Below are 137,060 nucleotides of genomic sequence, written 5' to 3' on the forward strand. Positions count from 1 at the left end.
AAAGTGCTGGGATTACAGGCGTGAGCCACCGCGCCTGACTCAGAAGCATTTTAATAGAAAGGTAATTTAAAATATTTTTAGAAACTAGAAAAAAAGAATCCTCCCTCTGTTCTACTTACCCTTTAGTATTTTCTGGTGTTTTCCTGAAGTCATTTTTTGCAATGCATCTGTTATATGTTAAATGGTTGTAATCTCGATATATACTATTATGACCTTTTGTGGTTATGTCATAGCATATACATTTGCAATATGGTTACAGGGCCAGGAAACATGAATTTGGAGGAATTACACACATCTGATTTCTCAGACAGAGCATGAAGTCTAAAATTAGGAATTTATGAAACTGAAGAACACATTTGTGGGGTGGGGAGGCCCTTCCTTCCTTCTGTCCTTTCCTACCTTCCTTCCTTCTTTCCTCCTTTCCTCCCTCTGGAAAGATCATCTCTGCGAGTGGGAAGCGGGGGGGCCTGACTATGGCTGGCACCTTGGTGTTCTGCACAAGTTTGTGGATGTGAGACCTAAGATTTCTGAGACTGCAACTAAAGCACCACTTGTTCCTTTTGCTTAAGTAGCTTGTGTTGAGTATAGTTAGGAAATTATCGTTTTAGCTGAATCAATACCTATTTTTTGTTAACCCAAGGTTGATAATAGGTTGAGAATAATCTAAGTTCATTTTTTCATTCTGTCTACTATAGTTGTCTTGAATACAACATGCTTTTCACAATGAATTTTTTTGAAAATCAGATTGGCAGCTTTGCATAACAAACACCACTCCTGAGCTGCCCAGCATGGGGAGAAAGAAGAGACGGCCTGAGCCTCACCCTTTGCTGGCCAGCTGTGTTGACTTACTACAGCTGACTTCTCTGAGCCGGAGCTTCCTCATCTGCACAAGGGGGATGACAGCTGTGCCTGACTCCCAGGTTTATGATGAGGATTAGAGGAGCATTAGCAAGGGCAATGTTTGTAGTAGAGACAGGCAAACAGAAGACTCTCAGTACATGGTATTTAGCAACCCCATTAGACTCAGACATTGAAGGAAATGCAGTAAAGCACACACAGTTTATTAATAAAAATGCAATGACATTGTACGGATTTGAAAATATTAGCTTCCTCACAGGCATAAAGGATTCCCAAGACCTATGGAGCAAAAAAAAACAAAATTTTTTTTGCTTGAGATAGAGTCTTGCTCTGTTGCCCAGGCTGGAGTGCAATGGCACCATCTCTGCTCACTGCAACCTTCGCCTCCTGGGTTCAAGCGATTCTCCTGCCTCAGCCTCCCAGTAGCTGGGACTACAGGTGCACACCACCATGCCTGGCTAATTTTTGTATTTTTATTAGAGACGGGGTTTCACTATGTTGGCCAGGCTTGTCTCGAACTCCTGACCTCGTGATCTGCCTGCCTCGGCCTCCCAAAGTGCTGGGATTACAGGCATGAACCACCGCACCTGGCCAGAGCAAAATACTATTATCAGTATTTTTATTGAGCATCTACTGTGGGCCAGGAACTGTTTAGAGACTCAGGCCAGGCGCTGTGGCTCACGCCTGTAATCCCAGCACTTTGGGAGGCCGAGGCGGGCAGATCAACTGAGGTTGGGAGTTCAAGACCAGCCTGACCAACATGGAGAAACCCCGTCTCTACTAAAAATGCAAAATTAGCCAGGGTGGTGGCACATGCCTGTAATCCCAGCTACTCGGGAGGCTGAGGCAGGAGAATCGCTTGAACCTGGGAGGCGGAGGTTGCGGTGAGCCAAGATCGCGCCATTGTACTCCAGCCTGGGCAACAGAGCAAGACTGCGTCTCAAGAAAAAAAAAAGAGAGACTCAGGTTAAATCCTGGACCAGGCCCTCAAGGATGGTCCACCTGAGCCCAAAACACCCTCTCTGCAGCGGCTCACTAGCCCCCCTATTCTATTCTGTGACACCTAACAGTTTAAACTTTCCCCCACTTAGCCCTTTGGACTACACAAGGACCATGTCAGCGAAATCATCCTGGGTATTTCCTGACACAGGAATCTGCCTTTTATCTCCCCCACCTACAACAGGATTGAAATTGTCCTCCTGCCCGAGGGAAGACTGCCCATCCCTCTCCAGGCTCTGTGCACCCATTTCCTCCTCCTCCTCTTTGGGTGGCTACGGGTGGAGTGAGAGCTTGGGAACCCTAGGCCGGGAGCAGCGGCTCACGCCTGTAATCTCAGGACTTTGGAAGGCCGAGGCGGGTGGATCACTTGAGGTCAGGAGTTCGAGACTAGCCTGGGCAACAAGGCGAAACCCTGTCTCTACTAATAATACAAAAAAATTAGCTAGGCGTGTTGGCAGCCGCCTGTAATCCCAGCTACTCGGGAGGCTGAGGCACGAGAATCACTTGAACCCGGGAGGCAGAGATTGCAATGAGCCGAGATCGTGCCACTGCACTCCAGCCTGGGCGACAGAGTGAGACTCCCTCTCAAAAAAAAAAAAAAAAGGCCGGGTGCGGTGGCTCACGCTTGTAATCCCAGCACTTTGGGAGGCCGAGGCGGGCGGATCACGAGGTCAGGAGATCGAGACCACGGTGAAACCCCGTCTCTACCAAAAATGCAAAAAATTAGCCGGGCATGGTGGCGGGCGCCTGTAGTCCCAGCTACTCGGAGAGGCTGAGGCAGGAGAATGGCGTGAACCCGGGAGGCGGAGCTTGCAGTGAGCCGAGATTGCGCCACTGCACTCCAGCCTGGGCGACAGAGTGAGACTCTGTTTCAAAAAAAAAAAAGCTTTGTGTCCGTCCCCGCCCCAAATCTTCTCATCCATCAGCACATGCCTCCTTGTGTATCTTTCGGGTGTCTGGACACTGAGGCCACAGAAGGACTGAACCAAGCTGGTCGGCCATGTCCTTTCTCAAGGCTGGGGGCCAGAGGCAGGGTGGGCAGGCACGGGTTAGAGGAAGTAGTAACTCTAGGTTTTGCAGGAGCTGGGTCTGCAACCACAACATCCAGCCCGGCAGGGAAGTTGATCCAGGGGCGTCCCCCACCCCCTCCCCTCGAGCTGCAGTTGGAAGCTGGGTCTGGGCCTGGAGCTCCGGAGCAGCCCCGCCAGCCTACAGGATACGTTTTGCGTAATGCAGGGTGGAAGGGGGAAACGACTACGCAAGCCCCTGGTTCATTACATGGACACACGTTAGGCATCTACTGTGTCACCTGCTCCGTGCGGGGCTCTGTGGGGAACGCAATTGGCCTTGGTGCCTGCCCACAGAATGCGACCTGGGTTAAGGAATTCGTCACCTTCCCTAGCAGTCTTTATCAAAAGGGTCGGTCTTTCAACGAAAACAGCAAGTGAGCTGTAAGTGTCCTGCCAGCCGCGGGACAGAAGGCCGATCGAAAACCTCTGCTGAGGCAAGGAACCCGCGTCGAGGTCCCCTGTAGGACCCGAATACACTTCACTTCCCAGCCACACTCAAGATGGCCGTCGGCCCGTTCCTGGGCTCCGCGCAGGCGCACTTCCGCCTGCCACTCCCAACATGGCTCCGCCCAGGCGTCCCGGGGCGGGACCAAGAGCGGAAGTGGGTGTGACGGGGACGGGGTCCCGGTGGGCCCGCGGGGGAAAGATATTGGGGAGTGGGAGCTGTGGGGTTCGGAGCGATGATTCCCCCACAGGAGGCATCCGCCCGACGGCGGGAGATCGAGGACAAGCTGAAGCAGGTGGGCGTGGGCCTGGGGAGGCTGGGGAGGAGGTGAGGGAAAGGGGCCAACAGCTGGGCCTGATTGTCTACTCATGGAGGAGGCAGGGGTGGGAGGGAGCGCACCCAGCGAGGAGATGGGGTTGGGGGCTAGGCCGTGGGGTTGGGACGCAGTGGTCTCCTTTAGCTTGTGGTTTCTGGTGATGTCCTCCCCTTGCCTGCCCCCAGGAGGAGGAGACTCTGTCCTTCATCCGAGACAGCCTGGAGAAGAGCGACCAGCTCACTAAGAACATGGTGAGTCTCCCGCAGCTGGGGGAGGGGGCAGGCCTCCGGACCCTGGGGGAGAGGCTTGAGACCTGGCGGTTCCGGTTCCTGCGGCCTGGGCTTCTGGTCTGGGTAGCGACGGAGGCAGTGTGTGGGTTTATCTAGCAACAGTTTGGCATCTCTCCTGCCTAGCCCCCTCCCCATGTTCCGTACCTTCACTGAGGAGGCTGCACTTCCCACTGGCCTGGACTTGCTGCTTTCTGTCTGAGCTCGCCATTCTTCCTTCTCTCCTTCTGCAAACACTCAGTGAGTCTGACCAGTTGGGCTAGGTACTGGGCATATGTCATGGTCAATGGACCCTCTGCCCAGGAGGTTGGCACTTTGAGATTCCTGAGGGCAGAGAAGACGCAGGCTTCACTCCAGAGGACTTTAGGGAAAGAAAGAGCTCTGAAGTCAGGCAGATCTGGGATCTAGTCCTTGCCCTTCTGCTTAAGTGTGCGGTTCCTGATAGGTAACTGGTGTCAGCGAATTCATCTGCTAAAACAGAGACCGTGCCAGCCTCCCAGTGTGTCTGTGAAGGTCATATGCGCTAATGCATGCGACTGCATCTTGCACAGTGCCTGGTATACAATAGGTACTCAATAAGTGAGTTTCCTTCTTTATTCCTAGGGGAGACTGGAAAAGCACAAAGTGAGTAAATACAAACTTGTATTTGCATTTAGTCACACAATAATAAAGTCCTAGTCCTTTTCTAAAAATTTTAATTTAAAAATTTTTTTTTTTAGAGATGGGGTCTGGCTGTGTTGTGCAGGCTAGAGTGCAGTGGCGTGACTGTAGCTCACTGCAGTCTCTAACTCCTGGGCTCAGGCAGTCCTCCTGCCTCGGCCTCCTAGTAGCTGGGACTGTAGGCACACACCACCATGCCTTGCTAATTGTGTGTGTGTGTGTCTGTGTGTGTAGACAGGGTCTCACTGTGTTGTCCAGGCTGGTCTTGAACTCCTAGTCTTAAGCTAACCTCCCGCCTCAGCCTCCCAAATTCTGGGGATTACAGGCATGAACCATCACGCCCAGCCTCTAGTCCTTATTCAATGAGTTTCATCCTTAGAGAGGGTTTTGAAGATACAGCAATGCATTTGAGGCTACTCTGTATGAAACTACTTCCGGTCCAGTTTAGGAATGCTTCAGAGAGGGCAGAAGTTGAGATTTGGCTTCAAAGGGTGGAAGGGAAGCCATCCTCGGCTGATTGCTTTAAGAAGAATTAATTTGATGCTTGGTTTACCTTCAAATAAAATTTCAACCAATTTGTCTTAGACCACCTACTATATGCCAGGCACATGATAGGTGCTGAAGATATAGTGGGGAACAGGCACACCCTGTTCCTTCCCTTGTGGAGTTTATTGTCTAGAAAACCAGAGAAAAGGCAGGAAATGCCGAAGATGGGTGTGTAGAAGCAGTGCTGGGACCACCGTGAGTCCCGAGATCAAGAGGCTTCCCTCCTGCAGGTGTCTATCTTATCATCCTTTGAGAGCCGCCTTATGAAGCTGGAGAACTCCATCATCCCTGTGCACAAGCAGACGGAGAATCTGCAGCGGCTGCAGGAGAATGTTGAGAAGACGCTGTCCTGCCTGGACCATGTCATCAGCTACTACCATGTGGCCAGTGACACTGAGAAGATCATCAAAGAGGGGTGAGTGAGTGAGGACAAGAGGGTCGATTCCTAATGCCTCCTGGACCAACAGGAGGGTTGGTCTGTAATCCCAACAATTTGAGAGGCTGAGGCGGGAGGATCGCTTGAGACTAGGAGTTCAAGACCAGTCTGGACAACATAGTGAGACGCCTTTTAAGCCGTAGGCCTTCAAAGGCGGTGGGGGGGTAGAATATATTTGAGCCTGGAGTCCCCTGTATTAATTCTCTTCTTCCCCTTCCAAATACTGTGTCCTTAGTCCTTCTTCATCCCCCATGCCCCGGCCTGACCTGGCTCTTTTCCTTTCCAGCCCCACAGGTAGGCTGGAAGAGTACCTGGGAAGCATGGCCAAGATTCAGAAGGCCGTGGAGTATTTTCAGGACAACAGCCCAGACAGCCCAGAACTCAACAAAGTGGTAAGGGGTCCGCAGAATAATGTGAGAAGCTTGGGGATATCAGTCTGTGCCCTGGTCTCATGAGGGACATGGGGCCAGCTTGAGGATATATGCGGTAGAATACACAGAAGGATATAGCACAGTACATCTTATAGGCATTAGGATCTCTGCTTCAAGAATTACACATTTTTTATTATTAAAAATTCTTTATTATAAAACTTTTTAATGTATTATAAAAATTAAATTATAAATTACATATAAAATATAAACTTAACATTTGATTTTTGTTGTTGTTGTTGTTGTTGTTGTTTTTTCCTGAGACAGTCTTGCTCTGTCACCCAGGCTGGAGTACAGTGCTCAGCTCACTGCAACCTCTGCCTCCGGGGTCCATGTGATTCTCCCGCCTCAGCTTCCCAAGTAGCTGGGATTACAGGCACCCAACACCGCACCTGGCTAATTTTTGTATTTTTAGTAGAGATGGGGTTTCGCCATGTTGGCCAGACTGGTCTCGAACTCCTGACCTCAGATGATCCCCCGCCTTGGCCTGGGATTACAGGTGTGAGCCATTGCACCCAGCCACGTTTGATTTTTATAAATGTATTTGTTGTTTCTTTATTTTGGTTAAAAATACATAATTTTTTTTTTTTTTTTTTTTTTTTTTTTGAGACGGAGTTTTGCTCTTGTTTCCCAAGCTGGAGTGCAAAGGCACGATCTCGGCTCACTGCAACCTCTACCTCCCAGGTTCAAGCAATTCCCCTGCCTCCTGAGTAGCTGGGATTACGGGTGTACGCCACCACTCTTGGCTGATTTTTTTTTTTTGTAGTTTTAGTAGAAATGGGGTTTCACCATGTTAGCCAGTTTGGTCATGAACTCCTGACCTCAGGTGATCCGCCCGCCTCGGCTCCCAAGGTGCTGGGATTACAGGTGTGAGCCACCGCGCCTGGCCAAAATGTACTATTTTAACTCTAAGCTAACAGTGGCATTAAGTAGATTCACAATGTTGTGTAGCCATCACCATTATTATCTCCACAGATATGTTCATCTTCTCCAAGTGAAACTCCACTCCCATCAAACACTAACTTCCCATTCTCCCTTCCTCTGTCTTCTGGTAACCACCATTCCACTTTCTGTTTCTGTGAATCTACTCTAGGAACTTGAGTCTATGTGATTTTTTTTTTACATTGTTATCTTAAGAGACAGGATCTGGCTTTGTCATCTAGGCCAGACTGCAATGGCACAACCATAGCTACTGCAGCCTCAAATTCCTGGGCTCAGACAATCCTCCCGCCTCAGCCTTTCAAGTAGCTGGGCCCACAGGCGTGTGCCACCATACCCAGCTAAGTTTTAAATTTTTTGTAGAGATGAGGTCTCCTGTGTTGTTCAGGCTGGTCTCAAACTACTGTCCTCAGGTGATCCTCCCACCTTGGCCTCTCAAAGTGTTGGGAGGGATTACGGGCATTAGCCAGTGTACCTGCCTTCATTATATTTTTGTGTTTAAGTTTTGGGGTCATTAGATCATCAGAGCAAGATGGTGACTTGGCCTCTGGAAATCACAATTCTATTTTCTGTCTTTATGGATTTGCCTATTCTGAATTTCTAATATAAATGGTATCTTATAATACATGGCCTTTTGTGACTGGCCTCTTTCACTTAGCATGATGCTTTCAAGATCAATCCATGCTATAGCATATATCAGTACTTCATTTCTTTTTCTTGCCATATGATATTGCTTTTTGTGGATCGACCACAATTTCTTTTTTTTTTTTTTTGTTTTGTTTTGTTTTGTTTCGTTTTTTGAGATGGAGTTATGCTCTTGTTGCCCAGGCTGGAGTACAATGGCGCAATCTTGGCTCACTGCAACCTCCGACTCCTGGGTTCAAGTGATTCTCCTGTCCCAGCCTCCTGAGTAGCTGGGATTATAGGTGCCTGCCACCACACCCAGCTAATTTTTTTGTATTTTTAGTAGAGACGGGGTTTCACCATGTTGGCCAGGCTGGTCTTGAACTCCTGACCTCAGGTGATCCGCTTGCCTCGGCCTCCCACAGTGCTGGGATTACAGGTGTAAGCCACCGTGCCCAGCCAGATCACATTTTCTTTAGCGGTTTATCCTTTGTTGGACACTTGGGTTGTTTCCAATTTTTGTCTCTTGTAAATAATGCTGCTATAAACCCTCTTATATACGTCATTGTGTGGACAGATTCATTCTCTTCTATGTTTGGGATACCTGTCTTTTATCAGATACGTGGTTTACAAATATTTTCTCTTATTCTGTGGGTTATCCTCACTTTGTTGGTGGTATCATTTGCTGCACAAATGTTTTCAACTTGATATTGTTCAATTTATTTATTTATTTTCTTTTGCAAACCCCCACTAACAAGAAGACAGATTAACGGTGCAGTGAGAAAATAATCAGCCAGTATTTTTTTTTTTTTTTTTTTTTTGAGACAGAGTCTCACTTTGTCGCCCAGGCTGGAGTGCAGTGGCGCAATCTCAGCTCGCTGCAAGCTCTGCCTCCTGGGTTCACACCATTCTCCTGCCTCAGCCTCCCGAGTAGCTAGGACTACAGGTGCCTGCCACCACGCCCGGCTAATTTTTTGTGTGTGTTTTTAGTAGAGACGGGGTTTCACCGTGTTAGCCAGGATGGTCTCGATCTCCTGACCTCGTGATCTGCCCGCCTCGGCCTCCCAAAGTGCTGGGATTACAGGCGTGAGCCACCGCGCCTGAGCCAGTATTTATTAAGTACCTACTTCTTGTAAAACTCTGGGTTTTACCTGTAAACACAAATTTTGAGAGAACGTGAAGTAAAGGAGTCACCAAGGCCGCTTCCCAACGTTTCTTCTTTGGGTTAAAGAATATCAGGGCAGGCCAGGTGCGGTGGCTCACACCTGTAATCCCAGCACTTTGGGAGGCCAAGGCCGGTGGATCACCTGAGGTCAGGAGATCAAGACCATCCTGGCCAACATGGTGAAACCCCGTCTCTACTAAAAATACAAAAATTATCTGGGTGTGGTGGCACCTGCCTGTAATCCCAGCTACTCGGGAGGCTGAGGCAGGAGAATCGCTTGAACCAGGGAGTCGGAGGTTGCAGTGAGCCAAGATTGTGTCACTGCACTCCAGCTTGGCGACAGAGGGAGACTCCCTCTCAAAAAAAAAAAAAAAAAAAAGATATCAGGGCAGAAAAGGGCAGAGGCCCTGAGTTCAGAAGACAGAGCTGGCACAGGCAGGGGAAGGCCAGGACTGGCAGAACACTGAAGCGGCAGGCACCCGCTTCCTTCTGTTATCCCTGCAGAAACTGCTCTTTGAGCGCGGGAAGGAGGCCCTGGAGTCCGAATTCCGCAGCCTGATGACGCGGCACAGTAAGGTCGTCTCGCCCGTGCTCATCTTGGATCTGGTCAGTGGTGACGATGATCTGGAGGCCCAGGAGGACGTGGCCCTGGAGCACCTGCCCGAGAGCGTGCTCCAGGATGTCATTCGCATCTCCCGCTGGCTGGTGGAATACGGCCGCAACCAAGGTAAGGGGTTCTGGCTTGGCCACGTGGCACACCAGAGGCAGAGGGAGTTTTCTCCCCTTTATTCTTTTTTTTTTTTTTTGAGATGGAGTCTTGCTCTGTTGCCCAGGCTGGAGTGCAATGGTGCAATCTTGGCTTGCTGCAGCCTCTGCACCCCCGGGTTCCAGCGACTCTCCTGCCTCAGCCTCCCGAGTAGCTGGGATTACTGGCGTATGCCACCATGCCTGGCCAAGTTTTGTATTGTTAGTAGAGATGGGGTTTCACCATGTTGGCCAGGCTGGTCTTGAACTTCTGACCTCAGGTGATCTGCCCACCTCAGCCTCCCAAAGTGCTGGGATTACAGACGTGAGCCACTGTTCCCGGCCCCCTTTATTCTTTAATCCACCTGTCATGGTTTTTTTTGATAAAAGGATGTTTAACTGGAACCAATATAAGCAACCATTCTATGACTTATATATCAAGTTGTGAATCTAGGCAAATTCAAACTTTTCTTGTCTTGATTTTTATGTTCCTTTGCCTTTTTTGATTAGTTGTAAAATTTTCAAATGGTACAGAAAGCCATGGGTGAAAAGTAAAAGTCCATCTCCCATTCCCTGATGCCTCCATTACATAACCCAAAGATGAGCACTATTAAGGTTTATTTATGCCAGGTGCGGTGACTATGCCTGTAATCCTAACACTTTGGGAGGCTGAGGTGGGTGGATCGCTTCAGCTCAGGAGTTCAAGACCTGGCCAACATGGCAAAACCCTGTCTCTACAAAAAATATAAAAATTAGCTGGGTGTAGTGACACATGCCTGCAGACCCAGCTACTCGGGAGGCTGAGGTGGGGGGAATGACTTGAGCCTGGGAGGTGGAGGTTGCAATGAGCTAAGATCACACCACTGCACTCCAGCCTGGGTGACAGTGAGACTCTTGTCTCGAAAGAAAGAAGGCCGGGTGCGGTGGCTCATACCTGTAATCCCAGCACTTTGGGAGGCTGAGGCGGGCGGATCACCTGAGGTCAGAAGTTCGAGACCAGCCTGACCAACATAGAGAAACCCCGTCTCTACTAAAAATACAAAATTAGCTGGGCGTGGTGGCGCATGCCTGTAATCCCAGCTATTACTGAGGCTGAGGCAAGATAATATCTTGAACCCGAGAGGTTACGGTGAGCCGAGATTGCACTATTGTGCTTCAGCCTGGACAACAAGAGCAAAACTCCATCTCAAAAAGAAAGAAAGAAAGAAAGAAAATAAAAACTCCAATAAATATTCAGTGTTGCACTTTTTTTTTTTTTTTTTTTTTTTTTTGAGACAGAGTCTCGCTCTGTCACCCAGGCTGGAGTGCAGTGGCGTGATCTCGGCTCACCACAACCTCTGCCTCCTGGGTTCAAGCAATTCTGCCTCAGCCTCCCAAGTAGCTGGGATTACAGGTGCCCGCCACCACGCCCAGCTAATTTTTGTATTTTTTGGTAGAGACGGGGTTTCACCATGTTGCCCAGGCTGGTTTTGAACTCCTGACCTCAGGTGATCCACCTGCCTCGGCCTCCGTAAGTGCTGGGATTGCAGGCATGAGCCACCTCACCTGGCAATGTTGCACTTTTTAGCCCTCCAACTCTTCTGTTTGTTTGTGTGTACACATACCAATTTGTCAGCATGGGCTTGCCTTCCCTCAGAACTGTGTGGTGGCAGGTCTCACGGCCGCGACGTATCTGATCACATGAACACATCGTGGCTCATGAGCTGATGACAGCTCGCCAGAAGATTTTCAGGAGCTCCTTACGATCGAGAGGGAGGCCCAGTGGACAGCCTCCAGACCGCTCAGCCCGCGCCTCTGTGTTTTGGTTCATTTCTCATGTCGGGGTTCCCTGTAAACTATTTGTTGGGAACTTCTGAAATCCACCATAGTTTTCATGTCCTTTTCCTCAGTCATGTGTGCAAGGAGCTCTTCCTGTTTTTCAGCGTTGATGAATGGTACCAAAATGGACGTACCTGTGTGGATTGCTTTTTTCTTTGAGGAAGTTCTTGGGGGTTTACTCTCAAGAGTGCAGGGATTAGGTGTAAGTGTCTGAAGATACTTGTAACCTTCTTGCCATCACTAGCTCCTCTCCAAATAGATCAGGCCAATCGATGGACTCATCGACAGTTCCATGGCCATTTGTTCTTCATTAATTTTTGTTTTTGCTATCTGATAGGACTATCACGGTCCTCTAATTTTTTAAATTTATACTTTATTAATGGCTAAAGATGTGTGTTTTTCATTCACTGACATTTGTTGTCTTTTTGCTTCCTATAGAGCTCATGTTCTTTGACCCCTTACCAAGTTGAATCTGGATATTGACTTTGTTTTTTTATTTAAAAAAAAGTACTATTTAAAACTTACAACTAGGGCTGGGCGCGATGGCTCATGCCTGTAATCCCAGCTACTTGGGAGGCTGAGGCGGGAGAATCGCTTTAACCCGGGAGGCAGAGGTTGCAGTGAGCCAAGATCGTGCCATTGTATTCCAGCCTGGGCGACAAGAATGAAACTCTGTCTCAAAAAAAAACAAAAAACAAAAAAAAACAAACTTACAACTAGGGTTGGGCACGGTGGCTCATGCCTGTAATCCCAGCACTTTGGGAGGCCGAGGCTGGTGAATCATTTGAGGTCAGGAGTTCAAGACCAGCCTGGCCAACATGGTGAAACCCCCATCTCTACTAAAAATACAAAAATTAGCTGGGCGGTAGTGGCGTGTGCCTGTAATCCCAGCTACTCAAGGATCTGAGGCAAGATAATTGGTTGAGCCTGGGAGGCAGAGTTTGCGGTGAGCCAAGATCACACTACTGTATTCCAGCCTGGGCGACAGAGTAAGACCTTGTCTCAAAAAAAAAAAACTTACAACTAATTATCAGTTCTATTGGAGGGTGTTTTTCTCTTTTAAGACTGCCTGGCCAGGCATGGTGACTCACGCCTGTAATCCCAGCACTCTGGGAGGCTGAAGTGGGCAGATTACTTGAGCCCAGGAGGTCGAGCCTGCAGTGAGCCGACATCGCACCACTGCACTGCAGCCTGGGCAACACAGCAAGACCCTATCTCAAAAAAAAAAAAAAAGACTTTGAAAGACTTTGCCTGATTTGGGACAAGATATGGGTGGCTTGTGACCAGAGCAGAGAGCAGATGCTAAGAAGGGTTGACAGGTAGACATGGTGGGTCTGCAAGGCAGAGACAGGGCCTGGCAGCCGTACCTCTATCGCTCTGTGTCTCCTCAGATTTCATGAACGTCTACTACCAGATACGCTCCAGCCAGCTGGACCGCTCCATCAAAGGCCTGAAGGAGCATTTCCATAAGAGCAGCTCTTCCTCTGGGGTTCCCTACTCCCCTGCTATCCCCAACAAGAGGAAAGACACACCTACCAAGAAGCCAGTCAAGCGGCCAGGTGAGCTCCCATCCTGGCCCATCTCTGCAACAGCCAGAGGCTGACTGGGGCTGCACTGCTTTCGTCCAGTCTAGCGTTCGCAGCGTCAGACCCATCGAGAGCTTGTCGTGATGGTAACCCCGACTGTAGGTACACAGGACAGAAAGCAAGTGTCTACCCGCCCAGTGAGGCCCCCCCAAGGGCAAGACTCTTCCTTCCAGCCAGCAGAGCCTGGGGGTTACACAGCTTCTTTGGAGTGGGGGAGTAACACAGGCGCTCAGTGAATCCCGCCTGAGGCAGAGCCCCTGCCTAGGCCTCCTCCCTCACACACACATCGCCCTGTCAGAAGGCCAGGCACAGTGCCGCAGCCAGGATGCTGGGATAGCGAGGGGATAGGTGCTCCAACCTTCACCTTCCAGAAAGGGAGGGTGACCTGAAGTGATGTGTAGCTGAGAGCTGGATGGGGAGAATTTCACTTTCCCAGTTGATCCAGAAAGGAAAGAAACCCCAGAGCATCCTCTCAGAAGAACTTAAACTGGCTTTGGGCTCCAGTGCAAGTGAGTGACTTGTGGAAAGGGGCACTATGATGAGAGGCCGGGGCCAGTGGCTGTCGCTGTCCTGGGTGAACATCTCGTCATCTGTCTGTTCTTTCTCCCCGGCATCATGTCCCTTATAGTCTGTGCTCCAGGTAAACAGTGTCAGTGCCAGCCACAGCTTGGCAAGCCCGGCTGTGTCTGGCCACCGAGAGATGCTGCCCACAGCTCGATGACGTGCTGGGATGTTCTGGGCTGGGGCTGCTGACATGGCTCTGAAAGAGAAAGCTGGAGAAGCCGGGGCTGCTCCCACCCAGGCTGGCCCTCTGCCCAGCTGCTGCTGGGGGCACATGCCCTAGTTGTGGCCTGTGGGACCTGCTTATGACAACCAGCTTTGGGTAGAGCTCACTTACACCCTTGGTTTCTCCAGTCCCTACCTGCCCGTGCCCCTCAGAGAGTGAGGTGTCTGTTCCACAAGGGCACCCGCTCCCCTGTAGGCCTTTGTTTAGGATCTGGAGAAACAGGCAGAGCAGGGGCTGCCCTCAGGGAGTAGAGCATTAGGGAGCTGGTGCCTGGGGCCTTCTTCCTCCGGTGTGGAAACCCTGCCCACCAGCCAAAACCTGCTGTAAATGGGGACTGCCAGCCCAGCCTGTGGGCGCAGCTGCCTGCACAGCGGATGGAGCAGCTCTGTGCCTTCTGTGTGGTGGGGAGTGGCTGTCTCTATGAGGCTGCGAGGATGCTTGGGCCCCAGCCAGTCTGTGCTTGCTTCCTCTTCTGCCTGGTTCCCTGACAGGTCCCCCAGAAGCCCCAGAGCCCTATTTGCACTGCCCTAAGAGTGCCCGCTGGCCATGCAGCCACCTGGCCTTTCAGGCAGGAGGGATCTGATCTCAGGTGGCTCACAGTGGACCACATCCATCCTTGGGCCAGAGACACAAGAGGAAAACTCTCCAGCTGTGGGGTTTCAGAGTTGTCAGGAACTGGTGGGCTCAGGACCGATGTCAGGCTCTAGGGAGTCAGGCTCTAGGGAGTCAGGCTCTAGGGATGTCAGTTCCCACTTCTGAGGAGAGGGACAGGGAGCCCTCCCAGGTGGTGAAGCACTGACCTCAGCATCCCTGGAGGTAATTGGGCGCCTGACGGGTTTGGCGGCTACTAGATCCACATCCGCGACCCACATCCTGCCGGCATGCACCTGCGTCTGCATCTGCGTCTGCTCCTGGTGGGTTGTGGGGCAGGAATCAGATTCACTCATTAGTGAGCCGCACTCGCTGAAGGGGAGAGCGTGAGCAAGGCAGATGTGAGCCAGGCCTCGGGACTTGGTTATTAGGAGCTAATTATGGGCCAAGTATGGTGACTCACGCCTGTAATCCTAGCACTTCGGGAGGCCGAGGCGGCGGATCACCTGAGGTCAGGAGTTCGAGACCAGCCTGGCCAACATAGTGAAACCCTGTCTACTAAAAATAGAAAAAAAATTAGTTGGGTGTGGTGACGCACGCCTATAATCCCAGCTACCCAGGAGGCTGAGGCAGGAGAATCGCTTGAACCCGGGAGGCAGAGGTTGCAGTGAGCCGAGATCGTGCCACTGCACCCCAGCCTGGGCAACAGAGCGAGACTGTCTCAAAAAAAACAACAAAAAACGAGCTAATTGTGGTATCGTGCGGTGCGGTGTGGTGCAGGTGTAAGCAATGAGCCTCCAGACACTGCGCCTTTCTCCTTCAGCTTTCTGGGGGAGCTGCCAGGACACAGCAGCCTCACTGTGCTCAGATAGACTGTGGGGAGTGGGGGGCATCCCGGGTGCCTTTCTGCCCCTATGCATTTTGTTAACAAGGCAGCTGCACTTGTCTACATGAGATGCGAGTTGATTTCCCCACGTCTTCTGGCCCGAGATGTCTCATTCCCACAAAGGAGGCTGACCCAGGCGGCTGTGGGTGCTGCCATTTTGTTCTCATTGTTTTCACTTGTGATACTAATTATTGTTTTTTTCCCCCATGCCAAGAGCATGTGCCCTCTCCTTCCGTGCACACCCTCCAGGCTCTCTGTGCGGTGGCTTCTGTTAACCCCTTCTTGACTTTTGGATTTTTTCTTGTCTCTTTGGTGGTTTGGGGAACTCTGGTGTGGGGCTAGGCTGCCTCTGGGTCTCTGAGCCGTTCGCCTTGGGCACAGCGCTCCCCGGAAGTTCAGCTGGGGTAGCTTCCTGCTGGCTGCTGTTTGACATACGTCCCAACACTGAGCATGCCCGGAGAACTCTGCCTGGAGTTTGGGGCTGGGCTGGGGGCCTGCTGGCTTCAGGGTGCCCCCAGGCTCTGCCACCCTGGTTGTACCCTCTGGGTATGCGAGGTTTGTCACTGGCTCCTCCGACCTGAGCCCTCGCCTGTTCTGATTACAATGCCACTCCATGTTTTTGACTTCTCCTGGTGGATCTTGGTCCATCTTCATTACCCTCTGTCCTTTCAGAAATGAACTGAAATCCAGAACAAGGAGGGTCAGTAGTAGAATCAAGGCTCCATTTGGAGAAGGAAATGATTCCTTTCCTTCGTCCTTGTCCCCAGGGTCTCTGGTGGTCCCAGGGAAGGGCCTGCTCACTGTTGGGGGGCTGGGTGCGGGGCCTGGGGGGCAGGTGGAGGGCCGCTGCTGTTTTCTCTCACTCATTTCCTAGGTCTTCTTATCTCCTCTCTGTGTGGCTCTGGTGACAGGGACGATCCGTAAGGCTCAGAACCTTCTGAAACAGTATTCCCAGCATGGTCTAGATGGGAAAAAGGGGGGCTCTAACCTCATTCCTCTGGAAGGTAATCACCCTGTGTTCCCCTCCTGTCCCTTCCTCCTCCACTGTGTGTCCACGCACTTGGCAGGGCAGAGCCTCCCCCAGGAGGGCCTCAGGAGAAACCCTGAGGGGAGCAGGGTGGGAATGGCAGGTCCCTGACGCCACTTGGGCTTCAGCGGGCGCAGGGACAGTTTCCCGCCCTCGGCCTGGTCCTCTCTGGCTGATGGCAGCTCTGCCCTCCCTGAGGCTTCCCTCCTCCCTTCCCTGTCTCTGTCTTTGTCTCCTGTGTGAACTCAGAGAAAGTTCTTTGTCTTGGGGCAGCCCTTTCACGCTCAGACCAGCAGTGGCAGGCCCCAGCTGGCCGAGGCCTCCCGGCCTTCCCCTCTTTAGAAAGGGGAGTGTGTGCAGCAGGGGACAGGCAAACTGGGGCTTTCCCCAAATACAGCGAGGTGGGGAACCCCCCTGGGGCCAAGCATCAGCTCTTCAGCCCCTCCTTGGTCCTTCTCTGCTTTCCCTGGGCCTCCAGGCTTGGGGAAATGAGCAGCTAAGGCCGGTCTTGGGTGCTCACTGAAGTCAGGCTTGAAACGGCTGTTCCCAAGGTGGCTTGAGGTAGAGGAGGGGCTCAGAGCCCTCTCCAATGCCCCCTTCCCCATCCCCGTCTGACGTCCCACTCCTGGAGATGAAGGGCTTCTTCCCTGTACCCCAAGGGGCAGCCTGCCTGGCCCCTGGATAAACGCTGCTTGTGTTTGTGCGGCTGACATCTCGCCAGGTCACGAGCATGATTTCCGAGTTAAGCACCTGTCCGAGGCCTTGAACGACAAGCACGGGCCGCTGGCCGGTGAGTACCGCAGCCCAGCCCGAGGGCAGCCGCTGACACTGCCTTCGCAGCGGTCCCCGGATGGCCTGCTCCTGCCTGGCCCAGCCGGGCCCACTCTGCTCTGAAGATAGGCCAGGCCTATGCGCCTCTCTCTTCACTCTCTCTCTTTTGGGCCTAGGTCTCCTTGCCTCTCTCCAGATGGGAGTGCATGCCTGTCTGTCAGGCCTGGGCCAAGGGGAGAAGCCGCTGCTACTCGGAAAGCAGGCAGAGAGGGAAGGTGGCTCCCTTGAGGGCAGGGAGCCCTGACGTCCGCCTCCTGCATCAACTCAGGGCTCTGATCCCCTCGGAGCCCATCCCTTGGCACATAGGACCAGGCGGTTCTGCCACTGGTTTTGTCTGCAGGCGTCCCCGCCGTGGCCTCCAGTAACAGGGTCTGGCCTCCTCCTGGGGCAGCTGGCAACGGCTCCTCTCTGGGACTTAACCAGCCTCTTAGATTTTGACCCCATGCCAGCCAGCCTCAGAAGCTGCAGCCAACCACCCTCTTAGATGTTCCAGAAGCCCGGGCTGGGCTGGTCACTTCCTTCGCAGGCCCCGCATTTGCCCACATGGATGACCCCAGTGCCAGCCTCCTTGAGGTGGCACAGCCACCTGCCCACCCTGGGCTGCCCTCTTTCAGGTACAACTCAGAATGCTCAGTCCTGGGGTCAAACTGCCTTATCCATGACGTTGATGCAGGAATCTTCCCTCCTTATCCTTCCGTCCATCACCCTCCTGCCTCTGGTGTCTGATCCCACTGTCTGCGCAGAGCCGAGAATGAAGCCAGAACCAAGGCTGGTGGGCTCAGCTCCTGTTGTTCCCCTCGAACCTGGCAGAGCCTGCTAGTGCCTTTGCAGCTTTCTGCCAGAACAGTCAGCCTCTTCCCTATCCGCTGCCAGTCTGGGGTACAGGCCAGGAGTTGGGGGACCCACGCCGTCCCCAGCCAGGAGTGTGGCTGGCCCCAGACCGGCAGCTCAAGAGTTGTGCCATCCCCCAGGGAGAGATGACATGCTGGACGTGGAGACCGATGCCTACATCCACTGCGTCAGTGCCTTCGTCAAGCTGGCGCAGAGCGAGTACCAGCTGCTGGCCGACATCATCCCCGAGCACCACCAGAAGAAGACCTTCGACTCCCTGATACAGGTCCCGCCCCGCCCCGGGGGCTCTGCAGCCAGCCCCAGCAAGAGCTGTCACGACAGACTCTTGCAGCCCTCAACTCCAGCCACCACCACCACCTCATGCCCTGGGGACCGGTTCTGGGTGGATGCTCACCACCTCCCCGTCACCCCTCTTCCTGCACACTGGCCCCCCTACACACTATAAGGATCCCCCACTAGCCCGGAACTAGCTCCCACCGCCCCACCCTTCCCTGAACTGTCTCCCTGCCCCCTCAGGATGCCCTAGATGGGCTGATGCTCGAAGGGGAGAACATCGTGTCCGCTGCCCGGAAGGCCATCGTGCGACACGACTTCTCCACGGTGCTCACCGTCTTCCCCATCCTGCGGCACCTCAAGCAGACCAAGCCTGAGTTTGACCAGGTGCTCCAGGTATGTGGGCGAGGGGCCCTCAAAAACACAGCCAGGAGGCATCATGTTGCTGGATGTGACCGCCCCATCCCTCCCTGGGAGAACCCCATTCTCCGTCCCACACTTCCGCTCTGAGGGTACATGGAAGCAGCTTAGGAAGGGCCCTGGGTGAGTGAGATGCTCACAGAGCGACTGGAGGTGAGCTGGGCGCTCCCTTGTGCTTCCTCAGGGCACGGCCGCCAGCACCAAGAACAAGCTGCCTGGCCTCATCACCTCCATGGAGACCATCGGTGCCAAAGCGCTGGAGGACTTCGCGGACAACATCAAGGTCCCTGCTGTCCTCCCCTTTCGCCCCCATCCCAGCCCAGCACCACAGTGACCTGGCCCTGGGGAACTCTCAGAGAGCAGGCCTCCAAGAGGGCGCGTTGTCCCAGGGGTAGCCAGCTGCACCGCTGGCCTGTCAGCACCCATGTGTCTTCCTTTCCTTCCTGGGGCCTCCAAGCCCTCTGAAGTGAGAAGGGCCTCTCCCCCTTGGTCCAGCCTGGCTCAGCCTTTGTGCCAGGAGGCAGCACCATGAGCAGGTGCATGGGGGCGTGGGGTGGGCTGGGGGCTGCTTCAGGGAACCAGAGGCTGTTTTTCCACAGAATGACCCGGACAAGGAGTACAACATGCCGAAGGATGGCACCGTGCACGAGCTCACCAGCAATGTGGGTGCTGCCTGAGGACACCAGGGAGGGGGGAGGAAGGAGGGCCCAGGCCCAGGGCCAGGCCGAGTACTGGTGGAAGGGACCCAGCCTGGCCCAGAGCCACTCGCACCTTCGTGAGCAGTCCTGGGTGGCAGGATGGACAGTGACGTGCTTAGTGTCTCTAGCAGATAGGGCCTTTCCCGGCAGGCTAGAGCAAAAATGAAGTTTCCAGCCGCGCTCTTCACTGGGCGGATCCCAGCCCTGGGCTGGCCCTGGGCACTCAGAGGGGTCGCCGTGGGAGGCCGTCGGCCGGGCCTGCCACTTGCCCTTCTGCACTATCTTCTTCCCACCCAGGCCATCCTCTTCCTGCAGCAGCTTTTGGACTTCCAGGAGACGGCAGGTGCCATGCTGGCCTCCCAAGGTACTGGCACCTCCCAGCTGGGCCCCCGGCCCCACTCCCCTCCTTGCCTGGAGACGTGGGGTTAGAGGGCAGGGAGCAGTGAGGAGGTATCTCCAGTCTGTGGAGGGGTTGAGATGTGCTCTGCAGAGGGTCCCTGGGGCTGAGCATCAGGAGAGCAAGGTTTGCCTGCACCTTTCAAGACCAGACACTGGACCTTTGGTCCCTCCCTCAGCCCCTTTGATCGTCCTCGCCCTGGAAGCAGTGTCCTCACTCTGGGAGCGGTGCTGGCTGGTTGGAAGGTGTCCTTTCTGCCCCTGCCCCCCTCCCGAATCCTTCTCTCGTGTCTGCCTGCTCTCCTAATCAGGCTCACTCAGCTGACATTCAGAGGGTAGCAAGTGTCTCAGGGCCCGCTGGGTGTCTTCCTGCTGGCCCTGCTCTGGGACTGGAGCTTGGGGGTCGGCCTGTAAGCAAGAGCACCTTTCTGGGTCATTCCAAGCACTGAGGTCCCTGGGCCCTCTCCTCCCGTCCCATTTTGGGGGCAAGGAGCCCGTGGGCAGCCTCCAGCCTGCGCTTCTCCAGCTCTCTACTTTCCAGGGTGTTCCCTGGTCCTCAGAGGGTCCCGCCTGCTATGTCTTGCTATCTGTGTTTTGGCTGTCGTGGGGAGAGGTCTGCTTGATTCGGGTTGACGTGCCGTTTCTAACCTGTTTTTTGCACTTTGCATCTTTCTCCCTCCTTTGTCTCTCCCTCTGTCCCCTCTGTGCACTGCCTTTCACTCCGTAGTTCTTGGGGACACATACAATATTCCTTTAGATCCCCGAGGTAAGCAGTGCGGTTCTGCAGCCCCCTCCTGTCCCTCTGAAGCTTGGTGGGTGAGGTTCCCTGGGGACTGACTCTCAGTACCTACTGGGGAGCCCGAGTCAGAGGGGACATGAGTTTTCTCAGGGTGCTCTCAACTATCTCTGCTCCCTTCAGGGTCACTCTGTCTCTGAGCTTATCCACAGCACCTGCCTGGGCCAGAGCCCTGGATACACCCCCCAGGCTCGCCCGGCCTCCCTGCCTTGCTGTCCCCACTCGGCCTTCCACACTGTGCAGGCTGCAGCTTCGTCTGTTCAGCAGGGTCTGGTAGAGGGGGATGTTCAAATGTAGGGGAGAAGGTGGAGAGGCTGTGGGGAGCCCATTCTAAGACTCTGCTGTTGGCAAAAGGAAAAAGGGGGCCTTGTAGAAACCACCCAGGGTGGGTGGGGGCAGGAGGGGACAGGGCGCTGGCATATCACTCTTGTCCTGCCAGCTTTTCTGCTGACATGGGCCAGCTCCACCCCATCATAGAGGGCAGTTCTGGGTTCCAAAAAATCCAGGGCTGGTGCTTCCTGCAGCAGGGGCCACCCTGTGGCTTAGCAGGCAGCCAGCTCTGCCCAGGGAAGCCCGGGGCCTGTCTCAGTGTCCCCTCAGACTGCTGCATGGCCTGGAGGAAGGGCCGTTGAGGGTCTTGGCGGCTGCCACTGCAATGACAGGACTTCTCCTCTCACAGAGACCAGCTCTTCGGCCACCAGCTACAGCTCCGAGTTCAGCAAGCGGCTGCTAAGCACCTATATCTGTGAGTGTTCTCCCGGGCAGACCAGCAGCCCTGCTGCCTGCATGCCCTGCTTTTCCCTTCCTTCTGTCTGTGCTCTCTGGCTATTCCCAGGGCCCTCTCTTAAGTGCCATCTGACCTTTGGAACCACAACCTGACCTCTAGTTCAGAGGCTGAGGGGAGTTGGGCTGAGGCCTCCTGAGGCAGGACAAGGAGCGATGGATAGGAGTGCATTAGCGGGTCCTGGGGTGGGGTCGTTTGGGTCAGACTGCCGAGGGGGGCGTGGCCCCATTTTTCCCTGTGCAGGTAAAGTGCTGGGCAACCTGCAGCTGAACTTGCTGAGCAAGTCCAAGGTGTACGAGGACCCAGCTCTGAGCGCCATCTTCCTGCACAACAACTACAATTACATCCTCAAATCCCTGGAGAAGTAAGTGGCCTGCGGGAGCGAGTCTGCGGCTCTCACCTTCCCCTCGGCTGTGCAGCTGTGCCAGCCCCTGCCCCTCTGGGCTCCTTCTCTTGTGGACGAAAGGGGAGGGGGTGCTTCAGTCTCCTCCACCCCAGGACCCGGAAGGTGGGATGCCGTAGAGCTTGTGGAGTTTGGGGTGCAACGGGAGGCCCTCCCGACATTGCTGCAGCCTTTGGGCCTGAGGAGCCAATCCCGTCCTCCTGTTCTCTGTCCCCTACCCCCACCCAGGTCTGAACTCATCCAGCTGGTGGCAGTGACACAGAAGACTGCTGAGCGCTCCTACCGGGAGCACATTGAGCAGCAGATCCAGACCTACCAGCGCAGGTGAGAGGCTGGGCCCGCCCTGCTCCTGCATGGGCCCCTGGCCGTCTTGGCCCTCACCCCGCCCCTGTGCCACCACGCACTCTTCCTTCTCAGCACCTCAGGACACAGGGTCAGTCATGGGGAACTCCTGTCCTCTGGACCCTAATCCTCCACTTGGTTTCGAATCAAACTCACGGGGTGGAGAGAGAAGCCCCCTCCTCTCCCACTACCTGCTCCTAGGGGCCCACTATGGCCACCTGAGAGGGGAGTCTTCCAAGTGTCAAGACTAAGAATGATTCAAGAGCTGGCTGTCCGAGATGCGGGTAATGTTGACCCCAGGAGAAGAGCAAGGTTGCGAGAGCACTTGAACTTGGCTGAGCCTTGCTCTGTGAGGATCCTGCTGCTTCTCTGGTCCTCTTTCTTCCTGGCTTTGTTTCTTCCCTTTGAATGTGTCTCCCTCTTCCTTCTCATTTATCTGCCCTCCACTCCTTTCCTTCTCATCTGTTTCTCCATCTTAATTTGCCATGATATTGATGTGAAGTATAGTTGATACTATTTGTTCAATTTATTGAACACTCAAGTGTTTCCTTATGTTTTCTCAAAAAGTGACCAGTTTAAAGATTTTCTCTTCCCAGGAAGAAAATCTGTTGTTTTGCTTAGTTGTGTCCCACATCCCTTCCTACCACCACCCGCCAAGTAGATCCAGAGATTTAGCAAACGAAACAAGCCAGGCCACTGAGGCAGGCCGCCCTCTGCCCTCATGCTTCTCTTTCTGTCTGGCAGCTGGTTAAAGGTGACCGATTACATCGCAGAGAAGAATCTACCTGTGTTCCAGCCAGGAGTCAAGGTGGGCTCAAGGCCTGGGCTGGGAAGGGGTGTCTAGTAGACGGGATACTTTTTGTCGTGTCTCCGGGAAAAAGCAGACAAGCATCCCTCTGGGATCGGAGAGCAAAGGATGCATGTGGCCATCAGGACACAGGAGACAGGCCCAGGCCAAGGGTGTTTGGGGAAGAGTGGGGGCAGGCCGCTCTGCTCTGAACTGAGCCTTCTCTGCCATCTCTCCTGGCTTCCCAGCTCCGGGACAAGGAGCGGCAGGTTATTAAGGAGCGTTTTAAGGTGAGTCGGGGTTCTCTCCCCTCCACTGCTTGCTGCTGCTGTTGAGGCAACACAGACCCAAAATGTTTGTCTCTGGGTCCCTTCCTTTTTCACCTTTTTGGTGGCCAGGGCTTCAATGATGGCCTCGAAGAACTGTGCAAAATCCAGAAGGCCTGGGCTATTCCAGACACAGAGCAGAGGGACAGGATTCGCCAGGCCCAGAAGACCATTGTCAAGGAGACCTACGGGGCCTTTCTACAGAAGTGAGCCCTCCATTTCCCCCCCTAGCCTGTGCTGCCCACAGCCCCAGTGGGCCTTTTCAAGCTCCTCTTCCTCAAGGGAAAAAAGGAGAAGGGTGGTGGATTTAGGCAGCAGATCCAGCAACCTGGGCTTTGGGGCGGGGCCAGACAGGGAATCACTCAGGGCCACCCCTTCCAAGACTATCAGGAGTGCCTTAGGCTGAGGCTGGGGAGGGGTCGGCCCTCCCTGTCCCCTGACCACAGTGCCCCCTCAGGTTCGGCAGCGTGCCCTTCACCAAGAACCCGGAGAAGTACATCAAATACGGGGTGGAGCAGGTGGGCGACATGATCGATCGCCTTTTCGACACCTCTGCCTGAGCCTGCTGCTAGCCCTGCCCGGTTCCACCAGACTGGCGTGTCATTGGACAGATAAACCGGTGTTAACTTGCCTCTGGGCTGGGTGAGCTTGAAGTCCTTTGGGATAGAGACCTGTCTCCACCACCCCATCCAGGAGCCGTGTCCCTGAGCCCTCTAGTCCTGGTTTCCGCTTTTTCCCCACAGCCCGTGTTCCCAGTCGAACCAGCACTCTCCCGGAAGCCTGGGGTCCCTTCACACCTTGGCTTTTGTGACCCTGATGGCTTCTGAAACAGGAAAAGAGAGAAGGAAGACAGAGGCCTGTGCCCACTGCTGCCCCATGTGTACCAAGAGCAGCAGAGCAGAACGGCCCTACCTCCAGCCTAGATCAGAGGTGGGGGGCAGAGAACTCCCCTACAGCCCAGAGTTGTGGTAGGGCTCAGAGAAGCAGCCAGGGCACCTGGAGGAAAGGCAGTCAGGATTGACCCCCTCTCTTAAAACACATTCCCGCCCGCCCACAGGCCTGAGGTCTGGGACCTTTCCCTCCCAAGAGTCCCCTAGGTGGCTGGGGGAGGCAGGCTCACTGGCCATTTTCCCTAGTGTTCAGCACACTGCAGGAGGCTTTCGGAGGAGGACTTCCGCCCCACGCTCTGCTGCCGTCCTGAGGCCCCTGTCTCTGGTCCCCAGCCTCAGTGCCTCTTGGCCCAGGGCCAAGCAGTGGTCGTTGCAGAAGGAGCAATTAGGCTGCCTGCCTGTGGGCTGGGAGACGGGGACAATGGGGGAAAAGTTCAGGAGCAAAGTGGGGGTTGGAAGCAAAAAATAGGGCTCCACCTATTTAGGACGAGAATGAAGACTGACCCTTGAGGCACACTTGCACTGGAGATGGGTTTATTTCACACTCTGTGCTTGTATTAGCAGAGGGAGAGCTCAGGGTGGCTTAATCCAGAGACCCTGTCATGGCCCTCCCCCAGCCATGGGAAGGCAAACTTCATCCTAAGGTGTGCAGCCCAGGCCCTGCCCCGTTACAGTCTAGGCCGCCTGCCATGGGGTGCAGCCTCTCCAGGGGCTGGGTCAGACTTGCACGCTGCCCACATCCAGATCCCGGCGAAAACGAATTGGCTGCACAGCACCCCAACCACATACACGAGGAAGAATATGCGGTCAGCAGTCTCAGGCCAGCTTCTCTGTGACCCCTTTACTCCTCTGGGGGGCTCTGTAGGGATAGATACAGGGAAAGGAGCTGTTCTTCAAGGTTCCCCCAACATGAGCAGAAGAGTGAACCCCAGGGGTCATCAGCCTGTATCTCTTCCTTTCTTAGATTCTCAGCTGATGAAAATTTGGGTCTGGCCCATTTCAGGCCATCTTCAGTTGAAGAAACACCCTCTTAGGCTGTGCAAGGTGTGGGTTATCAGGGGATTGAGGTCACCTGGGACTTCAGGGAGGCTAAGCTTGCTCCCTGCCCCAGACCTGTTTCTTCTAAGGGAGGAGGACATGGTGGAGACCAGGAGGACCAGCAGGGTGGATGCGACGAGCCTCTATGCACGCCTGGACCCCTGCGCCCTCCCCCCAGCCCTAGGTGTGCACCTAGGCCTCATTCCTTACCCCCCAGCCCCTGCCCACCTTTAGCAGGATGAGGCTCTGGGTTGCCATGCTCTCGCTGTTCTCCTCCCGGGGCTGGGCTGGGGCCACTCTTGGCCTCAAGGCTGCCCCGGGCCAGCGGCCCAGCCAGCAGCACAGTCTCTATGGTGCTGAGGAAGAGCAGCAGCAGCAGGATGGTGAAGTAGTAAACTGGGGGAGGCAGGGCACGGGGAGATGCTCAGGGGCCAGTCCCTGTGTCTCTGGTACCCAGCGAGCTGAGCACCAGGGTGACCGGGGAGAAAGAGGGCAGGCCGGGTAAGGGAGCAGGGCTTACTGAGCAGTGGGTTGCAGGAGGAGGAGCTGGGCAGGGCCTGCACCAGGGAGGAGTGGAAGACGAGGTAACCCAGCAGCAATGTCACCTTGTAGCCTATACGCTCAGTGGCCCGGAGGGGCAGCAGCCCCCCACACAAGTCAGCCAACAGCAGCGCCTCTGCAGGCACCAAGAGAGCGATGATGGACTTGAGTGCCGTGTTCTTCAGGCTCAGCTGGAAGGCGAAAAGCCAGGGCCTTCCAGGGGGAGGAAGGAGGTGGACAGCGGGGGCATGGGGCCCGGCCTCTGGCCCTGCATCCTTACCCCCACCCACCTCCAGCAGCCCTCTGTCGGCCTCCTCCCGACTTGACTCACCGTCACCTGGAAGCAGGGCACCAGCTGCTGGGTTGGGACTTGGGTCTTCAGATCATAAACTACGTATTCCCTCTTGACACTCACAATCTCGTTCACCACGTGGGCCTGGAACTCTAACTCCATGGCTGAGGGGTGGGAATGAGAACTATGAACTAGGAAGGAGAGATCCCAGCTGCCAAGTCTGGGGGTAGCAGACTGGAGCCCAGGGGAGACGGAGACTTTTGATGGCTTTTGGCAGGGACAGACTTGGAGACAAAACCGATGCATAGAAGGGCTTCCCAAACCTTGTTTTGCAACATCCCAGATTGTCTCCAGTTAAAGGAAGGCCTTTATCAGATTCATAGAAGAGCTTTCATTGTAAAACTAAATGTACTTTGCACCACTTCATGATGGAGGGAAAAGTGGTCACAGGCTCGTCAGTCTATCATCTCACACCTGAAGCAGGATCCCCAGGGCTACTGCTGTGGTCTCTCATGGAGGGAAGGGTAGGACTTCTCTGCCAAGTTAGATGTCACCCGATGGGTTTATACAGGGTGGCTGCATCTTCGGGTGGTTTCCAGGAGTGAGGCCACAGCAACCTGAGCCTCTGGCCTTGCTGCAAGGGGCCGAGCCACTGCAGTCAGGCCATGGCTGTGGAGGGCAGTTGCTCCGGGGAGGATAGAAGACTGATGTGCTTGGACCTCTAGGATTGCAGAGCTGCTGCGAATCTTTGAGTCTGTGACCTTAGAGAGGGGCCCTGAGACTACTGCTGAGCACAGAGATGGGCTGCCACTCGAGCGGGGGGCGCAGTGGGAGAGCAGGTGCTGCCCGCCTAAGCCTGGGGTAGACTGCTCTGAACACACACCTGGGAGTTCCCCTTCCGTCTGCCTTCGCCCCTTCCCCTTGCCCCGCACCCTGCCCCTGCACCACAGACCTGGGAGTTCCCCTCCCCCACCTTCCTCCTCCTCTCCCCAACCCTGCAGCCCCTGCCCTGTCAGCACCCGTGTTGCTGAGAGCGTAGAAGCTGAGGCTGCAGTTGCTGTGGTCCCTGGGGAAGTGGAGGAGTTCAAAATTGCAGTTGGTCTCCGTGGTGAGGGCCAGGTTGAGCTTCACGTGGCCGTCCTGGTCTACCCGGGCCTGTGGGCTCTGGTCCCTCCAGTCCACCCAGAGCCTGTGGGGAAAGGCACCACAGCCAGAGCCCCAGCCCCTTCTTGGATGGGGCTGGGGGGAGACCCTGGCATCCCACCCCCAAGCCCAGCTGCTATCAGAGTTCTGGCAGGGGGAGGGGAATTCAAGGCAGGGGAGGCGCACTGCTAGTCTGGCGGGGACCGCCAGGAGGGGCATATTCACTCAGCCTCTAGGTTGTAGATGGGGAAAAGGAGGGCTGTGCACGGCAGATTCCTGGGGCAGGAACTGTCTCACTTACGCCTCCAGGATGGTGAGCCTTGGTGTCCAGAGAGACTCCCAGGGCAGCGTGATGGCGTGCCGCGGGTGTGCACTAGTGTTCCAGGCCAGGCGAGTGTCCAGCCAGGACTGGGGACACAAGGGCACCACTGAGGCTCCTGCTCTCCACATACCCATGCCCCTAAGCTCAGCATGTTGATGAAGCCTGGTACTGCTGAGCTGGACTCAGCTGGGCTTTCCCATCCCACCTCCCCAGGGATAGGAGCTCACCAGCCTAAGCAGCAGCATGGAGGACATTGTGTATCGCAGGATGTCCTGGGGGAAGGGCAATGCGTCACCTCAGGGTGAGCACTGTGTTGAACGCGGCAGGAGACTCCAGCACTATCCAGGGCTGAGTCCTGTCCCCTGCCCAGCTCAGCACTTGGGGCCTTTGGCCTAGTGGCACTTACCACATTAAACACGTTGGAGACAAACACTTGCACATCCACGAGCAGGGGCGCACTCCCATTGTTCGGGATCTGGATGCTTTCCTGAACCTTCTTGGACAAGTTGACGTTGAAGAGGGATGGCCAGACTGAGAGATAAAGGTCAAGGTCACTCAGATGCCCTAGGGCCCAAATCCCAAAGCTTATGACCTTGCCCTCCACCTACTGGCTGCTGTCCCTTGGAAGCCCTGCCCGTGGACCAATGGCCAGGTAATGCTGAACCCCAGGAAGGTGAGATGGAGCAGGCGCCATAGGGCCATCATCAGCTGCATGGAGGGACTGGAGGGAGCAGCGGTGCCTAAGCTACAACCTCTATTCCAGTCACTTCTCTGGCAGCTGAGCAATTTGCCAGAGGCAGCTGCTCTGGGCAGGGACTTGGGCCGTGGACTCGGCAGCCCCTGCCCCAGTTCCGCAAACGCCCAAAGATAAAGCCCAGGACCCAGCCCCGCCCACGCTGCACCTGCCTTAGTGTCCCTGTCCCGCTCCATTTCCACCACCTGGAACCCGTTGAGACGCTCAATGCCTGCCCAGGGGGACCTGGCAGGCACAGGACCTCTACCTCTCCCTGACTTTGTCCTTCCAATCAGGACCCACGGGTGTTCCCTGCATTTCAGTGGCTGACACCAGCCTACGTAAGACCCAAACCCTTGGTCAGAGTGTTCTGTGCTTAACGATGTGAGATGGGGACAGTCTTGAGAGTCTCCCTGCTCTCCTTAAACACTGAAGTGATTTTGTGTAAAGAGCCTTGGCTCAAGAACCCTGGACATGGTGGCTCATGCCTGTAATCTCAGCACTTTGGGAGACCAAGGAGGGCAGATTGCTTGAGCCCAGGGGTTTGAGACCAGAGTAACATAGGGAGACTCTGTCTCTATCAAAAACACAAGAATTAGCTGGGCGTGGTGGCATGCACCTGTAGTCCCAGCTACTCAGGAGGCTGAAGCTGGATCACTTGAGCCCAGGAAGTGGAGGTTGCAGTGAGCCAGGATTGCAACACTGCACTCCAGTCTGAGCGACAGGGCGAGACTCTGCCTTCCACCCCCCTCCACGCCCCCCGCAAAAAAAGAACAAAAGAACTCTGTTAATCCCAGCACTTTGGGAGGCTGAGGTCAGGAGTTTGAGACCAGCCTGGCCAATATGGTGAAACCCCATCTCTACTAAAAATACAGAAATTAGCTGTATTAGCGTCCATGGTGGTGGACGCCTGTAAGCTCAGCTACTCAGGAGGCTGAGGTAGGAGAATCACTTGAACCTGGGAGGCAGAGGTTGCGGTGAGCCAAGATTGTGCCATTGCATTCCAGCCTGGGCAACAAGAGCAAAACTCCATCTCAAAAAAAACAAACAACAACAAACACAGAAGCAAAAAAAAAGCCTCTGGGAAGGGAGTTCTACCTGACAACAGGTAAACGCCAACTCATGAGCAAAGCCCTGGGACATTCTTGTCCTGAAGCAGATTCTCAGCTTGCCCCAGCCCAGCAGTGCTGTGCACCTGGAGCCCAACCTGCCAGGGAAAGACTTTCCTGGCCCCCGGGGAGTGAAACAGCCGCTGGAGACTTGATCCTGGCCCAGATGCAGCCAGGGAAGGAAAAGCTAAGGCCAAAAATGGACGAGGACTGACTGGGCTGCCCAGACTCAAAGGGGCCCTGGGAGCTGAAAGCAGGCGAGGACGAACCTGTCACACAACAGAGCACAAATGCGACTGGGAACACACATCTGTGTCTGTCATCGACCAACTTTATCGAACGCCTTAAACAGTCTGCCTGCCTCTGTCGCACGCTCCCCAGACTCAGATTTTTATGCGGATTGTAACCCGGCTGCCTTGGGTGTGGTCAGCCCTCTTTCCTGGTAGCTCTGCAAAGGGTCCTGCACTCACCCCTAGGGAGCCTCTCTGTGAAGCCCCAGAGGCTTCTTCTCACGGGGTCTCAAGACAATGAGAAACGCGAAACAGCGCTGTCACTGCATGTGAAATGGTTTGTGCGTTTTATTAACGGGTAAAGCTCTCCCCATGGTCCCCCAACAATGACTCCAACTCTGTAACATCCGAGCGCGCCCGCTGAGTGCTTTCAGGTCACATCAGCCATCAGGATGCTGTTGCCTGCCTTTGGGCCCTGCCAGGACGGGCCGGGACCGGGCTCGAGGGTGCGTGGCTGGGAACCGCCGGGGCAGGGACGAAGGGCCCCCGCCGCCTCGCTCACGTGCGACAGGTCGGTGGACTCGCGTTCCAGCACGCTGCCACTGTGGGTGCCCCGCGCGGCAGCGCACACACGGTCCGAGGCTCGGCGTGGGTCACGGCCCAGCAGGCCCGCGCAGATCGTGCGGAAGCCTTTGCGGAAGTGCTTGGAGACCAGCGCGTAAACGATGGGGTTGACGCAGGAGTTGGCGTAGGAGACCAGGTGCGAGAGGATGCGAAGCGCATAAGTGGCGCGCGTGAGCGGGAAATGGCCGAACCACACGCAGAGGATGAGCGCGTGGTGGGGCATCCAGCAGAGGCAGAAGAGCGCGGCCACGATGAGGATCATGCGTGTCACCTTGCGCTTGGCGCGCCGGGCACCCGAGCCCGCGGCCACCGGGTCGACGGCGCGCCAGAGGTAGCGCAGGGTGCGCGCGTAGGTCAGGCCGAGAACCAGCACCGGAAGCAGGTAGCTGAAGACGAAGGTGCAGATATCCATGGCGCGGCGGCGAGGGGCGCTCCACGCGGGATGGCACACGGTTAGGTTGGCCAGCTGCGACTGGCGGTAGTAGCTCAGGTAGGGCCCGGAGAAGAGCAGCGACAGCCCCCAGATGAGCCCGATGGCTGCCAGCGCGTTTCGAGGCGTGCGCAGCTCGCGGGAGTGCAACGGGTAGCGGATGGCCAGATACCTGCGGTCAGACCGGGAAGGGAGACGTCGGCTGAGCGGGCGCATTCACGCTGGCGGGCCGCGCCCCCTGCACCTCGGGCCCCAAGGCTGCTCTCGAGGAAGGTCCTTAGCGCATGGTTACACCGCACACACAAGAGGTGGGGGTGAGGCTCGGCGTGAGGGCGGAGGTGGGGGCGTCCCAGCGTGTCCCAGACACTCAGCGGAGCCTGGAAATGGGGCGGGGCGGGCCCCGCAGCAGGAAAGGTGCGCCTCCAAGCCATTCTCCCGCTGCCCCCGGGGACTGCAACCACAGACAGACTTCACCGAGAGGGCACCCCAAAGCCACTGAAGACTAAAGGTTGGAGGACCGGCTATGGGTTCCGGGAGGCTGTGACTACCCACTAGTGACGGTGCCGCGGGAGGGAGGGCGGAGGCGCCTGAGGCTCTAGCAGACAGCCTGGAGAAGACATGTTGGGCAAGGGACAGTTAATTTCTCAGGGGATTCCTGAGAGAATCCGAGCTTTGTGGATCCCACCAGCGCGCTCGGAAGCAACCAACGCACTTCGCGCTCAGTGGCTACAGGAGGTGTGGGGGCAGTCTGGCCTCGCCTCTCTGTTTTTCCAGAGGAGGAAGAGGGGAAATACCCGGATTTCCTCCCCAGGAACCATCCCAGTGTCCTTTCAAGCTCCACCTGAGTCCCGCGCTCTCCCGAATGTGCCTCTCTCCCTCTCCTCTGGCTAGGGAGGGAGAACCCCAGGGCACGCTCCTCTCCCGGCCCCTGACTTGTTTTGGGTTTTATTTTGTTTTGTTTTGTTTGGAGGCGAGGGGCAGAGTGGGCTGGGACTGAGCTAGGGACCTTTAGGCACGCTCGCTGGGACTCCGGAGTGGATCCTCGCAAAGGACCCAAGATCCACAGCCTGGACCTGAGCCAGCTGCACCAACCAACCAAACCGTGGCTTGGAGGCGAGCGCAGTGGAGGCGCCTGAAGTTGGCTGCAGGAGACAGACGGTCACTTCACGCACCCGATCCCTGTCTGGCAACTCTGAGCGAGTTACTTAGGAACTCAACTCTTCTGTACATTGGGCACTTTGTCCTATCCCACCCTCACGGGGGCATTAAGCTCAAGCGAGACAAACGCGCACAAACGCGTCGTACTGGGAAATGCTGCGCGTTGGCAGGCGCGGGCGGCGCTGGAGAGCCACATTCTCCAGGCTTCGAGGCCCCAGGACGCATCTAACCGAGGGACACCACGGTCCCCCATTCTTATTCCTCTTTTTCCTCCTCCGCGCCCGCTTGTCTTCCACTGCCTTCTTAGTGTCCTCTCCCACTCTGCGCGTCCTTTCTTGATCTTCAGTCCTGCCTCCCGCTCCATCCCCCGCGTGGATGCCCATCTCCCAGGGAGGCCAAGGCGCTGGCTCACCTGTCCAGGGAGACGGCGGCCAGCGTGAAGCTGCTGGCGTGCATGGTGAGGAAGATGAGGAAGTGCACCGCCTTGCACAGCAGCGAACCGAACACCCAGCCGTCCAGGGTGTAGATGGTGGCTTGGAAGGGCACGCAGCACAGGATGAAACACAGGTCGGCCACGCCCAGGTTGAGGATGAACAGGTTGGTGGTGCTGACCGCCTGGCCGCCGCGCAGCAGCACCGCCAGCACCAGCGTGTTGCCCACGGTGCCCACGAGGAAGATGAGTGCGAAGAGTAGGGGCACGATGACCGCCTCGGGGTGCCAGCCTCCCCCGCCGCCCGCCTGGCTCGCGTTCCCGGCCCCTGGGCAGCCCGAGACGTTCATGGTGCCGCCGACCCCGAGGCTGCCCGGGGTCCTGCAGCCGTCTGGGTCTCCGCGAGCGGGAAGCTCCCGGGGCTGCGGCCGCTGCAGCTCCTAGTGCGACTCTGCCGGGCTGAAGGCGGAGGGAGCCTTGCCGCATCTGGGGCGGGGATGGGGGTGCGCTGGGGTCAGGAGGAGGAGCAAGAGACAGGAGGGCGAGGTTGTCCCCAGCAGCGGCCGGCAGCGCTGGGGGAAGGCTGCGGAGTGGTCCCGGCGCGCATTCCACGGCGCGGGCGGAGAATGGCGCTTGTGCCTGCTCCCGAGCTCCAGCCCGCGGAGTCGGGGGTTCTGGGCTGACCAGGCGGACTGACTTCCCCGGCAGACGCCGGAGCGGTGGAGGGGTCGACCCCGGACCCTGCGTGTGCGCCGCGCGGCAGAAAGCACCGGCCTCGGCCTCCGCGCGCCTCGGCGCTTCCCTGCAGCCTGGCAGGCGCGCAGGACATCCTGGGACCGTCGAGGGGAAGGGGTGCCCTCAAAAGAGGACCCCTGGGAGATCGGGGGGAGGAGACGCGGGGCGGAGGCGGATGAGGGGCCCCTGAGTCTGGCTCTTTCGCCCAGGCTAGACTGCAGTGGCGCGATCTCGGCTCACTGCAACCTCCGTCTCCAAGGTTCAAAGGGTTCTCCTGCCTCAGCCTTCTGAGGAGCTGGGACTACAGGCGTCCGCCACCACGCCTGGCTAGTTTTTTTTTTTTTTTTTTTTTGTATTTGTATTTGTATTTGTATTTGTATTTGTATTTGTATTTGTATTTGTTGAGACAGAGTCTCACTCTGTCGCCCAGGCTGGAGTGTAGTGGCACGATATGGGCTCACCGCAACCTCCGCCTCCCGGGTTCAAGGGATCCTCCTGCCTCAGCCTCCCGAGTAGCTGGGATTACAGGCGCCCGCCACCACGCCTGGCTAATTTTTGTATTTTTAGTAGAAATGGGGTTTCACCATGTTGGCCAGGCTGGTCTCAAACTCCTGACCTCAAGTGATCCGCCCGCCTCGGCCTCCCAAAGTGCTGGGATTACAGGCGTGAGCCACCGAGCCCGGCCACCTTTTTCCCTTCTCTTACCCATTGAACGTTTTCCCTCCAATTCAATCCAATATATTGAGCATCTATTGTGTCAGGCTCTGTCTTTGGCTCCGTGCCTCAGTTTCCTCGGCTGTAACAAGGAAATGGTAACACTTCCTTCTAAGAGGGATCTGCTGAGAAGGGAATGAGATGTATGGGAGAGGCCTGAACCCAGTTAGTTAAATCTGAATGCATCAGATCCTTATTCTTGTTCTCCTGACCTTATTCCGTATACTTTGAGGAAATTCGAAATAGTAGAGTTCAGGGCCGGGCGCGGTGGCTCACGCCTGTCTCTACTAAAAATACAAAAAATTAGCTGGGCGTAGTGGCGGACGCCTGTAGTCCCAGCTACTTGGGAGGCTGAGGCAGGAGAATGGCGTGAACCCAGGAGGCAGAGCTTGCAGTGAGCGGAGACCGCGCCACTGCACTCCAGCCTGGGCGACAGAGCGAGACTCCATCCCAAAACAAAACAAAACAACAACAACAACAAAAAACAAAATAGTAGAGTTCCACACACAAGCACCATTTCCCTGGATGGTGTTTAGGTTGCAATAAAACTTAAACATTTGTTTCTGCATCAAGCATTTGGGACAATGAATCATTACTATTTAAGTAGAACTTAAGCCTCACAGTCCGCTGGGTCTGAAAATCACCACCTTCTGTCTCTGCAGCTTCATATCTGCCTCACCTTCCCCTGTCCTGGTCCCTGGGGCCCAGTGTCAAGAATATTCTTTTTCGGCTGGGCGCGGTGGCTCACGCTTGTAATCCCAGCACTTTGGGAGGCCGAGGCGGGCGGATCACGAGGTCAGGAGATCGAGACCACAGTGAAACCCCGTCTCTCTAAAAAATACAAAAAATTAGCCGGGCGTGCTGGTGGGCGCCTGTAGTCCCAGCTACTCGGAGAGGCTGAGGCAGGAGAATGGCGTGAACCTGGGAGGCGGAGCTTGCAGTGAGCCGAGATTGTGCCACTGCACTCCAGCCTGGGCGACAGAGCGAGACTCCGTCTCAAAAAACAAACAAAAAAAAATATTCTTTTTCCTCTTTTTTCCCCCAAGAAAAAAGCCTCTCAGGAGCCCAGCTACTCCCTCCTCTTGGTAAGGAAAACTTATTCACACTCCTGCCCTGCCTGCCTACTCACTGAAGAGGGAGATGATAACAGTTTGTGTTTATGAGATGCTTACCATTTATTTATTCAACAAATATTTGTTCAGCAGCTGCTCCTTACTAGGCACTGTTCTGTGTCCTTAGGATATACTATACCAGTGAGCTCTACAAAGATCAAGGTCCTCTGTGAACTTTCTAGCAACAGAGACATACAATAAACATAACGCATTAAGCTACTGCAAGTTGATAAGTACTTTCGGGAAAAAAATCCCCTTAGAGCAAGGGGATTTGGGAGTACCAGGGTGGTGGTGATGGTACAATTTAAAGCAGGATGGTCAGGCAGACCTCATTAAGTTGACATTTGAGCAAAGACTTGAAGGCGGGGAGGGGCTAGCAAAGCGAATATGTAGGGGAAGAGCATTTCTTTTCTTTCTTTTATTTATTTATTTTTTTTGAGATGGAGTCTTAGTCTATCACCCAGGTTGGAGTGCAATGGTGCGATCTCAGCTCACTGCAACCTCCGCCTCTAGGGCTCAAGCAATTCTTCTGCCTCAGCCTCCCGAGTACCTGGGACTACAGGCATGCGCCACCACACCCAGCTAATTTTTTGTAGTTTTAGTAGAGATGGGGTTTCACCATGTTGGCCAGGCTGTTCTCAAACTCCTGACCTCAGGTGACCCGCCTGCCTCGTCCTCGCAAAGTGCTGGGATTACAGGCGTGAGCCACTGTGCTCAGCCTCTTTTCTTTTTTTAGAGATGGAGTCTCCCTATGTTCCCCATGCTGGTCTCAAACTCCTGGGCTCAAGCGATCCTCCCACTTCAGCCTCCCAAAGTGCTGGGATTACAGACATGAGCCACCATGCCTGGCCAGAAAAGCATTTCAGAGAGAGAGACCACAGCCAGTGCAAAGGCCATAAGGTAGGAGTGTGCCTGTGTTCCTGAGGCAGGGAAGATGGTATGACCTGAGTTGAACCAGCAAGGGGTTTGGTAGGCGACATGAGACACACAGCGTGTAGGGATTTTTTTCTCCCCCAATCTAAGGATTGTGGCATGTAGTCTCCATAAAATGAGGCGACAGTGCATGGCTTTGACTAGAGGACTAACATAATCCCACTTTTTTTTGGTAACAGCTTTGTTGAAATATAATTCACATATCATGGCCGGGCGCAGTGGCTCACACCTGTAATCCCAGCACTTTGGGAGGCCGAGGCAGGCGGATCACGAGGTCAGGAGTTTGAGACCAGCCTGGCCAATACGGTGAAACCCCATCTATGCTAAAAAATAAAAAATAATAAAAAATTAGCTGAGCGTGGTGGCACGCGCCTGTAGTCCCAGCTACTTGGGAGGCTGAGGCAGAAGAATCGCTTGAACTTGGGAGGTGGAGGTTGCAGTGAGCCGTGATTGCACCACTGCACTCCAGCCTGGGTGACAGAGTGAGACTCCGTCTCAAAAAAAAGAAAAAAGAAAAGAAAAGAAAAAAAGAAATATAATTCACATATCATACCATTTGCCCATTTAAAGTGTTCATTTGGCTTTTAGTATATTCAGAGTTGTGTGACAGTTGCCACAGTTACTTCTAGAACATTTTCTTCCCCACCAAAAGAAACTCATACCCATTAGCCTTTAGCCTCCAATCTCCCATCTCCATCCCCACCCCATCTCCACAGGCCCAGACAACCACCGATCTACTTTTTGTCTCTACAGATTTGCCTATACTTAAAATTTCATATAAACAAAATCATACACTATGTGGCCTTTTGTGTGTGGCTTCCTTCATTTAGGATGATGTTTTTCAAAGTTCATCCACATTGTAGCATAATCAGTACTTCACTCTTTTTTTTTTTTTTTTTTTGAGATGGAGTTTCACTGTTTTTGCCAGGCTGTAGTGCAATGGCACGATCTCGGCTCACTGCAACCTCTGCCTCCCGGGTTCAAGTAATTCTTCTGCCTCAGCCTCCTGAGTAGCTGGGATTACAGGCATGTGCACCAAACTCAGCTAATTTTGTATTTTTAGTAGGGATGGGTTTTCTCCATGTTGGTCAGGCTGGTTTTGAACTCCCGACCTCAGGTGATCCACCTGCCTCGGCCTCCCAAAATGCTGGGATAAAAGGCATGAGCCACCGTGCCTGGCCACTTCACTCCTTTTTATGGTAAAATAATATTCCATTGTATCGTTACACCACGTTCTATTTTTCCATTCACTTATCAATGAATATTTGGGAAACTTACTTTTTAAAAAAATTTACTTATTTTTAGAGATAGGGTCTTGTTCTGTCACCCAGCCTGGAGTGCAGTGGCATGATCATAACTCATCGTAACCGCAAACTCCTGGGCTCAAGCAATCCTTCTATTTCAGTCTCTCAAGTCGCTGGGACTACAGGTGGGTGCCACCACTCCCAACTAATTTAATTTTTTTTTTTTTTTTGTAGAAACAGGGGTCTCACTATGTTGCCCAGGCTGGTCTTGAACTCCTGGCCTCAAGCAATCTTCAGCCTGGCCTCCCAAAGTGCTGTGATTACAGATGTGATCCATCGCACCTGGCCAGACACTTACTTTTTTTTTTTTTTTTTTTGAGACAGTCTCACTCCCTCACTCAGGCTGGAGTGCAGTGGCCCGATCTCAGCCCACTGCAACCTCCACCTCCTGAGTTTTAAGCGCTCAGCCTCCCGAGTAGCTGGGATTACTGGCGCCTGCCACCACACCAGGCTAATTTTTGTATTTTTGGTAGAGACGGGGTTTCACCATGTTGGCCAGGCTGGTCTGGAACGCCTGACTTCTGAGGCCGGGAGCAGTGGCTCACGCTTGTAATCCCAGCACTTTGGGAGGCCGAGGCAGGCGGATCACCTGAGGTCAGGCGTTCGAGACCAGCCTGGCCAACATGGTGAAACCCTGTCTCCACTAAAAATACAAAAATTAGCGGGACGTGGTGGCAGGCGCCTGTAATCCCAGCTACTCGGGAGGCTGAGGCAGGAGAATGGCTTGAACCCAGGAGGCAGAGGTTGCAGTGAGCCGAGATCGCACCATTGCACTACAGCTTGGGCAACAAGAGCGAAACTCTACCTAGAAAAAAAAAATCCGTCATTTAATCTTCCTAACAACCACTTAAATTGGTTATCCCCATTTCATAGATGAAGGAACAGGTTTACAGGGAGATTAAGTTACTTGCCCAACATCTCCTTGCCGCTAATGACGGAGCGGGGATTGGAATCCCAGGTCTCAGACTCTAGAAGGTGCAAAGCAAAAATTCATATTTTCCCATGTCTCAACACTTCTCCCTCTTTGGACTGATGGCCCCAAAGTGCAGGGGTCCACCGTCCCAAGTGGTCTGAGAAAGTCCCCAATTAGGACACCGTCTGCTGACTGCGCAGCGCTTCCTCCGGCTTGGCTTTCTTATGGTCAGCCTCAGAGGAAAGGGCAGGCAGAGGCGGGTTCCTTACGGATGGGGTGCTCCGTTCCGGTAGGGAGGATCCCATCTCTTGAGTCCCTGGGGATGCAGACACCCCGAAATCCAGTGTCTTTGGTCTCCTGCTTTCTGCTGGGCAGGACGTGAACCAGATCCCCAGTCCAGGATGCAGGACGTGGGGTCCACCTCCGGTTCTCCGCCCTTGATGGGTGAGACGTGGGACTACCCCTGAGATCTCAGCAGCCACGGTCTCACTGCAGCCTCAAGTCCCCACCTAGCCAGCCACAATTTCGGACCCGGGATGACCGGATCCCTCGCGCAGGCGCGCTCCAGCACATGGCGCCCTGCTGCAGCAAGGGCCGACGGCGGCGGAGTCCGCCGCTATCCCATCAGCCCGGCCAGGCAGGTCCGGCTCTCACCCGCCCGGGTCGTCCCGCCTCCCCTATCCCGTCTTGCTCTGCGGCGCAGGGGCAAGATGGCTGCTGAGAAGCAGGTCCCAGGCGGCGGCGGCGGCGGCGGCGGCAGTGGCAGCGGCGGTAGCGGCGGTAGCGGCGGTGGACGTGGTGCCGGAGGGGAAGAAAACAAAGAAAACGAACGCCCTTCGGCCGGATCGAAGGCAAACAAAGAATTTGGGGATAGCCTGAGTTTGGAGAGTATCCTAGAGTAATCGGGCCTAACTCGCAATGATTACGTGTCGAACTGGAGAGCTGGGGGCGGGAGAGGCGGCGGGTCCCGACAAGTCCTGGCAGGAGAGGCCGAGGGTTGCAGTTTCTCTCGCCCTTACTTTTTGGTGCTCAGAATTCCGGGGGGTCTGTCTCTCAACTAATCTTTCCTCGTGTCCCCCTCGCCCTCTTGGCTAGGTCCTTTTCAGTGGCACTGGGATATCAGGCAGGTTTCCCCTGGTGCCCCGCAGTTGTCCAGTTGGAGGGCTTGTGACCAGGTGACACCTTGAGCACCTTGCTTTGGCACCTTGAGCCACTGAACTGGGGAGAGGAAACTGCAGTCTTGACATTTGGCTTAATACTCTTGTCTGACAGTCGTCGTAGACTGAGTAGTAAAACCTACAGCTTGATACTTTGAAAGTGGAGGTAAAGATTGACTCAGGAAAAGCTTGTTGCCCATTTTGATTGTAAGTTACCGTAGTTAATATCGATTGTGTCATTTTTTTTCTGATCGGTCTGTAGGCATTTTATCTTGCTGACGGTCATTCATATAAACTGGAGGAATCGGTTTCTAGTTTCCATCAGTGTGTATCTCAACCGAGTGCTTGTGGTACTAGTTTGTGACCTTTTGAAATGAGTAACAAATGGAGAAAATGTAGGCGAGTTTCTGAAATAACACATTCAACTTGACATCTTAATGTGCTTAAAGTTCTCAGGGGTTTGGAGTTAAATTTTTTGAATTAGTGGTAATAGTTCCAAGTAGACGTTAGCAAGCCCTGATTTTACTGAGACCTTTATATCTCTTTGTCCCTTTTTAGTAATTTATTTATTTATTTATTTTATTTGTATTTATTTATTTTTTTTTGAGATGGAGTTTTGCTCTTGTTGCCCAGGCTAGAGTGCAATGGCACGTCCTCTGCTCACCGCAACCTCCACCTCCTGGGTTCAAGCAATTCTCCTGCCTCAGCCTCCCAAGTAGCTGGGATTACAGGCATGCGCCACTATGCCCAGCTAATTTTGTATTTTTAGTAGAGACAGGGTTTCTCCATGTTGGTCAGGCTGGTCTTGAACTCCCAACCTCAGATGATCCGCCCGCCTCGGCCTCCCAAAGTGCTGGGATTACAGGCATGAGCCACTGCGCCCGGCCCTTTTTAGTAATTTAAAGAGTCCTTTTAGTGTTCACTATTTTAAAATATGTCTCTAGAGAAGTGTTGAGGAAACATTAAGAGGAAACTATACCTATATAGATGAAGGTCATTGGACTTTCTAAAGTTTAGTACATAATCTTAAATATTTTAAGATTATTAAAAGGAGAGTTTGGTCAGTCGTTCTTCTTTTAAAAGAAAAACCTTAATACTTTTATGCAAACTGTGGCCCAGCTTGGTTGACATGTGCTAATCATAGACTCTCTAAGCATCACAGCTGTTAAGGAAAGTTAGATTTGGCAGGTGTTGGAGATTATGCAAATGGAGGGTTAGTAGACGTCATTTATAACCTGAATCTGAATGAATGAATAAAATGTGGGGTCCAGGTGTAAATTGGTGTGAAGCACCCCAATTATAGTCAGCATTTAGAATCCATCGGCTTAATTTAAACTGGGTTTTGGCAGTTTCCAGTGGCCAGTAGTGCTCTCCTTTTTCAGTTTGCAAGTAGTAACAGTTCAGGCAATCAATTTTTCTGTAGGTTAGCTCTGTCCTGTGACAAGATAGATATTGAAAATGGTTACAAAAGATCTCACTAGTGTACTAAATATTTCACAGATTTGGGTGTGTGTGTGTGCGTGTGTGACTGGGTCTCGCTCTGTCACCCAGGCTGGAGTGCAGTGGCGCTGTCTTGGCTCATTGCAACCTCTGCCTTCCAAGTTCAAGCGATTCTCCTGCCTCAGCCTCCCGAGTAGCTGGGATTGCAGGCGCTTGCCATTGCGCCCGGCTAATTTTTTGTGTTTTTAGTAGAGACGGGGTTTCACCATGCTGGCCAGGCTGGTCTTGAACTCCTGACCTCAGGTGATCCACCTGCCTCGGCCTCCCAAAGTGCTGGGATTACAGGCATGAGCCACCGTACCCAGCTATATTTCACAAATGTTTAATGTGTTGTGGTTTGACACAGATATAGACTGATGGTACAGGTTTTGATTTGTTTGGATTCTTGCCATCGTAAGATTTTCCTTAATCTCGACTCTAGTTCTTCAGATTATTAAAGAATCCCAGCAGCAGCATGGTTTACGGCATGGAGATTTTCAGAGGTACAGGTTGGTATCACATACAAGATGTTTGGAAATCATTGTGGGACTTGTTTTGCTTTTGTTAATATCCTGTTTACTCTGCTATATCAGAAAATATACTAGAAAGTCTAGAGCATTGTTTTTTCTGTTTGCTTTGTTTTTTTTTTTTTTTTCCAGTTGGAGTCTCACTCTGTCACCCAGGCTGGAGTGCAGTGGCGCGATCCTGGCTCACTGCAGCCCCTGCCTCCCAGGTTCAGGTGATTCTCCTGCTTCTGCCTCCTGAGTACCTGGGATTACAGGCATGTGCCACCATGCCTGGCTAATTTTTGTACTTTTAGTAGAGATGGGGTTTCGCCATGTTGGCCAGGCTGGTCTCAAACTCCTGACCTCAGGTGATCCACCCGCCTCAGCTTCCCAAAGTGTTGGAATTACAGGCGTTGAGCCACTGTGTCTGACCTATTTCTTTTTTTTTTTCTTTTTCTTTTAAATAATCTATACCCTGATAGCTTTGATTGAGATGCTGAAGTAGTATTTATTTTATTTATTTTTGATACGGAGTCTCACTCTGTCGCCCAGGCTGGAGTATAGTGGTGCGATCTCGGCTCACTGCAACCTCCGTCTCCCAGGTTCAAGTGATTCTTCTGCCTCAGCCTCCTGAGTAGCTGGGACTGCAGGCACATGCCACCACGCCCGGCTAATTTTTAGTAGAGACAGGGTTTCACCATGTTGGCCAGGCTGGTCTTGAACTCCTGACCTCAGGTGATCCACCTGCCTCGGCCTCCCAAAGTGCTCGGATTACAGGTGTGAGCCACTGCACCCAGCCCCTCATTCTTTCTAGGCCCCACCATCAGTCCACTGCAGCTAACAAGAGAATGATTGCCCATGTCCATTGAACTTGACCTTTGCCTTGTTTTCTTGGTTGCCATTTTCTCTGCATGATTCTCCTCAATTTTAATGTGGGTTTCTTGAACATGGGCACTGTGTCCTCCATCTCTTTGCGTTTCCTATAATACCAATCATATTGCCCTCCATGTTTTAGTTGTTCAGTAAATGTTTAGGGCCGGGCATGGTGGCTCATGCCTGTAATCCCAGCACTTTGGAAGGCTGAGGTGGGCGGATTGCTGGAGTCCAAGGACTTCGAGACCAGCCTGGGTGACATAGTGAAACCCTATCTCTACAAAAAGTACAAAAATTAGCCAAGTGTGATGGTACACCTCTGTGGTCCCATCTACCCAGGAGGCTGAGGTGGGAGGATTGACTGAGCCTGGCTTCAGTGAGCCAAGATCACACCACTGCACTCCAGCCTGGGTGACAGAGCGAGACTCTGTCTCAAAGAAAAGAAAAAAATGTTTGGAAGCTGATATGTGATAATTCTAGTAACCATAAGTATAATACCCCAAACCATTGACCCTTGACCTTGCCTTATTGCAGAATTTATTATTCAAAATACTCTCAGCTTGGCTGAGTGAGTTTTGTTTGTGGTTTCTTACAGGGGCTACTGTTCCCGTAGACAAAGACGTCTTCGAAAAACACTCAACTTCAAGATGGGGAACAGACACAAATTCACAGGGAAGAAAGTGACCGAAGAGCTTCTGACTGATAACAGGTATTGACTGCTCCATGCTAGTTGCAAATTACATCTTGCTAATACATTTATTGAACAATGACATGTGCTAGACTTCATGCCAAACCTTTTAATTATCTCTGGTGACTCTTTGCAGCTCTGTGGGATGGGCATTGTTTACTATTCCTGTGTTCTAAGGCAAGGAAACTGAGGCTTAAAGAGATTCATTAGCTTCTTCAAGAACTGTGTTGGTGCCGGATGCAGTGGCTCATGCCTATAATCCCAGCACGTTGGGAGGCCAAGGCAGGTGGATCACCTGAGGTCAGGAGTTCAAGACCAGCCTGGCCAACATGGCAAAACCCCATCTCTACTAAAAATATAAAAATTAGCCAGGTATGGTGGCAGGCGCCTGTAATCCCAGCTACTCAGGAGGCTGAGGCACAAGAATTACTTGAACCCAGGAGGCAGAGGTTGCAGTGAGCCAAGATCACACCATTGCACTTCAGTCTAGGCAACAAGAGTGACACTCCATCTCAAAAAAAAAAAAAAAAAAAAAAAAAGGAGGGGGTGGGATTCACTCTTTCAGCTTTGGAGCCCCCCTTCCTCTGTCTCTGTACAGGGAAGCTTCTTCCTTCTCCCTTCTTGCCTATTAAACTCTGCTTTTTAAAACCAAAAAAAAAAAAAAAGTTGGGATGGCAAATATTGAAGTCAGTGATTAGAATCTGATTGATTATTAGGTAAGGTTTCTAGAATATAAATTGCAATGTCTGAAACTAGATGCATATATCAGTATATCTTAATGAAATTGAGTGGTGTGTAATTTTTTTATTTTTTTATTTTTATTTTTTTGAGACGGAGTCTCACTGTGTTGCCCAGGTTGGAGTGCAGTGGCGTGAGCTCGTCTCACTGCAACCGCCGCCTCCTGGGTTCAAGCTTCTCCTGCCTCAGCCTCCCGAGTAGCTGGGATTACAGGCACGTGACACCACGCCCAGCTGAGTTTTGTATTTTTAGTAGAGTCAGGGTTTTACCATGTTGTCCAGGCTGGTCTTGAACTCTTGACCTCAGGTGATCCACCCGCCTCTGCCTCCCAAAGTGCTGGGATTACAGATGTGAGCTACTGTGCCTGGCTGGTGTGTAAATTATTATAGAAGAGTCCTGTATTTCAGTGCTGAATACACCAGTGCTTGGCATTTGCTGAATAATTTTTAGTCTGTCAAGCAACATGTAGTCAAGGCCTCCGGGTCTTCCTCACAGTTACGGGCCAAATTACGCTGCTGCTACCTTTTGTGTAAATGAAGTTTTATTGGAACCCAGCCATGCCCATTCACATAGGTATTGTTTAGAGCTGCATTTGTGCTACATCAGCAGAGTAGTTGTGACACACTAGATATAGAAGGAGAGGAGGCATGGTCCTTGAACCTCATTGACTTTCATCTTATTGAAAAATGTTGGTCAGTGCAAACCAGGGAATGCTACAGTAAAAGTGCCACGTTGTATATCATTTACTGTTCAGCATTCTGAAGCCTTGGAAAGGAGACTTGAGCTTGAAGGCTTTTGACAGGGAAGTCAGTAAGCCCACGTGGAGGAGGCTTGACCTTGAAGGATTTGCGAGAGTGAAGAACATTCTGTGTTGGGGGAAGCAGCATGCCCTGGTATCCGTGCATGCAGTCTAGGAACTGTAAAGCTCTGGACACTTGTTAGCTGCTACTCAGGCAGTGAAAAGGCCGTGAGCTAGGTGTGTACAGTCAGAAAGCTAGAGCCTGGAGACCATAATAGGATGCAGCAGGATGTAGTGATTAAATCTCATGAGAACCAGTTGGGAGAAATCTGGACTCTCCCTTTTTTTTTTTTTTTTTTTGAGACAGGGTCTCACTGTCACCAAGGCTGCAGTAAGCTATGATCCCACTGCTACACTCCAGCCTGGGTGACAGTGAGACCCTGTCTCAAAAAAAAAAAAAAAAAATTTTTTTTTTTTTTTTTTGAGACAGGGTCTCACTGTCACCCAGGCTGGAGTGTAGCAGTGGGATCATAGCTTACTGCAGCCTTGAACTCCTCCTGTCTCACCCTCCTGAGTAGCTGGGACTATACACGTGTACCACCATGCCCAGCTAAGTTTTTTTTTCTTTTGTAAAGATGGGATCTCGCTGTGCTGACCAGGCTGGTTTCAAACTCCTGGCCTCAAGTGATCCTCCCACCTCGGCCTCCCAGTGTACTGGGATTACAGACATGAGCCACTACACCGAGCCTGGACTATCTTAAGATAGCAAGATCCTTTGCTCTGAAGAGACAAGGTTAGGCTGAAGTTTAAGACAGATTGATCAAGGCAGTAAAGAAAGATTCACCTGTATAATAATAAAGTAGTTGACGAACTTACTGAGCACTTAGTAAGTGCCAGGTTCTGGTCTAAATGTGTTATTTGTATTACTACACGGGAGAGTGGTGTGCAGAAAGGTTAGTACTTTGCCCACAGTCACACAGCTAGTAAGCGGTGGCGCTGGGAATCTATCCCGGGCTCTGGAGCCCTTGTTCATCACCACTTTAATATACTGCCTCTTTTTTTTTTTTTTTTTTTGAGATAGTGTCTTGCCCTGTTGCCCAAACGAGAGTATAGTGGCGTGATCTCAGCTCACTGCAACCTCTGCCTCCTGGATTCAAGAGATACTCCTGCCTCAGCCTCCCAAATAGCTAGGATTACAGGCGCATACCAACACACCCAGCTAATTTTTGTATTTTTAGTAGAGATGGGGTTTCACCATGTTGGCCAGGCTGATCTCAAACTCCCGACCTCAGGTGATATGCCTGGCTCGGCCTCCCAAAGTGCTGGGATTATAGGTGTGAACCACCGCACTCAGCCAATATACTGCCTCTTAAGGACTTTTCTAACTGGATTGAGATGAAGGAGGTGTTGATTCAAAGATGAGGCCAGATCGTGGGCCTAGACTGTGTCTGTCTGACAGCCTTCGGGAGGGGTAGGTCACGATTCTGGATTTACCGAGTTTGAGGTGGTAGAGGCGTTTCAGTGAGATGTGTCTAGTAGATGATGAGAAACCTGAGATTGAGCCCAGGTTGGGATAGAGATACTGGTTTAGAGTCATGGCTGAGAATATCAGAAGAGTTGTTTTGAGAGTGGCAAAAGAGGGAGAGTATAAAGAAAAGCCGAGAAGCCGAAGATTACGCCTCAGAGAATATCTGGGTCTGTTGATGGCCTTTATTGTCTCCCCACTTCTGTCTCTGGTCTAGATACTTGCTTCTGGTTCTGATGGATGCTGAAAGAGCCTGGAGCTATGCCATGCAGCTGAAACAGGAAGCCAACACTGAACCCCGAAAACGGTTTCACTTGTTATCTCGCCTACGCAAAGCCGTGAAGCATGCAGAGGAATTGGAACGCTTGTGTGAGAGCAATCGCGTGGATGCCAAGACCAAATTAGAGGCTCAGGTTAGTGCCTTAACGTTCAGCTTGTTTATTATGGAGATTAAAGACATTTTAAAAACCTACAGTTAAACGGAACAGAGTTTCTTAGTGTTAGAAAGTGATAGGAGAGGAAAAAAACTTTCTGAACTTGCTTTTAAGAGGAGAAGTTAGCATGTTTTGTTTATCAGCTCTTGATTGTTTTATCCTTTTTTTAAAATTGGGCAACACTTCATTCCATAAAATAGTATTCCCAAGCTCTTGGTTTTTTATAACTAGCTGTAACTTTTTTTTTTTTTTTGAGACAGAGTCTTGCTTTGTCGCCCAGGCTGGAGTGCAGTGGTGCGATCTCAGCTCACTGCAACGTCCGCCTCTCAGGTTCAAGCAATTCTCCTGCCTCAGCCTCCCGAGTAGCTGGGATTACAGGCACGTGCCACCACACCTGGCTAATTTTTTTTTATTTTTAGTAGAGACAGGGTTTCACTGTGTTGGCCAGGCTGGTCTCCAGCTCCTGACCTCGTGATCTGCCCACCTGCCTTGGCCTCCCAAAGTGCCGGGATTGCAAGCATGAGCCACTGCACGTGGCCAACTAGCTGTAACTTTTTAAGAAAGGTCATGTTTTGATACATAGATGAAAGCTTACAATCTTGTACCTGGAAAGTTCACAAAGTAAGAACTTTTTTTGGAAGTGAGTTTTTTAAAAAAGAGATGGTAGATATTGCAAGGTTTTATTCAACTTCCGATGCTTATGTTATAGCTCAGAAAATGGTTGTTAAGTAAAATGAAGAAAACAAATTTCCTTCTTTTGAAGTTCTTTCCTGGGAAGTGAATGAATCATAACAAATTGCCTATATATCACATTTTATTGGTTAAATACGTATTTCTCTTTAAAAATCAACCTGTGATTAATATATCCGTATTCTTAGGCCGGGCGCGGTGGCTCACGCCTGTAATCCCAGCACTTTGGGAGGCCGAGGTGGGCAGATCACGAGGTCAGGAGATCGAGACCATCCTAGCTAACACGGTGAAACCCCGTCTTTACTAAAAATACAAAAAATTAGCTGGGCGTGGTGGCGAGCGCCTGTAGTCCCAGCTACTCAGGAGGCTGAGGCAGGAGAATGGTGTGAACCCAGGAGGCGGAGCTTGCAGTGAGCTGAGATTGTGCCACTGCACTGCAGCCTGGGGGACAGAGCAAGACTCCATCTCAAAAAAAAATCTCTCTCTCTCTCTCTCTCTCTCTCTCTGTCTCTCTCTCTCCATATTCTTTGTTTGGGTTTTTTGTTTTTTAGAAAGAGAGTCTCACTCTGTCCCAAGCTGGAGTGCACAGTCATGGCTCGCTGCAGCCATGAACTCCTGGGCTCATGCAGTCCTCCTGCCATGGCCTCCTGGGTAGTTGGGACTAGAGGTGCACACCACTACATCTGGCTAATTTTTTTTTTTTTTTTTTTTTTTTTCTGAGACAGAGTCTCACTCTGTCGCCCAGGTTGGGATGCAATGGTGCAATCTCAGCCCGTTGCAACCTCTGCCTCCCAGGGTCAAGCGATTCTCCTGCCTCAGCCTCCCGAGTAGCTGGGATTACAGGTGCCTGCCGCCATGTCCAGCTAATTTTTTTGTACTTTTAGTAGAGACAGGTTTTCACTATGTTGGCCAGGTTGGTCCCCAACTCCTGACCTCAGGTGATCCATTCACCTCGGCCTCCCAAAGTGTTGGGATTATAGGCATGAGCCACTGCACCTGGCCACACCCGGGTAATTTTTTTTAAATTTTTGGTAGAGATGAGGTCTTGCTGTGTTGCCCAGGCTGATCTTGAACTCTTGAGCTCAAGCAACCCTCCTGCCTCGGCCTCCCAAATTGCTAGGATTACAGGTGTGAGCCCCCACACCCAGCCCATATCCATGTTCTTTTTTTTCTTCTTTTTTAAAATTTATTTTTATTTTTAAAGTTTTTCGTAGAGGCAGGGTCTTGCTATATTGCCCTGGCTTGTCTTGAACTGTGGGTTCAAGTGATCCTCCCACCTCGGCCTCCCAAAGTGCTGGGATTACAGGTGTGAGCCACTGCACCTGGCCCATACCCATATTCTTGATATCGAAGTTAGAAGCCAATAAAGGAAGATTGAGTGGGAGCACTGGTTTGCTGTTGAAGCAGTTCCTCCTCTTCCATCTCCTCACAGGCTTACACAGCTTACCTCTCAGGAATGCTACGTTTTGAACATCAAGAATGGAAAGCTGCCATTGAGGCTTTTAACAAATGCAAGTAAGTCCTATAGTCCAAAGGCTGTGGCCAGTTTTAATTATAGATAGTCAAATTTAAGCTGCAGATCAGATAGTGGATTGTTTCTGTGAAAGTGAGGGTGACTTTTCTTTCATATAGAAATGTTGATGACTCTCTTTCACCCTTAGAACATACCAGTTGTGGTAGTTGGTAGGAGAGCTTCAAAAGGCCATAATTTGTTTTTAGTCACTGTGTTCCCCATGAGTTTTTCTTATATACAGCTGATGTAAAACCTGGCTTTTCTTTTCTCGCAGAACTATATATGAGAAGCTAGCCAGTGCTTTCACAGAGGAGCAGGCTGTGCTGTATAACCAACGTGTGGAAGAGATTTCACCCAACATCCGCTATTGTGCATATAATATTGGTGAGAGCAGGGATCAAGGCGTTATACTCAACTTGAACACTGACAGATGGCCTACTGGGAGCTCATTTCAGAGAGCCTAGAGAGTTGATGTAACTTTCTTCTTCCCTTGCCTCCATCATTGCCCTGAGTTTTGGTTGATGGCAAAAGCAGAACTGTTGAAGCCAGCCCTGCCCAAAATTATAGAAGACGGTTCTGCTTCTGTGTCTGTCCTGCTGTGCTGTGTATCCCCGAAGAGCAGTCTTGAGTCTCCGGCTGAGTTCATTTTTTACTGTTTTAGAGCAGTTTTAGGTTCACAGCAAAACTGAGAGGAAGATACAGAGATCCATGTAACCACACCTCCCCACATCCATAGCCTCTCCCATTAGCATCTTCCCCCACCAGAGGGGTGCATTTGTTACAATTGATGACCCTTTATAGACACACCATAATCTCCTAAAGTCCATAGTTTACATCAGGGTTCACGCTTGATATTGCACATTCTATGGGTTTGGACAAATGTTTCATGACGTGTATTTACCGTTATATACCATATGGAGTATTTTCTTTTTTTTTTTATTATACTTTTAGGGTACATGTGTACAATATACAGGTTTGTTGTGCCATGTTGGTGTGCTGCACCCATTAACTCGTCATTTAGCATTAGGTATATCTCCTAATGCTGTCCCTCCCCCCTCCCCCTACCCCACAACAGTCCCCGGAGTGTGATGTTCCCCTTCCTGTGTCCATGTGTTCTCATTGTTCAATTCCCACCTATGAGTAGAACATGCGGTGTTTGGTTTTTTGTCCTTGCGATAGTTTACTGAGAATGATGGTTTCCAGTTTCAGCCATGTCCCTACAAAGGACATGAACTCATCATTTTTTATGGCTGCATAGTATTCCATGGTGTATATGTGCCACATTTGCTTAATCCAGTCTATCGTTGGACATTTGGGTTGGTTCCAAGTCTTTGCTATTGTGAATAGTGCCGCAGTAAACATACGTGTGCATGTGTCTTTATAGCAGCATGATTTATAGTCCTTTGGGTGTATACCCAGTAATGGGATGGCTGGGTCAAATGGTATTTCTAGTTCCAGATCCTTGAGGAATCGCCACACTGACTTCCACAATGGTTGAACTAGTTTACAGTCCCACCAACAGTGTAAAAGTGTTCCCATTTCTCCACATCCTCTCCAGCACCTGTTGTTTCCTGACTTTTTAATGATCGCCATTCTAACTGGTGTGAGATGGTATCTCATTGTGGTTTTGATTTGCATTTCTCTGATGGCCAGTGATGATGAGCATTTTTTCATGTGTTTTCTGGCTGCATAAATGTCTTCTTTTGAGAAGTCTCTGTTCATATCCTTTGCCCACTTTTTGATGGGGTTGTTTTTTTCTTGTAAATTTGTTTGAGTTCATTGTAGATTCTGGATATTAGCCCTTTGTCAGATGAGTAGGTTGCGAAAATTTTCTCCCATTTTGTAGGTTGCCTGTTCACTCTGATGGTAGTTTCTTTTGTTGTGCAGAAGGTCTTTAGTTTAATTAGATCCCAATTGTCAATTTTGGCTTTTGTTGCCATTGCTTTTGGTGTTTTAGACATGAAGTCCTTGCCCATGCCTATGTCCTGAATGGTATTGCCTAGGTTTTCTTCTAGGGTTTTTATGGTTTTAGGTCTAACATGTAAGTCTTTAATCCATCTTGAACTAATTTTTGTATAAGGTGTAAGGAAGGGATACAGTTTCAGCTTTCTACATACGGCTAGCCAGTTTTCCTAGCACCATTTATTAAATAGGGAATCCTTTTCCCATTGCTTGTTTTTGTCAGGTTTGTCAAAGGTCAGATAGTTGTAGATACGCGGCATTATTTCTGAGGGCTCTGTTCTGTTCCATTGATCTATGTCTCTGTTTTGGTACCAGTACCATGCTGTTTTGGTTACTGTAGCCTTGTAGTATAGTTTGAAGTCAGGTAGCGTGATGCCTACAGCTTTGTTCTTTTGGCTTAGGATTGACTTTTCATATGGAGTATTTTCATTGCCCCAGTCAATTTCATTCTTTATAAAAGACTTGTCTTCAGAGAACAGATCATACTGCAGATTCATTGAAGTAGCATGTGGAGGGGGAAGAGCTCTTTAAGTCTGAGTTGAATCTAGTGATTCTCAAGAAAACAGACCAGACCCTTGAAGATTTTCCTGTCTTTCTCTCTTAGGGGACCAATCAGCCATCAATGAACTCATGCAGATGAGATTGAGGTCTGGGGGCACTGAGGGTCTCTTGGCTGAAAAATTGGAGGTAATCTAGTATGTACATTTTTGTGAAAAGTCTTTGGACAAAGTCCAGAAGGAGTAATTCATAATCCCCTAGGGATATTTGATATTAATATATGGATATTTAGATCTGTATTAACAAATATCTACATTTGCTAAAAGTTTGAACAAAAAACTTTTTTTCTTTTTTTTTTTTTTTTTGAGATGGAGTCTCGCGTCTCGCTCTGTTGCCCAGGCTAGAGTGCGGTGGCATGATCTCAGCTCACTGCAAGCTCCACCTCCCAGGTTCACGCCATTCTCCTGCCTCAGCCTCCCGAGTAGCTGGGACTACAGGCGCCTGCCACCACGCCTGGCTAATTTTTTTGTATTTGTAGTAGAGATGGGGTTTCACCGTGTTAGCCAGGATGGTCTCGATCTCCTGACCTCGTGATCCGCCCGCCTCGGCCTCCCAAAGTGCTGGGATTACAGGCGTGAGCCACCGCGCCTGGCCCAAAAAACTTTTTTCAATTAGCACTTAAAGTATTATTATTATTATTATTTTTGAGACAGTCTTACTCTGTTGCTCAGGCTAAAGTGCAGTGGTGTGATCTTAGCTCACTGCAAGTGATCTGCCCGCCTCGGCCTCTCAAAGTTCGAGGGTTACAGGCATGAGCCACTGTTCCCGGCCAAGTATTCAATTGTTTAACCTCATTACATTTATTTTCTAAGCAAGTAATATAGAAAAAGCAAGAAATACAAAAGATTGGGGAAAAATATAAACCATATAGTTGCCATATTTATTTATTTATTTAGAGACGGAGTCTTGCTCTGTCACCAGGCTGGAGTGCAATGGTGCAATCTCGGCTCACTGCAACCTCCACCTCCCAGGTTCAAGCGATTCCCCTGCCTCAGCCTCCCAAGTAGCTGGGATTACAGGCGCCCGCCACCACGCCCAGCTAATTTTTGTATTTTAGTAGAGACGGGGTTTCACCATGTTGGCCAGGATAGTCTCAATCTCCTAACCTCGTGATCCACCTGCCTCTGCCTCCCAGAGTGTTGTGATTATAGGTGTGAGCCACCGCACCCGGCTTACTTATTATTATTTTTTTGAACAGCGTCTCTGTTGCCCAGGCCAGAGTGCAGTAGCTTGATCTTGACTCACTGCTGCCTTGACCTCCTGCTCTCAAGTGATCCTCCTGCCTCAGCCTCCTGAGTAGCTGGAACTACAGGTGAAGGTTACCACTCCTAGCTAACTTTTTGTTTTTTGGTAGAAACAGAGTCTCGCTGTGTTTCCCAGGCTGGTCTTATTCTCGAACTCCTGCGCTCAAGCAATCTGTTTGCCTTAGCCTCCCAAAGTGCTGGGATCACAGGGGATCACAGGCATGATCCACCTTACCCAGCCATACACCATCATCTTTTGATGGCCGCATGGTACTCCATTGCATAGAAGTCTGTTTTATTTAACCATTCATTGTTCATTAAGTGGTAAATAGTATTACCATGAATATCCACGTCCTCAGATTTTGCACCCATTCTTGATTATTTCCTTAGGATAAATTCCTAAAACTGGAATTAAATGGTTTGAAAACTTGATACACACTGACGAATGTCTTTAAGTTTCTACTGATTTGCATTTCTGCTTGTAGTGTATACAGATATGCTTTTCTCCTTACATCCTCACCAAAACTTAGTGTTACTCTTTTTAACGTTCCGTTATGTCCTTTTAATATTTGAATTTCTATAACTAAAATATATGATGCCAGGGAGAAATTGAAAACAAATAGAAATTGGTGGCCAGTGGGGTGTTTCACACCTGTAGTCCTGGCACTGTGGGAGGCTGAGGTGAAAGGATAACTTGAGCCCAGAAGTTCAAGACCAGCCGGGGCAGCACAGTGAGACCCCACCTCTACAAAAAAAAAAAAAAAAATTTCAGAGGCCGGGCACGGTGGCTCATGCCTGTAATCCCAGCATTTTGAGAGGCCAAGGTGAATGGATCACCTGAGGTCAGGAGTTCGAGACTAGCCTGACCAACATGGAGAAACCCCGTCTCTACTAAAAATATAAAATTAGCTGGATGTGGTGGTGCATGCCTGTAATCCCAGCTTCTTGGGAGGCAGAGGTTGCAGTAAGCCGAGATCATGCCATTGCATTCCAGCCTGGGCAACAAGAGCGAAACTCTGTCTCAAAAAAAAAAAAAATTTTTTTTTTTTTCTTAAATTAGCCAGGCACGGTGACACATACCTGTAGTCCTAACTAATCGGGAGGCTGAGGCAAAAGGATCACTTGAGCCCAGGAGTTGGAGGTTGCAGTAAGCTGTCATTGGGCCACTGCACTCCAGCCTGGGCAACAGAGCAAGACCCTGTCTATTAAAACATTTAAAGAGACCGGGCACAGTGGCTCATACTTGTAATCCCAGCACTTTGGGAGGCCGAGGCAGGTGGATCACTTGAGGCCAGGAGTTTGAGACCAGTCTGGCCAACGTGGCGAAACCCCGTTTCTACTAAAAATACAAAAATTAGTTGGGCGTGGTGGCATGTGCCTGTAGTTCTAGCTTCTCAGGAGGCTAAGGCACGAGAATTCCTTGAACCTGGGAAGCAGAGGTTGCAGTGAGCCTAGATAGCGCCACTGCACTCCAACCTGGGTGACAGAGCAAGACTGTCTCAAAAAAAAATGAAAGAAATTGGTGTGTACTCTACTTTCTATGGGGTATAATATGTTGGTTATACAAAGAGACAAATGATAGATTCCACTTATTTTCACCTCCATCACTCATATCCCCAGTTAAAGCTTTAACTTTTCTAAACTACTTTTCAGGCTTTGATCACTCAGACTCGAGCCAAACAGGCAGCTACCATGAGTGAAGTGGAGTGGAGAGGGAGAACGGTTCCAGTGAAGATTGACAAAGTGCGCATTTTCTTATTGGGACTGGCTGATAACGAAGCAGCTATTGTCCAGGTGAGGAGGAAGAACTTACTGTGCTGTCTTCTGTACGTGTCTGAAGGTTGTCCTGTGTGTTGAAGATGTAGTGGCTCGTTGGCATTCAGTTCTCACAAAACAAACTTTTATTGCTGTTTTGGATTTGGTAAGTACGGAGATGTGCCTTATTGAATAAAATTATTTTGAAAACTGAGTTTATAGAGGAATTCTTAATGTTGAGAGGGTAAAGAAATTGACAGCAACAGTCATCAACGTAAAAACGGGAGGCATTAGAGGCTGGCTTAAAGTAAGGGGTCACATTTGGCCCAGCAGGTGGTGCAGCAGCTTAACTATGATGTCTCTAAAGTCTCTCTGACATGTTGTCGTAACCTCCTAGCCCTAAAGGGTTCACCTCTTAGTCCTGGGGCTTTGCAGGATAGCCTGGTTAAACCAGAATGTCTTGTTTTGTGTGCGGTGTACATGTAATATTCACGCAAAGCTGTATCACTTGATACTGCCTACTGACATAGTTACCTGTTTGTGGGTGCAAACAAGCAAATGCATCCTAAAAGATAAGACATCCTGGTGACCTTTGTATGACTTAGACAGTGATGGGGGCACTTTTTAGAGCTTCTTTTCCACGAGTTAAAGGACATCTTTAAAAAAACCGGCTGCTGACAGTCTACTGCCTCATCAGGGAACAGTGGCATTTCCAAAGACCTCACAGTTATCTTTTGCACCCTGAATAATTTGTGTATGGGTTGGGGGGGGTGGTGTTTTGTTAATATATTGAGGAATTGGCTTAAGCATCTAAAGTTTTCAGCAACTTGCTCCAGAATGGCTACTATGGGTTGGAGGCGGCTTTCAACAGCTGAAGAGTTGGTGTGTGTCCTTGCCTGTGTTTCGTATTGCCTGTCTCATATCCCTTTTATTTGCTTAAAGGACAGAAGACTAGAACAGTACTAGAAAGTTAATTTTTCCTTAAACTGAAAGGCTAAGGAACTTTTTTTGAGACCGTTCTATTGGCACTGTTGTATGGTGCTACCTCCACCGGACAAGGGCTCTGGTAGCAACTATTTAGATTATGTGATTCGGTTAGTGCTTTGGTTTTAAAGTGATCAATGCTGGAAGAAAGAAACTACTTCAGTCTTCAGTTCAGTGCCAGACAGCAGAGACAGTGGGGCAGGAATTCTGACTTGAAGAGGAGTTGGGGGAGAGAGATCCATAGGGGCAAGTTAAATGAGGGCTCTTTCAGAGTGGGGCTACAGACACGTACCAAATAAAGAACAGGAAAAGCTAGCATTTATTAAGTAATTTTGAAAAGTTACTGCTGGCACGGTGGCTCATGGCTATAATCCTAGTGCTTTGAGAGGCAGAGGCAGGCAGATCACTTGAGCTCAGGAGTTGCAGACCAGCCTGGGCATCATGGTGAAACCCCATCTCTACAAAAAAAAATACCAAATATTTAGCTGGGCATGGTGGTGTGCACCTGTAGTCCCAGCTACTCAGAGGCTGAGGCAAGAGGATCACTTGAGCCTGGGAGCTTGAGGCTGCAGTGAGCTGAAATCACACCACTATGCTGCAGCCTGGGTAACTGTGCAACTCTGACTCCAAAAAAACAAAAAAGAAAAAAAAAGTTAATAACTTAAAGTTTAAATACACATTTTTTTTTTTTTTTTTTTTTAAGACGGAGTCTCGCTCTGTCACCCAGGCTGGAGTGCAGTGGCGCAATCTCTGCTCACTGCAAGCTCCACCTCCCGGGTTTATGCCATTCTCCTGCCTCAGCCTCCAGAGTAGGTGGGACTACAAGCACCCACCACCACACCCGGCTAATTTTTTTATTTTTAGTAGAGACGGGGTTTCACCGTGTTAGCCAGGATGGTCTCAAACTCCTGACCTCGTGATCCACCCACGTCAGCCTCCCAAAGTGCTGGAATTACAGGCATCAGCCACTGCACCAGGCCCACATGATGTTTTAAGAAGATCAGCCTGGAAAGGGTGGGAGGGAATGAGAGATAAAAGACTACACATTAGGCCGGGCGCGGTGGCTCACGCTTGTAATCCCAGCACTTTGGGAGGCTGAGGCGGGCAGATCACGAGGTCAGGAGATCGAGACCACGGTGAAACCCCGTCTCTACTAAAAATACAAAAAATTAGCCGGGCGTGGTGGCTGGCGCCTGTAGTCCCAGCTACTCGGAGAGGCTGAGGTAGGAGAATGGCGTGAACCCAGGAGGTGGAGCTAGCAGTGAGCCGAGATCGCGCCACTGCACTCCAGCCTGGGCGACAGAGCAAGACTCCATCTCAAAAAAAAAAAAAAAAAGACTACACATTGGGTACAGTGTACACTGCTTGGGTGACAGGTGCACCAGAGTGTCAGAAATCACCATAGAACTTCTCCATGTAACCAGAAACCACCTGTTCCCCCAAAACTATTGAAATTTAATTTAATTTAATTTTTAAAAGATCAGCCTAGGCCAGGTGCGGTGGCTCACGCCTGTAATTCCATCACTTTGGGAGGCCAAGGCTGGCGGATCACCTGAGATCAGGAGTTTGAAACGAGACCAGCCTGGCCAACATGGTGAAACCCCATCTCTGCTAAAAGTACAAAAAAGAAAATTAGCCGGGCATGGTGGTAGACGTCTGTAATCCCAGCTACTCGGGAGTCTGAGGCAGGAGAAGCACTTAAACCTGGGAGGCGGAGGTTGCAGTGAGCCAAGATCGCACCATTGCACTCCAGCCTGGGGGATAAGAGCGAGACTTCGTCTCAAAAAAAAAAAAAAAAAAAAGAAAAGGTCAGCCTATTGTCTCACTTCCCGTATACCTTCATTGATGTGAGGTCATACTGAGAGGAAAGCACTGTTTCCTTTTAATGTTTTTATATTCATGAGAGTTCTTATGTTTTTTTTTCCCATGTTGGAATTATACTAACATACAGTTTTGTATCCTGTTTTTATTAACGTGCTGTGCGATCTCAGCTCACTGCAACCTCCGTGTCCTGGGTTCAACCGATTCTCCTGCCTCAGCCCCCCAAGTAGCTGGGATTACAGGCGCATACCACCATGCCCAACTAATTTTTTGTATTTTTAGTAGGTCTCGAACTCCTGACCTCAGGCAATCCACCCACCTCGGCCTCCCAAAGTGCTGGGATTACAGGCATGAGCCACAGCGCCCGGCTCAGGCTCGGTGATTCTTATCCTCAAGTTATGGTTAATATTTTAATATTTGAGTGGAAGAGAGACCATTTATCTTTTTCTTCAAAAATATATGTATATATGTATATTTATATATATTTATGTATATTCTCAAGTGAGATTTGTTTCCTTCTTTACCAGATTTCCCTGTGTTTTTTTCCTAAACCTCACTGGGCTGGGTAAGGTTTGATTCTTGTCCCCATAGTAGGGGTGTGGTTGGGAATGTGGTCAGACTTGCCTTTTGTGTCTCTTAGTCATACCACCACCTTCCAGCAATTTCCATAGACAAGTGAAAACAATCTGAGAATGTGCTTTTTAAAGCGGGAGGTCTGTACCTCAGGACACACTGCAGCTCAGTTTCCTCCACACCAGTCAGTTTTGAAACTGAGCCTGACGAGAGAACCTGAGACTGCAGAAAAGCCCATCCTGAAGGTTTCAAGTTTTGTAAAAGCTGACCTAGGATTGATTGATTCATTTGGACTAATCAGTAACATATTGCTTCTGGGCTTAAGATTTCTCACCTGTCATAGGCACACCTGGGAAAAGGTCTAGTCAGACCACGAATTTTTGCAGGGAGTTTGCCACTTATGTTTAAGAGCACGTTCTGGTTAGTCCAGTGGCTGGCGGAGAAGGTCGGCATACAGGTGGCCAGGAATCCTGCCTTTGCGTGTTGAGAGGAGTTTCTTATTCCACCGTCCTTTCAGGAATCATCTTAGCCTGGAATATAGATTTATAGAATAAAAGTGTAAATAGCAAAATATATTGAAGGCTTCCTGTTTGGAGACATTTTGCCCTGTCCAGGGAGAATCATGAGAGCTTCTCCTTCAGAGATGAGTGGTCTGAGTCATTGCCGTGTGGGCGTTGTAAGAAAAACACAACTGACTTAAGTCCTGCCCTTCAAATCGACTTTTTCCTTCATTGCTTTTTAAGATGTTTGTAAAATTCCCAGTGGGAACTTAGAGCTTCGTGGGAGCAGTGGGGAGGTTTGCTGGTTTCAGCACCTTGATGCCGAGGCTTAGTTAAAGGGAGCAGAGGTGATACGTGGCAGTCAAGAGGTTTTAAACTTGAACTGTACCCTACCGACAGGAAAAGAGGCAAATCCTGTGTAGCTGGTAAGACGAAGTTCGCTCTTTTCTTGAATGCTTGTTGCTCCAACCACTTAACCCCACTTGTCTGAGAAGGGTGTTGGTGGCATGTTTGTTGGATTGCATGGAATTAAAACGGGCGCTGTAGCTCTTCCTTTCTGCTGAGAATGTGGCTGTGGTATATGTGTGTTTCTTTTCTTTCTTTTTTTTTTTTTTTTGAGACAGGGTCTCACTCTGTCACCCAGGCCAGAGTGCAGTGGCACAATCTCAACTCACCGCAACCTCCACCTCCTGGGCTCAGTTGGTCCTCCCACCTTTGCCTCCCGGAATAGCTGGGACCACAGGCATGCACCACCACACCTGGCTAATTTTTTTGCATTTTTTGTAGACATGGGTTTTTTTTTTTTTTTTGGAGATGGAGTTTCGCTCTTGTTGCCCAGGCTGGAGTGCAATGGCGCGATCTCGGCTCACCGCAACCTCCGCCTCCCAGGTTCAAGCAATTCTCCTACCTCAGCCTCCCGAATAGCTGGGATTACAGGCATGCACCACCACGCCTGGCTAATTTTGTATTTTTAGTAGAGACGGAGTTTCTCCAAGTTGAGGCTGGTCTCGAACTCTTGACCTCAGGTGATCCGCCCACCTCGGCCTCCCAAAGTACTGAGATTACAGGCGTGAGCCACCGCGCCCGGCCAGACATGGGGTTTTGTCATGTTGCCCAGGCTGGTCTCAAACTCCCGGACTCAAATGATCAGCCCACCTCTGCCTCCCAAAGTACTGGGATTACAGGCGTGAGCCATTGCATCTGACGCCATGTGTGTTTCTTAAGTAGTGGTGCCAAGTCCATTCACATGTCTTTTTTTTTTTTTTTTTTTTTAGTTCTGGGATACATGCAGGTTTGTTATATAGGTATACATGTGCCATGGTGGTTTGCTGCACCTGTCAACCCATCATCTAGGGTTTTTTTTTTTTTTTTTGAGATGGAGTCCTGCTCTGTCGCCCAGGCAGGAGTGCAGTGGCGCGATCTCGGCTCACTGAAAGCTCCACCTCCCGGATTCACGCCATTCTCCTGCCTCAGCCTCCCTAATAGCTGGGACTACAGGTGCCCGCCACCATGCCCAGCTAATTTTTTGTGTTTTTAGTAGAGACGGGGTTTCATTGTGTTAGCCAGGATGGTCTCGATCTCCTGACCTCGTGATCCTCCCGCCTCTGCCTCTGAAAGTGCTGCAATTACAGGCATGAGCCACTGCGCCCGGCCCATCATCTAGGTTTTATGCCCTGCATGCATTAGGTATTTGTTCTAATACTCTCCCTCCCCTTGCCTCCCACCCCCTGCCATTCACATGTCTTACTCGAGTTTTTAAGCACTCTAGATTTACATATCTTATTCCAATCGCTGAGTATTATGTGGCGGCACCATTCCACAGATTTGTACTTTGAAAAATTAGGCCAGTAAGGTTGATGAAGTGATTCTAAAGAATCTTGCCAACTTGGGGTTGGCCAACGATATTCTATAAAGCGTGTGTTCCAGTGCTGCACTGTCCAGTGCAGTAGCCACTCAACACATGTGGTTATTGAAATTTAAATTAATAAAACTTCCAGCCAGGCGCTGTGGCTTGTGCCTGTAACCCCAGCACTTTGGGAGGCCAAGGCAGGTGGATCACCTGAGGTCAGGAATTCGAGACCAGCCTGGCCAACATGGTGAAATAGCCAGGTGTGGTGGCGGGCACCTGTAGTCCCAGCTACTCCAGAGGCTGAGGCAGGAGAATCTCATGAACCCAGGAGGCGGTGGTTACAGTGAGATGAGATCATGGCACTATACTCCAGCCTAGGCAACAGGGCAAGACTCTGTCTCAAAAACATAAAATAATAAAAGATAAATTAATAAAACTTCCGAGTGCTCAGGTGCGCATTGGACAGTGCACGTAGAGGACATTGCCCGCGTCAGAGAGTTCTGTTGGATGGTGCTGCTCTGGTGGTTCCAGGAGTGAATGGTGGCCGAGTTTGCTTTACTAGATTTATAGCATGAATGAGCCCCAGTTCGTTCCCAAGTTAGTGAACAACAGGAAAGTCAAGTAACTTATAAGTGGAAAAGTATGTTTGATTTATATTGGGTAAGATACAAGGAAGATTTTTTTTCACACTGGAGACTAAGAAAAGAGAAGAAACAGATTCTTAAGGGAACTTTTAAGAAAAGCTTTCTTAAGAGAAGAAAAAAGGTTTTTCTTTAAGCCCCCGCCCCCCAGCCATCTCTTAAAGGGGTGGGCAGTACTGGGTTTTTGTTTGAGCTTTCTTAGAGGTCAATTGAATATTAAGACATTTTTTCAGATTGAGTGTTAATTTCTATGGGAAGTCAAATATCATAATGGAATGTTGATGTTTTAATTTCACAGTGGGTCTGCCAGTCACACAGGTTCATCTCCTTTCTGCCTTTTGTCCATTTCTATCTGCTCGGTCAGATTCTTTGGGATGATAATGTGGCTTGGGAGGTATTCAGTTAGTGAATCACTTTCTCACTTACCCTAGCTGTGTAGCAGACAGGTGACGCCCAGTACTTGTGCAAAGACTGTCGTCTCATGCATGTCAACCTTGTCTGTCCTAAAAATTGTTCTCAGAGTAGTCATGTGGAATATCTGAATGCAGCATGTCTGTGGCAAAAAGAACTTAGTGTGATATTTAGGAGAACTGCCTTTTTGGTGGGTATTGATTAGTCATTTTTATTATTTGCTTGGACCTAAAAGAAACAATCTTTGAGTTGGATTACATTTGTAAAAGGTAATTGTGTTGGCATACAGTAGAGCTTGACAGTTTGTTCTGGAAAGAAAAGATGAAGTTCTGGTGTGCTGTGCTTCAGTGTAGAGTGCCCCAAGTCCAGTCTGTAAGGCCCCTCAAGGGGTGCCAGGTCCTGAGCAGAGGGCGAAGCGCTGCAGGGAAGTAGCAGGAAGCTGTGCTGGGAAGAGACGTAAAGCCTTTGCTAAGTCTCAGATCAGTTATGCAGACAGCTTTTTCAGCGTGTTTACTTTTAAAAATATAACTCCCCTTTCCATATGAATAATGACTAAGGCTATAAGAAACCATTATATGGTAGAGAACAGTAATAATTAAAATGATGTCTGGTGTGGAGTGCGTGAGTGAGTGTGTGGTCGGGGGACTCCAAGTGTGATTTTGCTCTCCTCCCATTAGATGACTATGGTTTGCTCAAAGGAAAGTCTCTTACTTTGATCTGCCCTTGTTTAGGCCGAAAGCGAAGAAACTAAGGAGCGCCTGTTTGAATCAATGCTCAGCGAGTGTCGGGACGCCATCCAGGTGGTTCGGGAGGAGCTCAAGCCAGATCAGGTAGGACCCTCAGCCGAGCCCTGGCCCTTGCTCTGGGTGGGGGTCCAGGTCAGCCTGTGTCCCCTTCTCAGGTGGACCCCAGTGCTCTGAGTGCACTGCTGTCTTGGCCGCTGTTTCGTTTTTGTTTTTTTGAGGTGTGGTCGTCAGGGAGCAAACAAGGGCCTCTGGGTGCCATCACATTGAGAAATTAATTTCTCCCTTCCCTGTTCCTCATAATGGTTTCCTATGTGGCCTGTGAAGCCTGTGGCCTCAAATTCCGTCTCCAGGTGGACTTCTCCAGTGCCTCCTTTTTCTGAAAACACTATCCCTGTGATTCATTCAGGCATCTAGGCTGAAAACCTCAGATCTATTTGTCTCTTTTGTCCCTGTCACCGAGCCCACTTTCTTCTCCCTTTGCAGGGCCTCCTGCCTATTGTTGATTCGCCTGTTTCTATTAGCCTTTTCTCTTGTGCCTAGGCAACCGCAGAGGTCTCCTAATTGCTTCTTCTGTCTTGGTCTCAGTTCCCTTCTCCAGGCCTTTCCTTCACGAAGTACAAATGGAATCTTTCTAAATCTAGTTTCCCTGTCTAATTTTAAAAAGCCCAGTGATTTCCTCTAGGGATTGAGCAATGGCCTCCAAACTTCTATGCTGATAAACCCCTTAGGCAGCATTGAGCCTGCACCACTGATGCATTTATTTATAAATTATATGCCTTATTATTTGACTAATTTGTCATATATAAACTGCATTAAAATAAGGGCTTTTTTGAATGAGATAAACAGAAATAGAAATTCTAATTTTCTTTTCATACCCAGACTCCCTGGGTTTTATGTGCCCTACTTAGAGACCACTGGCCTCTCAGTTCCGACTTGAGCTGGTGTACAAGCCTTCCCTAGTCTGTTCCCAGCCTTGTACTTCACTGCATCCTTCTGAGTCCTCTGCCTCAAGCTGTTCCACTTACCGGCATCTCAGTAATGCCTTTCCCACCCCTTGTGTTACACTGTTCTCATACCCCTCCCTCCTCACACTTGGGTAATCTTTCCTGCCCCTCTTCCCCTGTCCAAACCCCATCTGTTTTTCAAGGTCCAGCTCATAGCTTAACATTTCTGAAAAGCATATGCCTGCACCATCCTAGCCCACAGAGATCTCTGCAGTTTCTAAATATCTGATACTTGCAGCTATAAGTTTTGATAGTTAATTATTACCTTTTCATAAAAACTTATTTTTATTGTGGTAAAAAACGTTAAACATAAAACCTTAACCATTTTTAAGTGTACGGTTCAGTGGTAATTAAATACATTCATAATGTACAACCATCACCACCAGTCCATCTGCAGAACTCTCTGCATTTTGTAAAACTGAAACGCTGAACCCATTAAACAACAATAACTTCGTTGCCTAGCAACTTTTTTTTTTTTCAGCATCTGCCACAAAGCCTTGAGTGTAAACTTTGTTTTGAATCACTGCTTTCTCTAAGGAGTCACCTGCTTCCTTGCCCCATTAGGCTGCCTTTATGTATTGTGCTTCCCTTCGTCGACTTAACAGGTGCCTACAGAGTCCCAGCCCCTGTCACCGTCATTCACCTTGTATGCATAGCAGTTGGGAGACACCTCACAGAATGTAAGGAATGTGGTGCGGCAAAGGCGCATTCATTTCCTGTTGCTGCGATCATATTACCACAAACTTAATGGTTTAAGATAATACAAATGTATTATCTTATGCTTCTAGTGGTCAGAAATCTAGTGGGTTCACAGGACTGTGTTCCTTTAGAAACCCTAGGGGAATCCTTTTCCAGTATTCCCAAGAATGCATCTTCTGGCTTCTAGCGGCTGCCTGTAGTCCTTGGCTTGTGGCTCTCCGTTTGTGCTTCAGAGCGATCAGCTCCTCTCCTCTCTGCTTCCATTCCTTCATCTTCTCCATCTCTGACCCATCTGCCTCCCTCTTCTCAGGACCCTGGGATTACATTGGGCCCACCCAGATAATTCAGAGATCCTTAATCACATCTGTAGAGTCTCTTTTACCATATATGGTAACATTTTCACAGATTGCACGGAGGCTAGCATATAGACATCTCTGGGGTACGTTATTCAGCCAGCCACAAAAGGCACACTGACAGCACAAGGGGTGGAACTCGGATCTGTGGCATAGACCTTCACACAGAGCCGTGGACTGTGGAACGTCTGATTTTAATGCTTTGGGGTTAGGCACTGGGAGGAGTGGACAGGAAGTCTCATCTGGCCGTTACTCTCAGTTCTCTCATTTGAGGTCAGTTTTTAGATGCCAGTGGCAACTTGAGTGCCACTGTCGTTCTAGATTATGTCAAGTAGTAGATCTTTGATATTTGAGGACTCCTGTCTTACTAGAGTCTGTGTCTATGTTCAGGGCACTTTGGAGACCCCACCATTCCATGAGGTGGTCAGAGCGACGGAGAGCATCAGTTGCTTTACTTTTTACCTTTTTCACTTTCTGCAGAAACAGAGAGATTATATCCTTGAAGGAGAGCCGGGGAAGGTGTCTAATCTTCAATACTTGCATAGGTAAGGGTTATTTTAATTTTTTTACTTTTTAATATTGTTAAAATATCATTTGAACAAAAGAGTATGTGTAACATTTATGTATATTTACATTTATAATTTCTTTGTTTGTTTTTTTTTTGAGACAGGATCTAGCTCTGTCACTCAGGCTGGAGTGCAGTGATGTGATCTCAGCTCACTGCAGCCTCAATGGCCTGGGCTCAATCAGTCCTCTCACCTCAGCCTCCCACTGAGTAGCTGGGACTACAGGCATGCACCACGACACCCGGCTAATTTTTACATTTGTTTTGTAGAGATGGGATTTTGCCATGTTACCCGGGCTGGTCTCAAACTCCTGGACTCAAGCAATCTGTCCATCTCAGCCTCCCACAGTGCTGGGATTATAGGCGTGAACCACTGCACCTGGCTTACATTTATAATTTCTTAATGCATAAAAATGCTAATGCATGTATGTCCATTTTATCAAATGAGTATATATGCTACATTTACATATTAGATTTTTACATAGCTTAACTAGAACACAGCCAGGCATGGTGGCTTACGCCTGTAATCCCAATACTTTGGGAGGCTGAGGCAAATGGATTGCTTGAGCCCAAGAGTTTGAATTAGCTGGGTGTGATGGTGCACACCTGTGGTCTCAGAGGCTCCAGAGGCCCAGGTGGGAGGATCCCCTGAGCCCAGGGAGGTCAAGGCTGTGGTCAGCCATCATCACGATCATGTCACTGCATTCCAGCCTGAGACAGCTCTGACTCAGAATTCTCAAAAAAACAAAAGCGAGAACACAACCAGTGTTTGAAGCTCCCTGCGGCCCTTGCCTCATTTCCTTCCACTCCTAGAGCTAACTGCTCTCCTTCCCAGTGCCAAACTGTGAAAGTTGGCCTCTGTGTTTTGAATGTGTTAAAGTCCATTTCACATGGAAGTTTAATTTCAACTCGAGTTTAACTCCATCTGGAGTTGGTTTTTGTGTAAGGTAAGGATCTGCTTCACTTTCTTCCATAAAGATAGTAGGTTGTTTTGGTGTGATTTATTGACGACTTTATCCTCTCCCCGCTGATCTGCAGCACCAGCCCTACCAGGCATGTGTCCCATTTTCTCCATGTGTGCTCTTTCTCTGGACTCTTCTGCTCCATTGATTCATTTGTCTGTACTTGGACCAGCACAGTGTGTTATAACTTTGTGCCAATCTCAGCATCTGATAGAGCAAGTTCTTCTCGCCAGGTTTGTCCTCGGGGGTATCTTGACTATTCTTGTTCCTTTCCTCTTTCATCATATACATTTTAAAGTCACCTCATCCCAGTACTTTAGGTAGCCAAGGCAGGTGGATTACTTGAATTCAGGCATTCAAGACCAGCCTAGGTGAAACCCCATCTCTGCAAAAAAAATTTTTTTTTTAGACTGAGTCTCGCTCTATTGCCCAGGCTGGAGTGCAGTGGCTCAATCTCAGCTCACTGCAACTTCCACCTCCCAGGTTCAAGCAATTCTTGTGTCTCATCCTCCCGAGTAGCTGAGATTACAGGAACCCATCACCACGCCCAGCTACTTTTTTTTGTATTTTTAGTAGAGATGGGGTTTCACCATATTGGCCAGGCTGGTCTTGAACTCCTGACCTCAAGTGATATGCCCGCCTCAGCCTCCCAAAGTGCTAGGGTTACAGATGTGAGCCACCATGCCCAGCCAAAAAAAATTTGTATTAGCCAGGCATGGTGGTGCATGCCTGTAGTCCCAGCTACTTGGGAGGCTGAGACAGGAGAATTGCTTGAGCCCACAAGGCCTAGGCTGCAATGAGCCATGAACATGCTACTCCACTCCAGCCTGAACAACAGAGTGAGACCCTTCTCAGAAATGAATACATAAAGTACAATCACCTTGTCAAGTTTCTTTTTTTTTTTTGAAGCAGAGTCTCGCTCTATAGCCCACTCTGGAATGCAGTGGTGTGATCTCAGTTCACTGCAACCTCAGCGTCCTGGGTCCCGGTTCAAGAAATTCTCCTGCCTCAGCCTCCCAAGTAGCTGGGATTACAGGCACACGCCACTATGCTCTTGTATTTTTAGTAGAGATGGGGTTTCACCATGTTGGCCAGGCTGGTCTTGAACTCCTGACCTCGTGATCCGCCTGCCTCGGCCTCCTAGAGTGCTGGGATTACATGTGTGAGCCACCACACCCAGCAAGTTTCATTTTTTAAAAAGGTGATTAATTTTGTTTTACAGAAGAGAAGAAGAGTGACTTTTTTTTTGGAATGTACAGGGAGAAGATTGTTAGTTCGGAAAACTCTACTTCCCATCTGATTCTCTTTTCCATCTGACCTTGAAATTTTGATTTCTTAGTCACTGCTTGTAATTTATATGGTGAGCCTGACAATATCCTTAGCCATTCCCCTGACCTCTCCAGATTCCTATAAAAGCAAAACCACCAAAACTCCCTTCTTTACCCTTAAACTTGACCTTAGGAGTTTTATTTTATGTGAATGTCAAATTCACACAAAATGTCCTGCCAGAGGACTCAGCAAGAATGGCCCTTAGATGCTGTCTGTTTCAACAACCCGATGAGAAAGGTGAGGTTCCAGGAGGTTAAGTGATATGTTTGTAGTTAACTGCCACAAAGGATCAGGAGTTAATCTAACTTCCTAACCTTTGAAAAGACCCTTTGAAACATTCAACAAGGCTTAGGAAAGCCTTTGAAGCCCCCTTGCCCGTGGATTCATGTTCCCAACTTAAGATATAGCTGGTATCACACCATGGATTTCAGTTAGGTCAGAGGCCAGCTTTGGGGTAAACTGATGAATCAGGAATCAGGCTGCCTTTTTTTTTTTTTTTTTTGAGACAGGATCTTGCTCTGTGTCCCAGGCTGGAGTGCAGTGGTGCAGTCATAGCTCACTGCAGCCTCAACCTTCTGGGCTCAAGCGGTCCTCCCACCTTAGCCTCCCAAGTAGCTGGGACTTTGTGTGCCACCATGCCCAACTAACTTTTTGTATTTTTTGTAGAGAGAGATTTTCAGCATGTTCAGGCTGGCCTTGAACTCCTGGACTCAAGCAATCCACCTGCCTTGGCCTCCCAAAGTGTTGGGATTACAGGCGTGAGCCCCATGCCCGGCCCAGCTTTTATATTTCAGTAAAACTTTGGAAAGTTCTATCTAAATTCCCGTATCATTTTGTGTATAATATTTATTTGTTTTGAGTCTGGTTTCTGCAAAGCTTTTTAGGAAAATCCATCTCATGACCTTCTGTTTCTCAGAAGCATCCACTTTTAATTCATTTAACACATTTCTATGGGATTTACCTCAGTATCTCCAAATAACTTGTAGATTTGGGATTTTATCATTTTCTGCCTTTCCACTGTTAACCCTTTCTCACTCTTCCACTCTGCTTCTTCCTGCCTTGACCTTCTTGACTCCCACCTAACCTCATTGCTGACACCATCTAAGAGCTCCTTTGTGTTCTCTGAATGTTTTGTTTTTGTTTTTTGAGAGAGTTTCACTCTTGTCACCCAGGCTGGAGTGCAGTGGCGTTAGCTCACTATAGCCTCCGCCTCCTGGGTTCAAGCAATTCTCCTGTCTCAGCCTCCTGAGTAGCTGGGATTACAGGCGCGCACCACCACGCCTGGCTAATTTTTGTATTTTTAGTAGAGACAGGGTTTCACCATAATGGCCAGGCTGGTCTTGAACTCCTGACCTCAGGTGATCTGCCCACCTCAGCCTCCCAAAGTGATGGGATTACGGGTGTGAGCCACTGCGCCTGGCTTTTTTTTTTTTTTTTTTTTTTGAGATGGAGTCTGGCTCTGTTGCCCAGGCTGGAATGCAGTGGCATGATCTTGGCTCACTGCAACCTCTGCCTCTCAGATTCAAGCCATTCTCCTGAATCAGCCTCCCTAGTAGCTGGGATTACAGGCGCATGCCACCATGCCTGGCTAATTTTTGTATTTTTTTGTAGAGATGGGGTTTTGCCATGTTGGCCAGGCTGGCCTTGACCTGACTTCAAGTAATCCACCCCGCACTCAGCCTCCCAAAGTGCTGGGATTCTAGACGTGAGCTACCATGCCCAGCTGAATGTTATTTTTAAAGATACAATGTCTAGCCGGGCGCGGTGGGTCACGCCTGTAATCCCAGCACTTTGGGAGGCCGAGGCGGGAGGATCACGAGGTCAGGAGATCGAGACCATCCTGGCTAACACAGTGAAACCCCGTCTCTACTAAAAATACAAAAAATTAGCCGGGCGTGGTGGTGGGCGCCTGTAGTCCCAGCTACTCAGGAGGCTGAGGCAGGAGAATGGCGTGAACCCCGGGGGCGGAGCCTGCAGTGAGCCGAGATTGCGCCACTGCACTCCAGCCTGGGCGATAGCAAGACTCCGTCTCAAAAATAAATAAATAAATAAATAAATAAATAAATAAATAAATAAAATAAATAAAGATACAATGTCTCATTCTAATTTCACAACTGCACAGCCTTCCCTTATCTTTCTGGGGTTACTAATAACCATTTTTTGAAGTTCTTCTCCCTGCAAAGTGTGGTTTCTCCTGGTTCCTTATTTTTCCCTCTTGGTTCTGGCCTCTTCCTTCTTGGTAGAGGCTTTCCTTAATTAAATGTCTAGCCATCCTTGGTCATCCACTCCTGTTGAAGGGTGTGGCTTGTCAGATGCAAGCTCTGCATACATGCATGAGGCTCATCTTGGTGTCTGGCTCTGCCCTTCCTCCAGGGACTCCAACTCCAGAATCTTGAAGGGTTTCTATTGCGCTGTTCAGATCTCTGGGACATACCAGGCTGCTGTCGTTCTGGAAGCTGAGTAGAGAAGAGACCAGTGGGTCAGTGCTCAGAACTTGACAGTCCCTGGATCTTATGCTCATTTTGGAGCCCCTGACCTCAGCTGTGCTGGTGTCCTCTGCCCACAGCATCTTGTGTATCCTCTGTAAGCTATGGCCTCCGGTCTTCTGCCAGAGTAGGATGGGGCTCTAGAGACAGAAGGGCTACTTAAATAGAGTTTAAACAGTTAACATGTTTTTAGCCCCAAATATTAAAAGGACTTGCCAGGTGGTACAGTTAAAATAGTCTCTGCCGTTTATGCACATGGTTAGTATGCATAAGCACCCCAAGCAACTGTACCTTGGTGTTTTCTGAGCAGAGAAGGCCCTCAGATGAGTAGGAGCAGCTGCAGTGGGAGGACACTGTTCTTTTAGTGTGAGCTAGTCAGGGAACTAGTCCTTGCTTCAGAAACTGGCTTGCTGTCCATGGCCCATCTCTTTTTTCTTTTATTTGAGACAAGGTCTCACTCTGTCACTCAGGCTGGAGTGCAGTGGTGCAATCTTGGCTCACTGCAACCTTTGCCTCCCAGGCTCAGGTGATCCTCCCACCTCAGCCTCCTGAGTAGCTGGGACCAGAGGCATGAGCCACCATGCCTGGCCTATTTATTTATTTATTTATTTATTTAGAGATGGAGTCTCGCACTGTCGCCCAGGCTGGAGTGCAGTGGCGCAATCTTGGCTCACTGCAAGCTCTGCCTCCCGGGTTCACACCATTCTTCTGCCTCAGCCTCCCAAGTAGCTGGGACTACAGGCACCCACCACCACGCCCAGCTAATTTTTTGTATTTTTAATAGAGATGGGGTTTCACTGTGTTAGCCAGGGTGGTCTCAATCTCCTGACCTGGTGATCTGCCCGCCTCAGCCTCCCACAGTGCTGGGATTACAGGCGTGAGCCACCGCCCCTGGCCCCCCATTTTTGTTTTTTGTTTTTTTAATTTTTAGAGTCAAAGTTTTGCTCTATTACTCAGGCTGGAGTGCAGTGGTGTGATCGTAGCTCACTGCTGCCTTGAATACCCAGGCTCAGGTGATCTCCTGCCTCATGAGTTGCTGGGATCCTACTCTCTGTTTTTGGGGTTTTTTTTTTTTCTCCACTGTGTGGTTCTTGAAAAAGGATGCAGAAGGTATAAATCAAGCTAAAAATCAAATTTTGTGATAAGATCTCATACGGGTCCCCTGCAAACTTGCCACTGGATAGTAGCCAAATGGAGGGTCCCTTGAAGCCCAAGCCAAATGGCCCTGCTGTGGCCACGCCCCCACCCGCCCCCCACTTCCTCTGGGTCAGCCCCAACTCTTAGTCCAGTCCTCCCAGTTCCTCCGCTTCTCTGAGTATAACTTGAGCTGACTTGTGGTGCATTCCAGCTACCTGACTTACATCAAGCTATCAACGGCAATCAAGCGTAATGAGAACATGGCCAAAGGTCTGCAGAGGGCTCTGCTGCAGCAGCAAACAGAGGATGACAGCAAGCACTCACCCCGGCCCCAGGACCTGATCCGACTCTATGACATCATCTTACAGGTGACCCTCGAGGACCGGGAAGGCAAGGGCCTGTCGTTTTCCTTTGCCTGTGTTGGACACAAAATGACTTAACTTTGCATCATGGAAGGGCTGTGACAAGCAGGACCTATTAGTAGCTGGGAAAAGACAAAGATCTTACACCAGTTCCACAGTCTGTGAGCCCCTACCTCTCAGACATGCTGATCTGTAGAGAATAGTGACCCCGGATCATCACTGAGCACTTCACCTGTGTAAGACGCTCCCAGGTGCCATAGAGCATCTGAGACCTGAGTCCATGCCATCTCGGCCCCCAGGGAGTTTGTCAGTCAGTAGGACGGTGAGACACACATAGTCAAGGCATCTGAGTAGATGTTAAGCAAAATAAAAGCTCAGAGCTGGAACAGATCCCTTCCAGCTAAGATGGGCCAAGAAGTCTCTGAAGGTGGGTGAGCTGAGTTGAGTTGTAAAGGGCAAATATGTTTCCAAGATCAGAAGGGAATGGAGGGTGACACCAGGTATGGCTGCTGCCAGGTCACTTCACAGGCTTTTCCCCATTGTATTGACCTCGGGCTTTTTTTTTCCTCACCCTTGTCCATTCTTACAAGGTCTTCTGTCAAAAATTCAACCTAAGATCTACTCTTCATGAATTTTCTTGTTGCATCTGTTGTACAGAACCTGGTGGAATTGCTCCAGCTTCCTGGTTTAGAGGAAGACAAAGCCTTCCAGAAAGAGATAGGCCTCAAGACTCTGGTGTTCAAAGCTTACAGGTAACGTCCCATGGGATGGGCAGGGTTTTCCTCTGCCTCCCAGGTTCTATAAGCATTGGGAGCATGACCCAGCCCACAGCAGATGGGATCGTTGGCCTTGAGCATATGGTTACCTTGCCTGTGATCAGAGGAAGGTCAGCCCAGCATGTTCAAGGGGAGTTTCTAAAGGCTGTGGTCAGTAGTGGCCAGTGATGATGTCTGCCCTTTAGCCAGGTCGGAGGAGTGGAGCACACACGTTGAACTTGGCTTCCTCACTGGGCGCGGTGGCTCACGCTTGTAATCCCAGAACTTTGGGAGGCCGAGGCAGGTGGATCACCTGAGGTCGGGAGTTCGAGACCAGCCTGACCAACATGGAGAAACTCCGTCTCTATTAAAAATATAAAATTAGCCAGGCATGGTGGTGCGTGCCTGTAAACCCAGCTACTCGGGAGGCTGAGGCAGGAGAATAGCTTGAACCTGGGAGGGAGAGGTTGCAGTGAGCCAAGATCGCACCATTGCACTCCAGCCTGGGAGACAAGAGCGAAACTCCATCTCAAAAAACAAACAAACAAAAAACTTGTCTTCCTCTACTTTCCTCCTTCCTCCCAGGGGAAAAGGGGCACGCCTTGAAAGGGTGTTAATTAGCAGAACCAGTGTGGCCAGTTCAAGGAACTTGAACTAACTCGAGATAAAGCTAAACTCAGTTTCTTAAATGACTTGTGTCATTTGTAACTTGGAAGTGGGCTGGGTAGCACGATGGGGCCCAGCCAGGGTGGAAGGCAGAGCCCCATGCGTTCTTGCCCTTCCTCTTGTGGCCCTCACACGCCAGTGTGCTCTGGCGCTCCAGCATGCCCCGCCTTTACTCTATGGCCCCTTCTGTCCTGTCAGGGACCAGCAGCGCTCAGGCTCTGCTGAGCCCAGGAGAGGAATTTGACTCAGGAAGAACCTTCTGTGAGTTTTGTTTTTGGAAAGTGATGAGCAGAGATGAATGATTGCGACTTGGGTGTGTGGATGGGGGTGGGATTTCTGTTTGAGCTGGGTAGCGTTCTTCCTTCCTTCCTGTCCCTGGCCTCACCATGCTCCTTTTGGGAACTGTTCCTCCTCTGCAGAGTCAGCCAGTCAGTAAAAAACCGTGGCTCAGTGTTGGGCCTACCTGGGCATCTCTGATTGCTGGGAAGCATCTCTGCAGGGTAGCCTACAAATCTGAACACTTCCCGTGAAGGGGGCTTCCATGCGGTGATCCCACGTTAAGAAACCTGTTTCCAAATGTGAAATTTCACCTAGACTGCAAGGAAAGCCTTGGTCTTGGGTAATTGCTGCTTTAGAATATTGTGGCTCTTTTCCTCTCCCCATCAGGTGTTTTTTCATTGCTCAGTCCTATGTGCTGGTGAAGAAGTGGAGCGAAGCCCTTGTCCTGTATGACAGAGTCCTGAAATATGCAAATGAAGTAAATTCTGATGCTGGCACCTTCAAGAACAGCCTAAAGGTGAGAGGTTGGCCTCTCCTTGTTTGCAGGCCCTGGCAGGTTATGGAGTCGGCTGTGGAGGAGCTGTGAGGGTACAACAGCTGGGCTCCACCTCAGGCTGGTCTTCCCTGGGACCTGGCGTGGCCCTGACTGCCCAGGAGCTGCAGGCTGTGTCACTCATGGCTGTGCTCCAGGCCTGAGGAGGATTTAGGTATGAAGAAGGGAAGGCATTTTTCTGATTTAAAAGAAACAAAAACCACCACAGGAAAACCTGAAGTACTGCTCTCAGACTTGACTGCACGTTGAAATCTCTTAGAAAGATTTTTTTCAAGGTAGATGTCTGGGTCGCACCCCCAGAGATTGTGGTTCTAATCAGTGTGAGGGATCTGAAGTGGGCATTGGGACTTTGAAAGGCCCCTTAGTGATTCTGACATGCAGCAAAGGGAGAAGCACTGGTGAAGCTGTCCTGCAGGGCATGTGCAAGACCAGCAGCAGTGGCGGGGGCCTGGCTAGGAATGCAGCCTCTCAGCTCCCACCCGGAACCTTCTGCTTGTTTTTTTTTCTTTCTTTCCTTCTTGAGACAGGGTCTCGCTCTGTCACCCAGGCTGGAATGCAAGTGGCACCATCATAGTTCACTGCAGCCTTGAACTCCTGGTCTCAAGTGACCCTCCCACCTCAGCCTCCTGAGTAGCTGGGACTACAGGCGTGAGCCACCATGCCAGGCCAATTTTTATTTTTTTGTAGAGATGGGGGTCTCACTATGTTGCCCAGGCTGGTCGTGAACTCCTGGCCTCAAGCAGTCCTCCTGCCTCTGCCTCCCAAAACCTTGAGACTGGAGGCATGAGCCACCGTGCTGGCCAGTATCTGCATTTTAACAAGATCCCCAGGCCATTTGGGGATCCGTTAAAGCTAAGGAAATGCTTGATGTAAAGTACAGCCACAGGGCTGGATGCAGTGGCTCATGCCTGTAATCCCAGCAGTTTGGGAAGCTGAGGTGGGCAGATCACTTGAGGTAAGGAGTTCGAGACCAGCCTGGGCAACATGGCGAAACATGTCTCTATAAAAATAAAAAAAATTAGCCAGGTGTGGTGGTGCACACCTGTAATCCCAGCTACTTGAGAAGCTGAGGCAGGAGAATCACTTAAACCTGGGAGGCGGAGGTTGCAGCGAGCCAAGATCAAGCCACTGCACTCCAGCCTGAGTGACAGAACAAGACTCCATCTCAAAATAAATAAATAAAGTACAGCCGTGGAAGGCTTTCTTTGCTTTACTTTTTTTTTTTTTTTTTTTTTTTTTTAAGATGGAGTCTCTGTCTCCCAGGCTAGAGTGTAATGGCAAGATCTTGGCTCACTGCAACCTCTGCCTCCCAGGTTCAAGTGATTGTCCTATCTCAGCCTCCCAAGTAGCTGGGACTGCAGGCGTGTGCCACCAAGCCCGGCTAATTTTTGTATTTTTAGTAGAGACAGGGTTTCACCATGTTGGCCAGGTTGGTCTCGAACTCCTGACTTCAACTGATCAAGCCTCTTGATCTGCCGACCTCAGCCTCCCAAAGTGCCAGGATTACAGGCGTGTGCCACCCCGCCCGGCGCTTTACTGATTATTGGAGGATAACTAGCTTCTGAAGCTTGTGGCCTGCTGTGATGATATAGAACTTCTTGCACCATCAGCTGGTCTAAGGAATCCATGTATATTTGACAAGTAGAGACCATTTAGAAAAGCAAGCAGGGGCCGGGCACCGTGGCTCACGCCTGTAATCCCAGCACTGTGGGAGGCCGAGGCGGGCAGATCATGAGGTCAGGAGATCGAGACCATCCTGGCTAACGTGGTGAAACCCCGTCTCTACTAAAAATACAAAAAAATTAGCCGGGCATGGTGGCAGGCACCTGTGGTCCCAGCTAGTCGGGAGGCTGAGGCAGGAGAACGGCGTGAACCCGGGAGGCGGAGCTTGCAGTGACCCAAGATTGCACCACTGCATTCCAGCCTGGGCGACGACAGAGCGAGACTCTGTCTCAAAAAAAAAAAAAAAGAAAAGCAAGCAAAGGTTCCTGTCGTTGATGGAGTCACACCAGCGTAGGAGCTGCTGGATCCCGTGCAAGCTTAGAGGGTAGAGAAGAAGCTCTCTGCCTTCAGAGAGCTTGTAGTTTTGTTGTAGCCACAGACTGGCATGCAGGAGCCCACCCATGGACGCAGAAGAAGTAAAAGAGACCCCAAGCAAAGGCCGAGCTAGGAAAGAGCAGAGAGATGTGGGCAGGTGGGGGTGACGGGCATGGCAGCACCACCACCGTGGAATATCATCTTGGGACGCGGTGCAAACCAGTGTGGACCTGATTTCATGTGCTGAATTGTTTTGTGGGGGAGGTGTCAAAGAATGGAGGCATGAAGGATTCTGTGGCATCCAGACCTTCTCGGGTCATTCCCAATATGCCAAGCAAGAGACCGAGGCCAGGAAAGTTCATCACCCTCATTGAAGCAGTGGGATGTAACGACTAACGGCTTATGTCCTTGAGCCAGATGGCCCAGCCCTTTACCCCAGCCCACTGCCACTTGGGGGCATGGCTGGCACATTGCTTCACCTCTCCATGCTTCCATTTTCTCATCTGTAAAATGGGAGTGCAAACTGCCTCAGGATTATTGAGAAGGTTAAGCTAGTGATTATGTAACCTACTTAGAACAATGCCTGGCACACTGTTTAGTGTATGATAAATTTATTAATATTAACATCTTTATTTCCAGGCATTATTACTTAAGCCGTGGCATAGCTTTTCCCATTTGAAACAGGCTAGTTTTTTGTTTTGTTTTGTTCTAATAGGGAAAACCGTTTAGAAAGTCTAAAGTCCTGTGAAAATACCAGTGGGGTCGCTTAACTCAGGTTAGCTTGGTGTGCTTCTCTGACCTGGCCCTGGCTCGGGAGTACACGTTTTCTGAATCTTACAGGACCTGCCTGACGTGCAAGAGCTCATCACTCAAGTGCGGTCAGAGAAGTGCTCCCTGCAGGCCGCGGCCATCCTTGGTGAGACCCCTGCCTGGCCTTTGTATCCCCAGACTTCCCTTCCTGCCACTCCCCTTCTCTCTCACACCCCACACTACTGTTTTAAGGTTGAAAGGGTTGTCTTGGTTCATCTGTAAGATGTTCCTGGCCGTTACTAGTGCCGGCTGGGCATCAGATCATGTAGAAGCATTTTGAGATGCACTGTTACACTGGCCCTGCTCCGTTACTGCCCTCATGCAACTGTGCTGGCTTCACCGGGCCGACGGCGTTGGATCTGGGATTGATCTGTTTATCTCCACCACTTCTCAGCAGGAGACAGGACTGGCTTCCCCACATGCTGGCTCCTTTTGCTTTGGGGATGTAGGGGCCACCTGTGTGATAGGCCTCATTTGTGATTAGCGTGCTGTTATAAATCCTCGTTCTTACTGAATCCCTGTGAAACTTTCAGATGCAAACGACGCTCATCAAACAGAGGCCTCCTCCTCCCAAGTCAAGGACAATAAGGTAAGTCTGGGCCATGGTTTTTGAGGAATACGAAGCAGGATTAGTAACAAACTAGGAATGCATGCTCATTATAGAGCAGTGGACCCTAAATTTCTAAGGAAACCCCCTACCTCCCTCTCTTCTCTTACCCAACCTCAAAGCTTCTTGCATAAAGCTTCCTAGATGTCAGATCATCCCTGGGAAGAGGGTTGAGGAACCTGTTGCTGTGCAGAATAGCACCCGTGGGTAAGAGCTCTAACTCGTAACATGGCCAACAGACCTGCACCCCAGTCCTAGCCTGCCACTCTCTCAGCCTCTCTGGGTTTCAGTGACTTTGAGTACAAGGCAGGGATGTGGTAGCCCCTCCTCGTAGGAGGCTGTCGGGATTGAGTGATTGAGGGAGATGGCCCCTGTAAAGCTCTGAACCAGGCAGTCGGCACTCAGGAATGTTCACCAAGGGTATTCTGTGACCGATGCTACATACGTCCCTTTGATTTGACTTCCAGCCTCTGGTTGAACGGTTTGAGACATTCTGCCTGGACCCTTCCCTTGTCACCAAGCAAGCCAACCTTGTGCACTTCCCACCAGGCTTCCAGCCCATCCCCTGCAAGCCTTTGTTCTTTGACCTGGCCCTCAACCATGTGGCTTTCCCACCCCTTGAGGACAAGTTGGAACAGAAGACCAAGAGTGGCCTCACTGGATACATCAAGGGCATCTTTGGATTCAGGAGCTAACCAGGCTCTTCCTCGGGGGCGGGGGAGATTCTGACTCTTAATCTGTATTGTGAGAAAGTCCCAGCAAGTTCCATGGTATTAAATCCAGGTCTGCATTGGCCCGGGGCAAGAGTTTAACATCTTCGGCCCTGCGTTCCTACATCTTGTGTGTGTACACGTTCTTAAGCAGTGTGTTAGGGGAGCACCTTGTTGTCTTCTGGTAAATGTGTGCGGGGTCATCCTGTCTCCTGTACCTCCTGGGAGAGGGGCCGCTGCTGCTGTCTGGTGCCCTGTGAGCTGTGGTTGATTGCCTTTGGTCAGTAATGCGTTCAGGAGTCCACACCAGGCACAGATGGGGCCTTGAAACGCTTTGTCATGCTTCTTCAGTACCATGGATTTGAAATGAACTCATCCTTGCTGTGAGCATCCAGGATCCCTTGAGAAGTTTATCTATGACTATGAAACTGGCAACGTCACCCCAGAATTACGGTCAGCCTTATTCCCCTTCACTTCCCAGTGAACGCTAAGAAGTTTCAGACAAGCAGAGAGCTCTATTTTTAGAAGAAACAATGTTACTCAGAAATGATGAAACCAAATCTTATATTAAAAGGCAAAGATGACAGAGACTGTGCCCATTTCTTATGTGCCCTCCCTCATGTCCAGTCCCTGTTCTCTCCTCGGGAGCCTGGTTGTGTGAAGCCGGTGAGGTCAAGTGTAACCTGACTTACCGGCAACTAGGTGAGGCTGATGCCAGATACACGTTAGACGCACTATTTTTTCAGGACTTCCCAATGTGTAATTTTTAGATGCCGTTACATTTTAATTCCCTTCGTTACCCCCTGTTTTTTCTTAGTCATCCCTTTTCACTTCTATTATAACATCAATAATAGAAGTCACAAAAACAATGTAAGAAAGCAAGGAATAAAAGTGATTTAAACATGTACCTGACACTTAACGATTCCCTTTGGAAATCAAAACTCACCTGTCACATAGGAAAGAAAATTCGCCACGAGAAATGTTGGCCTAGATGTTTTCAGTTTTTGAGCAAACCCGGTGGCTTGAAGAAAAGGCTGACTGGTTAAAAATCCAAGAGCATTGTTTGAGGATGGCATTGTAACCCCCCAAGGGTTCTTGCCCACTGCCCAGATGGAGCTGATTCATCGAAACACAGGAATTGCAATAGAGAGTTTAATTCACACAGAGCCGGCTAAACAGGAGACTGGAGTCTATTACTCAAATTGGTCTCCCTGAAAATTCAGAGACTGGGGATTTTAAGGATAATTTGGTGGGTAGGGGGTCAGGACGTGGGGAGTGCTGATTGGTCAGGTTGGAGATGAAGTCAGGGAGTTGGAGATGAAGTCATAGGGAGTGGAAGCTGGCCTCTTGTGCTGAGTCGGTTTCCTGGGTGAGGGCCACAAGACCAGATGAGCCAGTTTGGATGGATGGTGCCAGCTTATCCATAAAGTGCAGGGTCTGAAAAATATCTCGAGCACCATTCTTAGGTTTTACAACAGTGATGTCATCCCTAGGAGCAACTGGGAAGGTTCAGAATCTTGGGCCTCCGGCTGCAGGACTCCTAAACCATAATTTCAATTCTTGTGGCTAATTTGTTAGTCCTACAAAGGCAGTCTGGCCCCCAGGCAAGAAGGGGGTTTATTTCCGGAAAGTGCTGTTACCATCTTTGTTTCAAAGTTAAACAGTTAAACTGTAAGCTTCTCCCAAAGTTAGTTCGGCTTATTCCCAGGAATGAACAAGGACAGCTTGGAGGTTAGAAGCAAGATGGAGTGGGTTAGGCTAGACCTTTTTCACTCTAATAATCTCACCGTTAAAATTTTTGTAAAGGTGGTTTTAGAATGCCACTGTGGGCTTGGCTGTGCCTTTTGTTTTCCCAGTAAGTTGCAGGGAGGGAAGGCTAAGAGCTAGAAAGGATGGTGAGACACACATCAGACTTCTCGTTAGAATTGTGTGGTGGCTTAGGACCTTGAGATGCTCGCAGAGAGGCCCTGATCCCCTGGGGTTTGTTTTGGGTTGGAGAGCTTCAGGAAGCTGGGATTTTTTTTAATTGAAAGTTTCATCATCTATGCCATATAAATTTAGGACTATCCTCATCTCTCCTTCTGAAAATATAGCACAGATAGGCTGGACACAGTGGCTCACGCCTGTAATCCCAGCACTTTCGGAGGCCGAGGCAGGCAGAACTCTTGAGGCCAGAAGTTCGAGACCTGCCTGGGCAACATGGCAAGACGTTGTCTCTACCAAAAAAAAAACTTTTTTAAAAGAAAAATATACATAGCACAGATGACTGGTCTCAGGTTGAGGTCCTAGGTTTTGATCAGGTCAGTGTCCCTGCGGGCTGAGGAACCACGGTTTGGGGGTTAGGGGGTCTTCATGTCCTCATCCCCCCAAGGCCATGGGTCAAGATTCTGCACCTCCCTTGTCTCATCTCTGCTGACAGCCGCGCTGTCCTCCAGCTCCAAGAACCCAATTCCAGGCCCCGGTGTGCAGCAGTCTGAGGCCTGCCTCAGGACATTGCCTGCAGCACTGTGAGGGGGACAGACATGGGGAACCGCTCATCGTCCTGGGAGATGTCCCTTTGTCCTGCCCACAGCCCTCCCAGCCCCTCCCATTCTAGAGTGCTGGCCTCAGTGGGGACCCAGGACCTATAAACTAGAGATGGAGGCGAATCCCAACTGCACCTTTTCCTTCTCAGGTTGCCTAATGCTTTGTCTCGCGGCCACACTGCAAATTCCATTCCTCCCGGTGCTCCTGCCAGGCGCTCTGAGCAGCATTGACTGTTAACGGCCAGTGATGCTGTTTAGTGTTAAAAGCAGGTGTTTACATAAGCAGACAGATCTGGCAGGGCCGAGGTCTCCGGCAAGCTCGCACATCCCTTCACATGGGATTCCTGGACATTACACAGGCTGTGTCGTGGGGGCAGAGCGCCAGATGCAGGACCGCCTCCTGTCCTCAGGCCCTGGGAAGCGGCTCTGCTTCTGATGGGAGCAGGTTTCAAGTCAGGCCCTCACTGCCCCTGGGCCTTGCAGGCCGTTCGCTGGGGGTTTTCACAGAAAGAAACGTCGGAGGCCACACTGTCCTGCCTTCCCACAGAGCGGGACATGCAGATGAGGCCCTGGGGGCCGCGAATGGGTCTGTTCCAAGTGGGTGTTCCCGTGTCGTGCTGGCTCCGGTCCCTCCTCCGGGATGGACTCTGGTGCTGTCAGCAAGCTCTGACCCTGGAGGAGGCTTCTGTCTCCAACATCAAGAGAGGACGAAGAGAGCTCCATTCAGTCCTCTTACACTTTTATTTATTTATTTATTTATTTAGAGACAGAGTCTCACTCTGTCTCCCAGGCTGGAGTGCAATGGCACGATCTCAGCTCACTGCAGCCTCTGCCTCCCAGGTTCAAGCGATTCTCCTGCCTCAATCTCCCAAGTAGCTGGGACTACAGGTGTGTGCTATCACGCCCAGCTAATATTTGTATTTTTAGTAGAGGCGGAGTTTCACCGTGTTGGGCAGGCTGGTCTCGAACTCCTGGCCTCAAGTGATCCACCTTCCTCGTCCTCCCAAAGTGCTGGGATTCCAGGTGTGAGTCACCACGCCTGGCCCGGTCTCATACTTTTAAAGCCTGCCCGAGGTCTGCTGTGGCTGTGATCGTGGTTTCTGTCTTTTTCTTTTTTTGAGACAGAGTCTCACTCTGTCGCCCAGGCTGGAGTGCAGTGGTGTAATCTCGGCTCACTCCACCTCCCAGGTTCAAGCAATTCTCCTGCCTCTCCCGAGTATCTGGGATTACAGGTGACCGACACCACACTCAGCTAATTTTTGTATTTTTAGTAGAGACGGGGGTTTCACCATTTTGGCCAGGCTGGTCTCAAACTCCTGACCTCATGATCTACCCACCTCGGCCTCCCAAAGTGCTGGGATTACAGGCATGAGCCACCGCACCTGGCCTTTTTTTTTTTTTTGAGATGGAGTCTGACACTGTCGCCCGGGCTGGAGTGCAGTGGCATGATCTCGGCTGACTGCAACCTCCACCTCCCATTCAAGCGATTTTCCTGCCTCAGCCTCCCGAGTAGCTGGGATTACAGGCATGCGCCACCACGCCTAGCTAATTTTTTGTATTTTTAGTAGAGATGGGGTTTTACTATGTTGGCCAGGTTAGTCTCAAACGCCTGACCTCGTGATCCACCCACCTCGGCCTCCCAAAGTGCTGGGATTACAGGCGTGAGCCAACACGCCCAGCCTATGCGATCATGGTTTCTATTCTCTCTTCCAGGCAAGCCCCACCAGGCCTGCTGGGTGAGGTCAGGAGCGCGAGGTGGCTGAGGATGGCACTGGCCTTCGCTGCTGGGTCTCCTGGCCTGTTCCTCTCTTCCCGAATGTTGTTTGGATGTGCTGTCTCCTCTCTGGTTTTACATTAAATCGGTGAGAACTCTTGGATTCCCTCTTTGAAATGAAACGGTGCCAGGCTTGGTTCCGACCCCTTCCCCTGGTGGCAACCTGAGCCTGTCACCACAACCACAAGGTGACAGCCTGTGATGACAGGGCACCCTCAACCCATAGCGGCCCTGGGCCAGAGCCGGGACTTTCCTCCCAAAAGCGGAGGCAGAGGCTTCACCCCCGTAGGAGAGGAAGGCCGACGCCAGGGGCTTTGAGGGTGGGACTGTGCTCTGTTCACTGTCATCGCTGTGGCAGTGCTAATTTTTCACATACGAGGTGTCATTAGTCACACACAAAAAAGCTAACTGATCACAGAATTCTAAACAGCACAATTCTATCTGCAGCCTTGAAAAGCCTGGGACATTTAGAGGTCTAGGAAAATATCCAAAGATAGCAAAAATATGTGTTGGTTCTAATTTTTTGTTTGAAGACACTTGTTGCTACAGAGGAGATGGAAAGCAGATTTAGCTGTAAAATTTATCGATGTTCCAAAGCAAAGAGAATAAATTGGAAATTGCCTGCATCCTGACAACACCAACTGGAAGAATCCAACCTGTTATTCTGTTAGATGTTAGAGACACTTGGGAGCAGGACCTGGGAGGGGCCGTGGCTGGGGGCACCGCCCAGGGCCAGCTGGGATGGCAGGCTGTGTGGGTTGCACACAGTAGATAGGCCCTGGCCTCTGGGTCCACCCTCTGCTCTGAGCATCATCTGGCACAGAGTGAGGGGCTCTACAAGCATCCGCTAGAGGTATTATTATTCTGAGATGAGGTTTCACTCTTGTTACCCACACTGGAGTGCAATGGCGCAATCTCAGCTTACTGCAACCTCTGCCTCCCGGGTTCAAGTGATTCTCCTGCCTCAGCCTCCAGAGTAGCTGGGATTACAGGCATGCGCCACCATGCCAAGCTAATTTTTGTATTTTCAGTAGAGATGAGGTTTCACCATGTTGGATAGGCTGGTCTCGAACTCCTGACCTCAGGTGATCCACAGCCTCAGCCTCCCAAAGTGCTTCCCCAGGGATCTTCTGACCTAGCAATCCAGCTATGACGGGCAGGTACCTGGGCCAGTGAAAGCTGAGTAACGTTAGCTGCGGCTCATCTATGGAATGGAGATGGGTGTGGCTGTGCAAAGTCCTGGCCAGGCAGTGCCTCCCATGCTGCCCAAGAAGAGGTGTGAGACAGAGAGAGCAGGTGCCCAGGGTCCTCCGAGCTCGTGGATCCCTGCCCTGCACTTACTAGTCTGTTGCCTCTGAGCATGCTCCAGCTCCTGTACAACGGGCGGCTGCCTCTCAAAGTTGCTGGGAGGAGACAGAGAGGAGGTTCCCCCAAAACGTTCTGAGCCCAGACTCTAAGAGAGTGTGGGCTGCTCTACCCTGAGTCGATGGGCACACATAGCTGAGAAAGCCTTCCACTCAGCCAGCCTGCGTCCTTGTCTTCCCCTTCCCAGGAAGTCCTCCTAAGTCTATGCAATGCCATTCAGACAATAGTTTGGGTCTGATGAGTGGCTGTCTGTGCTGGGCAGTTTAACCTCCCCTTTCCAGCTTCCTGACAATAGCGGCAAATCAGGCAGCTATGAGAACTGCTTGTTCCTTCGTTTTCATGTTTGTCTGTTTTATAAACCTTTTTCTCCCTCTGACCAGTGAACAGTGCCAGATGCCACCAGACCCCTGCTGCTGTGGTGCAGCCAGTGGAACATTTTCTCAAGCGGCCACACGGGTTGTTATCTTGGCATGGACAGTTAGCTGGCTGCCTCCATCACATCTGCATTTCTCCAAAATAGGGCTGCAGGTCCCCAGACCTAGCTAGTAAGGACAGCTATTATCTTAAAGGTGGCAGAGAGGCCCAGAGCCCTTGGGCCTACCAGTTCCTGAGTAAGACTGGCTGGGCTGCAGACTTCTGGAATGCAGGGATGGCTCGTGCACCAGGTGGCTGCAGGTGCTGGGGAGTGGGCTGCACCAGCACCAGTCCTACAGCTGAACTGGGGCTGGTGCTGTGGGTCTGCTTTCTCCCAGGAAAGGGGGATGGTTCAGAGGGAGGGACAGATACCCTAAGGCAGCCTTGGTTTTGAGGATTCCAGGGGCTCCCTCTATGTTCTCTTTCTTGCCATTTAGTATGAGGAATCCTGCTGGCTCTCTCTTTTTTTTTTTTTTTTTTTCTTTTGAGACGCAGTCTCGCTCTGTTGCCCAGGCTGGAGTGCAGTGGCACGATCTCGGCTCACTGCAAGCTCCGCCTCCCAGCTTCACGCCATTCTCCTGCCTCAGCCTCTCCGAGTAGCTGGGACTACAGGCGCTCGCCACCACGCCCGGCTAATTTTTTATATTTTTAGTAGAGACGGGGTTTCACCATGGTCTCGATCTCCTGACCTCGTGATCCGCCTGCCTCGGCCTCCCAAAGTGCTGGGATTACAAGCGTGAGCCACCGCGCCCGGCCCCCCTGCCTGCTCTCTTAACACACACAAGATTTGGTTGTTTTCTGTTTTTTGGAGTTTTGGTAGTTGCTTCCTCTAAACCTTCCCTGTAAAAGTCCCAAAAGGAATCACTAGCACCTGTTCCTCCCCACTCTTGTCTGGTTAGGAAAGCTGTGCCACCTTTTACTTCTGTCTAGGCTGACCTTGGCATTTCAGTTCTTTTTATCGGACTTGCTAGGCAGACTCACAGCCAAAAGAGCCTCCTCCTGGTCGCCCTGCAGATTCCTGGGCCACAGCCTCTACCCCCCAACCCTATACCTGCAGACAACGGAAGGAGGCTGGTTCCTTGAACCCCCAGTCCACCAGACTGTGCTTCTCTAGGCCCAGCTGGAGGAGCGTGCCTCTGCTTTGCTTAGCAGGCCAAGGGAGTGAAGGGAAGAGGTCACTACTCAACTTCGGTCCAAGGGTCTGGCAGCGGAGCTTTTGTACAAACAGGGCAATTTCCTGAGGCAGCAAAGCCTCACCTCATCAGGAACACATGGGTGCCTGGTAGCTTATGGCTCCCGGGGCAAAGGAGGCGATTACCACCATCTGCCTCAGCAGGGAGAAGAATGGCTCCCCACAGGAGCCCCGGAGCTGGAGGAGAGAGTGGACACCAGAGGGCTTAACTGCTGGCACACTTGCCAAGTGGCCACCCTGTGGCCGGGCTGCACATGTGCCCAGCTGTGTCTGGCAGTCTTGGAGCCGAGAGTCTCACTGTTTTTGGTCTGATCAAGCCTCTTGCTCAGGTCCCAGGCCAGGTGAGCTGCCAGCTGCCCACATCAGTGTGGAGCTCCAGGCGCAAGGACTGAGTAAGCTGCCGTGCAAAGTCATGGCTGGCAGAGGGTTGAGCAGCCCCAGGGATCGTTTCATCTCTAACCTCTCAATCCACCAAGGAGCAAGCCAGGGCCAGGCGAGGGGAAGGACTCACCAGGCCCTTCAAAGTGGGGAGATGCTATCTTTGTATGCATGCCTTTAAAAACTTTTTTTGTTTGTTTGTTTGTTTGTTTGTTGTTGTTTTTTTTTTTGAGCCGGAGTCTCGCTCTGTCACCCAGGCTGGAGTGCAGTGATGCGATCTCGGTTCACTGCAACTTCCACCTCCCGGGTTCAAGCGATTTTCCTGCCTCAGCCTCCTGAGCAGCTGGGATTACAGGTGCGCACCACCAAGCCCAGCTAATTTTGGTGTTTTTAGTAGAGACAAGGGTTCACCATGTTGATCAGGCTGGTCTTGAACTCTTGACCTCGTGATCCGCCCACCTTGGCCTCCCAAAGTGCTGGGATTATAAGCATGAGCCACCGTGCCTGGCCAAAAAACTTTTTTTTTTTTTGGAGATGGAGTCTCACTTCTGTCATCCAGGCTGGAGTGCAGTGACTCAATCTCGGCTCACTGCAACCTCCCTCCACCTCCTGGGTTCAAGCGATCCTCCTGCCTCAGCCTCCCGAGTAGCTGGGACTTCAGGCACCCGCCACAATGCCTGGCTAATTTTTTTGTTTTGTATTTTTAGTAGAGACGGGATTTTGTTTTTTTTGGGGGGGGGGACGAAGACTCACTGTCACCCACGTCACCCAGGCTGGAGCGTAGTGGCACAATTTCGACTCACTGCAACCTCCACCTGCTGGGTTCAAGCGATTCTACTGCCTCAGCCTCCCAGATAGCTGGGATTACAGGCACCCACCACAACGCCTGGCTAATTTTTGTATTTTTAGTAGAAATGGGGTTTCACCATGTTAGCCAGGATGGTCTCGATCTCCTGACCTCGTGATCTGCCCGCCTCGGCCTCCCAAAGTGCTGGGATTACAGGCGTGAGCCACCGCACCCGGCCATATTTTTTAAATTTTTTTCACAACCTCCACCTCCTGGGTTCAAGCGATTCTCCTGCCTCAGCCTCACAAGTAGCTGGGATTACAGGCATGTGCCACCACACCCATGCCTGGTTTTGTTATTTTGTATTTTTAGTAGAGACAGGGTTTCTCCATGTTGATCAGGCTGGTCTCAAACTCCTGACCTCAGGTGATCTGCCCGCCTTGGCCTCCCAAAGTGCTGGGATTACAGGCGCGAGCCACCCCACCTCGCCAAAAAAAATTTTTTTTTAACTGCGAGCAAAGAGACATGGCAGGAGCCAGGGCTTAGGAGGGTTGAAGGTCGGGGCATCCTATCTAACTTCCAGGCCAGAGCTGTCTGAAGGAATCCTGATGAGCCCCAAGTGCAAGCCTCATTTGTCACTTTAAATTTATCAGTAGCCACATTTTAAAGAGTAAAAAGCAACAGGTCAAAATTTAAAATATGCCTGTAACCCCGGATCATGAGGTCAGGAGTTCGAGACCAGCCTGACCAACATGGTGAAACCTCGTCTCTACTAAAAATACAAAAATTAGCTGGGCGTGGTGGCGCACGCCTGTAGTCGCAGCTACTCGGGAGGCTGAGGTAGGAGAATCGCTTGAACCCGGGAGGTGGAGGTTGCAGTGGGCCGAGATTGTGCCACTGCACTTAGCCTGGGCGACAGAGCAAGACTCTGTCTCAAAAAAAACAAAAATAAAACTAAAAATACATTTCATTTAATTCAACATATCCAAAATATTTCAATATGTAATCAATAGAAAAATTAATGAGATGCTTCACGTTGTTTTTTTGTTTGTTTGTTTGTTTGTTTTTGAGATCGAGTTTCGCTCTGTCTCCTAGGCTGGAGTGCAGTGACACAATCTCAGCTCACTGCAACCTCCACCTCCCAGATTCAAGTAATTCTTCTGCCTCAGCCTCCCGAGTAGCTGGGACTACAGGCACGTGCCACCATGCCCAGCTAATTTTTGTATTTTTAGTAGAGACGAGGTTTCACCATGTTGGTCAGGCTGGTCTTGAACTCCTGACCTCGTGATCTGCCCACCTCGGCCTCCCAAAGTGCTGGGATTACAGGCATGAGCCACCGCAGCAGGCCGTTTTACATTCTTTTTCCATAGTACGTCTTTGAAATCTGGTGTGAATTTTACACGTATAACACATCTCACTTCGGTCCGGGCACCTTCAAATGCACTACAGCCACACACAGCAGGATTTGTGGTTGCAGAAACGGACACTGAGGGTCTTGATCCAGGCAGTCAGCCCCATCTTGACATTTTAGATAAAGGGCTCCTTTCTCTCCAAAGGGTGAGGCCAGAGGTGAAGCACAAAGACAGCCATGCCCCACTCTGTGTCCCTGTCCTTTCTCCTGTTTTCTTCTGGGGCCAGGGTTGCTGCCATCTGACAGGAGCATCCCACGTGAGAGACCGCCTCAGGGCTCGGGGTGTTCCTGCCTGCCGCCTGACAGCCCTTATCAGAGGAGCCGGGCCTGATTTGATTCAGCATGAGAAGATCACGCCAGGAAGTCAGCTCTTGTTTTTCTTGCAGTAAATCAGTTAGCACTTAATCTCCCAGGCGTGTGAGGGCCCCCTGCAGTGCTCATTTCCTTCCTGGAGGACTTCTGCAGAGGGGAGGAAGCTCGAGTGTTCCAGACCTCAGACTCCCTGCCCTCCACCCAGGGCATCTCCCCCTGCACAGCTCAGGTGCCTCGCCTGGCTGCTCTCTGTCCGGAGTCTGGACACCTCTCCCCAGGGCCCCACTTCCAATGACTGCCACCTCCCAGGGAGGGGCCAAGCTCAAAGGTGAAGCAGCCGCACTCGGTGGCTGACGCCTGTAATCCCAGCACTTTAGGAGACTGAGGTGGGCGAATCACCTGAGGTCAGGAGTTCGATACTAGCCTGGCCAACATGGTGAAACCCCATCTATACTAAAAACACGAAAATTAACCGGGTGTGGTGGCATGCACCTGTAGTCCCAGCTACTCAGGAGGCTGAGACAGGAGAATCGCTTGAACCTGGGAGGCAGGGGTTGCAGTGAGCCGAGATGGCGCCACTGCACTCCAGCCTGGGAGACAGAGCGAGACTCAGTCTCAAAAAAAAAAAAAAAGAAAAAGAAAAAGGTGAGTCAGGCAAGCCAGAGGTGAGACCGGAGTTGGCCCCCGTAGTCATTCACACAAACGGCTCCTTTCTGAAGACAATTGATTGCAGGAGTGCAATGAGTGGTTAGAAGACAAGTGTCACCAGGAATAAAGTGGGAGCAGCCGGGGGCAGTGGCTGAGTGGCCAGTCATCTCTGGTGCCATCTCACTCAAGACGCGGGCCGGGAGCCAAGGACACTGGAGACCACTTTGTTTCCTCATTGCTGTCGGGGCCGCCACTGCCCTCCCCACCCCCACTGCCCCTGTCAGCTCCTCCACCTCTAGAAATGGGGGTCTCCTGCATCCCCTCTCCACGGCCGAGTTCAGGGGCTTCCCATGAGATTCAGCCAAAAAGGGCCCAGGCCTTTTCTATCCCATGGGGGCTGAGGCCAGTATCAGGCGTCGGTCCCTGGTCTCCCCCGTCTGCTGGGACCTTTCTCTCCTGCCAGGCTGTGCTTTGTCCTCAGCGAGGCCTGCCAGGATGTCCAGGTGATGTCACCCAGTCAGCCTGTTCCATCCCCTGGCTCCCCCTCAAGCCCTCCTTCCACTAAAACCACGGGGGTTTTAGGAATGACCTGGAAAGCGACACCACCTCCGCAGAAGGGGCCTGTTACGCTGGGCCAGTAAAACGAGTGCCTGGAAAGGGGGGTGCCATCACCCCTTTCTTGAAGACGCTCAGGGCCACCACAGAAGGAAAAGGCAGCAGCCCTGGTCCCCAGTGTGAGGAAAAGACCAGTAAGCTGGCATCACTGTCTGCCACTCAATCGGACTTCATAAAAGCCACCAGGGGCCATTTCTGGGTGGGGGAAGAGGCAGGTAGGAAAAGCCAAGTGCATGGGGCTCCGGGGCCTCAGCCAGAGCCCAGGCTTAGTGGCACCTGAAGCCAGCCCTGGTGCGGCTGCACTGTGCACACTTTATAAAATGGGGCCGGGTGCGGTGGCTCATGCCTGTGATCCCAGCATTTTGGGAGGCCAAGGTGGGTGGATCACTTGAGGTCAGGAGTTCGAGACCAGCCTGGCCAACATGGTGAATCCCCTTCTCTGCTAAAAATACAAAAATTTTCTGGGCATGGTGACGGGCACCTGTAATCCCAGCTACTCGGGAGGCTGAGGCAGGAGAATCGCTTGAACCCGGGAGGCAGAGGTTGCAGTGAGCCGAGATCATGCCATTGCACTCCAGCCTGGGTGACAGAGCGAGACTTTTGTCTCTTAAAAAAAAAAAAAAAATGGACCTTGTGCCAGTTGTCTGGAGTGAACGTCCCCTGGCTGCCCCATCATGTCAGTGGAGAACAGAGAGCCAGGCCCTGGGCTGGCAGGACACCCCCTCCTCTCCTGGGGGATTGAGAGCTGTGGGTGGGGGCCTGCCTGGCAGCAGGGCCTCTGAGTTGGCTGGAGGTGTTTATCAATCCTGGGCTCCGCGGCTGGGGCCTCTCCGCTGAGCCTGCGCCTGCATGTGCACGTCTGTCTCCAGCCCTGTCAGTCCTGGCCCAGCTCCTTCCCTGTCTGGGTGTGATCGCCGCTGCGCTCCCCTGGGCATGTGGGTGTAACAAGTCCAAACCTTCTGTGGGAGTCGGGCAGGCTCGGCCCCGCCCTCGGGGCTGTGCCCTTTCCTCCCAGACTGGTTGTGCAGGAGCAGGCATGAGTGTGGCCGTTGTGGGTGCATGCGCGGCAGGCCTGGGACCCAGCGGCCCGCTGCCTCACCTGCAAGGAGGGGCCTCCCAGAAACTCCCTTCCCCAGTGCCCAGCCGCCCCACCTCGCCAGACTTAGCTGACCAGCCAGCGAGGACGCCCGCTGCCTCCCACCCGCCCTCCTGCCCTCCGCCAGCCAAGCCCAGCCTGAGCCAGCACCTGCCTTTACAACCATGTTCAAGGGGTTGAGCAAAGGCTCCCAGGGGAAGGGGTCCCCCAAGGGCTCCCCAGCCAAGGGGTCCCCCAAAGGCTCCCCCAGCAAGCACAGCCGGTGAGTGGGACTGGGGGATGGGGAGCCGGGGAACTGGGGTGGGGGTGGTGCCAGGCCCAGGTCCTTGAGCCACCTGGCGGTGGCGGCGGCCCAGAGCCCAGGACCAGCCCCGTGCTGGTGCTGGCATTTGGTATCCCAAGGCCAAAGGGCCCAGGGGTGGACTCTCTCCTTGCTTTGGGAGCCGCAGGCCCAGGCCGAACTTCAGCCCTGGCAGGAGGCAGGGGATGGCCTGGGGCTCCCTACATCCTCTAAGGGGGCCTGCGGGCCACGGATTGAGGCCGCTCAGCGGGAGAAGTGCTGGACAGGAGCCTGCACCGGGGCCCTCCTCTGCCAGAGGCTGGGAGACAGGAGAGCCTGGGAGACAGGAGAGCCTGGGGGACAGGAGAGCCTGGGGGACAGGAGAGCCTGGGGGACAGGAGAGCCTGGGGGACAGGAGAGCCTGGGAGACAGGAGAGCCTGGCTGCCTGACTGCAGCTCTGCCCCAAGGCTCTACTTGGCTGGGATGACCCCTGGAGCCTGGATGCAGGGCATGAGGACTGAAGGGGCGGGGTGGGATCCCTAGGGTAGGGACGCAGGGGCTGTGCTGCCTCCTGCCTAAGCCACAGCCCTCCCCAGAGTTCTCACCCAGAGCCTTGTTGTATTGAAGAGTTAGGGGTTCATGGCCAGGCGCAGTAGCTCACGCCTATAATCCCCGAACTTCGGGAGGCCAATGCGGGAGGATTCCTTGAGCCCAGGAGTTCGAGACCAGCCTGGGCCACATAGGGAGATCTTGTTTCTATAAAAAAATAAAAATAAAAAATAGCCAGGCTTGGTGGCTCGTGCCTATTGCTTGAGCCCAGGAGTTTGAGGCTGCAGTGAGTCATGATCACACCACTGCTCTCCCGCCTGTGTGACAGACTGAGACTCTGTCTTTAAAAAAAAAAAAAAAAAAAAAAATCCTAGTGCAATACCTCACGCCTGTAATCCTACCACTTTGGGAGGCCGAGGCGGGTGGATCACTTGAGCCCAGGAGTTCGAGACCAGACTGGGCAACATGACGAAATCCCGTCTCTGCAAAAAATATACAAAAATTATCTGGATGTAGTGGTGCATGCCTGTAGTCAGAGCTAGTTCGGAGGCTGAGGTGAGAGGATCACTTGAGCCCGGGAAGTCGAGGCTGTGGTGAGCCGTGATCACTCCACTACACTCTAGCCTGGGTGACAGAGCAAGACCCTGTCTGTTAAAACAAAACAAAATAGAGCTGGGGCTTCCTTTTCCAGTGGGTGTGGTGCAGGGGGCACTGGGCCTCCCTTGGACCACCCGGCTCTCTGGGGCCCGGCCCCAGCTCTCTGTGGATGGATTGGGCGGTGCTCTTCCCACTCACTGGCTTCAGCTCGTCTGCAGAGGAGGCGGCAGCCCGCCTGGGTCCAGGGTGTCGAGATAAGCTCAGGGATGAAGGCTGGTGTGGGAGTGGGGGTGCCCATTACCCCGACAGGGATCAAGGCACCAACAGACACCGCGGCTGGGCGTCTGGGCGGACGGGAAGACAGTGGTTAAGGACTCTCAGCTAACACTCTCGCTGAGTGACCTGTCCTCCCTGGGGCACCTGAGCCCCACCCAGGGTGGAGTATGCAGCTCCCCGTGGGAGCAGCCATCCCAGGAGGCGGGACCTGAGCAGGAGTGCCCGGGGCCCAGCACCTGCAGCTCCCACTGTCCAGGCAGACTCCCCAGCAGTGCGCTCCCGGCCTGGGGCAGCTCGGTCCTCAGGACCCTGTTGGCTCTCACCTCACGTGCGATCCACTTGTTTGACATGAACTTACTGAGCGCTTACTGCATGCCAGGACTGTTCTAGGCACTGGAGATGTCGCTGTAGACAGAACCAACAGGCCCCTGCCTTCAAGGCACTAGCCCTCTAGTGGGATAAAAACTAACACGTGCTGGGTGCCGACCCGGCACCAGGCCTGCACTGGATGTTTCAGACAGATAAATTCAATTAATGCTCACAATAGCCCTAAGACATAGATATTTTTATTAGAATCCCGCTTTACAAGTGAGGAACCTCAGGCACAGAGAGGTTGAGTAACTTGCCCAAGGTCACACAGCATTAATGATGGAGAAAGATGAAACCAGGCTGTCTTGGCCACAGAGTTCTTCCAGACTGCTGAGCCTTCACCAGCACTGTCCCTTTGCCTGGGGGGGGCCATCCTCTGATCCAGTTCAAGGCTTCCCCTGCCCCGGGATAATGATCCCCCAATAAGGCACTGTGCTCATGAGGCTTGGACCAATATGCCCTCTTTTAGGTCTGCTTGACCTCATGACCTCCACAGAGTGAGTGCATGCACACAGCAGGTGCTCTGTGGAGGCTGCAGGGCGAATGCACAGAAAAAGCCCTGGGGTGGAAGCAAGGTTTCCCCTCCGTCCCTGACCAGGTGACTCAGAGCAAGTCAGGGCCCAATCTGGGCTTTGAACCCTCAACTCTGGAGAATGTTAGGGTGCCCAGCAGTCTCTTGCGCCTGCCCCCCCTCCCCGGCTCCGACAGTGTGAGGCTCCTCTAGACGGCTGCTGAAGCCAGCACTCTGGCAAAGCTCCCCGGGGCGGAGGAGGTATAGGGGAACACAGGGCTGGAGTGGGAGGAGCTGGGGGTGGGGGACACGCTGCTGCCTCCCTGCCGCAGCCAGCCCAACTGCCCCTCCCAGGGCCCAGCCAGGCTGGCTCAGGTACTAGTGGCTGAGCTGGTGACTCACTGGCTAGGGGAGGGAAGAGGCGGGCAGCTGGGTGGGGTCGGGAACTCACTGCCAGCACAGCTGGCTGAGGCTGGGACACCGAGGCCGCCTGCCCCCCAGCACCACACAGACCTGAGACCCTCACCTTTTGACCCCTCATGTGGTGGGGCCGTGCTAACACCCCCAACCAGGACTCGCTCACAGAGCCTCCTGCAGAGAGAGACCCCAAAGTCAGGGCAGTGAGCTAGGCTGTGGGGGCAGGATGGGGTGGAAGGAGGGCAGGGGACGCCACCTGGATGGGGCACAGAGGGGCCCCTTCCGCCAAGCTGCCCGCTGTCCCCTCCACCCACCAGGGCTGCCACCCAGGAGCTGGCCCTGCTCATCTCCCGCATGCAAGCCAACGCCGACCAGGTGGAGCGGGACATCCTGGAGACGCAGAAGAGGCTGCAGCAGGTGAGGCCCCGGCGGCAGTTGGCAGGGCGTGGGCAGGCTGGGTGGCATGGGCGGCCCATCATCAGGCCTGGCACTCCCTGAGTGCCCCCTGGTGATGGTGAAGATGGAACAGATGACCTTTGTCCTGCACCGCCCATCCCCTAACACATGGTGGGAGAGACGGCTCAGCTTCCTTCTTTTCTGGGCTCCCCTGTGTCTTGTCACGGACGCCCTGGGCCTGACCCTGTGCCTGGCGTGGGCCTCGAGGTTGGCCAGCATAGCTGGGGTCCCAAAGGTTGGGCTCAGGCCCACAGTGATGGGCAGTAGGGGTGTGGGGGCTCTGGGCCCTGGCAAGTCTGCCCATCCCCTGCCCACAGGACCGGCTGAACAGTGAGCAGAGCCAGGCCCTGCAGCACCAGCAGGAGACGGGCCGCAGCCTGAAGGAGGCCGAGGTGCTGCTCAAGGACCTCTTCCTGGACGTGGACAAGGCCCGGCGGCTCAAGCACCCGCAGGCTGAGGAGATTGAGAAGGAGTGAGTGGGGCTGCGGCAGGGCTGGGGGTCCCTGGGGAAGACCTAGGCCCAGCCGTGACCTGCCGGCCACCTTCTTGACAGCATCAAGCAGCTGCACGAGCGGGTGACCCAGGAGTGTGCGGAGTACCGTGCCCTGTACGAGAAGATGGTGCTGCCCCCCGAAGTGGGACCCAGGGTCGACTGGGCACGCGTGCTGGAGCAGAAACAGGTCAGGAGCTCAAAGTCACACCCCAGTGTGATCAGAGGGCGATACGGAACTGCATTTAATCCAGGGCCTGACTGTAGGCTTGAACAGTCAGGGTGTAGGGGTGGCTCAGGGGTCTGGGCAGGGAGACAGTGCAGACAGTGCAGTCAGGGAAGACTTCCTGCAGGAGGAGGTACATGAAGAGACGTCAGAGGGGTGAGAGGGTTTGGTTGGGTCAGGGTGAAGTAGTGAGGAGAGGACAATTCCAGAAAGAAGGAGCAGAGGCTCCTGCCAGGAGGAAGCCTGGGGTTGGACGGGAAGTGGGGATTTCTGGGCAGGTGGGCAGAGCCAGGTCATGGGGCATTCTGATCCCTGGTTGAGGAGTTGTGCTTTGATGCCACAGAGAAGGGGTGTCATCCTGCAATAGAGGGACAGTGGGGAAGGGCCCGGCTGGAGCAGGGCTTTCTGAGGTCCCTAGAGCTTGGCTGGAGGTGTCCAGGCAGGAGGCACTGAGGCTGGGTCACAGATGAGGCAGGGTGGAGCTGGAGACTTCTCAGAGGCTGAGCCCAGCGTCTGGGAACCAGTGGGACTCAGGGGCCACTGCAGAATGGCCTCGCCCCTGGGTGAGCTGCAGGGCGTGCACCCGGGCTGCTCCCAGGCTCGTCCACGCTCTGCCCAAATGACCAAGTCCACTTCTCCGAGTGAGAGGCGTGTGGGGTTCTCTGGCTCCCCACCGCGGTCCTGTGGGGACTGAGCCACTGGCTCTCCTGCAGAAGCAGGTCTGCGCAGGCCAGTACGGGCCGGGCATGGCGGAGCTGGAGCAACAGATCGCCGAGCACAACATCCTGCAGAAGGAGATAGACGCCTATGGGCAGCAGCTGCGCAGCCTTGTGGGGCCGGTAGGTGAGCCCGGAGGATGTCACATCCGGGCCAGCCCCAGCCCCTGTTTCTCCAGTCACAGCCGGAGCTAGATGGGCTGGGCCCTGGGGATAGGGGTGGGTGGGGTATAGCTGGCCCAGATCTTACGGGGCCATCTCCCTGCACCCCACCTCTCACGGGCTTGTTTCTCCCCTTGGTCGAGGCAGGATGCAGCCACCATCCGGAGCCAATACCGAGACCTACTGGTGAGCAGGAGGGAGGGTCGGGCAGGGCGGCTGCGGGTGGGCCTGGGTGGCCGCCCGGACCCTGCCCGGGGCCAGTGTTCCTGAGCGCGGCCCAATGGCGCCTTTTGCCCCCCACTTTCTCTCTCCCCACCCTGCTGCTGGCGGCGGGTCCTGAGCACAGAAGGCGGCGTCGTGGCGCGGGCAGAGCCTGGGCAGCCTGTACACGCACCTGCAGGGCTGCACGCGGCAGCTAAGCGCCCTGGCGGAGCAGCAGCGCCGCATCCTGCAGCAGGACTGGAGCGACCTCATGGCCGACCCTGCGGGCGTGCGGCGGGAGTACGAGGTCGGCTGGCAGAGGTTGGGGCCAGTTGGGGGAGGCCAGGGCCATCCTGGTCCTCACCACCGCTCCCCACCCTACTCGCCCCCAGCACTTCAAGCAGCAGGAGCTGCTGAGCCAGGAGCAGAGCGTGAACCAGCTGGAGGACGACGGCGAGCGCATGGTGGAGCTGCGGCACCCCGCGGTGGGGCCCATCCAGGTGCGCTGCGGGCAGGGCAGGGCGAGAGTGAGAAGGGACATGGTGGGCGGGAAAGGGGGGGAGGTGGGGTGGACGTGGGGGGGGCGGGGCGGGGCGTGGTCCGAGGGCTCCGTGCTGCCGTATCCAGGCCCATCAGGAGGCCCTGAAGATGGAGTGGCAGAACTTCCTGAACCTGTGCATCTGCCAGGAGACCCAGCTGCAGCACGTGGAGGACTACCGCCGGGTGAGCCCTCAGGCAGGCGGCAGGGGCGGCAGGGGCGGGAGGTCCCACAGCACCCCTGCCCACAGGAGAGGCACTGCACCTCTCAGCTAGACAGAGCTGGCAGGGCGCGGTGGCTCACACCTGTAATCCCAGCACTTTGGGAGGCCGAGGCTGGCGGATCACTTGAGGTCAGGAGTTCGAGATCAGCCTGGCCAACATGGTGAAACCCTGTCTCTACTAAAAATACCAAAATTAGCCAGACGTGGTCGCGTGCGCCTGTAATCCCAGCTACTCAGGAGGCTGAGGCAGGAGAATCGCTTGAACCTAGGAGGCGGAGGTTGCAGTGGGCCGAGATTGGTCCACTGCACTCCAGCCTGGGTGACAGAGAGAGACTCCACCTCAAAAATAAAATAAAATAGAGCTATGTGGTTGCCACTCGGTCCCAGAGGGAAAGCAAGGCATGGGCACATTCTCAACAGGGTGAAGCAGTTCCCAGGGGGGTGAAAATTGGTTCTTAATGGCAGAAAAATATCTTAACTCTTTTTATGCATGAAGTACAGATCCACATACAGCACCTAAGCTGTATACAGCATATCTGTGGTATTAAAATTTCTTGGGGGCCAGGTGCGGTGGCTCACACCTGTCATCCCAGCACTTTGGGAGGCCGAGCCAGGAGAATTGCTTGACCCCAGTAGTTCCAGACCAGCCTGGGCAACATAGCGAGACCCTGTCTCTATACAAATAGATAAATCTCTATCAAAATAAATAAATAAATAAAATTTTATGGGGATGAGGTGGGGGAAATTAAATAAAATATTTCTTAAAAGGCTCTTTAGGAGAATAATAATAAAAAAAAAACAGTTGAGAAACCCTGATATAATATACAACTGGGATTTGGGGGCAGATAATGTTTCATACATTTTCCTATAGAACCACAAGACTGTGATCACACACATTGACAAAAATTCCGTAAAAGCACCTGGAATGCTTCTTTAAAGCACAGCTTCTTCTCCGGGGCTGGGACAAGTGCAGCTCCAATACCCTCTGTCCCAGCAAGAAAGACTTCAGGTGCTGGAGGGAGGCAGGTGATGGTGCCCTTCATTTGTGCAGGAAGGACGAAGACCAAGTGTTTTATGACCCACTTAAAAAAATTAAGTTCAGTGCACGAGTAAGACCCCATTTGCGAGAGCACACCAGTGATAAAAGGTCCTGTCACCTGCGTAGGAAAAAGAGCGACCAGAGTAGGGGAGAGTGACAGTTTAGGTTTAGCTCGTTTAAGTTTAGCTGGTTTAGGTTTGTCTGGTTTGTGTTTAGCTGGTTTAGGTTTATCTGGTTCGCATTTGACTGGTTTAGGTTTAGCTGGTTTCGGTTTAGGTGGTTTGTGTTTAGCTGGTTTAGATTTAGCTGGTTTAAGTTTAGCTGGTTTAGGTTTACCTGGTTTAGGTTTAGCTGATTTGTGTTTAGTTGGCTTAGGTTTAGCTGGCTTAGGGGTTACTGGTTTAGTTTAGCTGGTTCACATTTATCTGGTTTGTGTTTAGCTGGTTTGTATTTAGCTGGTTTAGGTTTAGCTGCTTTGTGTTTAGCTGGTTTAGGTTTAGCTGGCTTAGGTTCAGCTGGTTTGTGGGGTCAGTGGGCAGCAGCTTGCCCCAGGCTCTGCCCTTGACCACCCAGTGAACTCAGTTCCAGGAAGAGGCCGACTCAGTCAGCCAGACCCTGGCGAAGCTCAACTCCAACTTGGATGCCAAGTACAGCCCTGCACCTGGGGGCCCCCCTGGCTCCCCCACAGAGCTGCTGCAACAGTTGGAGGTGAGACAACCCCACCAGGCCATCTGCACCCCACTTCTGGGAATTGGTCCTGTCCATCTTTCTGGGCCTCACCCCTTCTGCCTCGGTACCTAGTCCTATCCCAAGCCCTGGCCTGGGTGCTGGCGGGTGGTCTGCTCTAGCAGGAGGCTGGCCAGGTACCGGCAAGCTCCTCCCACCTCTGGACGTCAGTTTCCTCATTTGCAGTGGGACAAGGGCAGCCTGGGAGAGCTCTGAGGCCCGTCTAGCTTCTGCTCAGAGGCCTGGGTGATGCTGTGCCATCCCCCTCCCTGCAGCTAGCAGATCCCAGGATCCTAGGCCCCCAGAGAGGGGCTCCTTTTACTTTGCTGACTTAGAGACCCCTGCCTTCATGAAGGCCAGCCTCTAGTCCTTTTGAAGGACGGGTATGGTGTGGCCAGCCTCCAATGCAGCCTGGGCCCCCGGCAGGCAGAGGAAAAACAGCTGGCCGTCACCGAGAGGGCCACTGGGGACCTGCAGCGGCGAAGCCAGGATGTGGCCCCTTTGCCACAGCGAAGAAACCTGCCTCAGCAGCCCCTGCACGTGGACAGCATCTGCGACTGGGACTCAGGAGAAGTGCGAACTCCCCCACCTCACCCCTGCCGCCATCCAGCCCCACCCAGCCCATCCCCTGCCCCTGCCCCTGCCCAAGCTCATCCCTGCTCCATCCCCAGCTGTCTCCTGCGCCCACTTTTGCCCTACTCCTTCCCTTGACCCAGACCCTCCTCTCTCCAAGTCCTGTCCTGCCTCTTTTCTACCCCAGCACCTCCCACCCTACTCTTGTCCCTGTTCCAGCTGCTGTCCCCATCTGTCTGTGTCCCCAGCCCCTACTCTGCCCTGGCCTTGGCCCCCTGCCCCTGAGCCCGCAGGAGCCGCCCCCTTTCTGTGCCCCCAGGTGCAGCTGCTGCGGGGCGAGCGGTATAAGCTGATAGATAACACTGACCCGCACACCTGGGTCGTGCAGGGCCCTGGTGGGGAGACCAAGCGTGCTCCCGCCACCTGCTTCTGCATCCCAGCACCAGACCCTGATGCTGTGGCCAGGGCCTCCCGGTAGGTCTGTGTAGGGATACTCAGGGGCAGGCTGTGGGCAGAGCAGGCCGGCCCTGCGCTGTCCAAGCCCATGGCCCGGCAGACCCCTGCTCAAAGGCCGGCCTTCACCTGAAGCTGCGTCTACTGGGGCTGGGGAGGGAGAGAGGCAGAGTGGGGACCTCTTTCTCGAATCCCCTCTTCGTTCTAGGCTGGCCTCGGAGCTGCAGGACCTGAAGCGGAAATTGGCCACAGTCCAGAGCCGCCTGAAGGCCAGTGCTGTGGAGTCTCTTCGGCCCAGCCAGCAGGGTACCCAGGGTGGCCCGGGGAGGGGTGGCTGTGGGGCTAGAAGGAGTAGATTCCGACTTCCGACTGGTCTCTGATGGGCAGGGGTTGCCTTGGGTTAGGGACCATCACTCTGGGGATTTCATCTCTGGGGTGGCCCTGCCCATCCCCTCCACCCTACTCCGACAGGACCCTCTGTGGGCACCTGGTGGGGGCACCCGTCTGGCAGTCTGGAGATAGACCCTGGGCCCTCACCAGCACCTCTGCCCCCAGCTCCATCTGGCTCGGCCCCGGCCAACCCACAGGCCCAGAAGCTCCTGACACAGATGACCCAGCTGGATGGAGACCTGGGACAGATAGAGAGGCAGGTGCTGGCCCGGGCGCGGGCCCCGCTGAGCCGCACCACACCCCTGGAGGACCTGGAGGGCCGCATCCACAGCCAGGAGGTGGGTGAGCGGCGGAAAGGGGCGGCTGGGATGAGAAGCGGCCCGGCCCTGGTGCTCACACTTGAGGGAGGTGAGGCAAGTGCAGGAGCAGTGGCTGGGACGGAGGTGGAGAAGGGTGTGGACAGAGCTGGGCTCAGACAAGCTGGTTCCCCTCCTGGCTCCCCCACTGACCAGCTCCGGGATCTTGGACTACATGACTCTCTGGGCCTTGGTTTCCTCATCCCTGAAGCAGACATAATAATGCCCAGCTCACCTGATCATTCAGGAAGGTTCCAGTAGGGCCCAATGTCAACACCCCCAGGAGGTATTCTGGCGAAGCTCCTGAAATAGCAAGGAAGCCTGGAGAATCTTAGGAAGAGATGTCCCCTGGCTGCAAGGGGGAGCCTACCTGGGGAGGTTGCAGCGTTGTGTAAACTCCTTACCCAAGAACAGCAAGCTCTCTGCCACGTGGACTCAACACCCCCAAAAGTGCTCAGAGTGAGACCCACACCGGGCCACAGTCTGGGGTATCCTCCCAAACCAGTTTCTTTTCTTTTCTGGAGACAAAGTCTCTCTGCATCACCCAGGCTGGAGTGCAGTGGCACGATCTGGGCTCACTGCAACTTCTGCCTCCCAGGTTCAAGCAATTCTCCTGCCTCAACCTCCTGAATAACTGGGATTACAGGCACGCACCACCATGCCCAACTAATTTTTGTATTTTTAGTAGAGGCGGGGTTTCACCATGTTGGCCAGGCTGATGTCGAACTCCTGACCTCAAGTGATCCTCCCATCTCGGCCTCCCAAAGTGCTGAGATTATAGGCGTGAGCCACCGCGCCTGGTCTGTTTTTTGTTTTTTGTTTTTTGAGATGGGGTCTCACTTTGTCACCCAGGCTGGAGTGCAGTGGTGTGCAGTGGTATAATCTCAGCTCACTGCAACCTCCACCTCCCAGGCTTGAGTGATCCTCCCACCTCAGCCTCCCGAGTAGTTGGGACCACAGGTGCAACACTGAGCCCAGCTAATTTTTTTGGTAGAGATGGGGTTTTGCCATGTTGCCCAGGCTGGTCTCAAACTCCTGAGCTCAAGCGATCCTCCCACTTTGGCCTCCCAAAGTGCTAGGATTACAGGCATTAGCCACGGCACTTGGCCATATTATTATTATTTTGAGACGGGGTCTTGCTTTGTTGCCCAGGCTGGAGGGCAGTGGCATGATCAAGGCTCACTGTAGCCTCAACTTCCTGGTCTCAAACAATCCCCCTGTCTTCACCTCCCAAGAAGCTGCGTCCTTAGGTTTTGAAGTCATAGCATCTGCCACGTCAGTGGTGTTGGGGTGCAGGAGAAGCCCAGTTAGACTGGTGGTGGGTGGTGCCTGGTACAGAGTCAGCACTGCTCGGTGACGGACGGGGCAGATGAGTGAATAACTGATGAAAGAATGAGGGCGACAGTCCCTAGTAGGCAGAGCCAGGGCTTTGGCTGGAGCGACAGGGCCGGGGGACCTGATGGTCTTGTCAGCAGGACAGTGACATGAAGATGACTGTAGGTAACTGTGCGCCTAGCGCTCGCTGCTGAGCTCAGGACACAGGCTCTTGTGTCGTCCTCCCATCAATCATTCTTTTTTATTTATTTTTTTGAGATGGAGTCTTGCTCTTGTCGCCCAAGCTGGAGTGCAGCGGCGTGATCTCAGCTTGCTGCAACCCCCACCTCCTGGGGTTCAAGCAATTCTCCTGCCTCAGCCTCCTGGGTAGCTGGGATTACAGGTGCACGCCACTACGGCTGACTAATTTTTGTATTTTTAGGAGAGACAGGGTTTCGCCAGGTTGGCCAGGCTGGTCTCGAACTCCTGACCTCAAGCAATCCACCCGCCTCGGCCTCCCAAAGTGCTAGGATTACAGGTGTGAGCCAGTGCGCCCGCCCCCTCCTATTAGTCATTCTGTAGATGAGGAGACTGAGGGTCAGAGAGGTTGATCTGCCGCAGGTCATCCACAGAGGAACGAGCGGGGCCAGGACTGAACCCAGTTCTCTGGCCTGAGCCCAAGCATGTACCCACCACACTCTACTGCCTCCACGGGCGCAGAGTTAGGGTATCCTGGTAGAAGAGTCGGGCGGAACCCACCTGCCCAGAGATCCCTGACCCCGCCCCTCTTCAGGGCACAGCCCAGCGCCTGCAGAGCCTGGGAACGGAGAAGGAGACAGCCCAGAAGGAGTGCGAGGCGTTTCTGTCCACGCGGCCCGTGGGCCCCGCTGCCCTGCAGCTGCCCGTGGCCCTCAACAGCGTGAAGAACAAGTTCAGTGACGTGCAGGTTCTGTGCAGCCTCTACGGGGAGAAGTGAGTGCTTTGGGGACAGGGCAGCCAGGCAGGGCAGCAGCGTGTGGCCCAGGGAGTGTCTGAGCCTTGTCTCCTCTGCGGCAGAGCCAAGGCTGCCCTGGGCCTGGAGCGGCAGATCCAGGATGCGGACAGGGTCATCCGAGGCTTCGAGGCCACCCTGGTGCAGGAGGCCCCCATCCCTGCTGAACCGGGGGCTCTGCAGGAGAGGGTCAGCGAGCTGCAGGTAAGGGACCAGCCGGGGCCTCCTGGTGGCAGGGGGACCCAGCATTCAGGGGCGGGTGGGGTGGACACCGCGTCTCCCCAGCCACGAGGGTGCACGGCTGCGTCCCCTCCTTCCGCAGCGCCAGCGGAGGGAGCTGCTGGAACAGCAGACCTGCGTGCTGCGGCTGCACCGCGCGCTGAAGGCCTCGGAGCACGCATGCGCCGCGCTGCAGAACAACTTCCAGGAGTTCTGCCAAGACCTGCCTCGCCAGCAGCGCCAGGTGCGAGCCCTCACCGACCGCTACCACGCCGCAGGGGACCAGCTGGACCTGCGGTGAGCGACTGGGTCCTCGTGGCACAGGGTGTGGACTGGTGCAGAGCCAGGCATTGCTGTCTACAAGCTGTGTGATCCTGGGCTAGTTAGTGACTTCACTTCTCTGAAGCTGTTTCCTCGTCTCTAAAATGGGATAACAACAGCACTTACCTCCCAGGGTGGTGCCTGGTAGAGACTGTCCCATCTCTGAATTCCCAGGCTCAGGGAGTGGGGATCTGCACAGCAGGCCACTCGGGCCTCCTGACCTGCCCCCAGGAGGAGGCTCCCACCAGCCTCCCTGTGCACCTGCCCCTGTCCCCAGAGGGCAGGTCTTATCTCTGTTCTGGGCCTCGTCCTCCTGCAGGGAGAAGATGGTGCAGGATGCCGCCCTCACCTACCAGCAGTTCAAGAACTGCAAGGATAACCTGAGCTCCTGGCTGGAGCACCTGCCCCACAGCCAGGTGCGGCCCAGCGACGGCCCCAGCCAGATCGCCTACAAGCTGCAGGCGCAGAAGGTGAGGCTGGGGCAGGGACAGCTGCCTGTGCCCATGTGGCCCCCTAGTGGCCAAAGCTCAGAAGCGCTCTAAGGGGCTTCAAAGCCCAGACCACGGAGGCCTTGGGCCCCTTCCCTGGCCTCCAGCTGAAATGCTCCTCTTTGTCCAGACGGGGCCAGCCCATCTCTGTCTGGCCCGACTGGGGCAGTGGGATTTACAAGCTCAGGCCACAGAGCCCTGAGGGTTCCGGCCACTATTGCATCTTCCTCATACTCGTCAAGCCCCTGCCATGTGCCAGGCAATGGGTTCACTGGGGTACAAGCCTGCACCCAGGCAGCTCCCAGTCTGGTGGGGGAGGTCTATGATGCTGACAAGCATTGGTGGGAGAAGCCGGCGTGCTGTGGGTGCTCCCAGGCTGGACACCCACGTGGGTCAGGGTTGGTGGTGTGGGAGGAAGCAAGTGTAGCCGGGGGAGGGATGAAATGTCCCATATAGAGAACATGGCATCAGAAGAAAGGAGGGGAACTCAGGGGCGAGGGCGACCAGATGGGCAGACCACACAGGCCCTTCCAGCATGGGATCCAGGCTGCGCTGTCTCCTGTGGCCCCCAGAAGCTGCTGGGGAGGGGATGCTTCCAGGCCAGTGTTTAGAAGCTGGCTCTGGCTGCCGAGTAGAGAACGGCTAAGAGGGTGGGAATGAAGACACGGAGGCCCATGAGGAGCCAGGTTGGAAATCCAGGTGAGAGAGAGTGACGGCCTGGCCGGGGAAGGGACCATGGCACAGGGCGAGGTGGGCAGATCTGAGATGGAGATGGCAGAATTAGGTGGACTTGGTGACTGCTTGAAGGGGACAGTGAGTGAGATGGACGGGGCCCGGTGGTGCCCAGGGTTCTGTTGGGGACAACTGGGAAGAGGGGGCACCTCCACCTGAGGTGGAACACAGGGAATAGAGCATATTTGGGGAGATGAATGGGGCCGGCTAGGTCATGCTGAAATGAGGTGGCCAGGACAGCCGAGGGCAGCGGGGAGATGGAGGTAGGCATATGGGAGGGAACTGGGGCTGGGGGTTCCCCTAGGAGCTCATGAGAGCAAAGATGGGTCTGGGACTTCCGGAAAATGAGAATATCTGGGGAGAGAGTAGGGAGGTGACATTGGGAAGGGGGCCTGGGACAGAGATTCTCAGCCGTGGCTGCAAACTAGAATCTCCCAGGGAGCATTTAAAACATCCCCAGGCCAGGACCCCTCCCCAGACCAAATAAATTGGATTATTGTGGTCAGAGCATCAGTATATTAAGTTCCCAGATGAATAAAAGTGGGCGCCCTGGGTTGAGAACTTTCCACTTGGAGCCATGGTTCTGGATGAGCTGTAGCAGCATCACCTGGGGACTTGTCAGAAATGTGACTTCTCAGGGCCACCCAGACCTGCTGGATCCGATGTGCAGGTGGACCCCGAATGCCTGCCTGCCTCCCACAGGCCCCAGGTGATGCTCGCAGATACTGCTGTGCTAGAACGGAACTCTGAGGGGCACAAGGCCAAAGAAAGGTGCTCATGCCTATAATCCCAGCACTTTGGAAGGCCGAGGCTGGCGGATCACCTGAGGTCAGGAGTTCGAGACCAGCCTGGCCAACAGGGTGAAACCCCGTCTCTACTAAAAATATAAAAATTAGCCTGGCATGGTGGCAGGCACCTGTAATCCCAGCTACTCAGGAAGCTGAGGCATGAAAATCGCTTTAACCCAGGAGGCTGCTGTGAGCTGAGATAACGCACTCCAACCTGGGTGACAGAGCGATACTTGGTCTCAAAAAAAAAAAAAAAGAAAGGGATTCTGCCAAGGTGCCTCGGAGAGGAAGGAGGAAAAGCAGAGAGAATAGAGAATGATGTCAGGGAGAGGAGGGAGTTTGGCCCAGGTCTCCCTCCCTGCCCTTTCTCGTTCCTGGGAGGCAGCTCTGGCTGACTGTGGCCCTGGAGCCACTGGCTAGAGGAGAGTCAGGGTGAGTGGCATTTCCTGGCCTCCTGACTCTGGGTTCTTCCCTGGCAGAGGCTGACGCAGGAGATCCAGAGCCGAGAGCGGGACAGGGCCACAGCATCCCGCCTCTCCCAGGCCCTGCAGGCAGCGCTCCAGGTAAGCAGCTTGCCTTCAGCTTGCCCCTCTCCATGCATCACCCTTGTCCCTCTTCCAGCCCTATCCCCCACACCCAGCTTCCCCACTGGCTGCCAGCCTGCTGTCCTTTCCTCCCTGCTCAGGACTATGAGCTCCAGGCAAACACCTACCGCTGCTCTTTGGAGCCCACCCTGGCAGTGTCAGCCCCCAAGAGACCCCGAGTGGCTCCCCTGCGGGAGAGCATCCAGGCCCAGGTGAGATGGGACCTGATGGGGCTCAGTGGACCTTGGCACCAGCTCTGCAGGCTCCAAGGCAGGAGCTGACTCTGCCCTTCCCCTCTCCCTCTGCCCTCTCCAGGAGAAGAACCTTGCAACGGCCTATACTGAGGTTGCAGCAGCACAGCAGCAGCTGCTGCAGCAGCTGGAGTTTGCTAGAAAAATGCTGGAGAAGGTACACAGACAACACCTACACCTTTCCCACAACAGCCAAGAATAACCAGGAATGCCCACTCCATTCCCAGAATGCCAGGCTGTCACCCTGGTAGTCTCCCTTCCTCCTCTCCCTCCTGCCTGCAGCTCCTGGGCAGCTCTGGCTGCTGGAGAGGGGGGCAGCTTCCAGCCACCTTTTCTCTCCAGCAGCTCTTACAGGCTGGTGTCCATCGCAGGGTTAGGCCCTGGAGATGGCATTCAGTGTGGTCACAGCTTGGCCGCTGGGCGTCCTCCAATGGGACAGGACCTCCAACCCCAGAGAGCAGAGAAAATCCCCTACAGCCTTCAGCCTCAGCCACCTGGCTGTCCACCCTCGGCCTACACACTACACACCCTCGAGCCAGAACTTCTCCAGGACTCCTGGTGACTTGCCAGCTTTTCTGTTACCCTCAGCCACAGTCAGCGTCCCTGGATGGAAGGGGAAAGGGGAGAGGTTCTGGAGGGACAGGGAGAACCTCTCCTGTTTGCACTTCCTTGCATATATGGTTAAACTTTTTTTTGAGACAGGATCTCGCTCTGTCACCAAGGCTGGAGTGCAATGGCGCAATCTCAGCTCACTGCAACCTCCGCCTCCCCAGTTCAAGCGATTCTCCTGCCTTGGCCTCCTGAGTAACTGAGATCACAGGCATGCATTACCACACCCAGCTAATTTTTTGGATTTTTAGTAGAGACAGGGTTTCACTGTGTTGATCAGGCTGGTCTCGAACTCCTGACCTCAGGTGATCCGCCTGCCTCAGCCTCCCAAAGTGTTGGGATTAAAGGCATCAGCCATCGCACCTGGCCCCTATTTGCGCTTTCTAATGCAAACCAGGCCTGCACACTGCCTTGGGTCCTAAAATCATTGCATTGACTGGGTCTTCTCAAAACCCTATATCCAAGCATCTTAGGTCTTCAGCTCTGCCTCTGAGGACCCACTGGGGAGTCTCAGGAAACAGGGAGAGGTCTTTCATCTCAGGAAAAACATGGAGCTCCTATCTCCACCGCCCACCCCCATGCTCTACCCTTCTTCCTCTCTGCAGAAGGAGCTCAGTGAGGACATCCGAGGGACCCATGATGCAAAGCAGGCCTCCGAGAGCCCTGCCCAAGCAGGGAGAGAGTCAGAGGCCCTGAAGGCCCAGCTGGAAAAGGAGAGGAAGCGGGTGGCCCAAGTGCAGCGTGAGCTGGAGGTGCAGAGGAGCCAACTGCTGCAGCTGAGGACCCAGCGGCCCTTGGAGAGGCTGGAGGAGAAGGAAGTGGTGGAGTTCTACCGGGACCCCCAGCTGGAGGGCAGCCTGTCTAGGGTGAAGGCCCAGGTGGAGGAGGAGGGCAAGCGGCGGGCTGGCCTGCAGGCAGACCTGGAAGTGGCAGCCCAGAAGGTCGTGCAGCTGGAAAGCAAGAGGAAGACCATGCAGCCTCATCTGCTGACCAAGGAGGTCACCCAGGTGGAGAGGGACCCCGGCCTGGACAGTCAGGCAGCCCAGCTCAGGATCCAGATCCAGCAGCTCCGTGGGGAGGATGCCGTCATCTCGGCCCGGCTGGAACGGCTGAAGAAGGAGCTACTGGCCCTTGAGAAGCGGGAGGTGGATGTGAAGGAGAAGGTCGTGGTGAAAGAGGTGGTCAAGGTGGAGAAGAATCTGGAAATGGTCAAGGCAGCCCAGGCTCTGAGGCTGCAGATGGAGGAGGATGCTGTGCGCAGGGAGCAGGCGGAGGAGGCTGTGGCCAAGCTACAGGCTCGCATCCAAGACCTGGAGCGGGCTATCAGCTCGGTGGAGCCCAAGGTCATCGTGAAGGAGGTGAAGAAGGTGGAGCAGGACCCAGGGCTCCTCCAGGAGTCCTCCAGGCTGAGGAGCCTCCTCGAGGAGGAGAGGAGCAAGAACGCGACGCTGGCCAGGGAGCTGAGCGACCTGCACAGCAAGTACAGCGTGGTGGAGAAGCAGAGGCCCAAAGTGCAGCTCCAGGAGCGCGTCCACGAGACCTTCCAGGTGGATCCGGAGACAGAGCAGGAGATCACTCGGCTCAAGGCCAAGCTGCAGGAGGTGGCGGGCAAGAGGAGCGGTGTGGAGAAGGAGGTGGAGAAGCTGCTGCCCGACCTGGAGGTCCTGCGGGCCCAGAAGCCCACGGTGGAGTACAAGGAGGTGACCCAGGAGGTGGTGAGGCATGAGAGGAGCCCCGAGGTGCTGCGCGAGATCGACCGCCTGAAGGCTCAGCTCAACGAGCTCGTCAACAGCCACGGGCGCTCCCAGGAGCAGCTCATCCGCCTGCAGGGTGAGCGTGACGAGTGGAGGCGCGAGCGGGCCAAGGTGGAGACCAAGACGGTGAGCAAGGAGGTGGTGCGCCACGAGAAGGACCCGGTGCTGGAGAAAGAAGCAGAGCGGCTCCGCCAGGAGGTGCGGGAGGCGGCCCAGAAAAGGCGGGCCGCGGAGGACGCGGTGTACGAGCTGCAGAGCAAGCGCCTGCTGCTGGAGAGGAGGAAGCCCGAGGAGAAGGTGGTGGTGCAGGAGGTGGTGGTCACCCAGAAGGACCCGAAGCTGCGCGAGGAGCACAGCCGGCTGAGCCGGAGCCTGGATGAGGAGGTGGGCCGGCGGCGCCAGCTGGAGCTTGAGCTGCAGCAGCTGCGGGCCGGCGTGGAGGAGCAGGAGGGCCTGCTCAGCTTCCAGGAGGACCGCAGCAAGAAGCTGGCCGTGGAGAGGGAGCTGCGGCAGCTGACCTTGAGGATCCAGGAGCTGGAGAAGCGGCCTCCCACGGTGCAGGAGAAGATCATCATGGAGGAAGTGGTGAAGCTGGAGAAGGACCCGGACCTGGAGAAGTCCACGGAAGCCCTGCGGCGGGACCTGGACCAGGAGAAGACCCAGGTGACGGAGCTGCATCGGGAGTGCAAGAACCTGCAGGTCCAGATTGACGTCCTCCAGAAAGCCAAATCGCAGGAGAAGACCATCTACAAGGAAGTGATCCGGGTGCAGAAGGACCGCGTGCTGGAGGATGAGCGGGCCCGCGTGTGGGAGATGCTCAGCAGGGAGCGCACGGCCCGGCAGGGCCGGGAGGAGGAGGCACGGCGCCTGCGGGAGCGCATTGACCGGGCCGAGACGCTGGGGAGAACCTGGTCCCGGGAGGAGTCCGAGCTGCAGAGGGCCCGGGACCAGGCCGACCAGGAGCGTGGGCGGCTGCAGCAGGAGCTGCGGGCTCTGGAGAGGCAGAAGCAGCAGCAGACACTGCAGCTGCAGGAGGAGTCGAAGCTGCTCAGCCAGAAGACGGAGAGCGAGCGGCAGAAGGCGGCCCAGCGGGGCCAGGAGCTCTCTCGGCTCGAGGCGGCCATCCTCCGCGAGAAGGACCAGATCTACGAGAAGGAGCGTATGCTCCGGGACCTCCACGCCAAGGTGAGCCGGGAAGAGCTCAGCCAGGAGACCCAGACGCGAGAGACCAACCTTTCCACCAAGATCTCCATCCTGGAACCCGAGACGGGGAAGGACATGTCCCCGTACGAGGCCTACAAGAGGGGCCTCATCGACAGGGGCCAGTACTTGCAGCTGCAGGAGCTCGAGTGTGACTGGGAGGAGGTCACCACCTCGGGGCCCTGTGGGGAGGAGTCTGTGCTCCTGGACCGCAAGAGCGGGAAGCAGTACTCCATCGAGGCCGCCCTCCGCTGCCGTCGCATCTCTAAGGAGGAGTACCATCTGTACAAGGACGGCCACCTGCCCATCTCCGAGTTTGCGCTGCTTGTAGCCGGGGAGACCAAGCCAAGCTCCTCACTCTCCATCGGCTCTATCATCTCCAAGTCCCCACTCGCCTCCCCGGCCCCCCAGAGCACCAGTTTCTTCTCTCCCAGCTTCTCTCTCGGGCTCAGTGATGACAGCTTCCCTATCGCCGGGATCTATGACACAACCACAGACAACAAGTGCAGCATCAAGACGGCCGTGGCCAAGAACATGCTGGACCCCATCACTGGGCAGAAGCTACTGGAGGCCCAGGCGGCCACAGGGGGCATCGTGGACCTGCTCAGCCGTGAGCGCTACTCTGTGCACAAGGCGATGGAGAGGGGCCTGATCGAGAACACCTCCACGCAGAGGCTGCTCAACGCCCAGAAGGCCTTCACCGGCATCGAGGACCCCGTCACCAAGAAGAGGCTGTCGGTAGGCGAGGCTGTCCAGAAGGGCTGGATGCCCCGGGAAAGCGTGCTCCCACACTTGCAGGTGCAGCACCTGACCGGGGGGCTCATCGACCCCAAGAGGACAGGCCGCATCCCCATCCAGCAGGCCCTCCTCTCTGGGATGGTCAGTGAAGAGCTGGCCCAGCTCCTGCAGGACGAGTCCAGCTACGAGAAGGATTTGACAGACCCCATCTCCAAGGAACGGCTGAGCTACAAGGAGGCCATGGGCCGCTGCCGCAAAGACCCCCTGAGCGGCCTGCTGCTCCTGCCGGCGGCACTGGAGGGGTACCGCTGCTACCGCTCCACCTCCCCCACCGTCCCGCGCTCCCTGCGCTGACACAGGCCAAGCAGCCAGTGGGGAAGTGCGTGTGTTGGGCCAGGTAGGATACGTACACCTCTTGCCTCAGGGCAGTCTCAGGCAGTGGGTCTTCCCTCTGTCCGACCACTGCTTTATTGTTTTACTAACATGGTGATGGGCTCCCTCTCCTAACCTTGGTGCCTGATCCATCCCCAGACCAGGACAGCAGCCACTCAGTTCTTCCTCCACCTCCACTCAGTGATCCCAGTAAACGAATTCTGCCTCCCCGTGTCATGTGGTGTCCCATTCATTCACATTTGAGAGCGCAGGATCCACGTGTCTGGGGGATGAGCGCAAGGACAGCGTTGCTCAAGTCCTTGCCGGGGCGGATGTGCTCAATTTGCCTGCCTGAGAAATCAGCATCCTGGGAGGGCTGTGCCTCCTCGAGTGCGGGGCAGGGATGCGGTGGGGCAGGTCATGGAAAGAGATTATGGTTTAAAATCACTAAAGGAGGCCGGGCACAGTGGCTCACACCTGTAATCCCAGCATTTAGGGAGGCCAAGGCGGGTGGATCCGAGGTCAGGAGTTCGAGACCAGCCTGACCAACATGGTGAAACCCCAACTCTACTAAAAATACAAAAATTAGCTGGGTGTGGTGGTGCGCGCCTGAAATCCCCACTACTCAGGAGGCTAAGGCAGGAGAATCACTTGAACCTGGGAGGCGGAGGTTCCAGCGAGCAGAGATCACGCCACTGCACTCTACCCTGGGCAACAGGGTAGACCTGAGACAGAGCGAGACTCCAGCTCAAAAAAAAAAAAAAACGGGCTTGGTGGCATATGCCTATAATCCCAGCTACTCGGGAGACTGAGGCAGGAGAACTGCTTGAACCCGTGAGGCAGAGGTTGCAGTGAGCTGAGATTACGTCACTGCACTCTAGCCTGGGTGACAGAGTGAGACGACTCTGTCTCAAAAAAAAAAAAAAAAAAAAAAAAAAATCATGGAATAGCCCCTGCCTCCCCACCTACTCCTTGCCCATTTCCCCACTGTCTCAGTTTGGGCCAGAGCTGTCTCCAGCCCTGTGTCAATCTTCCCCTTGTCGGGAAGCCCAGGTGTCCCCTGTGAGCAGTACAATCAGAAAACTCAGGAACATACCACGTTTATTTCTTGTTGTCAAGCCAGAAATGAACCAAAAGAAGCACATCTCAGGTGAAGGAACAACTCCTTAGTGCAGCCATAGCCCAGCTCTCCTGGGATCCGGGGAATGCCCTCTCTCCTCTCCCTCACTCCCTCCTGTTTAACTTGGGGCTCTGAACTGGAACTCAACTCTCCCCCCAAACATTTTAAATCCAAAAAGACCAGCAGGGGGCGCCCTTTCCTCACGGTCTGGCCCTGCAGGCGGGGCAGGTGAGGGCCTGAATACCCACACCCAGCTCTGGCAGGCCCCCTGCCTTCAACTTGGCACTTGTTCCAGTGCCCGGGGACCCCTCGTGCATGGAGCATCTGTGCCTCTATTTTGAAACGGCACTGTCAAACCCAAAAAACAACACAGGATCTCGCTAACCTGCGGGCGGGACTAACCCAGACTCAGCCCTCTGCAGGCTGATGCTAAATTCCTTAGTGCTTTGCTCTCCCCAGATGCATCCTCTCTCGGCAATGGGTAGGACGCAGCCGGGGCAGCAGCTGCTCGAGAGAGGATCTGAGTGTGGCCTTGACATTCTCAATGGCAGGATTGCTGCAGCACATACTGGCGGGCGGCCGGGGAGGGCTCGGGGGTTGAGAAGTATGGGTGGGCCAGGGCAGTCTTGGCTGTGATCCGCTGGCAGGGGTCATACTGCAGGAGTTGCTAGGAAGAAAGAAGGAAGAAGATGTGGTCTGGGTGCAGCCAGGGTGGGGTGAGAAATTCCCCTCCCAGGTCCCAGATCAAGGGCCTGGGCCCCAAATTGGCTGCCCTCAAACCCAGAACCGCACGAAGCCACGACCTCCCAGCTCTCCAGCCAGTTCTGGACACTCCTGGAATCTGGACAGTCCTAACGAGTTACCCAGGTCTCCTCAGGCCACTGAAGCTGAGTCACCCCCCTTCTCGGGGAGGGTCCCAGGTCCCACCCTGCTTCTAGTCGGGAAGAGCACAGAACCCTACGTATCAGGAAGCAGGGGACTGAAGCTGTCCAGGGAGGAACCCTGAGTGGGGGCGTGGAGACTGATGCTCCAAGAGGCCAAACCTGTCCAGCCCTCTGCCCTAGAGTCCCTAAACCCAGACAGGATGTGGAAGGACCCCCTGTGGTGGAGTAGCCCAGCTGGAGGGCTCGGGGCCTTGGCTGGAGTCCGTGCCGTCCTGCTACCGTTGGGCGGGTAGACAATACACAGAGACTTCTGGAGAGCTGGACACACAGCCTGAAGATGAAAATACTGACCCACCTTCCTCTCAACACCAGATTAAGGAGAGACATGTGGCTCCAAGACTTTGTGGGCAAGAATGGATGGTGGGCGGGCGCAGTGGCTCACACCTGTGATCCCCCCAGCATTTTGAGAGGCCAAGGCAGGAGGATTGCTTGAGCCCAGGAGTTCGAGATCAGTCTGAGCAACATAGTGAGACCCCATTTCTACAAAAATAAAATTAGCTGGGCATGGTGGTGCACCCCTATAGTCTCAGCTACTCAGGAAGCTGAGGTGGGAGGATCAATTGAGCCCAGGAGTTCCAGACCAGCCTGGGCAACATGGTGAAACGCTGTCTCTACAAAAAAATACAAAAGGTACCCAGGCATAGTGGCATGTACCTGTGGTCCCAGCTACTCAGGAGGCTGAGATGGTAGGATTGCTTGTGCCTGGGAGGTCAAGGCTGCAGTGAGTCATGGTCACACCACTGCACTCCAGCCTGAGTGACAGACTGAGACCCTGTCTCGAAAAAAAAAAAAAAAAAAAAAATGGACGGTTCTGCCAGAGACTTCCTGGGCAGTCTGGCCTGGGCCAGCTCAAGACACCAACAGGAGGGGTGAGTGAGAACCGTGGCATGGGCCCGGGCAGTAGGGAACAGCCTGTTCTGAAGACTGACCACTGTAGGAGTCACAGGGGAACAGCCAGGCAGTAGAACGAGGGGCCCCAGCCAGGCACAGTGGCTCATGCCTCTAATCCCAGCACTTTGGGAAGCCAAGGTGGGCAGATCACCTGGGGTCAGGAGTTCAAGACTAGTCTGGCCAACATGGTGAAACCCTGTCTCTATTTTTAAAAAAATACAAAAATTAGCTGGGTGTGGTGGCAGGCACCTGTAGTCCCAGCTACTCGGGAGGCTGAGGCAGGAGAATGACTTGAACCCAGGAGGCAGAGGTTGCAGTGAGCTGAGATCATGCCATTGCACTCCAACCTGGGCAATAAGAGCAAAACTCCATCTCAAAAAAAAGAAGGTATGGCCCCAGCCTGGGGAGGCATATAGCTTAGATGGAGCAGTAATGTCCACAAAGTAGAATAACCAAACACACAAGACAACTAGGGAAAAAGGGCGTGTAGCACAGCATAAAGTAAAGACAGAGCTAACTCAATGAGCGCCACTTTCACAGGGAAGATAAATACTGCACTTATCCTACGGGAGGCTTCCAGGTTGAACAATCAGTATACCCAAGCCAGTTGTGTACAAGGGTCAGGAAAGAGACCCTGGCCTTGGACTCAGAAAGTGCCAGGGTTATGTAAGAGGCTGGTTGATGAGGGGACATTGTAGTCGGAGCAGCAGCTAGAGCCCACATGCACCTACCATGAGCAGGTCCCTGCCCTCTGGCTCCAGATTGGGCACAATCTCTTCCAGTCCCTTCCTGGTCCACTTAGGGAAGCTGCCCTTATAGTCAGGCAGCTGGGTGACCCCGGGCCATGTGTCTTCGCTGGGTGTCCCCAGCATACGAAAGATACGAAAGAGCTGGTCAATCTCAGAGTCACCAGGAAACAGGGCTTTTCGAGTCACCTGAAATGGGGAAGAAGAGAAGGTGTGAGGTCCACCACTTTGTTATACAGAATCCAATACCAGATAGGTGGCCAGACCCAGGGAGAGGCCTGTCAAGATATCTTTCCCATGACTGTGCAAAGAATTCTGGCCTCTTTTGGAATAAGGCTACCTTCCTCAGTCCTTTAGCCAGTACCAAACACCTTTTTTTAAAAAATAGAGACGGAGTCTTGCTCTATCACCCAGGCTAGAGTGCAGTGGCATGATCACAGCTCACTGCAGCCTCAACCACAGGCTCAAGCAATCCTCCTACCTCAACCTCCCGAGTAGCTGGGACTACAAGCATGCACCACCACACCCAGCTAATTTTTGTATTTTTTTAAGAGCTGGGGATTTGTTATGTTGCCCAGGCTGGTCTCAAACTCCTGGGCTCAAGCAATCCTCCCATCTCAGCCCCCCAAAGTGCTGGGATTACAGGCGTGAGCCACCATGTCCAGCCCCAAACACTCTAATCCACCTCGAATGGAAGCATCAGTGGGCCCCACCCAACCCCAGTAGGACCCTGCCTGTGGCACCCTGTGGCCATGTGTGCCCCTCTCTCTACCATCTCTGCAAAGATGCAACCAATGCTCCAGATATCCACAGCTGTGGTATAGAACTTGCTGCCCAAGAGAATCTCGGGGGCGCGATACCACAGTGTCACCACCTGCAGGGCAAGGAAACAGCATCACTCGGGGTGGCTGAGTGCATGGGTGACACTCCTCCTGCTGCCCCTCTCTCCTCTTTGTCTTGCAATACCTCGTGGGTGTAGGTGCGCAGGGGCACCCCGAAGGCTCGAGCCAGGCCGAAGTCAGCCAGCTTGATGGCACCCAACTCATTGATGAGCAGGTTCTGGGGCTTCAGGTCTCGGTGGATGACCCGATGTGAGTGGCAGAAACTCACCCCCTGCAGCAGCTGGAAGAGGTAGCTCTGGAGAAACGAGCGCGAGGTGGAGGCAACTGAGCAGAGGCGCTGCGTGGACAGGGATGGCAGGGACGGGGTGTCACCTCTCCTTCCCCGCCCTTCCTTCCCTACCTTGATGAGGTGCAGGGGGAGCTCTGAGCCTGGGGTGGAGTCCATGTACTTCTTCAGGTCCTGGCTGAGGAACTCAAACACCAGATAGAGCTTCCTCTCGTTGTGCACCACATCCAGCAGTCTGGCAGGGAGATGGCAGTCAGGATGCTACCTTCGCCATCCCAGCTTCCCCACCTCAATCCCCAACTCACTGTACAATGTTGGGGTGCTTCAGTTCCTTAAGCAGGGAGATCTCCCTGATGGCAGTGCTTGGGACCCCCTCCATCTCCCTGCAAGAAACAAGGGCACAGCTGTGGGCAGAGACTTGGGCCAAGAAGGGCACTTCCAGCCAAGGGGATCGGCTTCTCCTTATCGCCACAGAATGACCAGGGCCCCGGCAATGGAGACCTGTGCTCCTTGGCACGCCATCCACCAAACTCCACAGTCAGGGTCCCGGCAAAGGCTGGTCAGAAGGCAGTGAGCTGGGGGAGGGCGGGTAAGGGCTGCCGGGCAGCACCCGGAGGAGTTAAATGTGGACTCCAGGAAGGAGAGAACGGATCAGGGAGTGCCCAGGTTGTGAAGGCCCAGGGTGGGTAACTCAGGGGCCGTCCCAGCACTCACAAATCCAGTCTGATCTTCTTCAGGGCCACCAGCTGCCCTGTCTCCCTGTTCTTGGCCTTGTACACCACCCCATAGGTGCCCTCTCCGATCTTCTCTACCTTCTGGAACACATCCATGGCCACAGAGCTGCCTGGGAAACAGAAGGCGCTGGGCCATTTGCGCCCCACGCCCAGCGCTCCCGTTGCTCCTCCAGCCTCCATGTGGCGCCCTGCCCAGCCCAGCCCCGCCCAGACCGCCCAGCTCCCAAGGTCCATGGCCTAGCCACCCCAACCCCAGCTCATCCTGCCTGGGAACCTGGCTGGGGGTCGGAGACCGCCCCTCGCTCAGCCCAGCCCGGACCCCCAGGGGGTCAGGGGCCACCCCTCACCCAGCCCAGCTCAGCCAGGACCCCCAGGCTTCTTGCCCATGCCCGGCCTCAGAGGGCAGGGCCCACACTCTCCCACCCAGCCCCCTGCCCATCCCAGCCAGAACCGCCAGGAAGTCAGAGGCCACCCCTCGCCCAGTCCAGCCCAGCATGGACCCCCAGGCCTCTCACTTGTGCCAGGCCTTAGAGGGCAAGACCACCCTTTCCCACCCGGGTCACTGCCCAGCCCAGCCAGGCTCAGGCTCTGGGGACACATGGCGGCCAGGAAGGGCTGCACAGGGGCCAGGGCCACTGGGGGCAGAGGTCAGGGGTCAGGAGGGTCTTAAAGTTACAGTCCTGTCTTAGGCTGCACAGTCAGGGCCCAGGGCCTCGGCACGGCCCGTGTGACGACGCTCAGCCTCCTCGGAAGGCAGAGCCTGGCCAGGGGCAGACCCCTGCGTCCTGGGCCCCTGACCTGGGCCCCCCACCCCAGCCCCTGGGCCCCTGGAACCCTCCCCTGAGGCCCCAGGCCCAGAATTCACCAGAAGCCCTGAGAGGCTGCAGCCCACAGCCCAGGTTGCAGCTCCCCCTCCTGGCCCCCACCGGCGCTGCACCACGAGCACACTTGGAGAGCACGCCCCCTGGGCCTTTATTCACCAGAACCTCATGGAACCCTCCATGGCCCCACACCAAGCACGGCCCCCCGGTGCCCAAGCTCGGCCACCTGCAGTCTCCCGGGGTGGGCCTGTCGGATTTATGGCGTGCTTTCTGGGCTCTCATTGCTGAGCCAATCCCAAAGTAGGGGAAGGGGCTGGATTCACCACCCGCCCCTCTGCTTTCGGGCTCCAGACAAGGCCGTCGCCGGGGAGGCGTCTGTGCTCTCCGGGGCTCCCACAGCTCCAGAGGGTTTGGGCTCGGAAGCAGGTGAGGGTGTTGCTGGGCTGCTGCTTCCTACTGGCCGCCGCCCCGGTCCTGCTTGTACAGCCTCTGCTCCCGGATGGCTTGTTCCAACAAGGGCACGTTCATCCCCTCCACACAGGTCAGCACGCGCGCCTTCACCACGGAGCCTCCCTCTGCAAGACAAACACCGGGGCACGAGCAGTGGACTGAGTGGCGTGTCAACAACGTCCTCCAAGGTGCATTCCAGCTGTTCCCTCCACAGCCCAGTCCTGGGTTTTGGCAGCAAGCGGTGTGGACAATAACGACGGCATATGGGGCAAAGGCAATTATTTGGGCCTAGAACCATGGGCCTTTCATGCACAGTAGGCCCGTGTCTGGAACTTAGCAGGTGGCCAGAAAACCCCTCTGGACTGAGGGAAAGGCCCCCATGGCACCTTGGGAAACAATGTCATCAGGAACCAGGAGAAAAGAGACACCCATATTTTAAGAATCCAAGAGACTGAGCTCCCGGTAAGTTTGGCTTTATAGGAGCAGGTCATCCCACCCTGGACTAGGGGGGCTTCTAGCAGATGTGGTGGTGACCTGATACATAATGGAAAGGTTTGCCACTGTTCAGGTGGCACCAAACAGGAAAGACATCTGGGAGAGACGTTTTACAAATTTTCTTTCTTTTGCCAGGTGAACTGGCTCACGCCTGTAATCCCAGCACTTTGGGAGGCCGAGGCATGTGGAACACTTGAGAGGTCAGGAGTCCAAGACCAGCCTGGCCAACATGACGAAACCCCATCTTTACTAAAAAGCAGCGTGTAGTGGTGCATGCCTGTAATCCCAGCTACTCGGGAGGCTAAGGCAGGAGAATTGCTTGAACCCAGGAGGTGGAGGTTGCAGTGAGCCAAGTTCACGCCAGTGCACTCCAGCCTGGGTGACAGAGCAAGACTCCACCTAAAAAAAAAATTTCTTTTTTTGAGACAGGGTGTCGCTCTGTCACTTGGGCTGGAATGCAGCGGCTCAATCACGGCTCAATGTAGCCTCCACCTCCCAGGCTCAGGTGATCATCTCAGCTTCCTGAGGAGCTGGGACTACAGGGATGCACCACCACACCCGGCTAATTTTTGTATTTCTTGTAGAGATGAGGTCTCGCCATGTTGCCCAGGCTGGTTTCAAACTCCTGGGGTCAAGTGATCTGCCCGCCTTGTCCTCCCAACATGCAGGGATTATAGGTGTGAGCCACTGTGCGTTGCTGACGTTTTTTTTTTTCTTTTCTTTCTTTCTTTCCTTTTTCTCCAGTCATAGCTTGCAAGAGAAAAAAAAAAGGTTAAAAAATTTTTTTGCACTCATGCTCTTTCTGCTCTCTGAGCACTTTAATAAGTAGATTTCTGAGACGGGTGGATCACCTAAGGTCAGGAGTTCGTGACCAGCTTGGCCAACACGGCAAAACCCCGTCTCTACTAAAAATACAAAAATTAGCCAGGTGTGGTGGCTGGCACCTGTCAACCCAGCTACTTGGGAGGCTGAGGCATGAGATTGCTTGAATCTGGGAGGCAGACGTTGCAGTGAGTGGAGATCGCACAACTGCACTCCAGCCTGGGCGACAGAGTGAGACTCTGTCTCAAAATAAATAAATAAATAGATGCAATGTTCTAGGCTATTACACTGTTTTCTTTCGATGCTGTTTGAGATCAAGGCTGTGCCTGCCCTTTCTGCTAGTCTAGGTCATTTATAGCACAGCCTGAGGGCAGAATTCAGGGTGTCATCCTGCCTACATTCCAGCTGTCTACACAGGCTACCCTTAGACAATGAACTCATTTGAAACATGAGGTTGCCTGTGTGTCTCAGCTTCTGTTAGACCCAGTGCTGACACAGGTCAGAGGGGAATCGGAGCCAGGCACGGTGGCTCCCAACACTGTAATCCCAACACTTTGGGAGGGCAAGACAAGTGGATCACTTGAGGCCAGGAGCTCAAGACCAGCCTGGCCAACATGCCAAAACCCTGTCTCTACTAAAAATACAAAAATTACCCAGGCCCGACTACTTGGGAGGCTGAGGCACGAGAATCACTTGAACCGGGGAGGTGGATGTTGCAGTGAGCCAAGATTGCACCACTGCACTCCAGCCTGGGCAACAGAGTGAGACTCTGTCTCAAGAAAAAAAAAAGAAAGAAAGAAAGAAAGGAAAAAGGCCAGGCACAGTGGCTCACGTCTGTAATCCCAGCACTCTGGGAGGCTGAGGCGGGCGGATCACCTGAGGTCAGGAGCTTAAGACCAGCCTGGCCAACATGGTGAAACCCTGTCTCCACTAAAAAGACAAAAATTAGCTGGTGTGGTGGCGCATGCCTGTAATCCCAGCTACTAGGGAGGCTGAGGCAGAATCGCTTGAATCTGGGAAGCAGAGGTTGCAGTGAGTGGAGATCGTGCCACTGTACTCCCAGCCTGGGCGACAGAGCGAAACTCCATCTCAGGAAAAAAAAAAAAAGATAAAGAACCTGGAGCAAAGAAGAAGGGCCTGGGTTATAAAAAGCAGTCAGAATGCAGTGGGGTGAGGCCTGGGGAGAGGAAGGGGTTATACGGAGCACAGATGTTCTTTTAGGAGGTTTGTCTGCAATGGGAGGGAAGGTCATGGGCAGGCAGGTCGGACTCTAGTGTAGAAGATGACTTCTTGTCCTTGAGACTATTATTTCCATATAGAGGAGGCTTGAACGCCTTATATGTGGAGAGGGAACTGTGGTAACCCCTTAGGTAGGAGGGACCCCGCTTCCTCTTAGACTAGAGGAAGGAGCTAATGGTGGCTGTTTCAGTGTCTCATTGTAGGAGGAAGAACGGCTGCCTGTGGCCGCAATTCTAGCTGGGACATAAAGCAATAAGCTGGGAGGGACAGGGGAGGAGAGGAAGTGGGTTCTTATGAGGCAGGGGAATTTCTGGACTAGCTGTGGTGGCGCCTGGGAGGGGGGTGTGGCCAGGACACAGGAAGGATTTCTAGGCAGAGCAGGGGAACCCCAGTGAGCCCCTGAAATCATTGAGCTCTGAATCCTTGGGAGTTCTGTGATCTTTCTGCACTCAACAGTTGGCAGGACCAGAAGGGTGGAGGCTGGGTTCTCGGGACAGGAGTGAAGCTGCCAGGAAAGTGGCTGAAATGGTAGTGAGGCCCAACGGGGAAGAGAGGTGGGGGAGAAAGCCCAGGAGTCCCGAGTCTACAGGTCCTGATAGGGCAAGAGGGACGCAGCAGAAGTAGAAGGGAGAGTGGATGGCATGCAATTTCAGGAAAACAAGTCCAGGGTGCAGCAGCAGGCGTGGGAGGTGGAATTGGGGCAGAGGTGCACAGTGGCGGAACTGGTTGGTAGCAGGGAGACAGGGAGGGATGTGTGATGCTGACACAACCCGAGGAGCCGGGGAAACTTGGGCCCTGCTCCAGACTCTGTGGGTGTGTAGTTTGGGGAGGAAGGTTTGGGCAAGTCCCGGAGCTGTAAGGATGCTTGAAGAGGGAGGTGCACAGGGGACACACAGGAAGGTTTCCCTCCCTCCCTTTCTCTTCTCTTCTCTTTTCTCTTTCTTTCTTTCCTTTCTTTCTTCTTTTTTTTTTTTTTTTTTTTTGACAGGGTCTTACTCTGTCACCCAGACTGGAGTACAGTGGTACAGTCTCAGCTCACTGCAATTTCCACCTCCCTGGCTCAAGTGATCCTCCCACCTCAGCCTCCCCAGTAGCTGGGACTACAGGCATGTGTGCAACAATACATCCTGCTAATTTTTGCATTTTTTGTAGAGACGGGGTTTCACCATGTTACCCAGGCTGGTTATTATTATTATTATTTTTTGAGATGGAGTTTTGCTCTTGTCGCCCAGGCTGGAGTGCAATGGCGTGATCTCAGCTCACTGCAACCTCCGCCTCCCAGTTTCAAGCGATTCTCCTACCTTAGCCTCCCGAGTAGCTGGGATTACAGGCATGCGCCACCACACTCAGCTAATTTTGTATTTTTTGTAGAGACAGGGTTTCACCGTGTTGGTCAGGCTGGTCTTGAACTCCTGACCTCAAGTGATCCACCCACCTCAGCCTCCCAAAGTGCTGGGATTACAGGCGTGAGCCACCACACCCAGCTTCCAGGCTGGTCTTGAACTCCTGGACTCAAGTAATCCACCAGCCTTAGCCTCCCAAAAGTTCTGAGATTACAGGCATGAGCCACTGTGCCCGGCCTCTTTTCTTTGTCTTTAGAAACAGGGTCTCATTTTGTCACCCAGGTTGGAGTGCAGTGGCATGATCATAGCTCACTGCAGCATCAAACTCCTGCCTCAAGCCATCCTCCTGCCTCAGCCTCCCAAGTAGCTGGGACTAAAAGCACAAGCCACCACACCCTGCTAATATTTTCATTTTTGTAGAGATGGAGTCTCTCTGCGTTGCCCAAGTTGGTCTCAAACTCCTGGGTTCAAGTGATCCTCCCACCTCAGCCTCCGAACATGCTAGATTAGTGAGTCCCTGAGCCCAGCCACACAGGAAGGTTTCTGAGGGCAAAGTGCACGGGTGCAGTGAGAGAAAAGCAGAAGGCAGAGGATGCATGGCGAGGGCTTCTAGGCAGCTGCTTGCTGTGGTCCAGTGCCCTTCAGCCCGGGCGTGCTCCGAGTGCCTCTGGAGTAGGCCTGGGAAAGGCTGTGCCCCACAACTTAGTTCCAGAACAGGGGGCCCTTGGACCTTTGGATGGTGCCAGCGGGTGTCAGGTCTGTGGGTTTTTATCACACCCCAGCATGTCTTCACCTGTTGGTCTTCTTAGCTAGCTCTTATGCAAACATTTCAGAAAGGTGACTTCTCACCTGTCCTCAGAACTGTCAGTCTGGCCACAGGGCAGGATTCATATCTGATCAACCTTTGTGTCCCCACAGGACTTTGGGCCTGGCACAGGAAGGTTTATGGTTTTATTTCTATTTATTTATTACTATTTTGGAGAGACAGGCTCTTGCTACCTTTCCCAGGCTGGTCTTGAACTCCTGGGCTCAAGCGATCCTCCCTCCCTAGCCTCTCAAAGTGCTGGGATTACAGGTGTGAGCAACCACCCCTGGACTTTTTTTTTTTTTTGAAACAGGGTCTCACTCTGTCATCTAGGCTGGAGTGCAGTAGAGCAATCTCGGCTCACTGTAACCTTGAACTCCCGGACTCAAGCAATCCTGCCACCTCAGCCTCTCAAGTAACTGGGACTACAAGCCTGTGCCACCACACCTGGATAATTTTTTAATTTTTGTAAAGATGGGGGTCTCACTATGTTGCTCAGGCTGGTCTTGAACTCCTGATCTCAAGCAATCCTCCTTCCTTGGCATTCCAAAGTGCTGAGATTACAGGCATGAGCCACCACACTTGGCTTTCACAGGGAGGTTTAAAGCAGCCACAGGGTGCCCCCTCTGCCCAGGCTAGAGGTCAGGGCGGACAGAGCACAGTCAGCCCGGATGCTCTCCTCCCACCTCCTCATCTTTGATTCCAAGTTCCCTCCGTGAATGATGAGCATGTATGACTTAGAAAATCAAGACAGGCCGGGCGCGGTGGCTCATGCTTGTAATCCCAGCACTTTGGGAAGCTGAGGCAGGTGGATCACGAGGTCAGAAGCTCAAGACCAGCCTGGCCAAGATGGTGAAACCCCGTCTCTACTAAAAATACAAAAATTAGCCAGGCACAGTGGCAGGCGCCTGTAATCCCAGCTACTCAGGAGGCCGAGACAGGAGAATCGCTTGAACCCGGGAGGCGGAGGTTGAAGTGAGCTGAGATCACGCCACTGCACTCCAGGCTGGGTGACAGAGTGAGAGAGTGAGACTCCGTCTCAAAAAAAAAAAAAAAAAGAAAATCAAGACAAAATTTTTCTTTTCTTTTTTTTTTTGAGACGGAGTTTTGCTCTTGTTGCCCAGGCTGGAGTGCAATGGCATGATCTCGGCTCACAGCAACCTCCACCTCCTGGGTTCAAGCGATTCGCCTGCCTCAGCCTCCAGAGTAGCTGGGATTACAGGCATGCACCACCACGCCCAGCTAATTTTGTATTTTTAGTAGAGGCAGGGTTTCTCCATGTTGGTCAGGCTGGTCTTGAACTCCCAACCTCAGGTGATCCTCCTGCCTTAGCCTCCCAAAGTGCTAGGATTACAGGTGTTAGCCACTGCGCCCAGCGACAAAAATGTTTTAAGAAAAAACCCCACAAAAAACAGGTTGTGATGCAAATTCTAAGAGTAGTAAACTAGCCAGTACCCAGAAACAGGCTACTTCCTCTGAGGCCTGATTAGCTTCAGGTTCAATTTTTTTGGCAAGGACCCACCAGACGTGGTGCTATGTGTGTCTTCCTCATGCCTCACGTCGGAGGTACATGATGTTTGACCTTCTGATTTTATCACGTTGACATTGATCAGGCCGGCCCAGGCACTGCCGGCGGGTCCCTCCATCACAATGATCCCATCAAAATGTTTCCTAATGATTTTGGCCACTAGCGAGGACTGTTGCCTGGATTTTTTATTTTGTCAGGGCTTTTAAAGTGATGACTTTGAATTTATGGATTTCTCCTGTGTTCATTCGCTGTGACTCTTCTCTAAAGAACTTTCCAGGCCAGGCGTGGTGGCTCACGCCTGTAATCCCAGCACTTTGGTAGGCCGAGGCGGGCAGATCACAAGGTCAAGAGATCGAGACCATCCTGGCCAGCATGGTGAAACCCCATCTCTACTAAAAATACAAAAATTAGCTGGGCATGGTGGCGGGCGCCTATAGTCCCAGCTACTCGGGAGGCTGGGGCAGGAGAATGGCGTGAACCCGGGAGGCAGAGCTTGCAGTGAGCCAAGATCGCGCCACTGCACTCCAGCCTGAGCGACAGAGCGAGTCTCCATCTCAAAAAAAAAAAAAAAAAAAAGAAATCAGAAGTAAGGCTGGGTTTGGTGCTGCACACCTGTAATCCCAGCATTTCAGGAGGCCAAGGCAGGCAGATCCCTCATCCCAAAATAATGACACCTTGTCTCTACAGAAAATTTAAAAATTCGCCAGGTGTGGTGGTGCGTGCCTGTGGTCCCAGCTACTCAGGAAGCTGAGGTGGGCGCCTCATGAGCCCCGGAGGTGGAGGTTGCAGTGAGCTGTGATCATACCACTGCACTCCAGCCTGGGTAACAGAGAGAGATCTTGTCTCAAAAAAACTAAAAAAAAAAATTTTTTAAGACTCAGATTAAGGGCTGACAGGCAAATTCAAAAAGATCTAGGCAAGCTGCCTCACATCAGGCCTGGTGTGTTGTAGGCCTTGAGAAATTAGTGGTTTCTCTCTCCTCGTTCTCACTTCCCCATGGGGGACCATCTCTTCACTGTACCTGTCGTTGTTTTTGTTTTTTTTTTTTTTGAGACGGAGTCTCACTCTGTCATCCAGGCTGGAATGCAGTGGAACGATCTTGGCTCACTGGAACCTCTACCTCCCGAGTTCAAGTGATTCTCCTGCCTCAGTCTCCTGAGTAGCTGGGACTACAGGCACATGCCACCACGCCCAGCTAAGTTTTGTACTTTTAGTAGGGACGAGGTTTCGCCATGTTGGCTAGGCTGGTCTCGAACTCCTGACCAGCCACCGTGTCTTTGAGTTGGCACCATGTGGCCAGTCCACTCTGAGTTGAATCCTCAAGAGTCCTTGAACTTGTGGGCTGATTTGGAAGAAATGTTAACCCCGATGAGACACTGCTGTTGGGTCAGGAGCCCATTTCTCACTGACTGCCCCAAAGACTGCCCCAGCTCAGGCCACAGGATGAGAAAGGGGGTGTGAGGCCACAGCTCACCCTGCTGATGCTGGAGCTCCCCGAGGACGATGTACAGGGAGCCCACCTGGGCGTGGAAGGGCTCCACCAACTTGGTACAGACAAGAACCTGGTGCTGATCGGATCCGTGCTGAGCCATCAGTGTTACTCTGGACTGCATCATGTCATAGAGGCACAACCTGGAAGGCAGAGGAAATGCAATAATTTCCACCCATATGTAGAATCACCACCACGCTCAAAAGGTTTGCATGGCCAAGAAATCTATAGAAAAGTGTTCAGCCTCAGTCTCATCACAGAAATGCAAATTGCAGCAACAAACCAGAAAAAAATTTTTCAAGTCTACATTGTAGAATGTGAAGGAATTCCTTTTAATTTTCATCTCCTTGCCTTTAATTTTCTTTACGGCATATTTTGATAAGCTGAAGCTTTTAATTTTGTTGATGATCAGTTTATTCATTTTTTTCTTTTTTTTTTTTTTTTTTTTTTTTTGAGATGGAGTCTCGCTTTGTTGCCCAGGCTGGAGTGCAATGGAGCAATCTTGGCTCACTGCAACCTCTGCCTCCTGGGTTCAAGCAATTCTTGTGCCTCAGCCTCCCGAGTAGCTGGGATTACAGGTGCCTGCCACAAGTCCTGGCTAATTTTTGTATTTTTAGTAGAGAAGGGGTTTTACCATATTGTCCAGGCTGGTCTCCAACTCCTGACCTCAAGTGATCCATCCACCTCAGCCTCCCAAAGTACTGGGATTATAGGTATGAGCCACCACACCTGATCATTTTTTTCTTTTATGACTTTTGCTTTCTATGTCTTGTCTAAAAAATCTTTTTTTTCCTTTCTTTCTTTTTTTTTCTGTATCCCAGGCTGCAACCTTGACCTTCCAGGCTGCTCAAGCAATCCTCCCATCTCAGCCTCCTGAGTAGCTAGGACTAAAGGTACTTGCCACCACACCTGGCTAATTTTTTAAATTTTTTGTACAGACAGGGTTTTGCTATGTTGTCCACACTGGTCTCCAACTCCTGGGCTCAAGTGACCAACCTGCCTCAGCCTCCCAAAGTGCTGGGATTACACTCATGAGCCACTGTACCTGGCCATCTTTTCTTTTTCAATATGGGCTATAAATGCTATAAATAGAAAAAAAAAAAAAAGAAATCTTTGCTTACTCAAGGTTGTAAAGATATTCTCCTATTTACTTGAGACATTTCAGTTTTAGCTTGTAATCTATGACACAGTGTAAATTTTTTTTTGTATGTTGTGAAGTAAAGATCCAGATGTTTTCCCCTATCATAAGAATATCTAGCTGGGCATGGTGGCTCATGCTGGTAATCCCAGCACTTTGGGGGGCCGCGGTGGGTGGATTACGAGGTCAGGAGTTCGAGACCAGCCTGGCCAAGATGGTGAAACACCTTTTTTACTAAAAAATAAAAAAAACACTCACCTGGCGACAAATGAGACTCACTCAAAAAAAAAAAAAAAAGGAAAGCCGGTGGTCTAACCCTGTAACCACACTTTGGGAGGCCACAGGAGATCGAGACCACGGTGAAACCCTGTCTCTACTAAAAATACAAAAAAAATTAGCCGGGCGTGGTGGCGGGCGCCTGTAGTCCCAGCTACTCGGAGAGGCTGAGGCAGGAGAATGGCGTGAACCCGGGAGGCGGAGCTTGCAGTGAGCCGAGATCGCGCCACCGCACTCCAGCCTGGGTGACAGAGCGAGACTCCGTCTCAAAAAAAAAAAAAAAGAATTGGCTAAGTAAATGATGCAATATCACCACAGTGAAACAAAATGGAACCCATTCAAAATGATGATGTAGGTCTACATGTCTGACATGGCACTGGGTCTACCATACACAGCTAAGTAGATAAATGCTACAATATAGTAATACAATAGGATCTCATCTAGGTTAAAATATTGCTTTCTTCTTCTTTTTTTTTTTTTTTTTGAGGCAGGATCTCACTGTGTCACCCAGGATGGAGTGCAGTGGTGCAATCTCGGCTCACTGCAGCCTAGACCTCCCAGGTTCAGGTGATCCTCCCACCTCAGCCTCCCCAGTAGCTGGGGCTACAGGTGCACACTGCCATGCCTGGCTAATTTTTCGTATATTTTGTAGAGACAGAGTTTCACCATGTTGCCCAGGCTTGTCTCGAACTACTGGACTCAAGTAATCCTCCTACCTCAGCCTCCCAAAGTGCTAGGATCACAGGTGCGAGCCTCCACACCCAGCCCTTAACTAGGTTAAAATATTTCTTTTTTTTTTTTGAGACCGAATTTCACTCTTGTCACCCAGGCTGGAGCATAATGGCATGATCTCGGCTCACTGCCACCTCTGCCTCCCGGGTTCAAGCAATTCTCCTGCCTCAGCCTCTCGAATAGCTGGGATTACAGGCGCCTGCCACCACACCTGGCTAATTTTTGTATTTTTTATAGAGACAGGGTTTCACCATGTTGGCCAGGCTGGTTTTGAACTTCTGACCTCAAGTGATCTGCCCACTTTGGCTTCTCAAAGTGTTGGCATTACAGGCGTGAACCACCCCACCCGGCCTAGGTTAAAACACTACTTTCTTTTTTTTTTTTTTTTTTGAGACAGAGTCTCACCCTGTCCCCCAGGCTGGAGTGCAGTGACGCAATCTCAGCTTACTGCAACCTCCACCTCCTGGGTTCAAGCGATTCTCCTGCCTCAGCCTCCTGAGTAGCTGGGATTATAGGCACCCACCACCAAGCCCGGCTAATTTTTGTATTTTTAGTAGAGACAGGGTTTCGCCATTTTGGCCAGGCTGGTCTCAAACTCCTGACCTCAGGTGATCTGCCTGCCTCGGCCTCCCAAAGTGCTGGGATTAGAGGCATGAGCCACCGCACCTGGCCTATGTTAAAATACTTCTATATGTATGTACACATGTCTCTAAGATGGTCCCCTGTGATTCTCACCCCCGATATTTACATCCTTGTGTATCCTCTACGATGCTGAGTAAGGCTGACCTGTGTAATCAGTAGAATATTGCAGAAATGACTGAGACTGACTTTGGAAGCTAAGTCATGAAAGACATTGTGGTTTTCACCCTGCTCTTTCTCTTGGTCACTGCTTCTGGCAGAAACTGCTGTGTTATGAGGACCCTCACACAGAACTACAGAGAAATCCACATTGTCTGGAACTGAGTTATCTTGCCAAGAGCCAGCACTAATTTGCCAAATGTGAACAAGCCACCTTGGAAGTAGAGGTCCTGGCCCCAGTCAAGCCTCCAGATAACTGCAGCCCTGGCCAACATCCGGATGCCACTCCCATGAGCGACCCTGAGCCAGATCCAAACAGTTAAACCACTCCCAAATTCCTGAGCCGCTGTAACTATGAGACAATAATTATTTTAAGTTTAGGAGAGGCCGGGCACAGTGGCTCATCCCTGTAATCCCAGCACTTTGGGAGGCTGAGTCAGGAGGATCGCTTGAGCCCAGGAGTTTGACACCAGCCTTTTCTAATTTTTTTTTTTTGGGGGGGACAGAGAAAGACATTTAACATATCATCACCCCCACCAGTGAAAAAAATAACCGTTCTCACCTGCCAAATGTCCTCAGTGTGCTCCCATCAGGAACTTGGCCTGCACTGACCTCCCAGGGGAAGTAATAGGTCCCAGGTTTGGGCAGCATCATGGGCTTCTGTAACCAAATAGTTGAGATGGATTTTGAAGATTCCTGATAAACCGATTAGACTACAAAACAGAGATTAGCAGATATATGAGACCAACAGCATCTTGAAGACTAACTCCAGCGGGCAGTGTTTTAAAATTAAAAAAAAAAATTTGGGGGGGGAGGGATAGCATTAGGAGATATACCTAATGTAAATGACGAGTTAATGGGTGCAGCACACCAACATGGCACATGTATACATATGTAACAAACCTGCACATTGTGCACATGGACCCTAGAACTTAAAGTATAATAAAAATATATATAAAAAAAGAAAAAAAATTTTTTTGATATAATATGCATTCATGTATTTAAAAAAAAAGAAAAAACACATGGCCGGGTGCAGTGGCTCATGCCTATAATCCCAGCACTTTGGGAGGCTGAGGCGGGCAGATCACCTGAGGTCAGGAGTTCAAGACCAGCCTGACCAACATGGAGAAACGCTGCCTCTACTAAAAATACAAAATTAGCTGGGCGTGGTGATGCATGCCTATTAATCCCAGCTACTTGGGAGGCTGAGGCAGGAGAATAGCTTGAACCCAGGAGGCGGAAGTTTTGGTGAGCCGAGATCGTGCCATTGCACTCCAGCCTGGGCAACAAGAGCGAGACTCCGTCTCAAAAAACAAAGCAAAACAAAACAAAAAAACAAACAAACATAGACCAGCCTTGACAACGTAGTGAGACTTCATCTCTATGAAAAAATTAAAACATTAGGCCAGGCACAGTGGCTCATGCCTGTAATCCCAGCTCTTTCGGAGGCCAAGGCAGGTAGATCCCTTGAGACTAGGACTTCAGGACCAGCCTGGGCAACATGGCAACACCACATCTCTACAAAAAAAATACAAAAATTAGCCAGGTGTGGTGTCTCTCACCTGTAGTCCCAGCAACTTAGGAGGCTGAAGCAGGACGATCACTTCACCACAGGAAGTTGAAGCTGCAGTGAGCTATGATCACACCACTACACTCTAGCCTGGGCAACAGAGGAAGACCCTGTCTCAAAATAATAATAAACCAAAACAATATTTAAAAAGCTAGTGTGTGGCCCAGAATGGTGGCTCACACCTGTAATCCCAGTGCTTTGGGAGGCCAAGGTGGGAGGACTGCTTGAGGCCAGAAGTTCAGGACCAGCCTGAGAACAAAGCTACTTCCTGACTTTACAAAAAAGAAAAAAATTTGGCAGGTTAGAAACTCGGGTGGCTGAGATGGGAGGATCGCTGGAGCCCAGGAGTTCGAGGCTGCAGTGAGCTATGAGAGCATCACTGAACTCCAGCATGGATGACAGAGGGAGGCCCTGTCTGTAAAAACATTAAAAGGCCGGGTGCGGTGGCTCACGCCTGTAATCCCAGCACTTTGGGAGACCGAGGTGGGCAGATCACCTGAGATCAGGAGTTTGAGACCAGCCTGGCCAACACGGTGAAATCCCATCTCTACTAAAAACACAAAATTAGGCTGGGCGCAGTGGCTCACACCTGTAATCCCAGCATTTTGGAAGGCCGAGGTGGGTGGGTCGCTTGAGGTCAGGAGTTCAAGACCAGCCTCGCCAACTTGGTGAAACCCCGTCTCTACTGAAAATACAAAAACTAGCTGGGCATGGTGGCATGCACCTGTGATCCCAGCTACTTGGGAGGCTGAGGCATGAGAATCGCTTGAACCCGGGAGGCAGAGGTTGCAGTGAGCTGAGCTCGCACCACTGTACTCCAGCCTGGGCAAGAGAGAGACTCAGTTTCAAAAAATAATAAATAAAATAAAAAATAAAATAAAATAAAATAAATAAAATAAAATGATATGTGGAGAAGTATTGTTCCACTCCAATCTCTATGTAACCTATTCCTTCCAATCCCATAAAACAGGGGTTTATAAACGAGTACATAGTATATTTTTCAGCTTTGTGGGCTATATGATCTCTGTTACGATTACAGACACGCATTCACACAACAGAGATGTGGCCGGGCACGGTGGCTCACGCCTGTAATCCCAGCACTCTGGGAGGCTGAGGCAGGCAGATCACAAGGTCAGGAGATCAAGACCATCCTGGCTAACACAGTGAAACCCCGTCTCTACTAAAAATACAAAAGATCAGCCGAGCGTGGTGGCGGGCGCCTGTAGTCCCAGCTACTCGGTAGGCTGAGGCAAGAGAATGGCGTGAACCTGGGAGGCGAGTGAGCCGAGATAGTGCCACTGCACTCCGCCCTGGGTGAAAGAGCAAGACTCCGTCTGAAAAAAAAAAAACAACAAAAAAAAAAACAGAGATGTGTTCTCAGAAATGCAGTTAGGTGATTTCATCATTGTGTGAACATCACTGTGTACTTACACAAACCTAGATGGTACAGCCTGCTGCACCCCTGGTGCTGTACGGTGGAGCCTATTGTTCATAGGCGATCAACCCGCACCGCGTGTGGCTGTACAGAACACTGGAGGCAACTGTAGCACAATGGTATTTGTATATCTGAACATATCCAAACATAGGAGAAAAAAACGGTAAAAAATGGTAAATAGTAAAAAATATGGTGTCGTATAATCTTTTGGGCCACTGTGCATATGCGCTCTGTCATTGACCCAAATGTGTGTATGAGGCATGTGCCTGTACAAGGTCTCACTCTGTCACCAAGGCTGGGGTGCACTGCTGGGATCATAGCTCACTGCAGCCTCAAACCCCTGGGCTCAAGTGATTCCCCTTGCCTCAGTCTCCCAATAGCTGGGACTACAGGTGCGTATGGCTGCCTTCAACTATTTATTTATTTTTATTTATTTATTTATTTTTTTATTTATTTATTTATTTTTTCGAGACGGAGTCTTGCTCTGTTGCCCAGGCTGGAGTGCAGTGGTGCGATCTCGGCTTACTGTAAGCTCCACCTCCCGGGTTCACGCCATTCTCCTGCCTCAGCCTCCTGAGTAGCTGAGACTACAGGTACCCGCCACCATGCCCGGCTAATTTTTTGTATTTTTAGTAGAGACGGGGTTTCACCATGTTAGCCAGGATGGTCTCGATCTCCTGATCTTGTGATCCGCCCGCTTTGGCCTCCCAAAGTGCTGGAATTACAGGCGTGAGCCTCCGTGCCCGGCCCATTTTATTTTTTCACTTTTTTTGAGACAGAGTCTTGCTCTGTTGCCCGCCTAGTAGGGCTGGTGTCCCATCATAGATATGACCCCATATCTATGGGGCCTCTCCCCAGGGCTGATGGTCGGGGACACAAGCTGCTGAGCAGTGAGCAGAGAAGCAGCAACTGCGTGTCAGAGGCTACAGATAGAGGCAGCTAACTTCAAAGGGTGTCACTTCAGGGAAAGATCACCTTCTTCCCACACCATCCCCTTTTCAACTCCCATCCGGCTAAGAGCCATCACCCAATAAAATCCTCAGCATATACTACCCTTCAATCTGTTTGTGTGACCTGATTCTTCCTGGATGCCAGACAAGAACCCAGGTGCCGAGAGGCACAGGCTTGGATGCTGCCGCAGGCTCTGCACAGAGCCTGCTCCCGCCAGAGAGGAGGAAGGGCTGGTTTGTTCCCTCCTGTTCCTGCACTTGCTTGCTGGGATGCTCTCTCTCTTGAGCAATGGCCAGCAGCAGGCTGAGTGAAACGAGTCACTCCAGTTCCCAACCAGGGAACCAAGGGGGTCAAGGGAACAATTCCATCTCAGCACGATCTCAGCTCACTGCAACCCCTGCCTCCGGGGTTCAAGCCATTCTCCCGCCTCAGCCTGCCAAGTAGCTGCACCCACCACCGCACCCAGCTAATTTTTTTTTTTTTTTTTTTGAGACAGAGTCTCGCTCTGTCGCCCAGGCAGGAGTTCAGCGGCACAATCTCAGCTCACTGCAACCTCCGCCTCCCGGGTTCAAGCGATTCTCCTGCCTCAGCCTCCCAAGTAGCTGAACTACAGGCGCCCGCCACCATGCCCTAATTTTTGTAATTTTTTTTAGTAGAGACAGGGTTTCACGATGTTGGTCAGGCTGGTCTCGAACTCTTGACCTCAGATGATCTACCCACCTTGGTCTCCCGAAGTGCTGGGATTACAGGCGTGAGCCACCGCACCTTGCCGAATTTGACTCTTCATCAACACGTTCCTCTTGCACCCTCTCAGGCACATAGTGCCAGGAAGAACTGTTCTGTTTGTCAGCAAAAGAGACAGAGACTGACTGTGGCTATGGTGCAGATAACATGGTGGAAGGTCCTGATCATAGCTGGCAAGTGAGACTCATGCTGGCAGCTCTGGGGCAGTACCACTGAACTCTGTTCCTTGACAGGAACAGACAGTGACTCTGGACTGGGCTTTGCTTGCCTGCTAGAAGCTACAAATGCTTCAAAACAATCAGAACAAGGCCAGATGCAGTGGCTCATGCCTATAATCCCAGCACTTGAGGAGGCTGAGGCGGGTAGATCACTTGAGCTCAGGAGTTTGAGGGCAACCTCGTCTCTACTAAAAATATAAAAATTAGCTGGGTGTGGTGGGGCATGACTGTAATCCCAACTACTTGGGAGGATGAGATGGGAGGATCGCTTGAGTCTGCGAGGTCGAGGCTGCAGTGAGCTATGATTTGCACCATTGCACTCCAGCCTGGGTGACAGAGTGAGACGCTGTCTCACAAAAAAAACTAAATTAAAAAAAATGAGGCCAGGCGCGGTGGCTCACGCTTGTAATCCCAGCACTTTGGGAGGCCGAGGCGGGCGGATCACGAGGTCAGGAGATCAAGACCACGGTGAAACCCCGTCTCTACTAAAAATACAAAAAAATTAGCCGGGCGTGGTGGCGGGCGCCTGTAGTCCCAGCTACTCGGAGAGGCTGAGGCAGGAGAATGGCGTGAACCCGGGAGGCGGAGCTTGCAGTGAGCCGAGATTGCGCCACTGCACTCCAGCCTGGGCGACAGAGCGAGACTCCGTCTCAAAAAAAAAAAAAAAAAAAAAAAAAAATGAAAAAGCAGAACAACAGACAGTGCACAGATTTGGAAAGCCGACCATTATTTCTTCAGAACAAGGAACACACTGTACAGCCCATAATGTCCAACAATGAGCAAAAAGACCTCCTCCTCAGAGTCATAGTTTGATGGAGAAGTAAGATGTCCTTTGCAAAAATTGTATCAGTGAGAGAATTAGGGCTGCGGGGGAGATATGATCTAGCCCGTCCCCCTCTTGCCTTTGGCCTCTAAGCTGCCCTTAATTATTCCTGGGTTTGGGCCAAGCTAACTTTGGGAGATACTTAGTTTATAGTTTAAATGAAAATAGCCCTTCCCTAAAACACAGCCACCTTTGTAAAGCTAATGAGAGACCAGGCTAGGAGCACAGAGAAGCCCGAACTCTGCTAAGAGTGCCAGCCATTATTCCAGGGGTCACAAGCTAGGCAACTTCCCCAGTTACTCCTGCAGATAACATCACTACTGCAGAACCTAAGATAGGCCTTTGGAGATATCTTTTCAGGTTTTTTGCATGTCTGACACCAACAACTCCACGTGGACCCCACCAACCACTCCTGCAGCCCCCCTCAGAGGTGACTCAGCCTGCAGGAGGACCATTTGCCACACCCCTAAGGTTGCACCCCCAACCAATCAGCAGCAAGCACCCATTGCCTAGCTGCCACCACCCCTTCCCCGAAACTACATTTAAATAATGTCTAATCTCTGAGCCTTCCAGGAGATTGACTAATAATACCAACTCCCACGTGGTGTGGCCAGCTGTGTCCATTAAACTCTTTCTTGACTGTAATGCCATGCTCTCCATGAAATGATTTTGTTTGTACTGCAGGAACCCCTCAGGTGGTTATAGAAGTGGCATAGGCTATGAAAACACTGGTTGTCTAAAACAGCGGGAGATAACAATTACGAAGGGCTAGTGTACACGAGTGTGTGCTCACTAACATGAGGGGACCAAAGGAGTGTCCCCACTAGATGTTCCTGTTTTTCTGGTGGATCTGGGGGAAAAAGAGGTGGGGAGGATGCTGGGATTGCTATGCAATTCTCACCAAGGGAGGAGTTTGCTGGTATAATGATTACCCTCCCTCTCTTCCTTCCCTCCCTCCCTCCCTCCCTTTCTTTCTTTATTTCTTTCTTTTTGAGATGGAGTCTAGCTCTGTCCGCCAGGCTGGAGTGCAGTGGCGGGATCTCGGCTCATTGTAACCACCGCCTCCCGGGTTCAAGCGATTCTCCTGCCTCAGCCTCCTGGGTAGCTGGGACTACAGGCACGTGCCACCATGCCTGGCTAATTCTTGTATTTTTAGTAGAGACGGGGTTTCACCATGTTGGCCAGGCTGGTCATGAACTCCTGACCTCAGGTGATCCACCCACCTCGGCTTCCCAGAGTGTTGGGACTACAGGCGTGAGCCACCTCACCTCACCTCACCGGGCCTCTTTCTTTTCTTTCTTTTTTTTTTTTTTTTTGAGCCAAGGCAGGCAGATCACTTGAGGTCAGGAGTTCGAGACTAGCCTGGCCAACGTGGTGACACCCCGTCTCTACTAAAAATACAAAAATTAGCCAGGCATGATGGTGGGTGCCTGTAATTCCAGCTATAGGGAAGGCTAAGTCAGGAGAATTGCTTGAACCCGGGAGGCGGAGGCTGCAGTGAGCCGAGATCATGCCACTGCACTCCAGCCTGGGTGACAGAGCCAGACTCTGTCTGAAAAAATAATAAATAAATAAATAAAACTATGATCAATGCTTGAGCCTAAGAGTTTGAGGCTGCAGTGAACTATGGTTGCGCCGCTGCATTGCAAGACCTTGTCTCAAACAAAACAAAACAAAGCAAAACTATGATCAAATACATGTGTATGCCTTTTCTCCCATTAATCACGTGTGGTATTCCTGCCAAAAATGCATCATCTGAATCTAATCATGAAGAAATATCAGACAAATCCGAATTAAGGGGCATTCTACTGTAGGTGCCAAGGGGCCCTCTGAAGTTTCACTGCAAAAAATCAACTTACAAAAGGCAGAGTAATAGCCAAAAATGTGTACAAATTTATGTAACATGTACATATGGGAGCCTTCAGAAGGCAGACCCAAAGATACGGGGGAAATTGTACATTTTTATGCAAATGATTGAACATAAAAGGTATGATCTAATGATAGACTGAGTGGGGAGGCCCAGCAAGGCCTGTCTGTCTAGATTCTTCTTGGCCTCATGCAGCAGGCTTTCCTTCCTTCTGGGTGTGGGGCAGGACCCTCTCTGGAATGGAGTCTTATGGCCTACAGTCAAACAACATAGGTCAGATAATTTCTTTTTGGCCAGTTTGTACACCGAAAGAAGGAGGGAAAATTAAGAGTAATATATTTAGCGGGTTTTTTTTTTTTTGTTTTTTGTTTTTTGTTTTTTGAGACGGAGTCTCACTCTGTCGCCCAGGCTGGAATGCAGTGGTGCAATCTCGGCTCACTGCAACCTCTGCCTCCCCGGTTCAAGCGATTCTCCTGCCTCAGCCTCCCGAGTAGCTGGGACTACAGGCACGTGGCACCTCGCCCGGCTTTTTTTGTATTTTTAATAGAGACAGGGTTTCACTGTGTTAGCTAGGATGGTCTCGATCTCCTGACCTCGCAATCCACCTGACTTGGCCTCCCAAAGTGCCAGGATTATAGGCCTGAGCCACCGCACCCAGCCTATATTTAGGGTTTTATGGCTGGCTTTGGGGGTAAAGGACTCTGTTTTCTATGACCTGCCTTGGGGAAGAGGATTCTAACTTCTCTGGCTAGCCTCGGGGGAGAATGGGCCTGAGGGAGAGGAGGGCAGAAGGTAAAAAAAAAAAAACAACTTGCTTTGTGGGTTGCTTCTGAGGCCTTCATTTTGGGGTATTTTTTTCTGAGACCCAACACTACAAAACAACGGGTTTATACACTTTAAAAGTGTTAATGTCAGCCAGCCAGGCAAGGTGGCTCACGCCTGTAATCTCAGCACTTTGGAAGGCTGAGGCGAGCAGATCACATGAGGCCAGGAGTTGGAGACCAGCCTGGTCAACATGGTGAAACCCTGCCTCTAATAAAGACAAAAAAATTAGCCAAGTGTGGTAGTACGTTCCTGTAGTCCCAGCTACTCTGGAGGCTGAGGCAGGAGAATCATTTGAACCCAGGAGGCGGAAGTTGCAGTGAGCTGAGATCATGCAACTGCACTCCAGCCTGGGTGACAGAGGAAGACATCATCTCAAAAAAAAAAAAAAAAAAAAAAAAAAAAAAAAAAAGCGTTAAAGCCACAGAAGTTCTTTGTTCTATTCTTGTAATTCTCGTGTAAATTTGAAATTATTTCAAAATAAAAACTCACCAAATTTAGCTCTTCATCTAAGTCTTTTCTATTCAATGCTGAGTACACCCATTATCATTGTTCCATTAAGAGCAATTGGTTTCCTAGAATATTAGAACTAGAAGGTCAGCTGTCAAGTAGCCATTTGTTCACTCTACAAAGATTTCCTGAGCACCTTTAGTGGGGCAGGCACTGTGCCAGGTACAGAGAATAAACTAGACACCCTCTCTGCTGTTGAAGGGGCCTGAGATCAGCATCTTAATAAGACAAATGAGGATCCTGAGGTCCTAGGGGTTAAGAGTGGGTATTATAGTTATATTATTCAAATTATGAATGTTATGCATCTCTCGTAGTTTTACTTCTTCTAAGAAAACCAAAGTCATAGTATTACACAGACTACAGACAGGCTAGGTGCGGCGGCTCACGCCTGTAATCCCAGAGCTTTGGGAGGCCGAGGCAGGTGGATCAACTGAGGTCAGGAATTCGAGACCAGCCTGGCCAACATGGCAAAATCCTGTCTCTACTAAAAATACAAAAATTAGCTGGGTGTGGTGGCGAGCCCCTATAATCCCAGCTACTCGGGAGGCTGAGATAGGAGAATCGCTTGAACCCAGGGGGTGGAGGTTGCAATGAGCTGAGATCATACCACCACACGCAGCCTGGACGACAGAGCGAGACTCCGTCTCAAAAAAAAGAAAAATGACTAGAGATGATTCAACAGATCCCTGAATCTCCCTCGTCTACAATCCCACTGGGCAGAACTGTTTTTTGTTTTTGCTTTTTTTTTCTGTAGAGATAGGGTCTCACTATATTGCCCAGGATGGAGTGCAATGTCACAATCTTGGCTCACCGCAACCTCCACCTCCGGGGCTCAAGCCACCATCCCATCTCAGCCTTCAGAGTAGCTGGGACTACAGGCGTATGCCACTACACCCAGCTAATTTTTTGGTATTTTTTGTAGAGATGGGATTTTGCCATGTTGCCCAGGCCGGTCTTGAACTCCTAGGCTCAAGTGATACGCCCGCCTTGTCCTCCCAAAGTGCTGGGATCCCAGGCGTGAGCCACCGCGCCCGGCCCTACACTAGGTTTTAACAGCAAGTGTGCATTTCCCACTTTGATGACGATAATGGCGAAAGCAAAGAAGTCTGGATTCCAAGACCTCTAGTAACTGCCAGGTTGGGGGGGAAATGTCTGGTTTCCCAGACAGAAGGCTTAGAGCAGCACCGCCCGCTCGGCCTCATTCAAAGTCCGCGTCCACCCCTTAAACAGCGGGCAGCACTCACAATCCCACACCCAGGGCCCCGGAACCCACGCCTCTGCCAGTAAAGACGCCATTATCTTAACAAAATGTAACTGGAGCCTCTCCCCAAAGAGACTTTGGTTCCCGTCCCATTCTCCAATCCGGGTGGATTTGGCCAAAGCCCAAATGACCCTCCCTAGCAATTCCGCAAAGCCCCATCTCCCGCCCCAGACTCCTGAGTCTCCCGACCACTCTCATTTCCGAGAGGCCTAGGCGCACGGACCCGGAAGCGTAACGGAGGCCGGGTGGGGGGACTGGGGGGTGGGGGGACTGGGGGGTGGGGGGATGGGGAGGTCGGAGAGGGGCGGGGCGGGAGACAAGCGCAGGCGCAGTCCCTCCTCAGCCTTGTTGTCCCGCCCCCTTCCCAAGGCCTCAGCCAACCTGTTCCAGGCGGCGTCGCCGGGTCGTCGGATTTCTTCTTTCCGCCCCGCGTGGTCACGTGACGGGGGGGGGGCGGGATACA

At 52.4% G+C, this 137,060-nt stretch overlaps 7 protein-coding genes across 21 annotated transcripts in view; 3 read left to right on the forward strand and 4 right to left on the reverse strand.

The window, feature by feature from the left end:
* The first annotated feature begins 3,511 nt into the window (after positions 1-3,511).
* Positions 3,512-23,751, forward strand: EXOC7 (exocyst complex component 7). Of its 6 annotated transcripts, XM_032177786.2 has the most exons (21): positions 3,512-3,667; positions 3,874-3,939; positions 5,412-5,596; positions 5,904-6,009; positions 9,278-9,500; positions 12,727-12,894; positions 16,097-16,189; positions 16,934-17,002; positions 18,015-18,160; positions 18,412-18,564; positions 18,773-18,871; positions 19,188-19,250; positions 19,584-19,650; positions 20,410-20,448; positions 21,158-21,223; positions 21,506-21,626; positions 21,894-21,989; positions 22,752-22,815; positions 23,043-23,084; positions 23,193-23,326; positions 23,578-23,751. In XM_032177786.2, the coding sequence occupies exons 1-21, from the start codon at positions 3,608-3,610 to the stop codon at positions 23,678-23,680; spliced, it is 2,163 nt and encodes a 720-aa protein (XP_032033677.1). In that variant the 5' UTR covers positions 3,512-3,607; the 3' UTR covers positions 23,681-23,751. The 6 variants fall into 6 exon arrangements, with proteins under 6 accessions (XP_032033677.1, XP_032033678.1, XP_032033679.1 ...); XM_032177787.2 differs by lacking the exon at positions 20,410-20,448; XM_032177788.2 differs by lacking the exon at positions 16,934-17,002.
* Positions 23,752-24,678: 927 nt separating this feature from the next.
* ZACN (zinc activated ion channel) lies at positions 24,679-28,151 on the reverse strand. The gene is made up of 9 exons (XM_032177794.2): positions 27,954-28,151; positions 27,752-27,876; positions 27,573-27,617; positions 27,325-27,431; positions 26,900-27,069; positions 25,920-26,044; positions 25,569-25,779; positions 25,277-25,444; positions 24,679-24,869 (listed from the first exon to the last, which is right to left on the reverse strand). The coding sequence occupies exons 1-9, from the start codon at positions 28,057-28,059 to the stop codon at positions 24,679-24,681; spliced, it is 1,248 nt and encodes a 415-aa protein (XP_032033685.2). The 5' UTR covers positions 28,060-28,151.
* Positions 28,152-29,745: 1,594 nt separating this feature from the next.
* GALR2 (galanin receptor 2) lies at positions 29,746-33,136 on the reverse strand. Its single transcript, XM_032177795.2, has 2 exons — positions 32,042-33,136; positions 29,746-30,643 (listed from the first exon to the last, which is right to left on the reverse strand). The coding sequence occupies exons 1-2, from the start codon at positions 32,407-32,409 to the stop codon at positions 29,848-29,850; spliced, it is 1,164 nt and encodes a 387-aa protein (XP_032033686.1). The 5' UTR covers positions 32,410-33,136; the 3' UTR covers positions 29,746-29,847.
* A 5,318-nt stretch (positions 33,137-38,454) lies between these two features.
* On the forward strand, positions 38,455-77,058 carry SRP68 (signal recognition particle 68). 2 transcript variants are annotated; one of them, XM_032177796.2, is made up of 16 exons: positions 38,455-38,658; positions 40,849-40,915; positions 42,381-42,494; positions 45,693-45,888; positions 48,032-48,114; positions 48,387-48,496; positions 50,679-50,761; positions 53,530-53,670; positions 61,142-61,240; positions 63,693-63,757; positions 69,903-70,059; positions 70,711-70,805; positions 72,141-72,270; positions 75,184-75,259; positions 75,687-75,742; positions 76,228-77,058. In XM_032177796.2, the coding sequence occupies exons 1-16, from the start codon at positions 38,481-38,483 to the stop codon at positions 76,453-76,455; spliced, it is 1,878 nt and encodes a 625-aa protein (XP_032033687.1). In that variant the 5' UTR covers positions 38,455-38,480; the 3' UTR covers positions 76,456-77,058. The 2 variants fall into 2 exon arrangements, with proteins under 2 accessions (XP_032033687.1, XP_032033688.1); XM_032177797.2 differs by lacking the exon at positions 40,849-40,915 and having other exon boundaries at positions 38,455-38,621.
* Positions 77,059-89,151: 12,093 nt separating this feature from the next.
* EVPL (envoplakin) lies at positions 89,152-109,123 on the forward strand. Its single transcript, XM_032177799.2, has 22 exons — positions 89,152-89,249; positions 92,305-92,404; positions 92,761-92,915; positions 92,997-93,123; positions 93,873-93,998; positions 94,185-94,223; positions 94,384-94,545; positions 94,631-94,738; positions 94,866-94,961; positions 96,621-96,746; positions 97,191-97,337; positions 97,657-97,811; positions 97,999-98,096; positions 98,346-98,518; positions 100,644-100,822; positions 100,907-101,045; positions 101,164-101,357; positions 101,701-101,851; positions 103,869-103,952; positions 104,075-104,185; positions 104,289-104,381; positions 105,439-109,123. Exons 1-22 carry the CDS (start codon positions 89,152-89,154, stop codon positions 108,877-108,879), a joined length of 6,102 nt encoding a protein of 2,033 aa, XP_032033690.1. The 3' UTR covers positions 108,880-109,123.
* An 858-nt stretch (positions 109,124-109,981) lies between these two features.
* On the reverse strand, positions 109,982-115,610 carry CDK3 (cyclin dependent kinase 3). 5 transcript variants are annotated; one of them, XM_058428829.1, is made up of 8 exons: positions 114,976-115,082; positions 114,441-114,570; positions 114,032-114,109; positions 113,841-113,961; positions 113,565-113,735; positions 113,371-113,472; positions 112,584-112,787; positions 109,982-110,684 (listed from the first exon to the last, which is right to left on the reverse strand). In XM_058428829.1, exons 1-8 carry the CDS (start codon positions 115,058-115,060, stop codon positions 110,559-110,561), a joined length of 1,017 nt encoding a protein of 338 aa, XP_058284812.1. In that variant the 5' UTR covers positions 115,061-115,082; the 3' UTR covers positions 109,982-110,558. The 5 variants fall into 5 exon arrangements, with proteins under 5 accessions (XP_058284812.1, XP_058284816.1, XP_058284813.1 ...); XM_058428833.1 differs by lacking the exon at positions 114,976-115,082 and adding an exon at positions 115,508-115,610 and having other exon boundaries at positions 110,068-110,684; positions 114,441-114,566; XM_058428830.1 differs by having other exon boundaries at positions 110,068-110,684; positions 113,565-113,720.
* The window catches only part of TEN1 (TEN1 subunit of CST complex), a 21,842-nt gene continuing 194 nt past the window's right edge, over positions 115,413-137,060 (reverse strand). The window contains exons 1-5 of one of the 5 annotated variants that reach the window (XM_058428839.1): positions 136,979-137,060; positions 131,073-131,191; positions 126,959-127,056; positions 123,438-123,595; positions 115,429-115,856 (exon numbers count right to left, since the gene is read on the reverse strand). The exon at positions 136,979-137,060 is cut by the window's right edge and continues 179 nt beyond it. In XM_058428839.1, the coding sequence (XP_058284822.1) occupies positions 115,735-115,856; positions 123,438-123,595; positions 126,959-127,050 (372 nt within the window). In that variant the 5' untranslated portion in view covers positions 127,051-127,056; positions 131,073-131,191; positions 136,979-137,060 and the 3' untranslated portion in view covers positions 115,429-115,734. Of the gene's footprint in view, positions 115,857-123,437; positions 123,596-126,958; positions 127,110-127,958; positions 128,030-129,397; positions 129,422-131,072; positions 131,192-136,978 lie in introns of those variants that run through there. The other 4 variants (XM_058428840.1, XM_032177801.2, XM_032177803.2 and 1 more) reach the window with 4 other exon arrangements.

Source organism: Hylobates moloch, unplaced genomic scaffold, assembly GCF_009828535.3.
Source record: "Hylobates moloch isolate HMO894 unplaced genomic scaffold, HMol_V3 SCAFFOLD_15, whole genome shotgun sequence".
NCBI lineage: Eukaryota > Metazoa > Chordata > Mammalia > Primates > Hylobatidae > Hylobates > Hylobates moloch.

Bases quoted from the DNA above. Each gene is read 5' to 3' on its own strand.
- EXOC7 (XM_032177786.2), top strand. From the start codon at position 3,608: ATGATTCCCCCACAGGAGGCATCCGCCCGACGGCGGGAGATCGAGGAC. The intron at 18,161-18,411 runs GTCCCGCCCCGC...CTGCCCCCTCAG, and splicing joins CCTTCGACTCCCTGATACAG to GATGCCCTAGATGGGCTGAT. The intron at 19,651-20,409 runs GTACTGGCACCT...TTCACTCCGTAG, and splicing joins TGCCATGCTGGCCTCCCAAG to TTCTTGGGGACACATACAAT.
- SRP68 (XM_032177796.2), top strand. From the start codon at position 38,481: ATGGCTGCTGAGAAGCAGGTCCCAGGCGGCGGCGGCGGCGGCGGCGGC. The intron at 42,495-45,692 runs GTATTGACTGCT...TCTCTGGTCTAG, and splicing joins GAGCTTCTGACTGATAACAG to ATACTTGCTTCTGGTTCTGA. The intron at 45,889-48,031 runs GTTAGTGCCTTA...ATCTCCTCACAG, and splicing joins AGACCAAATTAGAGGCTCAG to GCTTACACAGCTTACCTCTC.
- ZACN (XM_032177794.2), bottom strand. From the start codon at position 28,059: ATGCAGCTGATGATGGCCCTATGGCGCCTGCTCCATCTCACCTTCCTG. The intron at 27,432-27,572 runs GTGAGCTCCTAT...TTGTGTCCCCAG, and splicing joins CCATGCTGCTGCTTAGGCTG to TCCTGGCTGGACACTCGCCT. The intron at 26,045-26,899 runs GTGCTGACAGGG...CCCACCCCTCAG, and splicing joins CTACGCTCTCAGCAACACGG to CCATGGAGTTAGAGTTCCAG.
- EVPL (XM_032177799.2), top strand. From the start codon at position 89,152: ATGTTCAAGGGGTTGAGCAAAGGCTCCCAGGGGAAGGGGTCCCCCAAG. The intron at 92,916-92,996 runs GTGAGTGGGGCT...CCTTCTTGACAG, and splicing joins GCTGAGGAGATTGAGAAGGA to CATCAAGCAGCTGCACGAGC. The intron at 98,519-100,643 runs GTGGGTGAGCGG...GCCCCTCTTCAG, and splicing joins GCCGCATCCACAGCCAGGAG to GGCACAGCCCAGCGCCTGCA.
- CDK3 (XM_058428829.1), bottom strand. From the start codon at position 115,060: ATGTGTCCCCAGAGCCTGAGCCTGGCTGGGCTGGGCAGTGACCCGGGT. The intron at 114,571-114,975 runs GTGAGAGGCCTG...TCTGTTTCCCAG, and splicing joins CCCTCTAAGGCCTGGCACAA to GCAGCTCTGTGGCCATGGAT. The intron at 110,685-112,583 runs GTAGGTGCATGT...CTTTCTTCCTAG, and splicing joins AGGGCAGGGACCTGCTCATG to CAACTCCTGCAGTATGACCC.
- GALR2 (XM_032177795.2), bottom strand. From the start codon at position 32,409: ATGAACGTCTCGGGCTGCCCAGGGGCCGGGAACGCGAGCCAGGCGGGC. The intron at 30,644-32,041 runs GTGAGCCAGCGC...GTCTGACCGCAG, and splicing joins GCCGCCGTCTCCCTGGACAG to GTATCTGGCCATCCGCTACC.